The sequence below is a fragment of the Phascolarctos cinereus genome, unplaced genomic scaffold (genome assembly GCF_003287225.1).
Source record: "Phascolarctos cinereus isolate Bilbo 61053 unplaced genomic scaffold, phaCin_HiC Scaffold_2;HRSCAF=192, whole genome shotgun sequence".
NCBI lineage: Eukaryota > Metazoa > Chordata > Mammalia > Diprotodontia > Phascolarctidae > Phascolarctos > Phascolarctos cinereus.
The window spans coordinates 278,949,015-279,093,193 of NW_027555625.1; positions in this window are offsets into that span (position 1 = coordinate 278,949,015).

Consider the following 144,179-nt stretch of genomic DNA (forward strand, 5'->3'; position numbering starts at 1 on the left):
AGCTAATCATAATGTGTAGAATTAAATAAAGGAGTAATTATGAGGGCCTGTGATGAGTTAAAACAGATGTAGTGAGCAGGACTGAGTCAACTCAGCACTTAAAAGGGAAATAATTTATTAAGCCAGTTTCACCATAGATGGTACAAGTGCATGTGGGAGCATTCAACATACTAGAAGAGGGGAAAAAAGGCTAAAGTTTCTGTGATGTAGAATTTTCAAAATATTCTAATCATGTTCTTATCTGCATAATACCCACGTGTGATTATTTTCCCCCTTAGGTCTCATTTAACCCTTTGTGTACACATCTCTCATGCAGTAGGATCACATATTTGGGAAGAAACTTGGAAGTCATTTAGTTCAAACTCCTCATTTTACAGATTAAAAAATTGAGATTTGCCCAAAGTCACAGAAGTTAACAAGTGGCACAGTAAAGATTGGAACCCAAATGCTTTAGCTCCATATTCAGCACTCAAATGTTACTTTATATCCTGGCTGTTTGTGTTTATATTTTATCTATTAGTAGACTATAAGCTCCATGTGGGTAAGGATAAGAGCTTATGAAAAATTTATATTTTTTCCAGCCCCCTTTCCAGTAGGATTAACTTAATTTAATCAGTGTTGAGTGGAATTGCATTATTGGCATGTCCAGAACGAACCCACAGATTGAGAATTGGAAGAGAACCTAGGGGACATTTAGTTCTTCTCCATCATTTGTAATTAGGAAACTGAGCCCTACAAAAGGTAAGTGACATGCCCAGGTAGTAAGTGTCAGAGTCAAGGTCTGAATACAGGTCCTCTGACCTCAAATACAGTGCTCTTTCCACTTCATCTTGATGGAGGGAACTTAGGAAAGGATGTAGGCCTTCTTCTTCCCCTTTCTTTCTGCTTTTCTCCTAATTTCTAACCAAATTGCGTCTTTCAGGGAACAATTTTTTTCATGAACTTTAAGACAGAGTGAGACAAATAGCCTACATTTATCTTTCTTCCTTTCAAATACAAAAACAAATAAAAATTTCCTACAATGTGGTATAGTAGAAAGAACACAGAACAATTTATATAATGACAATATTGTAAAAACAAATAACTATAAAAGACTTAAGAACTCTCAGCAATGCAGTAAAAACCCATGACTTCCAAGGACTGGTGATGAAGAAGGCTACCCTGCTCCTGATAGGAGGTGATCTACTCAGGATGCAGAATGAGACATACATTTTTGCATATGGCAAATGTAAGAATTCGTTTTGCTTGACTATGTACATTTGTTACAAAAGTTTTTTTCTTCTTTTCTTTCTCATTGGGGGTGGAGGGAGGTGGGATGAAGAGAAAATATATGTATATTAGTTCAAAAAATAAATTTTAATAAAAAAATGATTATAGGACTAGACAACAAGAGAGCAGAGTTTTAGCTCCAGGTCTGCTTCTGATTGGCTGTGTAACCTTGGCCAGGTAACTTAAAATCTTTGAATTTTAGTTCCCTCACCTGTAAAATGAGAGTGAGAATAGTTGTACTGCTTGCCCCGTGGACTTTTTGTGACAATCAAATCAATCAATCCATCAATCAGTCAGTTGTAGAGGAAAAGCAAAAACCATGATCATTTCAAAACATCTTGATGGACTTACAGTGGAAATTCCCCGTCTCTGCTTAGTAAGATATAACAAACTGCAAGAGCAGTAAAGCAGATGGTCCCATCCACATGTTGTAAAAACTATTTGTTGACTTTGGATAAGAGACACCTGCAGTTTTGTCTAAATGGTTACCTCAATCCTGCTGTCTTAGATCAAACAGACTTCTTTAACCATTGTAGAAGTATTTGGTCACCTCCTCTTCTTTCCTGTCCTTGAAGAGGGAATGTTTTCTCATTCTGATAACAAACCCATCCAGTTGTATGACAAATATTCCCCAGAAAAGCCTCCTTTTCCCTTGGCTGATTCTCCCTTTCTTATCCCTCCCTCTCCTGAGAAATGCTTGACCTGTCTACCCTAAGTTACCTCAGAATGCTGCTTACTAGCTGGATCAAATAGGCTCTTCTCCACTAGCAGAGATAAAAGCTTCATGTTCGCCATGGTTAGACAGCCACTCCCACCCAGCAGATTCCCTAGCATGACAATAAATCTCCTTGCTTTCAGTTTGGCCACCTGTCTTTGACCCATAATTATTAGCCCCCTGCTGGCTGGCACAGGTCTTTCAACAGGTTCCTTTCCACTCCATCAGAGAATTAACTGCCTAACACAGTCCCCAAGCGTTGATTAAGCAATTAACATGTGTCAGAAATGGTGCTGTGCCCAGGTGATACAAATACAAGCAGAAAGAAAAACAGTCGCTGCCTTCAAGGAGCTTACAATCTAATAGGGGATTGAAACACTTTTATGTAGCTGAAAAGATAAGGGGAGAGAGTAGAGTTGAAAGGGCCCTGTAGGACATGGAGTTAAAACCAGCAGAATGAAGGATGGCTGGTTTGGGTCCTTCCTCAAAGTGGACATTCCAGTAGGAGCTCACAAATGGGAGAAGGAGGCCACCACAGTGCGGGGAAGGAGGCCGCTAAAGCATGGTGTGACAAAGTCCAGAGAGTGAAGCATGCCTAACCTTTCCTTAAAATAGGAAATGAAATAATATATGTTAAAGTGTTTAGAAAGCTGTAAAGGTCTACACAAAAATTAAATTAAATTAAATTAAATTAAATTAAATTATCATGCCAATGTCAATTTAACTACTTCACCCCAAAGACCAGTATTTAGATTCTACTCTGAGCAGCCTTTTGTTAAGCCTGTATGGGATATTAAAAAAAAAAGAAAAATGGAAGACAAATTTCCCCATCTTCAAGAAAGGTATAATTTAGAAAAGGATATAAGACAGACACATAAATGAACTTGAAAACAATTCTAAAACAGTCTAAAAACAGTGAAATAGTTAAGCCCAAATATACACATATGTGATAATTGGTGGCATTCATCAGGGGAGGATTTTTTAAGAAGAAATTTTAAGACTAAGACCTTGAAGTCAGTGATGAACATGTGTGATGATTGCCATTATTGGACGGATTTTAATTTGCGAGATTTGATCTGAAAACTAGTTCATTCCTTCTAGGCACTCTCCTTCTGCTAAACTCTTAGAGCAATTATTTCTGTAAAATCTGTTTGGCAATTGACCTCATGCTGCCTTGTGACATTTCTTCTCTATTGTTATCTTGACCATTATTTAAACCTTTTTAACTTGTCGCTTTTTAACTTCTCATATGTTTGGTTCTTGCTTTTCCAAACAGCCTGTAAGCTGAATGTAAGCTGCTGTGACTTATCTCATAGTTAGAGGTGTAACTAACATACAAATTTCTGACTATAGAGACAAGGCAGTGTTGGATCAAACCAGAGTTGTTATTGTTGTCATTATTGGTGCTGTAATCACTACTTATTTCATATAGAATATATGAATGCAATCTCCATTTTAGGAAACTTTTCCTAAGTAGGAGAAACTTTTGCATTAAGTATGGTTGACTATGACCCTTTTTGCTAACATGTTTTCTTTGAAGCATAGATACTTGTAGCCTCATAAATTTGCTTGCCAAAATTGCAGCAGAATTTTCCCTTATTTGTCCCAACTTCTCCAAAAGGTTTTGCCCCCCTTTATCTCCTTCTGCCTCTAAGATAACAGTAGCTTCTGTCAAGGTAATATTCTCAGTATATTTATTAGTATCCAAGCTGAGCAGACTCCATCCTAAGATAACTGCTATTTCCCAGTGTCACCGACTGTATAGCAGCTTTAGGTTAATTATGAGAACTGACTTGTCATAGGTTCCCCCTAGAAAATAGATATCTATATTTAAAGCCACTGAGCATCTTGAATATGTGCCAATGATGAGTTTCCTCAAGGATTAATCAAGATTGTGGATGAGGCTGTTTACAAGTTGAATACATATGACCTGGTGAATTAGCACTCAGAAAAGACTATCCATGAACTCGGGCATATTCTTTCAGACCAATTAATGCTCATTAATCTTCAATAACATCTGAAGAGCAGGGGCTGCTGGTGAGGACCGATATCAGAAACAGAGCTTCTTTAATTATATAAATAGATACAATCTAACTTCAAATAATAATGCTTTTTGAGACTTATTCTGCAATCTTCAGATGGATACTGGTATTTGTATTAGTGTATAGAAGCTTAGTGTTGTTGCTCAATTGTTTCTGACTCAGTGACCCCATTTTGGGTTTTCTTGGCAAGGATACTATAGTACTTTGCTGCTTCCTTCTCCAGCTCATTTTACAAATGAGGAACCAAAGCAAATAAGATTAAGTGACTTGCCCAGGGTCATACAGCTAGTAAATGTCTGAGGCAGGATTTGAGCTCCGGTCTTCCTGACTCCAGGCCCAGCACTCTGTCCACTGCACCACCTAGCTACCCCTTACAGAAGTCTAGAGGAGGGCCAGCAAGTCAACAGGCCCAGAAGACTGTGCTTGTGATCTGAAAGCACCCAAGGAGACCTAGGAGGTTTTTAAACTCTTCAAACATTATCCATCTGACATCTGGCCAATGCAGTTAATCTCTGCAATAATCCCTGTCCTTCAATAAATTCCACCAGCATATACGTGAGTAGGTTTTGGTTTTATCTTTAAGTCCTGCAAGGGAAATATCTACCACACAAAACTATTGGCAGCCAGGTGGCACAGTGGATAAAGCATGAGACCTGGAGTCAGGAAGTCCTGAGTTCAAATGTGACCTCAACACTTATTAGCTATATTACTCTCTGCAAGCTATTTCACCCCTCTCTATGTCAGTTTCCTCATCTGCAAAATAGGAATAATAATAATAATAACAGCACCTGTTTACTATTACCATTAGATTGTAAACTCCTTGAGGGCAGCTACTATTTTTTTTTTAATCCCCAGCCCTTAACACAGTGCCTGGCACACAGTAAGAAGGTGCTCACTAAATGTTTTATTAACTGACTGACTAGTCATGCCAGTCTCTGGCTGGGAAAGCTAAATAGTCATGTTCACCTTGGGCATGGATAAATAAGTAAAAATAGGCACAGGTAAATGATCCATTCACTTATGCTTTTTCTTTGAATTTTCAGGAGGGTAGATAAAATAGCTGTTATGAGGAATCATACAAAATGGGAAAGACCAAAGATGTAAGCACAAGTCAAAACCCACCTGAGTCTCTTCTTGCAGTCTTATTTCACAATATCCCCTTTCACTCACTCTATGCTCCAAGGGAATTTTGTTCTGCTCTCTCACTTTAATTATTTCTTTGTTTGTTTGTTTGTTTTGCTTTCAGGCAATTGGGGTTAAGTGACTTGCCCAGGGTCACACAGCTAGTAAGTGCCAAGTGTTTGGTCTGAGGCCGGATTTGAACTCAGGTCCTCCTGACTTCAGGGCCAGTGCTCTATCCACTGCACCACCTAGCTGCCCCTGCTCTCTCACTTTTGTGCCTCTGTTTGCATTATTTCTTATGCCCAGAGTGGATAACCTCTTTTTTCACCCCAATTTCATCTAATGACAGCCTTTACAATCCAACCCAAGCACCACATTCCAAATAAAACTTTGAGTCCTCCTGATATGTAATAACTCCCTCTTTGGATCTCCCCAACCACTCAGACCTTTCCTATTCACTTAACCATTTTCTAAGTGGTCAATGGAATGTTTCATTGTAAGTTCCTTCAGGATAGAGGCTGCCATATTTATTTTCTATTCCCAAAATTAGCACAATACCCTACAAATATAGAATATGGCACAGGACAGGTGACTTCTTCAGTGTAGGGAACTGGTGACGTGGGAAATCATTCCACCAGCTATAGCGAATCCCAGGAAGTTAGTCCTAGAGAGTTGCCTCTAAAATCACACAGCCAGTAAATTACTGAATATCAGTCAATCAATATACATTTATTAAATGACTATTATATGCCAGGCATCATGTTAAGCACTAGGGATACAAAAAGAGGCAAAAGAAAGCCCCTGCCCACAATGAACTTACAATTTAATGGAGGAGAAAATGTGCAAACAAATACATACAAAGAAAGTTACATACAGAATAAATAGGAAATAATTAACAGAAGGAAGGCACTGGAATTTAGAGGGATTGGGGAAGAATTCCCATAGAAGGTGAGATTTTAGTTGGGATTTAAAAGAAGTCAGGATGATCAATAGCTGGAGTGGAGGAAGGAAAGCATGCTAGGCATAAGGGACAGCCAGAGAAAATGCCCAAAGGCAAGAGATGGATTGTCTTGTTTTTGGATCAACTAGGAGGTGCTAGAACAACCAGTGTCACTGGATCAAAGAGTACATGTTGGGGAGTAAAGTATAAGAATACTGGAAAGATAGGAGGGGGCTAGGTCATGAATGGCTTTGAATACCAGACAGAACATGTTATATTTGCTCTGGGAGGTAATGGGAAGTCATTGGAGTTTATTGAGCAGAAGGTGTGATATGATCAGACCTAAATCATTTTGGTAGCTAAAGGGAGGCTGGATTAGAGTGGGGAGGAACTTGAGGCAGGTTATTGAAATAATTCAGGTGTGAGATGATGATGACCTGCACCAGAGTAGTGGCTGCGTTGGAGGAAAGAAGGAGGCATATTCAGGAGGTGTTGCGAAGGTGAAATTGACAGGTCTTGGCAACAAGTTGGATATGGGGAGGTGAGAGATAGTGAGGAATCCAGGATGATTCCTAGGTTGAGAGCCTGAGAGACTGGGAAGATGGTGTTGCCCTCTACAGTAACAGGGAAGGTAGGGCAGGAGGGACAGTTTAGGAGTAAAAATAATGAGTTTAGTTTTGGACATATCTACTGGACATCCAGTTTGAAGTGTCTGAAAGGCAGTTGAAGATGAAAGATTGGAAGTCAGTTGAGAGATTGGGGTAGGAAAGGGAGATTTAAGAATATCAGCATAGAAATGGTAATTAAATCCATGGGAAGTAGTATAGAGGGAGAAGAGAACAGGACCTAGGACAGAGCCCTGAGGGATACCTCCAGTTAGAAGGCATGATCTGGATGAGGATGTGGCAAGGGAGACAGAGAAGGAGTGATTATATAGGTAGGAGAGCCTGGAGAGATTCGTGTCCTGATAACCTAGAGAGAGCAGCAAGGAAGAGAGAGTAATCAACAGTGTCAAAGGCTACAGAATGTCAAGGAGAATGAGGATTGAGAAAAAGCCATTGGATTTGGCAGCAAAGAGATCATTAGTAACTTTGGAAATAGGAGTTTTGGTGGAATGATAAGTTCAGAGGCCAGATTGTCAGAAAAGGGTGAGAGAGACAGTGTAGGCACTATTATAGAAGGCCTTTTAGAGAAGTTGAGCTACAAACGGCAGAAGAAATATAGGACTAGTTAGAAGGGATGGAAAGATCAAGCAAGGGGTTTTTTTTGTAGGTAGTGGGAAATGAGCCAAAGGAGAGGGAGAGAAAGGGCACATCACTGAGTACCACTCTTCTATCCTCAAAGGACAAGTGCCACAGGATATAGAAGGCCTGACATCAAAGGATGGTTTCTGTTCTTTATATTAGAAATTTTCCTCATCTCAGTTGGGAGATCAGGCTGGCAGCAGGAGGTGGAAGATGCCTTGTGCTGGTAAAAAATGGAAGCGGTTGCTTTGGGGCAGATGGAAGATGGCCAACTTGACCCCTAGAAGCCTTTCCTTAGGAAACATGCTAACCCCAGCAGGTACTGGAAGGCTGAGGGTGCTAAGACATGTGGTCTGAAGTCTTCTCACCTGAGGAGGTTGGGTATGAGGCTGCAGTAGGATCTAGAAAGATCAAGAAAGTCTTCTCAAAAGAAATAAAACCAGAACTGAGCTTTGAAGGTGGCTATGCTAACATAGATTAGCCCTGATCAATGGACTGTACTCTCTCCTCACCTCTGCCTCTTAGAATTCTTAGCTTCCTTCAAAGTTCAGTTCTAGTTTTATTTCTTTTGAGATGACTTTCTTGATCTTTCTAGTCAATGGTTTCTCCTCCTTTAGATCATTTTCATAGCACCTGGGGTACCCACTTTTGCAAGTAGGTCCCTACAAAAGCTATACTTTGGCTTGATGAATTGTTTGGGTCAGAAGTCATTCATCACCATTACTCCTGACCCCTACTAGTTAAAAATAAAAAGACATTTAATCAAATAGAATAGAAAATTAAGTGACTATAAAAAATCCTCTCATAAGCATGTGGAGTGCACTCTTCTACAGGTAACCATGTAAACAGTGGAGAAAGGCACATGGATGGCCAAGAAATATGGATTAAGGGACAGGCAGTCATATGCTTCACTCTATTTGTACTGGCTTACTGTTGTTGAATTTTCATGCTAACTGTTTACACCTTGGAAAGCACAAACTCTACAATCAGGATTGATCTGTTGTTTTGTTGATTATCTAGACTTAAGAAAATGATGGAGAACATGTTAATAATGCAGATTGGACTGAAAAGTGTATTGTACATTTTTAAGACAACTTATTGTTAAACATTTACCAGCACACCCTTGGACACATGCCAGATTGCATGCGGCCAGGGTACACACATGGGGATGCTTGTGTCCGGAGCAATTTTCATTCCCAAAGCTGGAGAGCTGTTGCTATTCTCTTATGATTCTTCATACTATTCTCTGTTGTTCTCTGATGAACACATCATCTTTATTAGGTTCATTGTCTTTGATAGGGATCTCACATTTTGCTAAGCATCATCCAATGTCACTAGGCATCTTATTATCTCCAAAAGTTATCTCCATTGGCTTTCTCTGGTACTCTCTTCTGGATTTTATCTTTTCAAGGCAAACTGCTAGGCTTTGGGTTCCCATCTACTCAGATCTAGTGATTAGAAAACCTTTCTTTTGACAAGGTCAGTCCATCTGTTCTTTTGTCCTGGCTGCAGCTTTTAGTAACCACCCATTGCTAATAGGAGCAAACAAGAGCCAGACATAGTAGCCAAATAGTACAATGGGAAAACAGCTAGGTTCAGAGTCAGAAAATGTGGATTTGAATCCTGACTCTTATCTGCCACCTGTGTGATTTACCTGTGTGGATAACAATTAACTTCACTGGGCCTCAATTTTTCACCTGCTAGATGAGGGGATTGCACTAGATGGGCTATGAGGCAACTGTTAATTCTAAATTTATAATCCTATTCCAGAACAAGAGTAAGCCTATTCTTTTGACTCTGTATTTGCTAATTTGAAGTCTCTGATCATAGACAACTTTCCAATTTACAGTTAGAAAAGCTCTTCTAACTCTTTCTTATCCCTTTGATTGGGATCTTGTGCCCTAAAAAAATTATCTCAGGTACTCTGCTCTATCCTCCAGAAGCTGTGTAACGGCTAGGTCTATGAAGCCTTCTTTGCTCCTAAGATCTTCCTTGATTGACATGCAAATGAAGTTAAGCAAAAATGAAACCTAACTGAAGTCAAAACCATTACCCTCTACCTCTTAAACCCTTATTTCTGTCTTTATCAAACATAATGGCCAGCAATTCTTAACTTTTGCCCTATATTTTGTCCTCACAGAATGAAATTTCACCATCTTCTTACATCTTGTATTCATATATCTGTTTATGTGTCACATTCCCCAGTAATTGTAAGTAAAGTGAGGGCATAGGCAAATCTTTTTTCTATTTGTCTTTGTATCCTTACCCCCTAGAACAGTATTTCACAGAATAAAAGACTCTTGATGAATGATTATGAATTGAATTTGTACAGTACTTTTACATCTTTTACCCCAATACATGGGATGATGTCTTATCTGTGAACTCTTCCTAGGCTAGTGGGTTCTCTTTCTTTCTTTCTTATTCATTCATTTACTTATTTCTAACATTTTTTTTGTTGAGTTCCAGATTCTCTTTCTATCTCCTACCTCTCCCCCACCCATTGAAAAAGCAAACAATTTGATATCAATTATACATGTGAAGTCATGCAAAGCATTTCCATATTAGCCATGTTGCAAACAAACAATAAAAAAGGAAGAAACATGAAGAAAATGAAAAAAAAGTATGCTTCAATCTGGACTCAGAGTTCATGAGATCTCTCTCTGAAGGTAGATAGAATTTTTCATGATGGATCCTTTGGGTCATACTGATCATTGTGACGATATTGTTTTTTACTATGTACAATGTTCTCCTGGTTCTCCTCACTTCACTTTTCATCAGTTCATATAAGTCTCCCAAGTTTTTCTGGAACCATCCTGCTCATCATTTTGCATAGCACAATAGTATTCCATCACAATCATATACCTCATATTGTTTAGCCACCCCCCTCCCCCCAATTGATGGGCATCCTCTCAATTTCCAAGTCTTTGCTATAACAAAAAGAGCTACTATATATGTATATTTATACATATGGGTCCTTTTCCGTATTCTTTTATCTCTTTTGGATACAGATCTAGTAGTAGTATTACTAGATCAAAGGGTATGCACAGTTTTATAGCCCTTTGGGCAGAGTTTCAAATTGTTCTCCAGAATGGTTAGATTAGTTTATAACTCCACTAACAGGGCATTATTGTTCCTATTTTTCCATATGCATATCAACATTTATAATTTTCCTTTTCTGTCATATTAAACAATCTGATAGGCATGAGGTGATACCTCAGAGTTGCTTTAATTTGCATTTCTCTAATCAACAGTGATTTACAACAGTTTTTCATGACCTATTGATAGCTTTGATTCCTTCTTTCAAAAACTATTTATGTCCTTTGACCATTTATCAACCGGGAAATGGCTCTTATTTTTATGAATTTGACTCACTTCCCTACATATTTGAGAAATGAGGACTTTATCAGAGAACTTGCCATAAACTTTCCCACAAGTTTTCTGCCTTCCTTCTAATTTTAGCTGTGTTGGTTTTGTTTGTACAAAAGCTTTTTGAATTTCATGTAATCAAAACTATCCATTTTATTTTCAGTGATCCTCTCTACTTCTTGTTTGTAAATAAACTTCCCTTAACCATAGATCTGACAAGTAAAATTTTTCATATTCCACCAATTTGGTTATGGTATCACCCATTATGTCTAAATAATATACCCATTTTGACTTTATAAATATACTGTGTGAGATCTTGGTCTATACATAATTTCTGCCAAACTGCTTTTCAGTTTTCATGGCAATTTTTGTCAGATGGTGAGTTCTTGCCCTGAAAGCTTGGATCTTTGGGTTTGTTGAACACTAGATTGTTATGGCTATTTACTACTGTGTATTGTGTACCTAATCTATTCCATTGATCCATCGCTATATTTCTTAGCAATACCACATTGTTTTTATGATTACTACTTTGTGCTGTAGTTTGAAATCTGGCACTAGTAGGCCACCTTCCTTCACATTTTTACCTTGGTTGTCTTATATTCTTGACTTTTTGTTCTTCCAGATGAATTTTGTTATTTTTTCTAGCCCTAATATATATATATATATATATATATGTATATATATATATATATATATATATATGTGTGTGTGTGTGTGTGTGTGTGTGTATACACACATATATATATATATACACATATATATTCTTATATATGTTGTTATTTGATTGTTATGGCACTGAATAAGTAAGTTTATTTAAGTAGTATTGCCATTTTTATTGTATTAACTTGACCTATCCATGAGCAACTAATATTTCTTTAATTGTTTGGATCTGTCTTTGTTTATGTGGAAAGTATTTTGTAACTGTGTTCATATAGTGCCTGGCTTTGTCTTAGCAGGTAGAATCCAAAATTTTATAATTTTATAATGTTTGCAGTCATTTTAAATGGAATTTTTTTTTCTATTTCTTCTTGGTAGATTTTGTTGATAATATATAGAAACGCTGATGATTTATATGGGTTTATTTTATCTGTTAACTTTGCTAAAATTGATCGTTATTTCAACTAGTTTTTTAGTTGATTCTCTGGGATTCTCTAAGTATGCCATCATATCATCTACAAAGAGTGATAGTTCTGTTTCCTCATTGACTGTTCTAATTCCTTAAATTTCTTTTTCTTGTCTTATGGCTATGGCTAGTATTCCTAATACAATATTGAATAATAGTGTTAGTAACAGACATCCTTGCTTTACCCCTGATCTTATTGGGAAGACTTCCAGGTTATCCCATTATAAATAATGTTTTTGGTTTTGCACACATACTACTTATCATTTTAAGAAAGGCTCCTTTGATTACTATGCTTTCTAGTGTTTTTAATAAGGATAAGTATTGAATTTTGTAAAAAAATATTTTAAATCTATTGATAAAATCATATATTTATATATTTTTTTCATTTTTGTTATTGATATGGTCAATTATGCTGATAAGTTCCCTAATATTTATAAGCCCTGTATTCCTGGCATAAATCCCACCTGGTCATAGTGTAAAATCTTTGTGACATATTGCTGGAATCTTGATAGCATTTTATTTAAATTTTTGTGTGTGTCAATATTCATTAGAGAAATTGTCCCATAATTTTATTTCTCCATTTTTGTTCTCTCTGGTTAAAAGACCAAAAACGTATTTGGGTCATAAAAAAAATTTAGTAGGACTTTTTTAAACTTCTTTTTTTCCCCCCCCAAATAATTTTAATAGTATTGAGATTAATTGTTCCTTAAATATTTGGTAGAATTCACTTTGTAAATCCATTTGGTGCTAAGGATTTTTTCTTAGGGAGCTCATTTATGGATTGTTCATTTTTTTCTAAGATAAGGTTATTTGTATATTCTATTTCCTCTTTTGTTAATCTGGGAAATTTATATTTTTGCAAATATTCATCTATTTCTATTAGATTTTCAGTTTTACTGGCATATAATTGGGCAAAATTACAAAAATAACAAAAAGCAAAATAATTGCTTTAGTTTCATCTTCAATGGTAATATATTCACTCTTTCATTTTTGATACTGATAATTCAATTTCTTCTTTCTTTTTTTAATGAAATTAACCAATTGTTTATAATTTTTATTGGTTTTTTACCCCATAAAACTAACTCCTAGTTTTATTTATTAGTTAAATGTTTTATTTACTTTCAATTTTATGAATCTCTTTTTTGATTTTCAGGATTTCCATTTTGGTGTTCAATTGGGCATTTTAAATTTGTTCTTTTTCCAGGTTTTTTTTTTTTTAGTGGCATGCTCCATTTATTTTTCTGCCCTTTTGTTCTTTTACTGGAGTATCTATCTAGAGGTATAAGTTTTCTCCTAAATATTACTTCGGATGCATCCCACAAATTTTGGTATGTTGTCTCATGGTTGTCATTCTCTTTCATGAAAATACTGTTTCTATGATTTGTTCTTTCACCCACTCATTCTTTATATTTAGATCTTTTACTTTCCAAATTAATTTTTAATCTATGATTCCATGGCTCTTTATTGTATGTAATTTTATTGCATTATGGTCCAAAAAGATCCATTTAGTATATCTGCTTTTATCCATTTGTTTGTGAGGTTTTTAGACCCTAATATATGTTCATTTTTTGTGAAGGTGCCATATACAGTTGAGAAAAAGCTATACTCCCTATTATTCCCATTCAATTTTCTTCAGAGGTCTATCTAACTTTTCTAAAATTCTATTAATCTCCTTAACTGCTTCCTAATTTATTTTATGATTAGACTTATTTAGCTTGGGCAGCTAGGAAACACAGTGGGAGTCAGGAAGACCTGAGTTTAAATCTGGCCTCAAACACTTACTAGCTATGTAACTACTCAAGCCACTTAACCCTGTTTGCCTTAGTTTCCTTGTCTGCAAAATGAGCTGCAGAAGGAAATGGCAAACCACTCCAGTATCTTCGCCAAGAAAACGAAAAATAAATTCACAAAGAGTTGAACATGACTGAAATGATTCAACAACAACAACAGCAAGTATCTAGTTTGGAAAGGGAAAGCCAGAACCCAAACTAGTATAGTTTATAGTCTTACTCTCTATTTCCTCCTATGACTCATTTAACTTTTCTTTAAGAAGTTGGATGTTATGCCATTTGATGCATATATATTTAGTATTCATATTACTTAATCCTCCATGGTGCCTTTTAGCACCAAGATATAGTTTAATTAGGTCTATTTCTTCCCCCTGCCTTTTTTTTTTACTTTAGCTGAAGTGTAATAGATTCTGCTCTAGCCCTTTATTTTAACTCTATGTGTATGTCTCTGTTTCAAGTGTTTCCTGTAAACAACATATTGTTATTTTCTGGTTTCTAGTCCATTCTGCTATTCACTTCCATTTTATTGGTGAATTCATCCCATTTACGTGCACAGTTATGATTATTAACTGTGTGTTTCCTTCCACCCTATTTTCTTCTGTTTATCTTTTTTGTTTCTGACCACTTCCTCCCTTAATCTACCCTCCCTTTTATCACTCCCCCTTTTTCTTAACTCTTTTCCCTCCTACTTCCCTATTGGGTAACATAGATTTCTACACCCAATTGAGTATGTATATACATTCTTCCCCTATTAAAGCAATTTAAATGACAGTGAGTTTCAATTGTTGCCTGCACTCTCTGCTTTTGTTTTCTACTCCACTGTAAAAGCTCTTCCTTGTATGTCTCTTTTATGTGAAGTAATTTTTTCCCCATTTCTTCTCTCCCTTCCCCCTTCTCCCAAGACACCTCTGTTTCTCACCCATCCATTTTTTTGGAGATTATCCCAACATATTCAATTCACTCCTATGCCTTCTATATATGTAGAATCCTTCTAACTACCTGAATAATAGTAAAGTTTTTAGGAGTTACATGTGTCGTCTTCCCATATAGGAATGTAAACAGTTGACCTTATTGTGTCCCTTATGATTTCTCTTTCATATTTACCTTTTTATGCTTCTCTTGAGTCTTGTATTTGAAAGTCAAATATTTAGCTCTGGCCTTTTCATCAGGAATGCTTGAAAGGCCTTTATTTCATTAAATATCAATTTCTCCCCCCCCCCTCAAGGGTTATGCTTAGTTTTTCTGGGTAGGCTATTCTTGGTTACAATCCTAGCTCCTTTGTCTTCTGGAATATTCTATCCCAAACCCTCCACTCTTTTAAGATGGAAGCTGCTAAATCTTGTGTGATTCTGACTGTGCCTCCACACTACTTGAATAGTTTCTTTCTGCCTATTTGGAGTATTTTCTCTTTGACCTGGGAGCTCTGGAATTTGGCTATTATTCTCCCTTTTCTTATAAATCTTGCAATGATGATGCTTTGCCTTGTAGCATTTTCTGGTTGGCCTGTCTTCCCAAATACAATGAAAGCTTTGTGGCTCCAGGGACTAAACCATACCTTTTTTTTGTGTTATCCACAGTTCTTAACACATGGTATGGCATTTAGCTAGTGTTCAAAAAACTTTATTAATTGAACAAAATATATTACTTCCAGATGGAATTAATGTAAAAATTATTGGAATAATAATAATAGTAGTAGCTAACATTTATGTAGCACTTACTATGTGCCAGGCCCTGTGCTAAGTACTTTACATTTATGATCTCTTTGATTCTTACAATAAGCTTAGGAGGCAGGTTCTATTATTACTTCCATTTTACAGATGATGAAACCAAGACAAACAGAAGTTAAGTGATCTGCCCAAGGTCATACAGCCAGTAACTGTTTGAAGCTGGATATGAACTTAGGTTTTCTTGATTCCAGGTCCAGGGCTCTATCCACTATACCACCTAGCTTCTTCAGCAATGTTGGGTGAAGGGTAGTAGGAAGCAGAATTTAAGGGTTTTCCTCAAGTATCTTGTTTTTCCTGCAGGAGCACAATGACATGCTTGAAGGAAGCCATGACGAACTCTAGCAGTGCTATGTTCATAGTTTGTGTGGATGGTGACATGTCCTAGCTATCACTTCACATACCCACCCCTACCTTCCCCAAGGAATGACAGTAACCTTGAGAAGAACTGGCCTGGTCATTTTGATTTGTAATAGTGAAGGAATAAAATGCTTGGCAAATGTACTTTCCTTAAATGTTAGGAAATGTATTTTTTAAAAGTTCATAGAAAAAATAAATATAGTTGCCTAGAGAGACACTTTCAAAAGGAATGTGATTTAAGAAGAAATTCTCCTTATGCCATTGTGAATAAACCCAAATAGTAAAAAACAAACAAACAAAAAAACCCCAATAACAATAATAAAGCAGAGTAGGAGTTGGAAGCTCAATAAATGAAGAAACCAATATGGTGGCACTGTAAATTCTCTGGAAAAAACTCAGATTCACATGAAGCATGCATGTACCAAGGTTGGAAGGAAGGAAGCAAGCATTTATTAAACTCTTACTGTGTGCTAAGCACCTTATAAATATTATCTCACTTGATCCTCCCAACAATCTGCAAGGTAGGTGCTTTACAACTGGAGAAACCAAGGTTCAGGTACTTTCCCAGGATCATACAGCTAGTAAAGTCTGAGGCTGGAGTTGAACTCAGGTTTTCCTTACTCCAGGCTCTGTTCTCAATCTACTGTGCCACTTAGCTGCCTCTAAGAGAGACAAATAACCAACAGAATCTAGTTTGTGGCTATGCCCATGACCCCTATGCTCTTTGTACAGCTCTGTTCTCTAACTTCTCTTGGTGGAGATGCAGTTCTCCTCTTTTCACTGGAATTTAGTTTCTGTGAAATGAGAATTCAGCCAGCTCCCTTTCAGGCATAGGACTTGACCTCTAAGGAGCTCTCTTGACATAGTCGCTTAAAAGAAAAATGGAGGGGGTGGAATGGAGGACTGTGATTGGGTAGTTGGCACTGTGGACCTTTGGTGTAGCAGGCTCCCACCTCCCCATCCTGGCCACCACCAATGTGAATTGTAATTATTATGAATGATTAACAGGTTCAGTGCTTTATTATTCTAACTTTTAAAAATTCCAAAGCAAATGTTTCTCCCTGCACTCTAACTGATCATTTTAATTTCCCTGCTTTGGCTGTAATAAAAATTGATGTTAAAGGATTGCTGAGGCAGTGTAATGAGAAAATGAAATTAGTTTTTCAGTTGACTGACCAAAAGCATTTTATATATGATAATAAACAGTTTATTTTACTCTTTTGCTTATGACATAATTAATGGCAAAAACTATTTTCCTGAATTACATATTGTCTATGGAACTCCACATCTCAACTCTAGTTAATATTTTTTTATTCTCCACAGACCCGATAGAATATAAACTTTACTGTCCACTCTAGATACAAGTTTTTATTCTTTACTTAACATCATATGGTACAGAGGAAATGTTGGGCTTTGCTGTAGTGTCTAGTGCTTGGATATTACCTTTCCTCCCTGAGGAAAAGAATATGATTTTTTCCATTAAAGATCATTTTTGCCTGGAGTTGGAATGGTAAGAAGGCATAGGAAGGCAAGCAGTATCCCTAAAACTCTGAGAAGCTCAAGATTGTTATGAGATCCAACGGGCAGTGCAGGCAAAATAATTTGCATTATGTTTGTACCCAGCAGAGTGAGGGCAATTCTTGACAAACTTTGAAGACTGGTGCTTCCTCTTTCAGCAAGGTGGGAAAGGAATGAAGTAGAAGGGTTGTTGGACTGGGAATCAGAAGACTTAGATTTAAGTTTAGGTTCTCTCACCTTCTGGATTTTCCTGGCCAAGTCACTGAATCTCTCTGGATACCCATTTCCTCACCTGTTGAATGAGAATGGTGACTCAAATTTGTATCACTAGCCCTTACTCCTTGCTTGCACTTTAGTCTCATGCCTACAGAATATCTCCATTTGGATATCACACCATCACCCCAGACTCAATGGATCCAAGTGATCTTACCTTACAATCTTCTCTCCACAAATTAAGTCTGCTTTCACTTTTCTTCTATCTGCCAATGAGGTCACCATTCTCCTAGTCATGCAGACTTGATAAATTGTCATCATTTTGGACTTTTCTCTTTCCTTTATCCTTACAACGAACCAATAATTCAGCAAAGGCTATTTGTTTTTTTTTCTTTTTAAAATTAATTTATTTTGAATTATCAACAATCACTTTCATAAGCCTTTTGAGTTTTAAATTTTTCTCCCCTTCCCTTCTCACCTCCCTCCCCCAGACAGCATGCAATCTGATATAGACTATACATATACATTTCTATTAAACATATTTTCACATTAGTGATGTTGTAAGTAAGAATTAGAACCAATAGGAGGAATCACCAGAAAGAGGAAACAAAACTCAACAGAAGAAAAAAAAATAGCAATAGTATGCTTTGGCCTGCATTCAAACTCCACAGTTCTTTCTTTGGAATTGGGTAGCATTTTCCATCATGAGGCCTTTGGAGATATCTTAGATCCTTGTATTGCTGAGAAGGGTTAAGTCTATCAATATTAGTCATTGCATAACGTGGCTGTCACTATGTACAATGTTCTCCTGGTTCTGCTCACTTCACTCAGCATCAGACCATACAAGTCTTTCCAGGTTTTTCTGAAGTCAGCCTGTTCATCATTTCTTATGGCACAATAGTATTCCATTACATTCATATACCACAACTTGTTCAGCCATTCCCCAATTGATGGGCATCCTCTCAATTTCCAATTCTTTGCCACCACAAAAAGAGCTGCTATAAATATTTTTGTACATGTGGGTCCTTTTCCCATTTGTATGATCTTTTTGGGATATAGCCCTAGAATTGCTATTGCTGGGTCAAAGGGTACGCACTTTTTGATAGCCCTTTGGGCATAGCTCCAAATTGCTCTGCAAAATGTTTGGATCATTTCACAACTCCACCAACAATGCATTAGTGTTTCAATTTTCCCACTTCTTCTCCAATATTTATCATTTTCCTGTTTTGTCATGTTGGCCAATCTGATAGGTGTGATATAGTAGAGTTGTTTTGATTTACATTTCTCTAATCAATAGTGATTTAGAGAATTTTTTATATGAGTATAGATGGCTTTAATTTCTTCATCTGAGAACTGCCTGTTCATATCCAGCAAAGGCTATTTGGTATAGTGGTATGACAACTGAATTCAGAATCATAAATTCTTATGATGTTACTTGTCATTATTATTATTATTATTATTTGGTATGCAGAAAGTGACTTTCATAGGGTCTCATTTTCTTTTTAAGTTAAAGGAGATGATTGGAGTAAATTCCTTCTCTGGCCCCTTCTGTCTCTGAAATCCTATCATACTACTGTTTGTTCCTTTGAAAGGTCATCCTCTATCTCTAACATCCTCACCATAATACAAATCCTCATCCTTTCATTTATGGAGTGTTGCAATAGCATCCTAACCAGTGGCCTCACCTCTAGTATTTTTATTTCAATCCATACTACCTGAGGCTGCCAGATTGATCTTCCTAAAACATTGATTTAATCCTGTCATTTCCCTCATCAAAAATGTCAAATCCTGTTCTTCAATGCCATCTACTTAGCCAGGTGTTCACTTCCCACATCTTTTGCTTTCCAAAGTCATGATCTTCAAGGTGATGGGAAATTAATTTCTCACTGACTGTAGGACAAAGTCATAATGTTTTAAGGGGGCAATCAAGGTTGTTGACCTCGCCCAACCTGTCCACTTTGACCACCCCAGCTCTGCTCCTCAGTCTTCCTTTTCCTCCCCTATCCAGGGCAATCTATTTACTTTTCCTATAATATGCCATTGCTTATTTTCAACTTCAAGACTTTGCTCATTTGATTATAACCATCCAAACTACTCTCTCCCTTCTTTGGGTCTATCCACATTCTAATGGTCCTTTGAGGCCCGATTAAAGACCCACCTCTCTCTTTTTTAATTTAATTTTTTTTTTGCTGATTTATTGTGATTTCATTGAGAAGATACTTGGAATTACCTCTAGTAACTCTGAAATTTTAATTCTTCATGTTAACATTTTTCTTTCTTTCTCTTCTTTCTTTCTTTCTTTCTTTCTTTCTTTCTTTCTTTCTTTCTTTCTTTCTTTCTTTCTTGTGAGGCAACTGGGGTTAAATGACTTGCCCACAGTCACACAGCTAGGAAGTATTATGTGTCTGAGGCCAGATTTGAACTCAGGTCCTCCTGACTCCAGGGCTGGTGCTCTATCCACTGTGCCACCTAACTGCCCTTATGTTAACATTTTTCAAAAATCTATCAGGCATCTTACTACCTTAGGAAACATAGTATAGTGAAAACTAACAGAACCTTTATTGGTAGGAAGGTAGTATGCTATCAAGTAAAAAACTTTGAATTATGAACCAGATAACCTGGATTTGAATCTTAGCTCTGTTATATACCAACTATTAACCTTGGTGCAGTCTCCTCTTTTTCTATCTGGGCTTGTTTCCTCACTGGAAATTAGAGGGTTGAAACAGTTGATCTTTCAGTATTCACCTCTGATCCTATGATGGAATAACTCTCAATATCTCAAGGTAATTGTCCTAAACATAAGCCATCATTGTCCAAGACTATAAATATAAGAAAGTAAAGAAGACTGGGCTAGATGTGGTCTTACTTCAAGATGCATGTCTTGTCTCCTAGAAGTATTTTTGAGTCAATCAAATCAAGAAATATTTGTTAATTGCCACTCTGAACTGAGTACTGGATCAAATCATAATGCAACCTTATTTTCCTTCTAAAAAGAGAAATCAACAACAAAAAAGCCAAATAATCAACAAAAAAGCCAAAAAAGCCAGCAATTATCTGAACTCTAATAAATTGAGGCTAGAGATTAGAGAAAGTAGTCATGGGATTTTCAAAATGAGACCAAGTATGGAGCAAAGGGAAACTATTGGTTCTCTGATCAATCTGAGAAGGTTTCTTATAGGAAGTGGGACTCCAGAAGTTGTCTAAAAGATGATCACAGGACTTAAAGCTAGAAGAATGTCTAGAAATAATCTGTTCCAGCTGCTTCATTTTATGGGAAAAGAAACAGACATAGAGAGGGGAAGTACTTAAGATCACACAGCTAATAAATAGCAGTTCTAGGAATAGAACTCAGCTCCTCTGATTAAATTGAGCACTTTTTCTGCTTCTTGTTGTTGTTCAGTCTGTCCAATTCTTCATAACCTCATTTGAAGTTTTCTTGGCAAAGATATTGGAGTAGTTTGCTATTTCCTTCTCCAGGTCAATTTGCAGATATGGAAACTGAAGCAAACGGTGTTAAGTGACTTGCTCAAGGTCACATAGTAAGTTTTGAACTTAGGTGTTCATGACTGTACCCCCAATGCTCTATGCACTGTGCCATCTAGCAGCCTAGTTTTCTACTATGTTACCCCGATTTAGAAATCTGAAGTTGAGAAGAAAGAATGTTCTAGATATAGGATGCTTCTCTGTAGAAGACTTAGAGGCAAGAGGAAAACAAAACAAACAAATGAAAAAAAAACAAAAGGGATAGTTACATACATTCTCTCCCAGTAAGCACTAAATTGTTGGTTTATTCATATATTCTACTTTCTGGTAAAATGTCTTCAGTAGGATTAACATTGAAATTAAAAGCTGCCTTTTTTACTCTAGGATTCTCATGTAGCCAGAACTAATAAAGGTTGTTTATTTTATTTCATTAATAAATATAAATATGTTTTATATAGTTTAACCACAAGAGAGAATACCATCTTTTTCCCATCTTCTGACTGGCTACCGCTTATTTTTAAGCAGCAGGGCCATCACTTAGAATTTGGAGGATGAATTTCTGATTCCAATTATGATACGATCTGAAACAGAATAAAGTCCCAACTTTAGGTCTTATCCCAAAGACAATCAGGATGGGATAACAGGTCCTAGATTACAGGTCCTTTGGGCCCTTAAAGTCTCAAATGAAATTCACTTACATTTCTGATGGGAACTTTGAACTTCTCAATCTCTTCTCCTTCCCACCTATCCCCTCCACTTCTAATCTCTTATTTCAAGAAGGAAAAGTCATCATTCTCGGAGACACCATCTTTATTTTGCTTCTCTTCTCCAGGGAACCCAGTGCCTAATTTATAGTAGTTGACTTGTGTTTGAAATATTAGTATCCCCAAATTTTTATCCCCCATTCCTTTCTTTTCCTATCTTTTATCAATCCTTAACTCTCTTTTGTTCCATTTCTTCCACTGATAGGTATAGTGAATCAATTAAACTTAGCCATCTAGAGGTGTTAATGGGTAACAACAAACAAATGAAATTCACTCTCCAAGAGGTATTTAATGCCTTAAACCCAAGGGAAGGAACTGTTCAGTCAGAATCCTATAGGGGAAAGATTGCTTAATTTAAAACCAGATATACCAGGTTCAGATTCTGGGTCTATTAGTTAGGAACAGAAAGACCTTAGATAAATCATTTAATCTCTCTTGACATCAGGTTCCTTATGTATGAAATGAAAGGGTTTAGACTATATCATAGCAATAACTAGTAATCCTGATATCTTGGCAAATTCATCTCAGCTTGTTGTGAGTTTGGGGGAAGAGAGTGGCTTGAGGGCTAGACAGGTCTAAGATTTGACCTTTTCATTCATGATTGAGGTAGGTTTTAGAAGAGGTGGAGGAAACTGAGGAGGTTGAGGAAACTGAGGAGGTTGAGGAATTGGCTGGCAAAAGAGTTTGAAGAGGGTAAAGAAGAATGTTGAATGTGTTGTCTCCCCTCATTAGAATGCAAGCTTCTTAAGGGGAGGGGTTGATTTTGCTTTTTCTTTGTATCCTCAGTGCCTAATGCAATGTCAGGATGATTAGTGTTTAATGACATCTTGTTGATTGATTGATAAAATGATAAAATGACTGAGCCAGACAATAATTTATTGGAAAGAGAGGAGAGTGACCTAAAGATCCTTAGATGCCAACCACAAGCATATGGACAAGATGAAGTGAATTTTAAAGGAGAGTTAGTTGTTAAGTGAAGGTGACAGAAGAAGAGTTTGAAAACAGCCTTACAGAGTGTGCCAAGAGATAGGGCATCTTCAGTAGGAAGATAAAGTTTAGGGAGTCTCAGAAGACAGCAGGGATCTGAGAGAAAACAATCTAGAATTACAGTATAGGGCAACTTATTGTGGGCCATAGCTACACAATAAAGTCAAAATTACTTCCTCCAGATGGGAAGACAATGATTTTAGTTTTACTCTTGTGCCTTTTCCTTCTCATTCATTTGCCTGGGAAAGGTGAAAGAATTTTGAATGTAAGAAAATTGGGTGGCCTCAAATATAGATATACCTTGGTAATTTATTAAAATGGCAGCCTCTAAAATAGGGGTTCCTAATCTGGAGTCTATGTATTTAAAAATATTATAATAACCATATTTTAATATAATTGTCTTCCTCTGTAGTCCTCTGTATTTTATTTTATATATTTACAAACATTAGAAGTGGTCCATAGGTTTCACCAGACATCCAAAGGGGTCCAATACACAAAACAAGTTAAGAAGCAGCTATTAGCAGGACAAAGTTTAGCAAAATGGCATTAGATAGGTAATAATAAGGAATTTCCAGCCCTAAAATAGAGTGAGACTCATTATAGACATTATTGTTCTGGGTGAGCATGAAGGTTAAAAAAGATGTTTAAGCCTGTGGGAAATTCTTGGCTGGGACTCTTGCATGCTCCAAACAGCTTGGTCCCTGGGATGAGGAAACATGGAATGAGAATTGACAGATTCACTTGAATATAGAAGGCAAAGCTGCTGAGGTGTTTTTCCCTAGTCTGACAACTAGAAGTGTGAAGGCTCTATCTTTCTAAAAGAGGAGTAGTCAAAAAAAAAAAGCCTTCAGGCTTGATGCTATGAGACACCTGTCCATCTGAGGTACCACCCCTCAACTGAAGGTTCCAGCTGAGGCCAGAAGCTAAAAACAGAGAAATTCTATGACCTTGTGCCAAGTGGAGCCGTACTTGGCAACACACATGGAACCTGGCATAGCATTGTTAAACAGTGGCCCATTGAGGTCAATGTAGAGCAGGAACCAGCAGAGGTTCCACAGCTGATAGCAGGTGCACATCACGCAAAACCATTGAGAAGAAGACTTGATGGTAGCAATGGTGGTCCTATTGTATCAAAAGTGCATTGCCCTTCCATTAATGTGGCTTGGCCACACATGTTCCTTATATCTCTGCCTCTCTACACCTTCTTTCCATGTATATTCACTCTTCCTACTAAAGCTGTGTCTATTTGTAGGAGAGGATGCCCTTAGGTTTATGGAGGAAATATTTTGTTGCCGTTTCTCTTATTATGCTATTTGATTAAAAGTTTTTGCATTTAATTTGTTGTGTCCTCTGATGGACTAGGATAATAAACATACTGATGGGGTCTCATGAGCTATCGTTTTGAGCAGAGATGGACTCCACAGAATACCTTGAACTTGAAATAGCCTTGTCTGGGAGACCCATGAGTAAGCTGGGGAATAGTACAAGGTGATGAAATAGGAACATAGATTTGGAGAGGGAAGGGGCAATGGAGATTATTTTGTCCAACTTTCTTATTTCAAAAATGAACAAACTAAGGGTAAAGTGATTTGCCCAAGGTCATATAGGTAAGAAGAGAGAAAGCCAGGCTTGGACTCAAATCCTTTGACTAAATGCAGAGATCCTTCTACTGCACCATCTCAGAGGGCACCTTGGAAAGGAAGAGCAGAAGAGTATAGGGAGGTTTAGAGCTGAATTTACTGTGGGACAAATGAACATCAAATGACAAGTCACTATGACTGCTGATCCCCCCACCCCCATCTGATACAGCACTGATCCTAGATATTCCTCATAATGTGGGACTTCATACCAGGTGGCTAGTCTAGATTGGAGTGAGGGTGGGGTTGAAGCATTTAGCTCACCCTGTCCTAGTGGTAAGATACCCTGGGAGAGGGGCATAACGGTCACCAGACCTCAGGTCTGGATTCCTGGCCAGCCCAGTAATACTTGATGGAATGGTCCAGTTGGGCATCTGGCAGTAGGGGAGGGTTGTGATGAAAGTATCCTTCCCTGTTGCACCCCTTAGGAGTTATGTCCTAATGGCATCTGGGGCACCTTCTAGTTTGGGCTCTAGCCTAAATACTATATGAGGTGCTGTATAGCTCCAAATTCTGTGATCTCTAAAGCCCCATTAATAACTCTAAATCCTAAATCCTATTCTGGTGGAAATCTCAGACATTGTATCAGTATAATGAGTAGGAGATTTTTAGGTAGAATGATCTTTTGGATTTCTTTACACCATGATCTGCCTCCTAATCCCTAATCTGGCCTGTCAGCTCTGGCCCAGGGGTCTTATCGGAAGAGAAGGAGAGGGAATAAGCATTTATACAGCCTCTCCTGTGTGCCAGGTACTATGCTAAGTGCCTCTTAAAAATATTATCTCATTTGATAATTGAGGTCCTGATTTCTCTGTATCTAGTGTAGGCCCAAGACCCATCATACTGCTTGCTTTCCAGCCACCTCTATACTATGTTATTTATGCCCATATCTTCCTAAGATTTCTTCCCACTTTCCACTTCTAACTTTGGGAACAGTGATCATCTCCACTACTATTCTTGAAAATGAGTCAACCGATTGTCCTAGGATTTATCCATGTGCCCTTCTATAACAAAGCTGGCCTCCCTGGCCAGTGCTCCCCCCATATGTATCATGTTCCCCTATTAAAATACACATTTGTTAAGGACAGGGACCATCTCACTTTTTTTGTATTTCTATTCCCAACCCTTAGCACAGTATATTAAATCTAATAAATTCTTTCTCATTCATTCATTCTAGAAATCACAGCACAAAGGTGCCTACCTATTCCATGTATGTATAAGTTAAGCCATACAGAAAGGAGTCTCTCTAAGGCTACTCATTCACCTCAGGCTCTTTGAATTCCATGGTCTGCCTCCTATTTATCTGGCTCCTTGGAAGTTGGTATGGCATTATGGAAAGAATGCTGGCTTTGAGGCTGGAGAATATGCCACCATATTACCTGCACAAAAAGTCACTGAAGCTCTCTGAGCTTCAGCTCCTTGTTTGTAAAACTGGTGGTGGTATTGGTGTGGAGATAGCTTATATAACATCTGAGGTCTCTTTGAGTTGTAAATCTCCTTTAAAGGGGCAAAAGGAAAATCGTATTTCTGGGCTACTTTGCAAAGGAGGCTTCACAGAGGCATGGAAAGCAACCTGCCTTGTATTTTTAATTCCGCCTGAATTCATTCATTCATTAAGTATTTAATAAGATGTTGCAAGCACTGTGGTAGATGCTGGGATTTTCAAAACAAAATCAGAAGTCTCCATCTTCAAGGGGCTTATTTTCCACTAGGTGGAAACAACATGAACAAGATAAATAAATATGACATACTGTGTACAGAAAGTAAAAGCAAAGTCTTTTTTTTTTTTTATGGGAGAAGGCACTAGCAATTGCAGATATGGATCAGGCTTGTGAGCTAGTAATAAAATAAAAGAACTAAGTGCTGTGATTATGTGACTTCAGAAAATCATTGGGAAAAGGTTGATTCTGATCCTTGATTTTGGCTGGTCCTGGTTCTCTGTCCACTCACTGGCATTCCTCCCTGTTCAGCTCATCTTTAGGCCTGACCTTGGCATTCCTTGGTATCCATTTCCATCTATTCCTATTTTTGAATTCTACATCCCTTTTCCCCAACTCCGGCCACCGTGTGGGACTGTCCTATAAAAGATCCCCAATGCTTCCTCTGGCCATTGGCCCTTTATCAACCAGTGGTGAGATATGACATTATTGACTATGGAGGGATAAAAATGTTAAGTTTTCAAGTGTGAAAGTTGCAGCTGTGCAAGCATTCATTCATTCAAAGATAATTCACTGAATGACTAGTAGATGCCAAAGCTTGTGATGGGAGAGGATTTTCTGGGCCTCATTTTAGAATGGATGATCTCTAAGACCCCATCTGGCTCTCATTCTATCATGGAAGAACTATCAGGGTCTCAGGGTGTTCATAGGCTATGTCCATTAGAATGTAAGATTCTTGAATGAACGAAAAAGCATGTGCAAAATACTGGGGATGCAAGTAGAAAGACAAACCAATTCCTGCTCTCAAGAAGCTCATATTCTAAATGGGGAGATGACATATCTGGGAGGCAGCTGCTAGTAGGATGGAAAGGTCTCATGGTCCTTAGAGAACAGATGTTAATCCATCTTCTTTAATGCCATTTCCACTGAGAGAATCATAACCATTTCTGATTTTGAACTATTTGATAGTGTTGAAGACCTTGGAGTTGAGATCTGTCTTTTCTAGATATTTTCCTTATGAGTAAGGACCATTTTATTCTTTGTCCTTGTATCCCCAGTGCCTTGTACACTGTCTAGCACATAGTTGATGCGTACTAAATATTTGCTGACTCATTGGTTGGTTCATGCTAAACCTGAGGCCTCGTTGTCCAGGATTATAAAATCAGCCCGGTGCAGTGAAAGACTTCTTTGCAAGCTAGTTTTTTGTACATATGAGGAACTTAATAAATATTATTATTTATATTTACTTGTCTCACTGATAATAAGAACAATAGCTGATAGTGTATACTACTGATAGGTATAAGCATTTCAGTCTTACACATCTTTTTATATACACATTTATTTTAAATATAAACCTTTGTCTCCTACAATAACTGTATATTTATTTTGTATATATGTACATATACATATACACAAACAAGTATAAGCACTTTTGTATCTTTGTATATATATGCATATATATATATACACACACATATATATGCATATATGTAATAGTTCACTTATATAGCATTTTAATGTTTGTAAAGAACTTTAAAATATTTTCTCATTTTGTCCTGACAATAACCCTGGAAGTCAAGAGGTATTATTATCCCCATTTTTACAGATGAGGAAACTGAGGCAGACAGTTGTTAAATGACTTGCTTAGGGTCACCAGTTGGGAAGTATCTGAGTTTAGATTTGAGCTCAGGTCTTTCTTACTCCAGGTCCAGCGTTTTATCCACCATATCACCTCACTCCTTTAAAACACACACACACACACACACACACACATACAATATACATACACACATACCATTATATATGCTTATATATAACATATCAACATTATATATAATGTACATATATGTGTATGTAAGCACATATATGTTATTTTCTCCAATATAAACTCCTTTAGGGCAGGAATTGTTTCTTTTTTTTTTTTGGTCTTTGTATCTCCAGCACCTAGTGCAGTACCTGGCACATAATACATAAAAAATACTTGCTTGATTGATTGTGGGGCAGGTAGTCAAAGTATTTATTATATTCAGTTGACAGATGTGGAAACCAGGCTGTCAGAGAGTTTAAGTGACTTGCCCAAGGTCACATGGCCAATGAGTGGCAAAATAGGGAATGTGACCCGGGGTCCTCTCACTTCAGAATCAGTACTCCCCACCCCTCTCCCACCTCTCTGCTTCCCTCCCCACCTCCTCTCCGCTCCAGACCTCCCTTCCCACAAACACCATTCATTTCTCCTTAAGGTCACTTCAGGCTCTGAGCTTCTATGAATTTTCCTACAAACTTGCCTTTTATGAAGCCAATTCCACATCCCTCAATGACCATGTTGGGTATTTCAATAAAGTGCAATTAATTTTTTACTAACTTCCTGACCCCAGTAAGGATCATCGACCACTAGGACTACCAGGCATCCTGCCTGATCTCAGGCAACAACCCTCTGATGAGCTCCCCAGAGGTCAAAGGCCTGGGTTAGGTCCTGACTTCTGCTTTGTGGGAAAGATAACATGATTTAAAACTACTGCAGGAAGCTCGTAAAAAGGAAGGCGGGGCAGAGAATTGGAATGTAAAATCCTAGGGAAATGTCAACAGATGCATTACTACCACTTGGACAATGATTCTGAGAGACTCACCTGGAGGGAGAGAAGCAGTTCCGGAAATAGTCAGAGATCCCCAGGTACTGAACACCGATAAATACAGACTAATGAGGCATGCTTAGCCATATGACTTTATGAGCCCTGCTCAGTAAATTTATAGGTGGGAAATGTACAATTAGGACTAAGGAGGAGAGACTTCTCCCCCAGCTCATGTTCAAGAGTTTGATTCTGTAGCATTAAAAAATTCACAACTCCCATGAAAATGTAAAATCACGCAATTTAATCTGTTTCCCATGCAATGTGTGTTAATATTTGTATGGGGGAAAAGCCTTAAGTGGCTCAGTCGTTAAATTTTCAATTGCATAACCACTGAATATGCAGGATATAAACCACGGGCAATTAAATGATAGCTAAGGTACTATCGTTGACTTGATTAAGCTGGTGTATTATTAAGATTATGAACACAGTCCAACCCAGCCACTGAATAAATATGTAGGACTATGGGAGTGGTGCCAAGCCTCTCTTTGCCTAGATCCAGGCAAAAGGTGGGGGAGGGGGAGCTGCGCTGTCCTGGGACTTTCAAGACCTGGGTTTTCCTGTTCCCTTCTTTTTCTGGGGCCTCCTCCCAGCAGGCTTAGACCTTGCTGTAAGCAGAGTAGGAAGGCAACTACAAAGACTGATTTCAGAGGTGCTATAAGGTCCCTCCACCCCCAAATGATATCATGCCACTTGTTGCCAGACTAGCTGCTGGGTTAAAGGGCTTGTGGAAGGAGTCTCAGATTCCCACTGGTAGCTACTCTTTGGGTCAGAGAATTTCATCTACAGAGGCTCTGGTTAACATGCCAATAAGTTCCTGGGAGTGGGTGGGTTGGGGGTGGAGAAAAGGAGGAGGAAGGTTTACCCATCAGCACCCCTAAATGCTTCAGACATGGTGAGTTTTTTAGATTAGAAAACATGAACTTGATGGATACAAAATAGTTAAGTTGTATCGGAGGTGGAAAGAGTTGGGAGAGGCTGTCTGTGGGGCCCTGAATGTCTGAACCTTACTGATAACAGCTGAGCTGGGAGAAGATATAATAGCTCCAGCCTGTGACTACATCAACACGTCATTATAGGTCAGTGTTGTGGGGGGGATCACAAGGCCACCACCAAAGATGGGGAGGCAGGTTGAGTCATATAAACAGGCAGCTCACTGGCTAGATTTGGACTCAAAAAGACCTGGGTTCAAATCTCACCTTTAGTATTTACTAGCTGTGTGACCACGGGCAAGCCACTTAACTTCTCTCCCTTAGTTTTCTAATGCTTAATGATAATTCCTCTAGCCTTGCACCTTCCTTTAACATTGTTGTGAAGTTATAATGGGCTAATGTATGTAAAATTCTTTGTACACTTTAAAGCACTATATAAGTGTCCTCATTTTATGTGATTCTGGTCATTGGAGGAGTCGTGGCCAACTTGTCCCCTTTAAATGTTTGCAGTCTCACAGAAGTCAAGCTCCAAGGGCCTCTGTTTAATCTGCTCTGTATAATTGGATACAAACAGTAAAAGACAGAGGTGAGAATGAGAAACAAGAGCCACAGCAAGAGGATTATTTTACATGGCTCAGTTTCCCTTTCAACATCTGATTCATTGTGTGACCACAAGCAAGTCACAACTTTTCTGTGCCTCAGTTTCCTCACCTGTAAAATCGGGATACTATCACGGAATTGTTGCAAGGATCAAATGATATGTGTAAGATGCTTTGCAAACTTAAAGACACTATAGAAAGATCAATGGTGATTATCGTTAATTATCATAATTTGTCCAACAACACTGGGGCTGTTTAAGCAAAGATCAGGTGGCTCTCTGTTGGAGGAATGAGAAGGGCTATGTGTTTTTCATTAGGGTGATCGTTTGGGAGTCAGAAGAGTTGGCATTATCATTCCTGATCAATCACCATCCAGTTGTGTGACAAATGATTTAACATTGAATATGTAGTTAGAAGATCATAAAGCCATACACTCAGAGCTACAGGTTTAACTCCTCCATTTTAGAGGTGAGGAAACTGAGGCTCAGAGAGTGATTTGCCCAGGCTCACACAGCTAGTAAGTTCCTAAAGCAGGATTCATATCCAGGTCTTGACTCTCCATCCAATAGTCCATCCATTATGCCGCATTGTCTCTGGGGAACAGAGTTAGAATTCCATGTTAGCAATGGAATACCACATGTGACCTTGGACCAGTCATTTCATCTTTTAGGGCTTTTGTTTCTCTGTCTATAAAATGAAGAGACTGGACTGGATTATTTTTACTATCTTTTTCCAGCTTCTGTGAGTCTATAGGCACTTCAGATCTTCACTTTCCTCATTTCATTTTAAATATTTATTAAGCATCTATTGTGTACAAAGCAGTAGAATGTGAGCTACTCAAATGCAGTTATTGGTAGGTTTTTTTTTTGTCTTATCCTTGGGTCTAAAACAGAACCTGGCCCTTAGCTGGTGTTGAATAGGTGCTTATTGGATTGAACAAAATTGAGAGATGTTGGGAATACAAACACAAAATCCTCCAGGAGCTTGCATTCTCCTAGGCCAATTAGGGGATACAATGCAGGTCAATCAATTGGGGAGGGAGAGAATGTTAATATCCAGACGGAGAGAACTGGGGAAGACCTCCCAGAGGAGGTGGCACCTGAGCTGAGCCTGGGAAGAAGAGGAATATTTTGAGAGGCAGAGGGAGTACATCCCAGGCATGGGGGCCAGCTTGCATGAAGGCAAGGAGGGGAGAAATGGCATGTCAAGTTTGGGGTGCAGCTAACAGTCATGAATAGACTGCAAAGTGCATGAAGCAATGCACTTGCAATGAGGCTATGAGGCAGTAAACCACTATAATAATACCTTCACTACTGACCTCTCAAGGATTCAGGGAGAGAGGAAATCAAAAGAGATAAATAGATGCAAAGGTACTTTGAAAAACAAAATGCTGTGCCAATGCCAAATATTCTTACTTTTGTTAATAAGGCTTACTGCTCTGATTCCTTCTTTATTTCCTAAACAGTTCGGAAGTTGAGGTTCCCATGGCCATATTCTAAGTTCTGTCTTAAACATCAGAGCAGAGATGGAATGGGAAGACTCAGTGTCCCTCTGCTCTTGGAACGTTATTAAAGATTTATTACCTTCCTAGTAGAAATAATATGTCTGATTCTTTTCAAACTCCATCTTTTATGCTTGGGGGAGATTAGTGAAGACAGAAATTGGAGATGTGTCCAACTGAGTGTTCACTTATGTCCGTTCCTCACAGCCTTTCCCAATGATGAAAAACCTTTAGCTCCTCTCACCAAGCAAAGACCAAGAATCATCTTTCTCGGCCATTAGGTAATTGAGGCAAACAGGGTGAAGTGACTTGTCCAGGATCACATAGCTGGTAAGTGCCTGAAGCCAGATTTGAACTCCTGACTCCAGGCCCAGTGCTCTATCCACTACACCATCGAATTGGACCTGGGATTAGAATCCTGGTCAACATTGTGGAGATGTTAGGCAACTGAAGCCCACCAGATACTTCTTTCTCTACCCCCACCATTATTAGATTCATATAGCTGGAGAAGAGGAAAGAAAGAACCTAAAAAATATACAGACAGTTGTGTTGGTGTTTTTTTCCTCTTATTTTTATCCCTTCTCTATTCATAGCTCTGAATGATTAAAAGTCACAAGGCCATTCCCTTTGAAGCTGTTGGAATGGCCTTTCCAGAGGGGTACTTTCCCAGAAAGCAATGGGATGTTTGGTTGATGGGGTAGTCTGTTCTGTCTACCTTTTTCCTAGGATTTCGGGAAAGCCATAGCAGTGCCCTACCCACAAGGTACACTGCTTTGTGGATTACTTGATTTCTACACATTCTTTCAAGCCCTAACCTATGCATTACCTTTTAAAGCAATCTTCCTTGATTCCACTATTTAATCATTCCTTTTCTTACTTCATATCATTTATAACATTTTTATTGTATCTCCCTTATATATCTATTTTATCTTGTTCTTTCTATTTAAATCACTCCCACCCTAGTCCAATTCCTCATTATTTCTAATCTGTACTATTACATTAGACTCCTGGTTGGTCTCTCTGACTCAAGCCTCTCCTCTCTTCAACTGATCTTCCAGCTGCCAAATGTTTTCACTAATTTACAAATCTGATGGGGCAGGTAGGTTCTACAATGGATAGAGCACCAGGCCTAAGTCAGGAAGAGTCAACTTCTTGAGTTCAAATCTGGCCGCAGACACTCACTAGCTGTGGGACCCTGGAAAAGTCACTTAACCCTGTTTACCTCTATTTCCTCATCTGTCAAATGAGCTGGAGAAGGAAACTGCTAACCACTCCATTATCTTTGCCAAGAAAACCGCAAATGGTGTCACAAAAAGTTGGAAACTATTGAACAACAACACATTTGATTCTGTCACTTTCTCTACTCAGTAAATTCTAGTTGCTTCCTTTTTTGTTCCTAGGATCAAATCTGGTCATCTCTGGCACTTAAAGGACTTCAAAACTTGACCTCAGCCTATATTCCTCACCCTATTATTCTTAATTTTCCTTTACACAGTCTATAATCTAGCCAACTTGGCCCTCTTGCTATTCCTTGCAAACACTCTGTCTCTCATCTCCAAGCCTTTGCACTGGCTGTTCCACATGCCTAGAATGCCCTTTCTCTTCAACTCTACCTCTTAGAATCCCTCTCTGGAAAAACTCAGCTCATGGAGTACCTTAAACATGAAAGCCTTTGCTGATGGCCTCTCAGATGCATTAGCCCTCCCTGCTTCCAAAATTGCTTTATATTTCATTTGTATATACTTGTATGTGGACATATTGTCTCCACCATTAAAATGTAAGTGCCTTGAGTTCAAGGACTGTTTCATTTTTGTCATTTGCATCCCTCACTCCTAGCACGATACCTGGCACATGGAAGGTGCTTAATAAATGCTTATTGATTAATTGATTGATATCTTCCTATTAGACATAAGCCTCATGAACCCGACTCTGTTTTAACTAGATGTCGCATTTCCCTTCTTGCTCAGCTGAGTGTTGTTGAAGTGAATGGAATCAGCTCAACATTGTGGCAATTTCTCTGGTTTCTTGTATAGAGACCATCTCCTCCTGGTTTAATCTCCCATTAATGTGGCTTCCTTCTTATTTGGGGGTTGGGAGGAAGAGGTCTTCTTACAGGCATATTCTGGATTGAAAGGTCACAGTTGCCATTGGAAAAAACCTCTTCTGAAATTATTTTGATAAAGATGCTTTTTTTTTTAAAGATTCATACAGCTCAGTCACCATCACATCCCCTGGATTCTTCCCCTGGATTCTGGGTGCTCCCCCAGTTCTACATATTTTTCCTTTAACCTGGTCATTCTCATGAAGAAAAGTGATCATGGAAGCCGTAGGTGATCAGTCTCATGAGAATGTTCTAGGGGGTGTGACTCTTTGGCATAAGTCGCAATGGCATGGCATCATTTAATGGGCAGTATGGATAACGATAGGTTAGATCATCTCCATCATTTAGCATGCTGTATGTGCCCAGTAGCAACAAACAATTACAAAGTCGCATAAATACAACAAAGTTAATTAAAATGTTAGTTGATATAAATAACCTAAGGTTATTGAACATTGTTCCATTCCAAATTAATAAATACGCAAAGGTAATGTTTATAATTAAAGCTATAATTTATCTTCATGCTCTGCTTGTTTAATAGCAGTGGTAATATAACACTACATGCAGAAATGTAGTAATAGATTTGTTTAGCACTGACATTATAAACAAATGTCTCAGTCTATTTATTCTAAGTTATGATACGGATTCTTTTCACATGCATCTGATGGCCTTTAAACCATTTAAAATGAACTGCATTAATGTAATCTAATCTTGATACTGAACATAACATTTCAGTTTGAATTATCCTGAATCCATGATCCATTTTATTACTCACAAAGCACTTTATACATTTATGATAATGGCAAACCTTGCTCTGTTATTTAAATCCCATTTCAAAAGGGATGTTATTTTTTTTTAAACCACACACATTTGGGGTAGTAAAATACAAATAACAAAAAGTCAATGCTCAGCAAGCCCTTTAACAAAGCAAACAATTCAGATTTTTATGACATTAGCAAATAAGAAAGAAAAGAACTGACATTTACAGTTGATGAAATTTTATGTTATAACAGAGAGGATGAAAATGGAATGAAAATCACATGAAAAAAATATCTGTCCATGAAGTTCAGATCATCTGAGAAGCCCTCCACCTGCTCACTGTCTGTGGAGGCACTTATAGGCTAAACCCTTCGCTTGGTCCTGGGGCCCAAGACATAGTGGGGAACAGTGTCCATTTTGGAATACAGGGAACCCTGGAAAGAGCTACACCTTTAGGTCTCCTCTGAGATAATTCTCAAAAATCCAAGACTTTAAAAGGCTTATTTTAATACTTCACTCTTTCTGGAATCTGTGATTTTGTCACTATTGATTAGCACACCCTTCTGGGACACTATTCATGGTCTCTGTACCACTAGATACATGGTCTATGAGAGATGTTTGCAGGTAACCTGTTGATAAGCCTTTTAGAATTTGGGGTGAACCTAACATAACAGATGTACGAAAACAGTTTGTAGCTGGGCCAGTACCAGGTTCAGATACAATAAGCAAATGCCTTGCTCAAGCCACTTCTCTCCCTCCTTCATCTTCTCCTCTTCCCAGATTTCTCTCTTTCCCCAGCATTGTGCAATACAAGGAGTTCAGGATCTGGATTCACAGGATTTGAATCTCAGTTCTGCTATTTACTACCAGTGTGACCTTGGGCAAATCGCTAGACTTCCTTGGGTCTCAGTTTCTTCCTCTATAAAATGGAAGTTTTTGATGACATAGTCTCTAACGTCACTTCGAGCTCCAAGTCCCATAATCCTTATCAACTGTCCCATCTTTTCTCTTCCTTCTTCCCTTTCATTTAAAATCTCAAGGACTCAACAGAGGACTTACTCTCCCTGCCTGAAACTGGGAGAAGCAGATGACCCAGATTGTCTCTCTCATGGTTATGATCTGATTTGGGGGAGGGGGTTAGGGAAGGAAGAAAGTTTTATGTTTCCTTCTTAGGTACAGTACTTGAAGTCTCTTTTTCCTTAGCACAGGCTCTTGTTTCTCTCTCTTTCCTCCTAATCCCTTTTAAAATAAATGTTTCTTTTTGCCTTGGTTGCAGCCAAAGAACGAAGTTTTACTTTGCTGTCTATTTCACTGGCTAGTCTAGAAATGTCTACCTCTCGAGACAAGTAAATGATAGGGAGAAAAAAGACTTTAAAAAAGAGCAAGTTGAAAAAAAAAACTTAGAAGATTATTTTGGGGGGAAAGAAAAGAATAAGCTGGAGAAGTTCCCTCCCCCCTTTAAAAAAAATCCCTAAACAGATTATACACTTTGAAAAGTCCTAAAGGGATTTTAATACTGGAACTTCTGAAATTCAGGAAGGATTTAAATTTAGGATTATAAACTCTCCCAGTACAAAAATCCTCCTGTGATCAAATATCACATTTCAGGAGACCAGTGTCTTTATAGTTGCCATTCAGCTTGGCTCTTCTCATAATGGTCAGTATTAATAATGCAAAGGGTTTTTTTGAGGGGGAGAAGCGGAGCTCTAGGCTCACTTAGCAGAGCTGGGGATGGCTGGTCTGGTCTGCCAAGTCTAAGGCTCAAGCTTCAGAAATAGGTCAGAGGGCTCCAATAATCAGCAGAGCCTTGAGGAGGGGGTTGGGGGTGGGGGGCAGACTGAGACAGAACCAGCTTGTCTTATGGGGAAAGGTCTGGGCCAGAACTCCTGGCAGCTAGAAGCTGTTCTCTAATGGGCAGAGGGGCTGGGGGTAGGGAGAGAAAGGGAGAATAACTGGTGGCCAAAAGCCCAGCCATCCACTACCAGACCCAGTGTTCACATTTTCCTGAAGGAGGCCAGGGCTTGCTTCTTTCAAACGCTGGCAGCCAATAACTGTCTCAGAAGGGAAAAAAAAAATGAAAGAGGAATTGGAGGAAATTTAATTCTTGAAGAGGGATAGTGAAATCTTATTTTTGTCCAGTTTTATGTCGGCATTTAGACTCATAGTGGTCCTGGACCAAGTGTGGGGAACCTGTGGCCTCAAGGCCACATGCGGCCCTCAAGGGCGGCCCTTTGACTGAATCCAAACTTTACAGAACAAATTCCCTTAATAAAAGGATTTGTTCTGTAAAACTTGGATTCAGTCAAAAGGCCACGAGAACCTAGAAGGCCACATGTGGCCTCAAGGTTGCAGGTTCCCCACCTCTGTCCTAGACTGTTACACTGAAAGACTTAAAGAGTCATTAGCATCTAGTCCAAATTCTCAATTTTTTTGGTTGGAGAAATAAGATCTGAAGAGGTAAAGGGACTTAGGTAAGAGGTACCAATAAGATTACTTATCTCTGCCCTTCCTGTTGCCTAAGCAGACTCAATCAAAGAGATAGGTTTTCAGGCTATCCCTGATGGGGGAGACTTGTTCTCTCTCTTAGGGGGCTCCTGGCCTAATGGAGGATAACCTTGTCATTGAGGTGTGGAGAAGGATATAGAGGCAGACATTTTCTTATCAACAGCCTGTATAGAGAAGAGGGATCTTCTGTATGGAAGATTTGATGACTGAGTTTGGCTTTAGAGCTGAAAAGGTGAATATTTCCATTTGAAACCAGAGATAAATATGAGGCCAGAAGGGAATCTCAGAAATGGCTCCTAATTTGGATTCTGTCTTCTGAGAACTTGTACCCACTGTTTTGAAAGAATAGCTCTCCCCCTCCCTAACACAGGAGACAAAGAGGAACACTTTACAAAATCCATAAAACAAAAGACACCAGCAGTGTCAAGTCTCTTTAAACAATCATTTGTGCTATGAGGCAAAACAACTGTGACGTCCGGATATGCGCCCGAGTGGTATTTTTCACGTTGATTGCAACAACACCGTCAAAGCCAAGCACACACATTCTGGGTAAAATCAATGTCTCTGTGTTGGAGGAGGAGGCCTGGGGAGGCTTGGGGATTTTATCTCGTAAGTCAGCTTTGCAGATAATCACATGCCTTGAGGCCTGAAAAAATTGATGGCAGGCTAGTGCAAAAGAACACTAGCCACATTTATTTTACACTGTGCAACAGCAGTTGGCAGCTGTGGGGTTGGGCAAGCCTGAAAATGCTTATGAATGAGCTGGTATGGCTTTGGCACTATCTGCAAGGTGGTTCTAGAAATAACTATAAGGAAGGTGATCCACTGCCCAAGTCATTCTAGAAAAGAAAAAAAAAAGGGACATAGGCAAAGGCCTAGGGAGTAGCTTTTCTATGAAATAATTGTGTGACTTTGACCAAGTCACTTATCCCTGGGGTTTGATTTCTTCTTCTATGAAATGCAGGTGGTAGGGGTGGGATATTAAGTGATCTCTGAGGACCTTTTCTGCTATGATGTTGTGTTAATAACATAAGTAAATCACATTTGCATGCCAAGATTTCTCTAGTCTTAAAAAAAAAATCAGTCGTGTGTATAAAAATAAATTCAAGTTGACCACATGAAATCATAGAGGCGATCCATTCCAAGAAAAAAATATTATGTGGTAGGTATTAACATGAAAATGTGAAAAGGAGTTAGGCTAGAATTCACCTAGTCTAATACTCCATCCCCCTCATTTTAATAGATGAAGAAACAAATTCAGAGAGAGTAGGTGACCTGCCAATCACATAGTTAGCCTTATAAGGGCAGAGGGTGCTCAGGCCAATGCACATTCCACTGAGATGCAATGGAAATGGAGGGTGTGGTCAAACACTTGGATTCTTTCTTTCTGGAAGATTGCCTTGGATAAGCCCTCTTGAGCTGTTGACACAGAGTAAGTGTAACTACTGGGAGGGAGGGGGAAGTGAGGTGTCTTTGCTACTATGGGCAGTGGCCACTCTTAAGAGGTTTGAAAAGAGCCATGGTAAAAGAAGAGGTCTTTATTAGCTTGTTGGTGCATTGACTTACTAGATTCTGACCAAGCCATTTACTTGGCTAGATGCAGGGATGAGAGTCCTTACAGCCTGTCAGTCACAGCTTAGTTAAAAAAACTGTGTGGGTTGATACCATATGCAGGTTTTGTAAAACAAAACACTGGTCTTCATAGATTAGTCAATGTGAAACACTGACTCAGAACAAGATGTTTCTGAAGTTTGGCATTTGGGCAGCATTTGGAGGCCATTTACCCATATTATAAACTTAAATGAGTGCCCTTTCTCTTTCTTCCTACCTGTTCAAAAATCTTAATCATCCTTCAAAACTCAGCTTAAATTCCGTCTCCATCACAAATTCTTCCCTGATTATTTTAGTCCTAAATGATTGCTCCCTTTTCTGAAGGTCTATCATGTTTATGGCCTACATGCTGAAGGGGTCATGAGTGGGGGAAGTTTAAGAAGCTTTGCCCTACACCACATGTTTTATGAAGTGACATATGATCTTGTCATCGCCAGAGTCCCTGAGCCCTGAAGGAAGGGATCGTATCTTCTGTTTCATATACAGCTCCTACCATATGACCAGGCACACTGTAAACCCTCACTGATTTTTTGTTGATTGATACAGCCTATGTATTGTTTCCCATTTTAGTCGAGCCATCATATATGTGTTGCTTTATGACAATGAGACCAGCACCTCCATTGCCTCTGACAAGGGAGAGGCAAATGGTTGGTATAAACAGGCTTCAGTATTTAACCACCAAAGAAATCTGAAGAAGAGTAGGAGTAAAGGACCTTAGCAAGGGATTAGAAAGAGAAGATGGGTTATTTATAAGGCAAGAGTGAAGGATGGAAGATAGACCTCCAGAATACTCCACTGGTACCCTCATGATGGTAGGAGAAAGAGAGGAAGGCCTACAGCATGTTGGGTAGCCAGCTTTTGGGAGGACATGGACAAGAGTAGCACAGGATGAGCATAGTGGATAGGTTAAGATAAACGTGGGGGGTGATGAGGAAAGACTCCCAAATCACTGAGATCACAGATCTATACGAGTATTTGAGTACTGTACATCTATCTCTTAGTGAGGTATATTAGTGTCCTAATTGGATACTCTTCTCTATTTCTTGTCTAAATCCAAATAGAACTTTTTCTCCTGTATTTTCTGAGACTTGGGACTCCATTAAAGCTTATCAGCATACTTCTGCCATCTCAATACCATTTCTCTTTGTTTCTAATTTAATTATTGGAAAACCATACTAAAAAAAAATTATTTTAAAATGAGATCATAAAACAGAGAGCAGGCTTAACTTGCACTCTCTGAATCCAGTTTCTCTTTAGTTTTATATATATATATATATATATATATATATATATATATATATATATATATATATATATATATATATATATATATATATATATATATAATCACTAAAGAATCTCTTCGGGCTCAGAGAGGAATTTTTTAAAAATTAGATCCTGAGATTGTCCTAACAAACTCCATGGAATCAGGCCAGTTACACTATGGGTAATTCAGAATCCTGAACCAGCTGAAACCTCTGGTTCTGTTCAGTTTCTACATGTAGCTGGGTTTAGGCAGACAAGCCTGAGTCGTTGGGTAAAACTAATTAGTTTTCTTAAAGGCTTTCACTGAATTGATATGGGCTAACATCAGTGAAGAACCAGCCAATGCCTAACAATGATCCAGAACTTAAAATACCATGTGTGGGTTGATCCTTTTATTCACACCTTAGTCATCTGCTTACTTAACTTATATGTCTTAATTTAGGGTTTTACTACATCAGAGCAATGCTTGCTTTGGCAAATTAGTATGGTATGCTGATGTTTTCTCTTTTGTTCCCATGGCTAAAATTTTTGTTCACTCCCCCCCCCCCCATATTAGCAAGAGATACAATTTATAATTGGAATTATTTAATGAGATAAAAATCTATAGAAAAATATGCAGCTAAGAGGTTAGTGGATCAAATTCTAGACTTGCAGTGAGGAAGATCTGAGTTCAAATCCTGTCTTAGACACCAGTTAGCTGCACGATCTTGGGCAAGTTACATAACTTCTCTGTGCCTCAATTTCCTTATCTGTAAAATGAGAGACCTGGACTCAGTGGCCTTTAAGGCTTTAACTCTAAATCTATGATCTCATGAGACTATGGCAATGCTAGTAATAAAATAAATAAAATATCATAAATACAATGCCTAAGTTATTTTGGTAATAGTTCCTCAGGGGACCATTAACTCCCTTCCCTCCTTCACTCCACACCAAAATTTGCTTAAAAATCTGTTTTTTTGTCTGAGATTAGGTCTATCAGGCTGGAAGTTCAATGGCCACTCACTTGCCCAATTCCACTGCTGATGGGCATTGGAGTTATCAACCTGCTTTGTTTCCGATGTGGTCCAGGTTACCCCACCTTACACACTCTAGTTGCACCCTCCCCTTCATCCTCTATACTGGTCCTGGATTAGTGTAGACACCAATTGGCTCAGCCCACTGCAACTCAGACCTCATGAGCTCAAGCATATCTACCAGCTTCAGCCTCACCTCAGCAGAGATTACAAGTGTGCCCTACCAAATCCAGCTCTGACCTCGAAATTTAATTTGTCACTAAGTATTTATTGGAAATTTAATATGTATATCTTGAAAAACAAACTAGGTTCTATCATGATTATTAAAAAGGGAGGAGTATGTATATTATATGTCACATTTATTATATACATAACATAATTCCTGCTCTCAAGAATGTTACAATCTTGTCACGTGTGCAATAGCTAGTAATAATATAGTGTTTTAAGATTCACAAAGCATTTTACAAATATTATCTCATTTTGTCCTCTCAACAATCGTGGTAGGTAGGTGCTATTATTATCCTCCCAGATGAAGAAACTGAGGCAGACTGTCTGCCTCAGTTAAGTGAGTTGTCTGAGATCACATAGCCAGTAAGTGTCTGGGGACAGATTTGAATTCAGGTCTTCTTGACTACAGATCCAGCGCTCTATTCACTGTACTATATAGCTGTCTCTGGTTTATATGTACAATACAACTAGAAAACAATACAAGACATAGATTAAAACATTAATTTGAATAAAGTAAAAGGACAGAATATATAATAATGTTAATGCTATAGGTGATCAGGAATGAGAGAATGACATTAACTGGAGTTACCAGGAAGGCCTGATGGAGGAGGGGGGATATGAACTGAACCTTTAAGGGTACTAGGATAAGGAATGGGGAGGACGTACTAAGCTGGGAGAAACAGAGGCATGGAGATGGGAGGTGAACATGACATGTTTGGGGTGGCAGGAAAATGCAAATTTGGGGTTGGAGGGAGTGATGGATTCACGTAGGGAAATGGTGACATAAAAGGCTGGAAGACTGTAGGGTCATATCATGGAAAGCCTATAGCAATGTGTACTGCTGAATACCAATGTACATTAGACCTTTGTCCTGTATGTAGCTGGGATCTTTGTACAGTTCTTGAGTAGCATGGTGCCATGACAGGAACAGTATTTACCACTATCTATTTCTGATTGCTCTATGTAGTGTGGAAGTGATTCTGGGTTCTATCAAGTTGGAAATACCAAAAGACAATCTATTTATCTGTCCCCTGAAAATTGTCCTAACTTAATTCAGAGAGGTTCATCACAAGAAGGTCAGCCACCAAGTCTGATGAATGTTTTCAGCCACGATAACTCATAAGCACCATTTACTAAGGCACAGAGGGATTGCCATCTGTTCCTGCAAAGGATGTACCCACATCAATGAAATCATGACTCCCTAAAATATTGAAATCCATAAGTGTCAACATGCAGAATAGATTGGAAGACAAGAAAGGCTAGAAGTAAAGGCGTCAGTTAAGAGTCTCTTACAGCTCATCCTGATGTGAAATAATGTCCTGAATAAGGGTAGTGGCAGTAGGAATTAAATTCATCAAAGATTTCTCAAGTGGCTACTACATGCAAGATACTATCATAAGCATTAAGGATACAAAGATTTCTTAAGTGGCTACTACATACAAGATACTATCATAAGCATTAAGGATACAAAGATTTCTTAAGTGGCTACTACATACAAGATACTATCATAAGCATTAAGGATACAAAGGCAGTTATGATGTAGGCCAATTAGCCACCTATTTCTATCACCTATGTAAGAAGAGGTGGTGTTCTCAACTGGGATGGTTGCAGTAGGAGTGGAGACAAAGAGCCTGAGGTGAAATACACTGGAGAGGCAGATATGCCAGAACCTAAAACCTGATTGGATGCAGAAGGATGAAAGTGAGGAACAGTTATAAGCTGTCTCTAAGATGATGAGCCTGGGTGACTGAGAAGATGAAGGTTCCATGAACAGGGCTAGAGAAATAGAGGAAGAGGCATATTTAGGGGCAAAGACAAGGATGGGCTCAGTTTGGGATGAGATGAGATGCCAACAGGGCATCTGGATGGAGATGCCTAGTGGAGAGCTGGGAATGGGGTAGAAGAGATAAATTCGAAATACAGTTATGGAGAAGCAACAGGTCTCATGGGCAGGTTCCCAGAATATTTCATTTGTTTCCCTGGAGCAGTTAAGGCTTCGGGAGAACAGAGCTTCCAATTGTTTTCATCCTACATAGCTCAGATTTATAAATCGTTACCTTATTGACATACTCGGGCTGCAGATACACAGTCATATACCGGTAATTATGCTCCGAAGTGAGGGTGAATTATGACTCTCAACGAGACTTCCTTATGATTTGTTACAATATAAATAACAATGATTTATTGTGGCTTCACCTACTGCTCTGCTGGTGATGGATCATAATAGTAGATCATGATAATTATGAAATCAGAACAGAGCCGTTTTCCCCCTTATAATTCAATTGTAACTCTACCTCAGAGGCTGTAGGACATCACCGTCTGTCTGTTCCTTGTGGTACTGTGTTTGAGAGGAAGTATTTTGGTCCTCCAGGTCCCCCGACACATGTTCATTTCTAATCGTGATCCAAGTAACTACAGCCGCCCATTCTGAAAATATTTCATTTCTTTTTCCTTATTGCAAAAGCAAAGTTGGTCACGAGCTTCAGGTGCACTCCATTGGTTTTAACAGCAGAGATCAGTGACCACCAAAAGCAGATGGAAACCCAAGCAGATGAAAAAGTACAGACACATTCCCCCTCTCTCTTCTCCCCTCTCCTTCCCCATTTAACTCCCACCTGCCCCCACCCCACAGCCCCATTCCAAGCCTGGGCTATGTTACACAGAATATCTCAGTTTATTGATTTGTCTTTAAATACATCAGGAAAAGCTTTTATCCAGACAGTCCTAAATGCCTAACAGGTGGGCCCTCCTTTATACAAATCCAATCTAAAAAATTTAACATTCAAAACTTTTCAGGAAAGGTTTGTTTGTTTTAATTTATGGAATGTTATACCATAACATAGTATAACAAAAAGATGATTGCACATGAAACTGTAAATCTATTATGTACAACTTGCTATTCCTTTTAAACATATAATAGAGTTATTGTGTATATTTTTCTTTTTTCTTTTTCTCTTCTCCCCCCTCCCCCCACCCTACTAGAGATGTCTACCATTAGATATAGATATGTACATACACACACACACACACATATGTATAAATTATTCTATGCATACTTCTATTTGTCAGTTCTTTCTCTGGATGCAGATGGCATCTTTCTTCATACATTCTTTATAATTAATTTGGGTGTTTATAATAGTCAAATATTTATTAAGCTCTCAAAGCTATGTGCAACACACTGGGGATGCTTAGCCAAAAAAATAGAAATGTCTGCCCTCTAGGAGCTTACATTCTACTGGGAGGTGGGGAGACATGACATAAAACTGTATATACCTTCATACCCAATAATCCTGTGACTGGGGACATTTCATGTTACATGAGGATAGGTTGAAGGAATTGCAGATATTTGACCTGTAGAAGAGAAGGCTTAGGAATATATGATATCTGTCTTCAAGCATTGATGGGCTATCACATGGAAAAGCAAATGAACTTACTCTTGTTAGCCTCATGGGGCAAAACCAGAAGCAATGGGTGAAGGTTCGAGGGACTAGAAAAACCTCCTAGGGATGGAAGCTGCCTGAGGAGGGAGTAACTTCTTTATCAGAGGTCTTCAAGTGAAGACTTTACACCCATTTGTTCAGGATATATTAATTGTTAAGGGGGCTCCTTGGTTAGGAGATTTCCATTCAGCTCATTCTACGTGGGGGGAAACTAACTGGCCTCAGATCCCTTTCAACTTTGAAATTCTGTTACCCGAAGTCCCTTAGAAAGTTTATAATACAGTTTCACCGTGGCTGGGAGATGTGCAAGCCTTGTGGGGGTGAATCACGTCCCTGATCCTACATGTTTCTCCTGTTGCTGTGTACCTATATTGGTCATTGGACCAATCGGACAAATTATCATTGTCATAGGCTTATGGGGCACCTTAAAAGAGGGCTGCCATATGAGATCAGTTACAGGAGCAGTTCTGGGCTCAAAGGCTGGAATACTTGCAAGAGGGACCACCAAATAATAACTTTTAAAAAACTCCCTAACCAAAGAAGCAGTATGTTGGCTTAGGCCCAGTGTTCATTTGGCTTCTTCATTGAGACATCTAGTTTTCCTCGTGCACAATTTTGCAGGTGCATTTAAAGGACAGGTGTTGAGTAGTAGCTGGCTCATGGAGTAGAGCCGTGTGTTTGGCCTCAGAGAAAGGGACCCCTTATCCCCTGCCATAAATGCAAGCCTTCTGTCCCTTCTCCAGCATCACATTTCTCTCTGCTGCCAGTACAATGAGTAATATAGGTGGTAAATTATGTTACAATTAGATCTGACATTATATCACTTCTGACAGATGTCAGGCATGCAAGGAAATTACTCTAAAAAGCAATTTACAAAGATTATCTTTGGACTTCAATATCCTACCTTGCTGCTTGGGGGTTTAGGATTAGAAAGCTGCGATAGCAAAGGTGATCCAAACTGAACAGATAAGGATGTTCAGTTGTATTGCCTGGCTTCTTTAAAAAGTCATTTTTTCAGCAGGGTATACTTAAGTAAGATTTAAGAAAGGACTTTCATGATTGTTAGGCAACACAGTTTAATGAGCTATCAGGCTAGGTGATAGGATGTATATCCAGAAGAGTGCTTAGGAAATATTTAGTCTTCCTTCAATTTATAAATGAGGAAACTGAGACCCCGATTTAAATTAAGCATTCTGTACAAAGTTATACAGTTACTTAATGACTGAGCTAGACACTACACCTAGGCACTTTTATCCCAAACCTGCTGCTCTTTCCGCTATACCTCTTACGGAAAATTGTTCTCTGGAAATTGTGGAAAATAGGATGATCCCTAGCACATATCTGGGTGGTCGGGTGGGAAAGAGGAATAAACATTTATTTAGCACTTACTATGTGCCAGGCACTGTGCTAAGCTCTTTACTCATATTATCTCATTTGATAAATTTGATAAAGCAGGACAGGATTTCTGCTTATTGAATGAAATCTCATCAGTTAGTATAGTTGAGGTTGAATTTTAGTGATAAGCTCAGGAAGCACAGACCCAAGTCTCGTAGTATTTGTAAGGTGTCTAACACACTGTTGCTTTTCACTATTAAATAAGGACACTTAAGGAGTATTTTCAAAGGGATAGCCTTGAAAAGTTAATAATGACCATAATAATAATAATAATGATAATAAGTTACATAGCCAATATATTAACATATGTTATATACAAATAAAAAGTTAACAGTAACAATAATTAATAATAGCATTTATACATATAGCATTTTGAGGTCTGCAGATCACTTGACATACATTTGTATGTAAGATAATATTGTAGGTTGTATCCCCATTTTACAGATGAGGAAACAGAGAGAAGTTAAGTGATTTGTCCAGGGGTATACAGTTAGTATCTGAGACAGGATTGAAAACTACTTCTTCCTGGATCCAGGTCCAACACTCTAAGGACTATAGCATGCTGCTCTCTGGATAGGGGATCACCAGGCCCCACAGATTAGAAGACAAGTATAACAAGATCCAGCTAGATGAGATCCCTAAGCTTTGAGGAATTTTGTTAAAGAGTTGTTGCTTTTGCAACAACCTTGTATACCAATACACATATACATATATATGTGTGTGTATATATATAAAACAACACATATACACAAATATATGTGTGCATATATACATGTAGATATGTGTGTATCCACATACATATAGAGTATATATAAGCACACATATACACATACATATATAGATACATATGTGTTATGTGTGCTTGTGTGTGTATTTGGAAGTCATCTGCAGAAAATTAATAGTTGAATCCATGGTAAACGTGGATTCACCAAGGGGAATACAGCAGTCAACAAAGAGATGCCAGCAGAGAGTCTTGAGGCATACTCACAATTAGCACTTAGGAGGAAGATGTTCATTGAGCAAAAGGAGCAGTCCGTCAGACAGGTAACAGGGAAGTCAAGAGAGAGAGCAGTGTCACTGGATGTCAAGAAAAGAGGGAGCAAACATGCATTTATTTTTTTAATCATCCATTCATTTATTGACTTGTGCTCTTCTAATATATTTTATTTTTTCCCCAATTATATGATAAAATAATTTTTAACATTTAAAAAACATTTTGAGTTCCAAAGTCTATCCCTCCTTTCCTACCTTCCTCCCCTCCCTAAGACCATAAACATTCTGATATAGTTTACACATCGAACAAGCATTTATTAAGCACCTAAATACTTTACAGAAGTTACCTCATTGATACTCACAATAACTCTATTATTATCACTTTGTAACAGTTGAGAAAACTGAGGTAGACAGAAGTTAAATGGCTTTCCTAGGTCACACAGCTAGCAAGTGTTGGAGACAATATTCGAACCTGAGTCGATCAGTCTGCCTGACTTCAGGACAAGGAATTTATGATTCATCTCTGAGAGGGTTTATAGACAGTGCCAAGGAGGAGGGAATGGTTTACTGGGTCAAAAGCTGCTGAAAAAGAGACAGATAGACAGAGAGAGACAGAGACAGAGAGATGAAGTAGAATGAGGACTGAGCAAAGGCCACTGGGGTTAGCAGTCAGGTATCACTGAGAAGCACTGAGGCAGAAATTTCAGTCGAATGGTGCGGTATAAAACCAGATTGCCAAGGACTGAAAAGTGGGAGGGAGGTGGGGAAATAGAGGCAGTGAGTCTAGACAACTTTTTCTAAGAATTTGGCTATGGAAATGAAATGGTATTTACAGGACGAAAGCTTGAGGAAAGGAGATGACTGTCCCAGACCAGCTCTATCTCTCCATGTTCCAGTTTGATTCCAGCTTTGTGAGACCCTCATCAACTTGATTTTTCTGATCTGGCACTGCGTACACCATCCCAAAGGTGAACTGAGTACATGTAGGTGTGAATGTGTAAACTAGCTGTTTCATACACCATTCTTGCAAAGCAGCGCTTTTCCTCTGAGATGACCTCTACTTTATGTTGTATACATCCTGTTTCTATCTGGCTTTTTGCAGGCTGTCTTTCCCATATGAGCTGCCTGTCTGTGTATCTCTAGCACTTAGTACAGTGCCAGCCCCATAGAACTTTAATAAATGCTTGTTGATCTGAGCAGGAAACTCCCCTTCCCCCCCCAATTCTAGAAGTTCTGTACTGAGCATTCAGTCCCTGTCTCTGCTATCCCTACCCCCAAACCTGCAAGATAAAGTCATTAGAGCCATTTTTGGTTACTGGGATGCTGACTAATTGTCATCAGCTGGAAACTTACACCTATAGCAGTCCTTTAATGAACCTCAGAAGCAGAAAAATGTAGAGACACATACAAAAAAAAGAAAGAATAAAAGTGCATAAAAACAAATCTATATACAGCCCTAAAGCTGTGCTTTCATAACTGAATAAATAACTCCTTGAGCAATAATTTGTTTGCAAGCTGTTAATTAGCAGCATAATTAATTTCTGTAGATTATAAATAACAGAGCACAAAGTGGCATCCCCAGTAGAGCAAATGAAAAATTATCTAAACTATCTTAAGGACCAGAAATAGCTCACAATGTAACTGATTTAAATGGGCTATAGAATTTGGATAATGCCCTTTTCCTTTTAGTAGAAACTATGAATTTATATCTGAAGCTAGAAATTTATTGGCAAAAAGCAGGGGTTCATTAATCACCCTGTTCTCTCTTACACTTGACATGTCTAGGAGGGGGAAAAAAATCTCTGTTTATCACTGCTTCAAACAAACAGCAACATAAGTAGATTATTCCCAACAGAAAGATTTTCCCCACACTCTAATCTCAGAGCAATCATTCACTGATCTAAATGAGCAGTTACTTAAAATGCTAAGAGGGGATGTTAATTAGTCAAAGAAAGCCCAGCCAAGTATTAAATTTTCCCCCAAAAATCTTTTTCCCCGGAAAATCACCTCCCTCCAAACTCTCACAAATGTGAAACCTGCTATACACCTGATTGTTTGTAGTATACTCTTCCTCTAGTGATTTGGGATAGAGACAGTGGGTCTTCTAGGTAGCATATCTATTGATCCTGGCCAGACTGTGATTATGGGAATGGCTGTCTTGTTGTATCAGAAACCTGTGGGTTTGAGAATTTTGAAAGTTTGGGTGTCAGTGGAGAGGAAGAGGGTGTGTGAACTGATGCTTAATTTTGAGCCCCAGCAACTAGAGTATATTATTTCTTACTCAGTCAGTGAACTTTCTCCGTAAGCCCCGTTTTCCAATGGAAAGGTGACTAGTGCAGGGCAAAGCATTTTAGTGATAAGGCAAGTCCTTTGACTGAGGTGTTTGGTGAACCTCTCTCATACTTCTGGAGAGGATGAGAGACTTCTGGGGAAGAATTGAGATTTTAGAGTAGTTTCACCTTCATAACCAGTTATATTTCTAATCTGAGCAAAAGAGCTGAGGTCCTACCCTATTCCTGTTTCCTGGCCTAGCATAACTAGTAAGAAAAGTGTAACTAGGAGAAGGGAGAGGGGAGGAGATAAGGGAGAAAGGAAAAAGGAGAGGGGAGAAGGGAGGAGAGAGAAGGGAGAAAGAGAGGTGGGGAGAAAGGAGAAAGAGAGATGGGAAAAAGGGAGAAAGAAAGGTAGAGAGAAGAAAAGGGAGAAGGGAGAGGGTTAGAGAGAAGGGAGAGAAGAAAAAGAAGGGAGAGAGGATAAGGGAGAGGGGAAAAGAAAGAAAGGAGGGAAGAGGAGAGAAGAAAAAGGAAGAGAAGGGGGTATTAATTTGCAATATAATTTCTCACTTCTTGTTATTTGCGCTAGTTCTAGACTCTTCTGCTGAAAGAGTACATTGTCAGCAAGCAATTCAATTTATTTATAGGAGTGCTTCCTAGGAGCCTTACACTGTGCCTGACTTTGTAGGGCATTACAAAATATTCTTAAAATGTTCATTAATAAATATGTTCTCTAGTAATTTTCAATATCACCGTTAAGACAAGATTAACATACATGAAACAACCATGTACAATATGAGACAACATCAGTGTTAGGATGGTGCTATAGGTAATAAATGATAACAGAAGGTCAGAGAATGAAAAAAGCAGTGTAGAATGGCCTAGTAGTCAAAGAGGGCTTATTTAAGGAGATGGGAATTGAACTGAATCTTGAAGGATGTAGACATTTGAATAGGTGAAGATGGGAAGGCATTCCAGTTGGGAAAACAGTTTAAGTAACAGTAAAGATGGAAATAAACATGACGTATGCAGTAGTTATTGACAAGATTCCATTCGAAACATGTTTTGAGTACCTGTTATGTACAGAGCGCTGTGTTAAGTGCTAGAGGCACTATACATACTAGATAGGACAATCAAAGCAGTTTGGTACACTGGTGTTGCCTCATATTGTACATGGTTGTTTCATGTGTGTCAATCTTGTCTTAACAGTGATATTAAAAATTACTAGAGAACATATACTTATTTTGTAATCCTCTGCAAAGCCAGGTGCAGTGGAAGGCACCTAGGAAGCATTCCTATAGATAAATTGAATTGGGCCTAGAGTCAGGAAGATCTGACTGATTTGAGTTGAAATTTCGCCTCTGACGCTAATTAGATGTGTGAGCTTGGGCAAGTCACTTAACATCTGCCTCAGTTTCCTCAACTATAAAATGGGGATAATAACAGTATCTACCTCTCAGGACTGTTATGAGGATCAGTCAGTTAATAAACATTTATTAAGTGTCTACTGTGCGCCAGGCACATAGGAGTACAAATAAGGAAAAGAAAGACAGTCCCTCCCCTCAAGGAATTTACTATCTAATGGGAGAAAACAATACACAAAAAGGAAGCTGAAAAGGAGGGGGGCAGCAGGAGGTTCCCAGCACAGGAGCCTGATGTTTGTGGAGTTGTAACCAAGCCGAGCAACTGATTGAAAATGAAGGCTCAGGGGGCAGCTAGGTGGCGCAGTAGACAGAGCACTGGCCCTGGAGTCAGGAGGACCTGAGTTCAAATTCGGCCTCAGACACTTGACACTTAGGAGCTGTGTGACCCTGGGAGAGTCACTGTTGCCTAGCAAGAAAAAAATGGAAAGAAAAGAAAATGAAGGCTGAAATGAGATAGTATTTGTAAGTGCTTAGAAAAGTGCCTGGTCCATTGTAGGTGCTAAGTGTTTATTCTTTTCATTCTTCTTCCCGTTCATTGAGCTCGTAGGTTGGTAGAGAGCTGACCCTGATGACCATATGTTAATAAGATATAACAGTCTGTAGGTTCATAACACCATCTTCTATATGCCCAGATCCAAAGTCATGCTGCTGAAATGGCTGTAGCTTAGAAGATTTAGAAGTCAAAGGTTTGAGCCATGGGTGACCTTTGCTATGCCTTTACTAAGTCAGAACATAGCCTTGGCTATAGCTTTTGCAGACATGTTTCATCAGTATAATGTAGAGGGCAAAACACCAGAGAATTAGGAGACTAAATTCAAATAATAATAGTTCACTTTACTGTGATGTCTTACAGTTTGCAAAACACTTTCCTCAAAACAAACTTATGAGCTGGACTCTACTTGATGGGTGATCTCAGATAAGTCATTGGAAAAAGTTCTGGATTTGGAAGCAGAGGATATGGGTTCAAATCCTAACTGCCATTTACTAGCTGTATCTCCTTGGACAAATCACTTCACTTTTCTGCTTCTTACTAGAAAAATTAGGGGATTAGGCTGGATGACAGCAGAGATTGCTTTCAGCTCCACATCTATTCTGGGCTTCAATTTTTATTCATCAATAAAATGAAGAGATCAGATTAGACAATCTCTAAGGCCCTTTCCTTCTTCATTTTAGCTGTGTAAACTTAGGTAATTCACTTCATTTCTGAGTGTCTATTCTACCATCTGTCAAATGAGGGGGTTGAATCAGATGATCTCTAAAGTTTCTTTGAGCTCTAACATTGTGCAATCTGCCATCTGTCCTGTGATGGTACCTTCAGCACAGCTTTTCCATTATAATATTAATGAAGACAATAATACTGACGGCATACATATAGAGTTATAACCTTCACAAATGCCTTAGATAAATTATCTCACTTGATCCTCATTATGACTCTGTAAGGTAGGTGCTATCATTTCTGTCTGCCATGTGGCCCAAGCCTTCCATATTTATGCATTGCCTCTCCTAATTAGACTATAACCCCCTTGAGAGCAGCAGCTGTCTGGATTTTCTGTTGGTATCTACAATCCTCCACACAGTATTTGGTACACAGTAAATGTTTAATAAATGCTTTTTTCATCCCTTCATTCACATCCCATGTCTCAATATAACCTATCCCCACTATTAGAAATCCAATCCAAATAGCTGTACTGAAGGATAGATAAGTGTATGAAGGAATGCATTAAACCCTAAATATTAGCAACACAAATCTATAGTGCTAGGTTGCATAGTGGATAAAGCAGGAGGCATAGAGTCAGAAAGATCTGAGTTCGAATGTGGCATAAGACACATACTAGCTATGTGACCTTGGGCAAATCCCTTAACCTCTGTCTGCCTCAGTTTCCTCATCTGTAAAATGGGGATAATAATAGCACCTACTTCCCAAGGTTGTTGCAAGGATCAAATGAGATAATCCCTGCAAAAAGTGTTTAGCACAATGCCTGGCACATAGTAAACGCTACATAATAAGTGTTAGCTAGTTTATTATTATTATTAATAGTAGTAGTAGTAGTAGTAGTAGTAGTAGTAGTAGTAGTAGTAGTAGTAATTCAGAGCATGAAAACAGTAGGAATGAGTGAGCAAAGCTCTAAGAGTAGTAGCAGATCTCCAGTAAGCAAATCCACCTGAACTTGTCCCATCTTGAATTTTTGTGGCTTAAGTCCCCTTTTCTTGTCATCTGTCCAGATCTCAAAGCCTCCCTAACCATGAGGTGTGGTTTCAGGGAACAAATGAATAAGGATCCATGAAGCTACATGATGAGGGTGGTGAGACGCCCCCACTATGACTAAAAGTGGTGAATGTTGTGGGAGGTGGTGAATTGCAAGTGTGACCTTTACCAGACTGATTCACTCACGCCTTTGACTTTTCATATAAACCCTCCCCTGACTCATTAGTGCTGAAAGCTGTAGTCTAATCTTTTCTCCATCTCTTCAACTCAGTGTTCATCCATGCACACATATACTGACATGTTTATAGCACTTTAAGATTTATAAAATGATACATTATATATATATATATACGTATATGTGTATATGTGTGTTTGTGTGTATGTGTATGTATATGTGTTTACACACATACCCAACAGCCCTGGGAGGTTAGTTACTCCAGGCATAATTAACCCCTCTTGACATACGAGACTCTTAGAGGTTAAGTGACTTGTTCAAGGTCACACAACTAGTAACTTTCACATAGCTAATGAATTATGGAACCGGTTATAAATTCAGATCTTTTTGACTCTGAGTCCAATATTCTACTACACATGCCACTTTTCCCACATACATGTACCTGATGTGTATACACATTATATATGGATATGTAGCACACATGTAGACTCATGGACACACACATATGAATATATACGCATGTGTATATATGCATGTATCTGCATATATATGTATGTGGGTGTGTATGTATGTGTGTACATCTTTCTGTCTGTCCCTCTATTTATCCATCTATCTATCTATTATCTATCTATTTTTCTATCTATTAGTGTAGTTGATAGAGTATCCCCTAAAAGGCAGTTTTTCACTTTCCAAGGCTATAGTGTTACCTATAATCTTTTTTTCATCTATGTCTTCCCTTTCTGTTTAGATAAACCTTTCTCCTTGACCATCTTGAGGGGGAACTATAGGTTCTATTTGTGAAATAAGGATCAGTGTAGGGATACAAAGGTCAACTCAATGAATGTTCTCTTTTTCCTCTGTGTGCCATCCTGGGGTCTGAAAGTAAAGTGTCTATTAAGCATACCATGGGGGCCATTCTCCTAATGAGGCCTTTCTGCCTTTGAACTCAAATCAAATCTAAGATTAAAGACTATTTTAGTGAGGTAGGGATTTTGGCAGGGGGCGGGGGGCGGGGAATAAGGAGCTTTTATCACCTCATTACCAGCACTTAGGAAATGCTGGCTAACGGTTATAGGATGGCACTGACTATTTGAAACAAAAGCCAGTGCCGTCAGCACCCTGTCATTGTGAGTTTGCTTTATGTACTAATCCTTGTGTTTGAGTAGTGCTTCATCATTTTCTAAGTACATTCACGGACACTCTCATTTTATCCTTGCGACAACCCTGTGAGTTAAGTAAGGCAGATAATATTAACCCCACCTTGCAAATGAAGAAACTGAGGAGTGGAGTCAGAAGCAATTTCTCTACTGCACAAAGAAAGTCAGTGGTGGAACTAAGATAGGAAAGAACTCACGGCTTCCCACCTTACCGAATTGGGCTCTTTTCCACCGTAATGGGAAGTATGCTCAGTTTGGAATGAGAGGATGGGTTGTTTTTCAGTATCAAACAGAAATGGAAGGAACTAACCTTGCTAACCCTGTCTGAGGGGTCTTAAGATCGAACACATTTGAGAACCTTTGACCTGGAGTTACTTGGGTCTGGAAGTTAGTGGATTTGGGACTGTAGTGGGGATATTGCTGTCCCACATTCTCTCACAAACCTGCTATCCTAATTGGGATACCAGATATTCCTCATCTTCACCTAATTTTTTCTAAAGATATAGCTAGATAAATGGATAGATGAATGGATAGATACATAGATAGATAGATAAATGATAGGTAAGTAGGTAGATAATATATAAATTAGAAGGCAGATATATGATAGGTAGAAAGATGATAGATAAATTAGATAAAAGAAAGATGATGGATAGGTAAGTAGATAGATGATAGATAAATTAGATTGTTGTTCATTCTTCATTTTTGAAGGGGACCAATGACATCATAGATAGGTAAGTGGATAGATGACAGATAAATTAGATAGAAGATAGTTTGGCTTTTCTCACCTAACCCAACAAACTTACCTCTTAGATTGTATTATAAATACATAACCTATATCTATTTTACCCTAAGGGCATCTCCAGTCCATGTTTGGGCCTTTTTAAGACTGTAAGCCCATGGATAAGCAGGGCTTTATAACCCTGATATACGTAATGTAATAATGATAATCATGGCTACCTTTGAATTGATTATTTTCCCCTTTCAACCTCTAATCCTGAAATGGGAGAAAGAACATTAGGATAATGTTTTTAAATGCATAAATTAAAAGACATAGAAACATAAATGAATTATATTGAAATATAATCATCAAAATGTATTTTTAAAAGCAAACAAAAAGTTCATGGATGTCAGCTTAAGAATACTTGAATTAGAAGTTGTTTAAGGTCCCTTCTGGTTCTAAATCTAATGACTTGGACCAGCCTTCCTAGTCAGTCAGTCAGTGAACAAGTACTTTTTATGTGTCAGGCACTATGCTAAGTATTAGGGATACAAATAAAAGCAAAAAGAAAGATAATACTTGCCTTCAAGGAGCATACATTCTAATAAGGGAAGAAAACATATAAAAGGGCCTAAAATAGTGTAGGAGGGAGAAGGTATCCATATGGTGCATGAAGTACAAAGAGCCAAAAGCAAAGCTGGGAGAGGAAGGCCCTTCCTCAAAATGGAGATTCCAGAAGGAACTCACCAATGGCAGTGGGGAATAGGGGTGGGGGTGATGGTGGTGGTTCTGGGCTGAGGAATAGTCCAAAAAGATTAGTACACAGGTGCTGAGGGGAATTCCAAGGTCAGGAGGCAGCTGAAACATGATGTCAAAATCCAGAGAGAAAAAAGCAGAGCCAGGAGAAGAATGAAGGATGGCTGGCTTCTTTAATATATTAGCCTGTAGAATAATAGAAGTATTCTTTCTATTACATCTTGCCTTGCTTTAACCTTAGTGTGACATTGATTTTTTTTCCCCCCACTCAAGGCTAGAGGGCATCAGGGAGATATATCTTTCTACTTTGTAGTCCCCTAATGGATAGAGAGAAGAAGATCTGCCTCAAATGACTTACACACAGTTTTTTCCTCCCTCCTTCTCTCTCCCTTTCTCTCCTCTCCTCTCCTCTCCTCTCCTCTCCTCTCCTCTCCTCTCCTCTCCTCTCGTCTCCTCTCCTCTCCTCTCTCCTCTCCTCTCCTCTCCTCTCCTCTCCTCTCCTCTCCTCTCCCTCTCCTCTCCTCTCCTCTCCTCGCCTCTTCTCTCTATCTCTCTCCTCTCTCTCTCCTCTTGTTCTCCCTGTTTCCCTCCCTCCCTCCTTCCATCCCTTCTTCTTCTTCCTCTCTCTCTCTCTCTCTCTCTCTCTCTCTCTCTCTCTCTCTCTCTCTCTCTCTCTCTCTCTCTCTCTCTCTCTCCCTCTCCTCTTGTTCTCCCTGTTTCCCACCCTCCTCCACAGCTTGAGTTGGGAAACTAGGAATGATGAATGGATCTTCCTTCAGTCTCGGTTCAACCTGCCAAGCACCTTGCCTTGGAAGTCATTATGTTATATGGACTGAAGTTTGTGAAATTATGGTGGTAGGTACTTGATGCCTGCCATTTATCAGCCCTATCCATCTCTTCCTTGCCAGGCTTTATAAAAGCCTAGTGACATCAGAGGAATAAGGTTTTGATTTCTGAATATGTGAAAGGCCCTATGCTAGATACTTGAGAAACAGAATCAAAAGACTTGGTCATTGCCCTCCATGTAGATGAATGAGTGAGTAGCCATAGAGACATGTCATTAATATAAAAAAAAATAAAGATTGATAGCACCTAGCATGTAAGTTTCAAATTAAGATTAAATGGGCCAGAGACTAGAAATGAGAGAGATCACTATAAGCTGAGGTGGGAATGGAAGGTATTCACAAAGGGGGTGAGATTTGGTCTAAGCCTTGGAAAAGAAATAGCAGCAGGGACAGCATTCCACGTGGAGGAATTCATATGAACAAGGTTCCAGAGGAGGGAAAATGAAAAGGAAGTTCAAGTGGCAATAGGTAGATCAGGGGTGGGGAACCTGAGGTCTTGAGGCCATATGCAGCCCTCTAGGTCCTCAAGTGCAGCCCTTTGACTGAATCCAAACTTTAGATCAAATTAGATTCAGTCACAGGGCCACACTTGAGGACCTAGAGGCCATATGTGGCCTCCAGGCCACAGTTTCCCCAACCCTGGGGTAGACTAATTTGATTGGATCAGAAAGTTCATGTTGGGGAATGGTTAGAGTGGCAGGTTTAGGCCAGATTGTGGAGGTCCTTGAATGCTAATCCAATGCATTTGAGCAGAATCCTATTTTATTGGAGTCATCTGGACAAAGGAATGAGAGATATGCAAAGCCCTATTTTAAGAAGATCAGTCTGGCAAACAAATAGATCCTTGAGCTAGGGAAGAGTAGAAATTAAGCTATTTTCTAAAGTGTTCCTTATTTTTAATAAGGTTGAAAAAAAATCCAAGCAATGATTATACTGCTATTTTCTAATTTGGTGTCAGTGTTTTCTATTCCTAAGGCAATTAAACTTTTCTTAATTGGTCACTTCATCAAATAATTAATTGATTTTACCATCTTGACTCTTTATCTTATGCCACCTCTGTATTTTTGTTTAGATCAGAGAGTTGCCTACCATTTTCCTTGTGAAATAGAGTTGCCAAAGATTTCTATTTAGATCAGGACAACTCACTTTCTAATGCCAAATGAGAGAGGAAAATGGCCAAAGCATATGTGCCCCAAGACTGAAGTTTCTCCTTGAGACCATCCTGGCTCTATAATGTTATATTCATGAATTAAAAATATTGCATTGAATACATTTCCACTCCCCCTGTAAAAATGTTATAAGCAATAAGCCAACCATGCAGATAAGCACATGCCCAAATTCCCAGGCCTTCAACTCCCACCATGGATCAATAATGATATAAGTAATTTTATCGTTAACTTTGTATTGAACAATACAAAGCAGTATGATTTTGAAGAGGAAGGGAAGCTCGAGATGATCTAATCAATAATGTCATTTTATAAATAAAGAATTACATTAGCATCTTGCCCAAGAAACAAAAAAGGGATTTAAACCCAGGTCCCCTGATCCCAAATCCAACACTCTTTCTACTAAACCTAGGCACTATTGTCTATATTAGTCTTGGCTTCTCAGTTGGATTCCAATGATTAACACGTCTAAAGCTACTAATAGCAGTAGTTAGCATTTATATAGCATTTCACAAATATCTCATTTTGTCCTCTGAACAGTCCTGCTGGGTAGGTGCTATTATTATCTCCATTTCACAGATGAGGAAACTGAGGCGTACAGAGGTCCAAAAGCCAAAGCGTGAACCCTAAGACTGAAGGCTAGATTTGAACTCAAGTCTTTTTAAATCCAAATCCCGGGTGCTCTATCCACTGCCACCAAGCTGTGTGTTTATTTTTACCTTGATCTTCTCTATTTATTCCCTGATCCTTTCCTACTTCTCTTCTATTGAATGCATCTGCCATGGCTGATGTCTGTTTTGCTCTCTAAAGCTGCCAGCTTTATTCCTTCCTTGAAGACTTTGTTCCCTATTTTTAGCAGGCTCTATCACTCTATCATATCTTGAAAGGGGAGTCAGGCTCTCCTCCTTTTGATCATTTCTCTGATCATTTTAAATATCTTCCTGTTACAAAAGAAATTTTCTCATCTTCCTTATTCCTGGGCCCAAATGTTTCAGCTTCTAAGAAATTAATTTCAGCTATTATCATAACATAATCAGAGAAGGTGGTATTTCTCACAATCTTTTTTTATTTTCTTGCACCTAAATAAACCCTCTCATTTTTCCTGGCCCACTTCCAAGTATGTTCCCGACTCCCAGCATGTGTATCTAAATAAGCATCCTTCAGTCTAAATATTTGGTTTCATGAGTCTTTTGTTGGTTACTTCAAGCCCTCTCACCTTTTGCAGAAACACAGCTGAAATCCCCTCCCTATACCACCCTCCTTATTTTGTGTATTAAAAAAAAAGTGCTGTATATTTCAATGTTTTTTCTATTTCAGACTTTTTAGGGACACACAATAGTTACAAACATGATCTTTTCTCCTCCTCAGTTTAGATCCATGATCATACATTTTTCTAATCTAAATTTTATCTTTCAGACTTGGACGATATACATATATTGTTAAGTGGTAACTCCCACTTCAGGATCCAACCTGATTCTGCAAGCATTTATTAACTGCCTAGTGTATACAAGACACTGTGTTAGACATTCAGATACAACAAAAACAAGAAACTACTCCCCTTCTCCCCCACAATCTTTGCCCTTTAAAGGACTTACATTCTTCTGGGAAGATATAATATGTTAAGCATTTAGTATATCCTTGATATGTTGAGGAGGGAAAGGATATTAAGAACCTGGGAGATCAGGAAATGCTTCCCAGGAGTATTTGGCACGTGAACTGAGCCTCGAAGGAAGCCAAGGATGCCAAGAGTCAGAAGTCAGAGAGGAATTCATTCTAGGCACGGGGAACAGCCTATACACGAAGGCATGGAGGTGGAGGATGGAATATCAACTCCAAGGAAGAACAAGGAGGCCATTGTGTCTAGAATATAGAGTAGATGAATGGAAGCAGTATGAAATAAGTCTGAAAACGTAGCCTAGAGCCAGATTGGGAACGCCCACCTGAGGAGTTCATATTTTATCCTTGATGGGATAGGGAGGCATGGAAGATTCTTGAGGAACATGGTCACACCAATGCTTTCATGAGATGATTTTAGTAGTTGTGCAGAGGATAGAGACTGGAAGCTTAGAGCCTAGTTAGGAGGCTATTACAATAATCCTGGTCACATAGCTAGTGAAAACAAACATATAGCACCTACCATGTACCAGACAGTGTACTAAGTACTGTTATCTCATTGGATCCTCAAAACGATCCTGCAAGGTAGGTGCTGTTATCTTTATTTTACACTTGAGAAAACCAAGAGAAATAGAAGTTCAGTGACTTGTCCAGGATTAAATAGCTAGTAAGTATCTAAGGCTGGATTTGAACTCAGGTGTTTCTGACTCTGAGCCTTATCTGGGCCACCAAATGCCTCAGTAAGTAGCAAGGTCCATATTTGAACTCTGGTGGGGGCAGGGCCCAAGCCAAGATCTTCGCCCCTTGTCCCAAAGGGAATCTGACTCCCATTTGTCTACAGGCCCCAGCCCCTCATCTCCATTTGAAAACCTTAGCCTTACCTTTTAATCTTATTCAGATGGGCCTTTGCCCCTCATCTTAAAAGAATCTGGCTCCCTTTTGTCTATGGACCCCAGAAAGGCCTTACTCTGGTCTCAAACTGCCACTCCCCTTATCTCCCTTTGAAAGCCCTAGCCCCACCTTTGGATCTTGTGCATCTTTCAAACTCCTTCCTTCCAGTTGCTCTCCTTATCTATTCCCATTGTCTGTTCAATCTCTCAGACCTTCCAATCGGAATTCTTACCTAGACTCTTTTCCCAGCCCCCTTCTCTGGCCACCCAAAGTTACTTCAGTGTATAAAAATTCCACCCTGGCCCCCATTCAGATGCTGAGAATCTCATGCCCAAAAGGCTGAGACTCTCTCATGCCCACTCATCCTTACAGGCGTCACCTGGCCTATGTGATTTATCACTAATAAACTTTTCCTCTGGCTGGAAGAAGATTTGAGTTGAATTCATTCAGACAGGGCCTGGTAAGGTGATTGTGGAGTTCCAGCAGCACCCCAAAAGTCCTAGGCCTCTTCAACTCCATATCAGTCAGATCACATATTTAGGGCTAGAAGAGACCTCAGAGGCCATATCCTCCAATCTTGTCATTTTACAAATTAGGAGACTGATGCCCAAGGAAGTTTAATGGCTTGCCCAAGGCTACACAAGTAGTATCAAGGTGGGATTTGAACCCAGGTTCTCTGACTCTTTTCTTTGGATCATGTTGCCTTTCATTCAATTTCTTCCTAATTTCAAGGCTTATGTTATTGCCCTCCCTTTCGTTTTCCAGGACCAGATCTAGGCTGATGGTCCTGTGAGTGGAGAGGAGAGGATGGATATGACGGATATTGTAGAGGTAGAACCTTTGACAAGTTGACTTGGCAACTGATTGATTATAGGACATGAGGGAGGAGGGGAATGGCAAATGACACTCAGTCAGCCAACCTGGGTTACTAGAAGGAATGGTGGTACCTTTGAGAGGAATAAGGAAGTTTGGAGGACAGGGTAAATTGGAAAGGGGGGAATACTGAATACATTCTACTTTGGACTTGTTGAGTCTCCAATGCCTTTGGGGCATCCAGTTGGAGGTGTCCAACTAGCAGTTGTTAATGTGGGACTGGAGCTAAGAACAAGAGATTTAACACTGTATGTAGATTTGGCAGTTATCTGCAGAGAGATGACAATTGAACCCATGGTAGCTAAGCTCACTAAGAGGAAAGGCAAAGAGAGAAAAAGATTGCTTATTTCCTTTGGTGATCAGTGTGAAGAGCCCCCAAACCAATACTTCATATGCAATAAATGTCCTTTTCCAGCCTTGTTTGCTGGAAATCACTATTAGCACATAGCAAGTTACCATGCTAAAATCACATCCTCTTTCTCTTCTCATATTTTCATCTTGCCTTGTGCATTTTTATGCTTTTTGTTTTGAACAATCACACTTCCCCCTCACCCCACCATATCTGTATAATTTAAATTAGTCCTTCAAAGCTTCCTTCAAGTTCTTTCTTCCACTTCATTTTATCTGTAGCTGGAAGCAGCCCAAGAGTGGAGAAGACTTGCATGAGATTCTGACACCAGTAAGAGGCAGGGCTAGGATTCCAACCAGGCTTGATACCAAAGCCAGTCAGTAGTCTCTCTGCTACGCCACACTGACTCTCACTCAACTCCTTCCTAATCTCAGCTGCTCCCCTCTAATTTTCTTCTTTTTTCAGGTACCTTGGGTTCCTCTATGGCATCTTGTTTGCTTTCCCTTGCATTGTCTTTTTGTATGCTATCTCCCCCATCTATGTTCCCTTCCTGTGAGCTCTAGACAAAGCAGAGTTCTTAATCTCCTTTGTTCTGTGAAAACTAGCTTCCATGTGGGATTTTTGCTTCACCTCTTATTCCCCTCTAGTAATTTGATCTCTTCCTTCTTTTTCTCATTCTCTTCCATTCCCCTCCTCCAATAACTGGAAATCAACTACCACCACCACTATTCTGGCCCCATGACACTTCTTCAGTCTCTTCCTGAAGATACTTCTTGCTGCCTTCTCCTTTCCTTAAAACCTGAAGGAATTCTCCCTGAATTCCTTGGGCAGATGTTCCATTGTGCCTTTTCTATTATGATTCTGGGCCCTTCCCAGAAGATAGTTTAACTATGTCTGCCTTCCTGTTATGATTACATACTTTGGGGTAATTTGCATAGATATGCCCTTTTCTCTTTAAAGGTTAGATATGACACAATCTCTCTCTCTCTCTCTCTCTCTCTCCCCCCCCTTTCCCCTCTCTAGCTCTCTCTCTTTCTCTTTCTCTCCCTTTCCCCCACCCCTTTTGTAGGAATCACTGGAGCATCCTTGTTCTATAAACCTTAAACACTTTTCTGATGGTGTATTATTCTCAAATGATTTATTGAATCACATCTATGACAAGTCTTTGGCTGTCTCTGAAACAGTGCTAATCTTTGTCTGTCCCTAACTGAAAAACACTTGGTAGATGGTTAACCCTGTCCTCACCTTGACATATGGTAGTTCTATTTCACACTTGTATCCCCCTATCCAAATGCCAGACCTGTCCACTACTTCATTCATTATGACATATTTTTAACCAGATCACTTTTATCATTATGACATTATATTTTTAACCAGGCCACATCTTATTTCATATCTGATGTTTCTTTCTTAAAAGGGATGAATAAACTTGTTAACTGTAGCCAGCTAAAAAGATTCACACCAAAGTTCTTTCAGAAGTCTTGGTTTTCAAGAACTGAAAAATATACCTCCCTCCTTCTTTGCACTAGTAGGGATTTGGGGCAGGGAATTCTACATGTATTATCACATCATCATTTGCTTCTTGAATATGCTTCTGGCTCTATGGACTTTGCCATTATGACTTAGCTATCTTCTTACCCTAGGACTTCTCTCAGACTGTTGGGCCTTCTTACTCTGCAATATACCTTTACCATACTTCTTACATAGGTGAATTTCTTTAGAGGCCTCCATTTTAGGGATGGTCCCCAGGACAATCATACATCACTCATCTTCAGCCTGTGATTCTAAAGACCTTGCCACCTTTTCTTTGCATGGGTACCCTTTCTCTCCTTCTTCCACCTCTTTTATATGTTATCTTCCCCCTTAGAATATAAGTTCCTTGAGGGCAGGGGCTGTCTTTTTGCTGATATTTGTATCCCAAATGATTAAATGCCCAGTGCCTGGTACACAGTGAGTGCTTGATGAATCATGTTATCCACATCCTTCTTTGTTTTAAGGAATGGCTTGCTAGATGAGGGAAGGGGGTGAAGGATATATTAGAATTAAAAGCAAAAACAAAATATGTCAATAAAAGTTAAGTTTTAAAAACACAAGTCTTGGTTCTCCCAACTCTGCAGTACTGTCTCCAAAACAAATTGAATTTCTCTGATTTTCAGAATGTTTACTTCCTAGGATACAAATTATTGCAAATAACATTCTTTGGGTTCATCCTCAATGCATCAATAATAAGAGTCCTCAGCATTGCCTCTTATAGGGAGACTCATCTCATCTCTCACCAGGTGGGTCTTCCTTTTCAGTTGTATTCCCACTGTCCTCTTTCCTCACGGAAACTGAACAGATTTTCTTCTCTTTATATCATAGGATCATAGATTTGTCCTCCTCCCTGTTGGAAAAAACTAACTAGACCAAATTTCTTTGTTTTTTCCCTCTTTATCTTCTTTTGCCATTCTTTTCCATCTCTTTCATCCAATCCCAGTTCTTCAGTTTCTATGTGTCTTTCCTCTTCTCTGAAGTCCCCCCACCATATCTGATTGCTGACACTCATCATTGTATCTCCAGTTGATGCCAAGGGAACAAATCTGTGTTCAGAGTATCTAAATTCTCATGGCTCTGAGGCTCTCCCTGCTGCTTCATCAGCAAAGTGCTGTCTTCTTTCAAGGTTCTGTCTGACTTGTGCCCACAAGCCTGTTATTTCCCCCTGCCATCCACCAAAGGAAAATTGGTCTACTTGAATTCTCCCCAAATTATTTATGTTTTCCTGTCTGTACCAAAGCTGTTTTACCCCCTTCCCAGATTGTGCCATGAATTCAAGGGATGAGATGTTTTTGACATTCATGATAATACTGCAAAGTAAGCACGTGAGCCTTGTCACTTCTACTTATGTAGCCTTGAGCAAGTCGCTTCATCTCTATGGACCTTCATTTCTTCATCTATAGGATGAGGGGGTTTGATCAGCTGGTCTCTGAAGTCCCTTCCATGTCTAAGTCTCTGATTCTATCATGCTCTTTTTTTTTTAACCAATGAAAATTATATGGGTCAAGTGACTTGATCAAGGTCATTCAACTAGCTAATGATTGAGTCACAAATAGAACCCAGGGTTCTTTGACTTACAGTTCACTGATCATTCCATTCTACCAATCTCCATTCAAATCTCCTTTGATTCTTAAAACTGTACTTTGCTGCAGGATTGTCATTGGCACTAAAAGGGCTATTTTAGCTTGTCCACAGGGAATTGGGGAGAAGCCACATGACTCTCTCTCTCTTTGACTAAGTAATTTGAAGATACCAACTTGGCATGTGTAGTGGCCAAGTTTCTTTTGTGTCGAGCAACCCTCTCCCTTACAAAAGCTTTTGCAATTTAAAAAAATCAGACACTATTCCAGCTCTTTATTTCCCTTTTCTCCCATGTCTCATGTTACTTAAATGAGAGGGCTGTATGCTGATTGAACCTTCTATGTTCAGCTGTTTCAACTGACAGCTTGTCTTTCTTCCCATGGTATGAGAGGGCTTTCAGAAGCTTGGACTCAGGGCCTCTTCCCTGGCACTATGGGAGACAATGCTTCTGTTCAGGTAGACACCCCAGGTATAGGATTGCTCTGTGTTTGACCCTGGAGAGCTCAGTATCATGGATTTGTGCATCTGTATTTCTCTGCAAACCTCTCGGTTGTGCTCTATGCAAGCTGAAATATAGCTGTGTAATCTCTTCTCAAACAGGGGGGTATAATGTTTTTTTTCTTTCTTCCTAGGAAGTGGGAGGAAAAAGGAAAGCAAATGAAGAAGGGGGAAGAAGAAGGCAGCAGAAGCAGAGCCATCTTTTACCCTCGACAGGCTAACATTTTTGTTCCTCTCCAAAACACCTGAGAAATATATTTTTCTTCCATGCATTGGGAGGATCTCCTTCTGCAGTGCCTCACTGGGTTCTGGAGATGACCCCGGAACCTCTGAGGCTTTGTAAACAGAGCCCAATCTCTGATAAGTTCTACAAGCTTGGAGAACAAAATTTTGAGCGTGGGCCCTGGAAAAGAATTTGTTTTTCAATGCCTGGCCTGCCTAAATTTCAAAATGTTTTATCGCTAGCTGGGCCGCAGGGTGAATTTTTTGACCAGAGCAACTCTTGAAAATGATATCTTACTAAGTCAAAGGGGTGCCATGATTTATTTCAGTTGAGGACATTTGCTGAAATAACAATAGCTCACATTTCTATAGTACTTTAGAGTTCATAAATGCTTTACGTACTTTATCTGCTATGATCCTCAAAACAATGGTGTGAGGTTGGTGCCAATATTATTAGGGCCAATATTAGTCCCATTTTATAGATGAGGAAATTAAGGCTGAAAGATGTTGAGGGATTTACCCAAGATCACAGAAGTAGCAAATGTTGAAGTCAGGATTCAGACTCAGGTCTTTCTGATTCCAGGTCCAGTACTCTAAGCACATTACACTGTTCCCTGATCACAGAATTACAGACCAAGAAGTCATGTAGGACAGTCCATACCATACTGTGTCCAATACAATTCAGCCATTGAATGTGTATGAATGAGCACATGCAGGGTTTGAGAGAGAAGGCAGAGTAGATAATCTGAAGTTGGGAATTTGGGGGACTCCAAAGATTGTGAAACTTTAAGAGAAACATGGATGTTATTTTTTTAAATTATATTTTATTTTTTATCAATTACATGTAAAGACAATTTTAATATTCATTTTTAAATATTTTGAGTTCCAAATTCTCTCCCTCCCTCCCTCTACTCTCCTCCCAGATACAGTAACAATTTGATAGAAGTTATATATATATACACACACACACACATATATATATATATATATATATATACATATAATCATGCAAAACATATTTCCATATTAGTCATGTTGTGAAAGACAGACCAAAAAAGAAAAAAAAACATAAAAAAATGAAATTGAAAAATAGTATGCTTTCTGTCTTTGGATGTGGATAGCATTTTTTCATCATGAGTCCTTTGGACTGTATTGCGGAGAATAGATAGGTCATTCACAATTGATCCTTGTATAATATTGTTGTTACTGAATACAACATTCTCCTGGTTCTGCTCACTTCACTTTGCTTCAGTTCATACAAGTTTTTCCAGGTTTTTTTTTCCTGAAATTATCTTGTTTATCATTTCTTATAGCACAATTGTATTCCATTACACTCATATTCCACAACTTTTTCAGCCATTCCCCACTTCATGGGCATCCCCTCAATTTCCAATTCTTTGTCACTAAAAGAGCTTCTATAAATATTTTTGTACTAATAGGTCCTTTTCCCTTTTTTTAAAAAAAATCTCTTTGGGATACAGACCTAGTAGTGATATTGCTGAATCAAAGGATATGCATAGTTTGATTGCCCTTTTGGAACAGTTCCAAATTGCTCTCCGGAATGACTGGATCAGTTCAGAATTCCACCAACAGTGCATTAGTGTCCTAATTTTCCCACATCTCCTCCAACATTTATCATATTCCTTTTCTGTCATATTAGCCAATCTGGTAGGTATGAGGTGCTATCTCAGAGTTGTTTTAATTTGCATTTTTCTAATCAACAGTGATTTAGAAAATTTTTTCATATGACTAGCTTTGATTTCCTTATCTGGAAACTGCCTGTTCATATCCTTTGACCATTTATCAACTGGGGAATGATTTGTATTCTTATTTTTAAAAATTAATTTATTTTCAACTTAAATACTAATGCTTAAACACAAAATAAGAAAAGGGAAAAAAGCATTGTTTTATACACAACAGAATGTGAAAGGATTCAAAATATACAGCAATAAATTTCCATTTCAAGAAATCCTATATAATTACTATGCATTTTGTTCAGATAAGTCCATCTTTTCTTTGCTTCCTTGTAAGTTTTCTTTTATTCTCTACTGTGTACTTTATACTTTGTTCTTTTTTCCTCCCTTCCTTGTCCTCTCCCCTAAGAAGGCTACAATTAAGTGTGTATGTGTGTATATTTATATGTATATACACACATGTGCATATATATACACATATACACATATACAGACATATACAGACATATATACACTTACATATACATACATATACTTTACCATGTATACTTTATCAAACATAGATTACTGTAATTTTACTATTATATACTATAATTTTAGAACTACTATAATTTATTTACTACTATGTCTTGTGTACCTAATCTATTCCACTTGTCTACCATTCTGTTTCTTAGCCAGTACCAGATTGTTCTGATGATTACTGTTTTATAATACAGTTGGAGATCTGGTGTGGCTAGGCCAGAAACAAGGATATTAGAAAGAAGAAAGAGGTAGATTTGGGAAAAGAGGGTGTTTTAGATCTTCTGTGAAATGCAATGGCACGTCCAGTTGGAGATGTCCAATGTGGAAGCTAATTAGAGAAGCTAGGACTGGATAGATATATCTGATCGTATATGGGCGTATCACATGGCCAGCACATAGCTTGGGAAAGTATATGGAACTGATAAGATCATAAGAAAGAAAGAAGATAATGGGAGAAGAGAAGAGGACCCAAGAGATAGCCCTATGGTATATTCACATATATGGGTTAGTAGTCATAGATGATAATCCAGCAAAGGAGACTGAGAAGAAATTTCCAGAGAGGTAGAAAGTATACCAGGAGAGATCAATGTTATTAAAAGACAGGAGGGAGTGAGTAACCAGAAGGAGGGGGTGATCATTGGTGTCAAATGTTATAATGAGGTCAAGAAAAAAGAGGACTGAAAAAAGGATTTCGCAATTAAGAAATCACTGATAATCTTTTAGAGAGCATTTTCAATTGATTGGTGAGTGTGAGAGCTAAATTGAAACAGGCTGAGATATGAAACAGAAGAAAGTGGACACAGTGTTTTCTGCAAATTTTTCTGTGAAACGTAAGAGATAAATAGGAAGATAGCTCGAAGGAGAGTAGAATCTAGTAAGGTTTTGGTTTTGGTTTTGGTTTTTAAAGAATGAGGAGATCTGAGAATGCTTGTAGTTGCCTTAGAAGGAGTCAGTCGATAGGGAAAAAAATAAAAAAGAATAGAAAGAGGGGATGATTGCAAGATCCATCTACTGAAGGAGAAAAGATAGAATGGGATCAAGGATACAAATAGAGGGGTTGGCTTTGGCTACCTTTTCGTTAGAGACCAGAGCAAAGGAGAAGAGAATAGGTGATGTTAAGTTGCTTTAAGAGCAGGAGAGAAGAGGGGGCTTATGGCAGATGGCCTTAATTTTCCGAGTCAGGCATCAAGCACTATCTTCTTATGAGAGGGGGAAAAGGGGAATGTGGGAAGTTTAAGGAAAGAAGAAACACTTTGCAACTCTTTATAGAGAGTGCAATAGAGAGTCAGTTTGGAAAGAATAAGATTAGGCCCAGTTGACATTAGCTAACATAAACTTGTAGTGAAAACAGCTAACATGACCATGTGACTTTCTCCAACATTCCTGTGCACTATGTCTTACTAAATTTAACCAAGATAGCATCAGTTTTTTGACTGCTATGTCATGTAATGGGTTCACAGTGAGCTTTTTCAGATAAACTGCTACCTACTCGTGCCTCCTTTATGTTACATAAGAATAATAGCTCTTTAAAAAAATAAATTTCTTTAGTTTGGCATGACATGTTTTCAATGAAGCCATATTGTGCTCATTGCTTCCTTTTCCAGATATTCACTGACCATCTCTTTAGTAATACATTCTAGGATTTTGCCAGGAATTAAATTTGAATTCTCAACCTTTACAGATGGTAAAGACTTTCTTTTCCCTTTCTCGAAAACTAGGATGACCTTTGCCTTTATACAATGTCATGATCCTTCTCTCAGGTTCCACAATCTTCTCAGATTCACTGACAGTGGCTCAACAATTAAATCCTCCAATTCTTTTAGTACCCTTTGATGTAGTTCATCTGCATCTGATACCTTGAAGCTATCAAGGACAGCAAGTTACTTTCTTATTTATGTTGGTTTTCAATTCCCCATTAGCCATTTTTGTTCTGTCCTTTCCAGGCCAAGATCCTTCTCTTTGGTAGAGAAACTGAGAGCAAAACAAGAGTTAAGGAGGTTTATCCATTCTCCATCATCTCTGATGGGATCAAATCAGATAATATTAAAGTGATTAGTACAGTGCCTGGCACATAGTAGGTACTTATTAAATGCTTATTCCCCATCCCTCTCTTTCTTTTATCCTTCTATTTTCTTCAACACAGCTTAAAGTGATCTTTTGGTTATTCTTAGCTTTCCTTACCAACTCCACCACATTCTGGGCTTTAGTGCTTTAAAATATTATTGTTACATGACCTTGCCATATTTTAGTGTCTATACTCTATAGCAGGGTGGAGAACCTGTGCCCTTGAGGTCACACATGACCTTCTAGGACCTTGGCTGTTGCCTTTTGACTGATTCCAAGTTTTATAGAACAAATTCTTTTATTAAGGGGATTTGTTCTGTGAAGCTTGGATTTAGTCAAAGGGTGATACTTGAGGACCTCAAGAGCCACATGTGTCCTTGGGGCCACATGTGTCCTTGAGGCCACAGGTTCCCCATCCCTGCATCTATGACTTATTCTTGCTTTCATCACCTGTATGTAGGAATAGGACATAGGAACTGGACCTGTGATTTCATTCATATAGGAAACTACTGGATGAATAACCTCCCTCTGCCACTGAATGTTTGACAACTTATCTACAATTTGTGGTTTTAGAGAGTAAGGATAGATGACTTACTCTGGTCACACACAGCCTCAAAATCTGCAAAAAATGCACAAAGTGTAGGTAAAAAGCATGGTGAGGTAAAAATTTTAAGGCACAAAAGACAAATTTTACTTCACAGTTGTCACTGAAACTTGATGGCATGTGATCCAAGGATGAAATAGAACTCTCAAGGAGTCTATCTTATCTTAAAGGAATAGAATAGATCAAAGAGCAGGGATTCAGAGTAGCATTATATCTGAAGAAGATACAGTCCTAGAAGAAAATCCAAGAATAAAGGAGAAGTTTGAGCCTGATAGAAAATATTTAGATAAAGATATTGTCAGAAGCGATATTGCAATCAGAACAGAAGGAGGAAGTAAACAAGGAATTTAGGAACATCATCTCAAGCCTGGCTCATCAGGAAGATATAGCAGTGATAGGTTATTTAATTTACATGGAGACCTGCCAGAGCTCTCTTTCTGCCCAAAGAAGAGTAGCTAACAATCTTTCAACTTGCCCTAATAATGACTTCATTCTTCAAAAGGTAGAGAGACCATTCTTCTGGATCTGATTCTGAACAAGGACTAGATTGCTGGTGTGAAAATGAAGAGAATACCATGGCATAAAGGATGACTCCATCGGATTTGTGGCAGAGGAAAGGAAAGTTGGACATTGTCTGACAAGTACCTTAGATTTTAAGAAAGTAGATTTCAGAAGTTTCAGAAAAAGGATAAATTGGACATAACGACAAAAAGTGAAACTCTCAGGAATGAAATCCTAAGGACACAAAGGAAGATAATTCCAATGATGAGAAAAGGAGTGAGCTGACTCAGGAGAACAATATAAATGCATGATTCTTTTTCCTTCTTTGTGATTCATCAACAAACTTATATTTTTTTTTAAAAAACCTACATATAGAAGGAGAGGCAGAGTGACATATGAGATAAAAGAGATCATCTACGAATAGGGGTAATATTTTGCCCTCTTTACTGATATTCTTATAGTTTCTTTCTTGTTTCCAGTTGCTATTGCAAAAATTTCTAGGACTATGACAAATAACAGTGGGTAGAAGAGGCACGCTTGCTTTACCTCTGTGTTGGTTAGAAAAGTTTCTAGTGTTTCCCATTGAACATATCTCTAGCTTTTTGTTTTAGACATATGCTTTTTATTATATTAGTGATTAACTTTTTGCCATATTGTTTTAGGTGTTTTAGCAAAAAAAAATTGTACTGTATTTTATCAAAGTTGTTTACAAAAGATACAATTGTGTAATTTTTAAAATATGGTTAATTATGTTCATTGTTTTTGCAATGTTGAATGATACTTGCATCCCTAGTGTCAGTTTAGGTTGGCCATAGTGGAAAAAATATATCTATATCTATCTATTAATCTAGAGAGAGAGAGAGAGAGAGAGAGAGAGAGAGAGAGAGAGAGAGTGAGTCTTTTTAAGCTAGTATTTCATGTAATTATCTTTACATTAATATTAATTTAGTCACAGATACATGGTTCATTTTTTTATTGCTCCTCAATTTAGCTATTAGAATCAAATTTGTTCCTTAAAAGGAGTTAGACTTTTTTCTGTCTCAATTGTTGAGACTAAATTTATGTAGTTAAGGTATTAAATGGTTTTTAAGCATTTGGTATAATTCATCTGTGATTCCATTTGGATCCGGATATTTTTCTTTGCTAGTTCCTTTTTTTTTTTAAAAACAAATTGTTAAATTTCACCTTCTAAGATTGATTACAGGCAAATACAATAGTATCAGCCCTTGTAGGATATACTCCATCTTTGGTTAGGCACATGTAACTCTTACAAGTCATAGATTCATGGGTAGCTTGGTGGTGCAGTAGATAGAACTCCGGCCTTGAAGTCAGGAGGATCTAAGTTCAAATCCAGCCTCAGACACTTGACACTTCCTAGCTGTGTGACCCTGGGCAAGTCACTTAATCCCGATTGCCTCACCAAAAAGAAAAAAAAAGAAAAAGAAGAAAAAAAACAAGTCATGGATTCAGAAATCCAATCCCATTCTCTGAAACTTTCTTAACCTGCTGTTTACACCTTTCTGTCCAAAAGTTCTCCTCTTTTATGGGTAGCAGTGAGGAAAACACCATTTGTGTCCTTAAGGTGTTCACTTTCTTTTCCAAGTCTTAAAAATAGTTCTAGATTCCTTCTGGTAATATCATTGGTACTCATGTTAATCCTCAGACGTAGGCAGTAGTCATTAAATTTGACAAGTCCTTGTCGTATAGGCCCTCGTCAACTCTGAGCTACTGCAAAAACCTCTTATTTGGTCTCCCTGCTTCAATTCTAACACCAACCCAATCCATCTTCTACTTAGTCACCAAAGTACTTTTCCTAAAGTATAGGTCTGACCATGTCATTCAATAAATTTCAGCAATATCTTTTAGGAGAAAAATTAAATATAAACTCCTTTGTCTGGCATTTAAAGCCTGTTTCAGTCTTGCCTCTTCCTGCCTTTCCAGTTGTCTTATTCATTATTCCCTTGTGTATTTTCTCTCCATTCCAGACCCGCTTGTGCTTCCTCACTTATAAATCTCCCTGTGGGCAGGTAGGTAGCACAGTGGATAGAGCATTGGGCTTGTGGTCAGGAAAGCTCACCTTTCTGAGTTCAAATCCAGCCACAGACACTTACTAGCTGTGTGACCCTGGGCAAGTCACTTAACCCTGTTTGCCTCAGTTTCCCCATCTGCTAAATGAGTTGGAGAAGGAAATGGCAAACCATTCTAGTCTCTTTGCTGAGAATACCCCAAATGGGGTCACAAAGAGTCGGACATTACTGGAAAAAATGACTCATTAACTCATCTCTGTGCGTTAATATTGGCTGTCCCCCATGCCTAGAATGCAATCCCTCCACACCTTTACCACTGTAATCCCTGGTTTCCTTCAGAATTCAATTTTAGTGCTACCTTATATATGAAGTCTTTTCTGATCCACCCAGCCACTGGTGTCCTTCCTTTTAAAACTCCCCACTTTTCATTTTCTATATTGTGTACATGCTTAACTATCTACGTACTGTTTCCCCCTGTTGAAATACAGGCTCCTCGGGGGCAGGGACTTTTTCATTTTTGCCTTTATATCGTAGTGCCTAATACTGCCTGGAACATAGTAAGTGCTTAACAATTGCTTGCTTATTAATTGATTTATTATTGTCCCAAGAAGATAGAAAGGCTCTGTATTGTTGTCAGGGGTGTAAGTTTTTTGTTTACCCTCACCAGGGAGTTAATTACCAATGACTACTACTTGTCTCTTCTTCCTCTGACTCTCACTGTACGGTGTCTCTCTTGATGCCTCCTACAGTTTCATTTCCTCTTTCCTTGGAGGAAAAACAGCTGCTTTCATCCAGGAACTGAGGGATCTTGGGGGATATACTGACATCTTTCCAGATGAACTTGAAGATTACATCAAAGTGGTGACCAGCTCTGCTTTGTCTTTATTAGGGATGGAATAAGAAGAGAAAGACTGGAGACACTCGACAAATAGTGAGTCCCAGACAGTCAACTGTGGGATGTGTTATGGAGGAATCTAGAACTTGCTGATAGGTCAAAATGATCTTTTCCAGTACATTGGCAGGATCCCCAGTAACCCAGGGAGTCTTCATACATGGGAAAGATATATAAAGGATATATAAGTGTAATATTTTGTATTAGGAAAAAAAAAGTTCCAAATCCAAGGTGTCTGAGCTGATGCCATGTGTGTGGCATTTACTGGAAGGTGTTTGTTGGATACTGATTGACTAATTTCTCCCATAATCTGGGAATTAAATTTAACACAATGTCAGCGCAGCCATTCTCTGGGTCTAGGACAATTACTGATGACAGTCCATTTCTGGTGCTAATGGAACAAATAATGATTCTGTAAATTTTTAGAGCAGATGGACAGTTATTTCTGGTTGTATAAAGTGGATGCTTAAGAGTGAAATCATTTTGTCTTAACTGGGAGAATTTTGCACATGACATAATGAAACTTAGCCCTGAAGAGGACAGTAGTTAGCTTGTCATTGATGAGGCAGTTTAGCACTGCACCAAATTATGATTTCTTTTGGTTTTGCTCCATGATAAATGTCATATCAATCAAAGTGATGCCTGGGGATTTCATGAATGGTTAGGAGGAATCACCGAAGCAGGAAAGTCTCAAAAAAAGATGGACATGGTCAGAGTTGTTTGCCCTTTCCTGACTCTTCTCTCTCCCCTATCCCTAGACACCCCCTTCACCTACTATTCTTTACCATCACCAGTCATACAAACAGAACTGCCCTTGGATTCCGTCACCTCAGGACCTTTTCTTGTTGATTTCTAAGATGATAATCTGACAAACTAGCTCATGTTACTATTTAATAGGGGTGAAAAATTAAACCTCTCATCTTCTTTTGTCTTCTAAAGACAATATTCACATCTTGGTGCTTCTAAGGTAGAAATTTCAGACTTAAGAGGAGAGGATAGCATTTCAATCACCCATTGGATGAGATAGTTTCAGAGAGGGCAGCCTTCTAGTGTCCCTTGGACCACATTTTATGGGTGGGGATTTACATTGCTTATGTATAAGGCTGGGCATTTTGTCAAAAATTTTGAGGAATAAACATTCACAAAATGATGCATCTTTTCCCTTTTTCTGGAGACTGACTTCCCCAATTCTCAAATTACAGAATATCAGAGTTGTAAGGAACCTTAGAAATCAAGTTTTCAACTCTTTATTTTATAGATAAGGAGAGTAAAGTCTAGAGAAAATAAGCAAATTGCCCAAGATAGTAGACTTTGTAGTCTTCCATCTCCTAGTCCAGACCTCTTTACGAATGATACTGCCCTTCTAGACAAGTCAACAGGAAATAGGTACTGGAGAATTTATTCAAAGTATTTAAGCAAAGAATATAAGGAAAATTCAGTTCAGCTGCATGTAACATGAATTGAATACCTACTATGTGCAAGGCACTATGAAAGATATGAATATGAATGTACTTGTGGTCCTTGCCCTTGTGGAATTAACAGGCTAGTAAGGGGTAGTTATGAATACATATAAAGAATTATAACATATAAGAATGTGAAACTATACTAAAAAAGGTACAAAGCTCACAGGAAGACAGATCATTTCTTCCTGTTGGGGACTGGAGAAAGGCTTCATGGAGGAAATTACACTTAACCTAGGCCTTCAAGGATAAGTATGAATTCAATAGGTCTTTCTGATGGAAAAGAAAGGGACAGAAGGAAGGACATACACCCAAGTACAGGGAACAATGAGAATGAAAGCATAGAAGGGAGAAAACCGTATGAGTGTTCAGAGAAGAGGAAGTCATTTGACTAGAGTATACCATGTGTTGGGGCAGCTAGATGGCACAGTGGATAGAGTGCTGGGCCTAGAGTCAGGAAGACTCATCTTTGTGAGTTCAAATCTGGCCTCAGACAGTTTCTAGCTGTGTGACCCTGGGTAAATCACTTAACTCTCTTTGCCTCAGTTCCTCATATGTAAAATTAGTTAAAGAAGGAAATGTCAAACAACTCTAGTATGTTCCCTAGAAGAACCCAAATGGGGTAATGAAGAGTTGGATGCAACTGAAAAATAACTGAACAACATTATTATGTGTGCAGAGGGACAGGGACTGGACCAGGGATTTCATTAATTTAGGGAACTCCTTGGAGAGGAAAATCCCTCTACCACTGCAGTTCAACCTCTTCTCTACAACTTTTAGTCTTAGAGGATTACTTAGAGCATTGAGAGGTTAAGTGATTTGCTCAGGTACATAGCCAGCATATGTCTGAGGTAGTACTCAACTCAGGTCTGGCTGACTCTAATTCTCTGGTCATTACATTTTGCTGCTAGAAATCAATCTGGAGAGACAAGTTAGGGCCCAAAGGTGGGGGACTTTTAGGCTAGGCTAAGGAGTTTGTATGTTATAGTAAGGATAATAGAGAGTCAAGGAAAGTTTTTGAGCAAGGCCTTTGTAAGGTGAGTGAGAAAGATTATGTGGGAAACTATGGGAAAGATGGAGTGGAGAGGAGTGAGAATAGAGCTATGGGACCTCACTAGGAGTGTACTACAACAGTCAAGTGTCATGGGGACCTGAGCAAAAATGGTGGTAGTGGGGATGCTCAAGGAAGGATGGATGTGAGAAACATGCTCAAATTATAATGTTTAGTAATCAACTCACTTTAAAGGTAAAAAAATCAGAAAATAGAGGTAAAATAATTTTAAAAGCATAGAATCTTGACTGATTTCATTCAGATGTGCTTGGTGACTTAGCTCAGAAATAATGACTAGGCCTTCTGAGGCTACTAGAGGAATTATACATTTTCTACATCTTTAGCTTTAAAGATGGGTCTGGTTACATGGTGGTTGTGTCACCGAATACAAACTTCTGAATATGAAGCACTATAGTCTCCTTCCCTTCTGGGAGAACCTAGAGAAAAATGAGTGCTTCAAAAGAGCCCCTTTTTGTAAAGGGGGCTGAATTAAGCCTATGTTAATTATGTGAAGAGGAGAATTTTCTAAAAAAAACCCCAAACCATAAAAATTCCTCCCATTCCAGAAAAGCTCAACAAGAGGAATGGAATGGACATTAGTGACCACAGCATCATACTCCCCAGAATTAGAGCTGGAAGAGATCCTAGAGGTCAATGAGTTCAACCTTCTCATTTCACAGATATGGAAACTAAGTCACAGAGAAGATTAGACTTGTCCAGGGTCACAGAACTGGGAAGTATCTCAGACAGTATTTGAATTCAGTTATCTAGTCTCACCCTTTGATTTTTCTAGGCAAAGAAACAAGATAGGAAAGTCATAGAATCAAAAAGCAAGAGCTAGAAGGACTTCAGAGATGCAGTGTGACTTTTCTGAGCTTAACATCCTAATATGGTCTAGAGCTTGGGATTGAACAGCATCTTCAGATCCCACCCCTTCTTGGCCACCTTTGTGAATGATTCTAAATTGGCACACTGAAGTATATGTGTCAAGTCAGTAAGCATTTATTAAGCACCTACTATGGGCCAGGCATTGTGCTAATCTCTGAGGATACAAAAAAAAAAGGCAATTAACAAAAAAAGACAGGACAAAACCAAAACTCACAGTCTAATGAGGGAAACTTATAGTTAATATTGTGTTTTCTATATGGTATGAAGGATTTCATTTTAAAGGCAAATAACCTGCAAGGCACTATATGAGAGTTTCCAAATTGTATTTTGACCCCTGAGGTCCCTTTGAATTCTAAATCTAGGATCCAATGATACTATTGTAGATTCTATAGTAGAGACAATGCCCTGATTGATATATGATGGCAATTTTACAAAGGTCCGCCAGCTGCTTGTTTTGCTCTGCCTTACACTAGGGCATCCTGCTGACACGTGTCCTAGTGTGTGAAATCTCTGATCAGAATCTCCTGAAAGCAGGTGCATAGATGCACTTTATTTCCCTGCATTTCCTCTCCAGCTGGCCTCAGATGCTGGCACTTTTTGGATGGGTTGTGTCATCTGTTCAGCCAGGTAAACTTTTTCCTCAGGTGCTGTTAGTCATATAGAAATGTGTTTGAATTCAAGAGAACCCATGTCTGGGCACAGAACTTATGGCTGCTCAACTTGCTGAGAGGCTGGTACTCTACTGTAGTGGTCAAAATGCTTTCCAACGTCACTCTATAGGAATGGGCTGATCTCAACCTTGCGTAAAACCTGAGTGTAAAATGCCAGGTAGCTGCTCGCCTGTGCTAGCTGTATTTCTCATGTCTCTCTGAATTTCAGAGCACAGCTAAAAATGGTTTTGTTCACTCTCAATCCAACCTACCCTGGACTAGCCACCTTTCAACCTGACTGCTGCCTAAGTCAGCCTGTGAAATACAGCTATGCAGGAACTTACCCATCCTGATTCATGCATGAGATCTCTGCTTTACCCACACAGGGAAAACACATCCTGGACTGTCTCAAGTAGATGCTTTATTTCCTATTTTCTTATTTCTTTATTTCTTTCTTGTTCTTTTTTCTTATCTCTTATTTTTTCCCCTTATTTTTTAGGCTCAGGGGATAAAGTTGGAACCAGGTTTGAAGTTTGCAGTCAAATTTTTATTTTGTAGTATAGTGGGATGTGGCTCATCAGGAAGGCTGGCTTTGGAGCCTTATACAGGGTATTTCAAAAGTCTTGGTGCAGTTTTCAGGTTTAATAGTTTGTAACTGTACTGACTTTTGGGACACCCTTTATTTTCCATTTGTTTTTCTAAACCTAATAAATGTCAGACTCTAAGACTAAAAATGAATGACAGAAGGAAAAAAAATAGGTGATGCAGAGACTCCCCCTTAATGTGTGTTTTAGAATGAGTAATCATGATGTGTCTTTACCAAATTAGAGAACACAGAACACCATATCTAGCTTAGAACAGTTCCAGAGATAGAACACAGAATGTTGGAGTTGGGAGGGACTTACATATCACAATGTGACATTGTGACATATGTGCCAATAGTCTCATTATACAGAGGTGAAAACTGAAATTCAGATGAGTTAAATTACTTTCTCCAAGTCACACAGAACATTTTGGCTTTTTAAATAAAAAATTATGGGGGCAGCTAGGTGGAACAGTGGATAGAGCACTGGCCCTGAAGTCAGGAGGCCCTGAGTTCAAATATGGCCTCAGACCAAACACTTGACTTACTAGCTGTGTGACCCTGGGCAAGTCACTTAACCCCAACTGCCTGAAAAAAAGGAAAAAAAATGGAGGTCTTTTTCCTGACACATCACCTTTATTCCCTACTATATCCCTTCCCCTTTGGAGAGCCATTTCTTGCTCAATAAATGCAAAAAGAAAGGAAAGCAGAAATGAAAAGAAAATAGATACACATATAAATTTAGCAAAATCAGCCAATGCATAAACCATTTTTTTGACAATATAAACATCATGCAAGGTATTTGAAAAGTCTTAGTACAATTGTAAGCTATTAAAATTTAAATTTAGGGCAGCTAGGTGGCACAGTGGATAGAGTGCTAGTCCTGCAGTCAGGAGGACCTGAGTTCAAATCCAGTCTCAGACACTCACTAGCAGTGTGACCCTGGGCAAGTCATTTAACCCTAATTGCCTAAAAACAAACAAACAAAAAAAATTAAGTTACATTAAGATTTTTGGGACACCCTATCTAAGAATCCAAAACCAGCCAAAAAGAAAAACCAAGCCTTCCTGATGAGCCACATGCCACTACACTACAAAATAAAAATTTGAATATAGGCTTCGAACCTGGTTCCAACCCTATTCCATGGACCTAAAGCACATCCTCACCATGTTCCATGCCCATATCCCTCCACCTCTGCAAAGAAGGGGAGGAGGGGCATCTTCTCAACTCTCTGGGTCATGATCTTTTGTTCAGTTTACCTTTTGCCACTGTTATTCCTTTCATTTACATTGCTGGAGACACTACGCAACTCTTTCTAATTATCATTGCTTCTTGACACCAGTTACTAGTGTACACGCATTTCTCCAGGTCTTTTCTTTGGTCTTCAGTGTTTGCTTTGTGGTTGGTTGACCTGCGTGGACTTAAGTCTTTCTTTGCCTCTAAGACTTTGCCTTGGGTACCCGTCCATTCCATAGGCTCCCCCACCTCACTGCTTTTCATCTTATCCAGTGACAATGGCAAAACAAAATGATCCAGAAAAACAGCCCATCCCCAAACAAACCCCTCCTCCTTTCTCCAGAAATCTGGGCCATTGGAACATCAGCTGGGGAGTAAGGAAGCGGACAGAACAGCAGCCTCTGTATAACTCCAACCATCTCAGCTACCTCAGTGAGAGGGCAGCGCTTGTCAGGGTTACAGGCCACATACCTGAGGCTCAGCAGGTCTTTTCAATATCTGGGATTAAATGAGCTGTGAAATACTCATTTTATTAGAAGAGCCTGGGTTTACTTCTAAGGCTCCTAAATTGCTTCTGCTTAGGGCAGCCGAAACCAAACAGAGTGTGGAAAGCACAGTGTTCAGAGACTAAATAAGCTGCCTAAAGAATGCTCGGGCCTCATTATTGTGTGAACACTTATCAAAGTCCCTTCTCTTGCCCCAAACGTGCAAGTCTGACCATTGCTAATGCAAAGTGAGTTTGGCACACAGGTTGGGAGACGTCTGAAGTGGGCTGAGGGGAGAGGGTGCTTTGCACAGCATACTGTGGAACCAAATAAATTGTTGCAGCGAGAAGAGTAGACCACAGCCTATGGGACTGGAGTCAAGCATATGGGATGGAAACAATGCAGTATGGTCAGGCATATTAGATGACGTGAACTACAACATCATCTAATCTAGCCCTCTGGTTTTTACTGATAAGGAAACTGAGGCTCAAAGAGGTTAAATGACTTCCCAAGGCTACATAAGTAATAAGTGAGAGAATTTTAGTTCAAATCCATGTTCTCTGACTCCAAACACAACACACTTTCCAATGTACTAATAAGTATTGAGAATCCTTGAGTGATATGGATGAAAACATCCATATTTGTACAGATGGGAGAATGGCATTCTTTAGTTTTTTCTGCCATGTTCATCATGGTGATCATAGTTGCTTTCTGCCAGGTGAAGCACAAAGTACCCAAGTTTCTCAAAGGAAGCCTCCTCTCCAGTGCAGGGAAAAGAGATGCTCAAACCACATACCTGGGTTTGCTCAGGTGACTTGTTCAGAGGTCTTGACTGGCTCAGCTTTAAGAATTTTGAGTCTTTTCTTCTTGCAGAATTTTAGTAGGTATTCTAAGTAATTAACAAAATGAAATTTCAAGACAGGTTGATTTATGTTAGCTTCCCTCTTCTCCCCTCCATTTATTGTTCAATTTGTAAATTGAAGGCTATGGAGGCAATGACTTGGAGGAAATAAACTCAGACAATCAGATGACATCAGTGATGCCCATTCATGTAGCCACAGATGGTGGAAAGCTCAAAAGGAGATGCCTGCCTCAGTCCCCATAGATTCATGGGCTTTTCTCTTTGTAAAATCTGGAAATTGCTGGGGAGACCTTTCCATATCTATATTTGAAATGACAGAATAATATTTTCCCATTGTAGAGCTCACTCTTTGTTAAACATGGGGTATATTTAAAATGTGTTTCAGACATAAGATGATTCTGGATCACTACCAACCCTGCTTCCACATTTTGTAACTAGAATGGGACCCTATATTAATTAATGCTTGTGTCTCTTTTAAAGCAATATAGAGTGAAGTCCTCTTTGAAAAGAAACCACATTTCTGTTTAATGTGTTCCCCTGGGGCTTGTGGCTTTTTTGGAGAACAGAGAAAATACACTTTGTGATAGACCATAAATTAAGTGTTTCCTTTGGTGGAGCTTAAGTAGTATTGTCTAGAATCCACCCCACTTGGAGCTAATTTCCCTCCTTTAAACTGGGGTGGTGTCATCTTTCCAAGTCTCTGAGTCACTTATCTGACTCAATCATTTGCCCTCTGCAAAGGAACAGAGCTGAAAGATAATACTGTGATTGGAGGTTGGGGACAATTTGGACTCTTGAGGCAGAAATGAGAAGAAATCTGTGCCATCCCTGAAAGAAATATGTATAGGTGAAGGTTGTACTCCTTTCTCAGACACTGGAAAGAACATCTCCAGGTTGTGCAGTTTTATCTGAACTTAGATGTTGTAGAAGCTTGATTTAAGTAAGATTCCCTGTTACTAAGAGGAGAAGCTTGTGCAATTGTGTAATTTGGGTATTACAAGTGATTTTGGAGGTCAATTGATTCAGGAAGTGCGTGGTATGGTGAAAGCATTGTGTTTCAAATTGGAAATGGGTATCCAAACCTCGGCTTTTTCTGCCTCTGTGACCTTAGGCAACACACTCAACCTCTTTGGGCCTTGGTTTGTTCATCTTTAAAATGGAGGTGGGGGAGAGGTTAGCTTAGATTGTCCTTAAATTCCCTTCCAGTGCAGTTAGGTGACGCAGTACCTACAGTGCTAGACCTGGAATCAGGAAAACCTGAGTTCAAATCTAACCTTAGATACTTACTAGCTGTGTGACCTTGAGCAAGTCACTTAACTCTGTTTACCTTGCTCTCCTCATCTGTAAAATGAGTTGGAGAAGGAAATGGCAAACTTTGTTTTGCAAGAAGACCCCAAATAGGGACATGAAGTGTCAGAGATGACTGAAATAACTCAACAACAAATTCCCCTCCAGCTCAAAATCTAGTATCCCATGATCCTATGAATTCCCTTTACAGTATCCTTGGCAGATTCAACCCACTGTTCAAACCCATATAAGAAAAGAGAGCTCATTATCTAACAAAGCAACCCATTCCATGTTTGAACAATTGCAGTCATTAGAAAGTTCTACATATTTAGACAAGACTGCTCCCATTAGTCTGTGTTCTTCCTCCATAGACAAGCCTATTTCTTCTTCTGTATGACTTTCTCTTCAGTACATGAAGAAGCAGTGTTTTTCTCCATATGGATTCTACCCTCTCTCCCCAATCCAGATCACAGCTTTTCTCTAACAAGTAATGGACAATTACTGTGACCCCCAGAGTCATTATTCTGCAGACAAGCTGATGATGGGCTTCTCTAACCTTAGCCAAGCTAGGCATTGAACAACAGAATCAGGCTTTTGTACTCAGGACCTTCCTTGTTTGGTTAGGCTCCACCAAAGCAAGCTTCCGTGGAACATCCCTTCATGTATTTGAAGACAAGCATCACGTTGTTCCCCTTTCTCTGTCTCATCTTCTCCGAGCTAAGTACCTTTGGTTCTTTTATAGAATGGAATTTCTAGATGACTTGCCACCCTTGGTCCCCCTTTTCTAAATGGTAATGATCTCCAGAAGCTGGCACACAATTGGCAATGTCTGAATATATTAAATCCTTGATTAGACTTCTTTTAATTGTGTTTTCATTGGTTGGAAATAAAAGGGAATCAGAATCACTCTATATACCCACTGCTGAATTTATCCATCTGGGTTCTTCACTGATCTGAGACTCTCGGAAAGAAAAAGAAGATTATTTTGAGAAAGAACTGCATGTTGACAAGGAGGTATCTTTCTAAACCTTCAGGAGTTGGGTCAGCATATACTATGGATATAAATTGTTTTGAGGGTATTCAGTAAGGGAAAATAGGAACTTTGGTTGCAGAGAGGGACAGGGGAGGGGGATGAGAAATAGGGAAACTGGAGGTAGGAGGTTAGAATAATTGAAGCAAAAAATAATCAGATTAGAATCGAGCTGTTTTAGGGGCCATTAAATTTTCCTCATATGCTTTCTTCAAACCTATAGCTTATTCCACTCCCCCTACTTTTTTCCCTTTCTGGTTCAAAACCCCTTGAAGCAGCCTTTTTTCCCCCTCTTCTTCCTTAAGTGTATTTTCCTCTAGAATTAAATCTTTTATCTTAGCCATGGCTTGTCTATCAGTAAATGTTTAGCAGTATGTTAGCTGTTATCTTCTGTGTACAAAAGCAGGAGATAGTTTGGAATAATTAAATAACAGAGTGTCTCCGGTACACATTGGAGGGCTGATAATGCTTTGCATCTACTGAGATAAAAGCTACGCATACATTAATCCAAATCAAATTGTCTGATGATAACTTGAAAAACTATAGCAGTGTTTAATCTAATCCAGAAAATAAGTAGGAATCCTCTTTTTCCCCCCCACAAGTGAGAATTATCCCTGGTGTAGGAGCAGATGGAAGTAGAGAAGAGTAAAATTCTGCTAACCCATTTTGGATCATACGTGATGTGTTCATTAAGACATGATGGTGAGGGCATGTTTGCCAAAAAGACAACCTGCTCATTATCTTCTCTGACTGGCAAACTAGAGCCCAAACAAGCAGCTCTCTCATTACAAAGATTACTTTCTAATCCACTTGGGCAGATAATACAAGTAACGTATGATTAGGATAACACCTGATTTTACAGGCCTTTGTACTGTAATGAAGGTGAGGTTAGACTTATGTCCTAGTTAGAATAATCACCTCATCCTGATTATGATTGTCCAAATGGGGCCATTAAAATAGATATTTCTGAAACATAAAATATGCTTTTAAAAATTAATATGCTAAAAATTGATATTTCCTTAGGGGAAAAATGTATCTTTAAAAAAAATAAAGACTGCTTTAAGGATATGGCACTTAATACAAGTATTAAGGAAATCTAGAACCTTCCTCTTACCACCACCCCCCAATCAAATTACACTGGTCATAGAAAAAATAGGAAGATGAAAATACAGGGTGTCCCTAAAGTCCTAATGCAGTTTTAAGGTCTAGTAGCTTAATTATATTTGGCTTGAATATATTTAAGCTTTGGACTTTGAAGCACCCTGAATATTATTAAATTTCAAAGATTTCCACTTAAAAAGAGGTGTGAACAATTTGAATGAAGCTTGAAGAAGACAAAACTCCTATTTGAAGCAACTGGAATAGTGAAGGGTACAGATGTTTTTACGGCTTAGGTTGGCTTCCAAGAAGGAATGGAGCGTGATGGGTGTGGTAATACCCACTATCCAGAGGTATGAGCTGATCAGAAGAAGGAGGTAAAGAGTATTTGAAAGAAATCATACTCATCAATCAATGTGGGTTTTATAAGCATCAAAGTAATGACTAGAAATAGTCAAACAAAACGTGTTGTGACTCTTCTACAGAATCGTGTCTAACGGGGGTCAACAAGCACCATGGATGAGTAAAGGGTAAGGTCTCTATTTTGCTGTCCTGGGCTTTCACTTGGCAAAGTATCCCTGCTGCTCTCTCTGGAAGATGAATAATCCTTTTCACATAATTTGCTGGCTGAAAACATATGGAGATAATGTCACGCAATAGAAAGAGTGCTGGTGTCAGAGGACTTGGATTCAAATCCTGGCTCTGATATTTAGTAACTGTGTGAACTTAGGCAAGTCAGCTTAATTTCTTTGGATCTGAATTTTCTCATCTGTAAAACAAGATGATTGATCTAAATGACCTTTAAGGTCCCTTCTAGCTCTGCATCTATGAGCCAAGGGCTCTCTCCATAAATTTCAACAAGTAGAAGATCTATTTCTGTAGAGGAGACATTTTTTTTTTCATATTTAAAATCAAATTACAGCCTGCACTTTGTCAGAGAAGTTGTATGTCCAGGAGAGTACCATTTTAAATGAAGGGTACAATGAGACAGTCATGGCTCATCCACTTTATAACACTGTCACACATGCCTCACAAAATATTGTACTACCAACAGCATTATTGTGCTATGAACAATGTACTGGCAATTAACCTTGTGAACTTTTGGAAAAGCCCTCCCTCATATTTGGAAACACCAGATAATTGGCTGTAGGCTCCAGTTTTCCTACGGCTGTTGGGCATCAGCTAGATATAGCCAAAGTGTGGCAGCATAATGTCATTAGGCACGCCAACGGATGGAGCCTGATAACCTGACCAATGTTCCTTGACAAGTACTCTAGAGACCATTGATCCTCATTTACTTCTCTATCATTTCATGTGCATTAATCCTGGTTTCTCATCTTCCCAGGCTCCCTAAAAGTAGCTTTCCAAAGCAATATGAGCCATCTTTCTATATGAAAGATTACATCCCATGGACAGTAGGTCAGTTCCACCTCCCAAATTTCTTCCCATGGCATAGTAGAGGTGGACTGCTCTATCCAAAGAACAATTGAATTGTCACAATTTGCATTCAATTTGCTCTATTTGTCAACATTTTACTATGCTAAAGGATGCTTTTATCTGTTCTTGTTTATCTTAGATTGTCTTAAGTAGTATGTAATTTACCAAATCACTACAACTTGGGAAATAAAATGGAAACATTTTTACTATTCTCTCTCAATCTTAGTCAGCTGAGAGTTAAAATGACTCTCTATTGTGTTCGGCAATCATCTGCGGTTCTGAAATGGTTATGATAAAAAATTAAGATCTTCTGACAGGTTGTTCAGAAGTGATGATTTTTTCCCCCCTTCAAGGTTCTTCATTTTGTTTAAAGTACTGTCTCTTAAATAACTCTCTTCTCCAGTTGTGGAGGAGAGAAAACCACTGACTGACTAGAGCTACTTGCTGGGCTTTTTGATCTGCATGCAAATAGAGTAGCCAGAACTATTATCTAGCCTTCCTGAGATGAAGAAAAGTTTATGAAACATTCAGTTGTTAGCAGAGTGGTGATACTTTGGAGGCTGACCTTGGAGCTTCTCAAATGTGAATTGATCCTCTAGAAAAAGTACAAAGCCAGCTTTGGTGCTAAATGTTAGTTGTTAAAAAATGGTGCTGAATAACATCTGCCTTGTAGTATGCCTTAATCAGCACTGTGAAAAATGAAAGTTTAACGATCTACTATAGTGGCTTCTAAGTGAAGGATAAACAAAGGATGAAAGAGTTTCCTCGCATGGTTTGTAACTGATGCCATGAAAAATGTCAAGAACCATCTGCCTCAAACTTATCCAAACTGTCATCAAGTATTCTAATCCAGTCAAACGAGATACAACTAAAACAACCTATGTAACTTGCTGAAGGCTTATCAAAAGAGTTGTAAATAAAGGGAGGGGGGGAACCTCATCAACTGTATAACCACAGATTGCTGCCAGCTTGCCTGTGGCTTTGAAATCCAATCCCATTTCTCTAGTCTAACAAACTGTACTAAATAGCAAAATGGATTTTTATTTTTATTGCTTTCAGCCATTTTCATTTCAGCTGATTTCTGTCGGTGAATGCCCAGTTTCTTAAAGGAATGGAAATTACAATTTTTCTTTCTTTCTTTCCTTTTTTTTTAATTAGAAACTTCAATGTATTGATAAAACTGTGATCTCATCAATGGAGATTCCAAAGATGAAGATTCTAACTTACCAATAGCTATTCATCTGATAGTCTGACTCTTGTCCACATTTTCCCATGAATCCTCCTCAGGGATTCTTCCTGACTTTTGTGGGGGAGGGGCTTCTTCTATCCTACTTCACATTGTGTGGATACCAGTGAATTATGTAGGTTATGCATTGTTTTTGCCTCTTGCACTAGTACCTGGCCCACATAATTTTCTGGTAAAGCATCTGCTGATGACATGTATTATCCAGTTTTTCTGTACTAGGGTTTTTTTTTTTTGTAAATATAGCACTTACATTTGTTCTTTAGAACAGCTAGGTGGCACAGTGAATAGAGTGCTAAGTCTAGAAGTCAGGAAGACCTGAGTTCAGATCTCACCTTAGACACTCAATAGCTGTGTGGCCCTGGGCAAATCACTTAACTCTGTTTGTTCAATTTTCTCATCTGTAAAATGAGCTAGAGAAGGTAATGGTAAACCACTCCAGTATCTTTGCTGTGAAGAGTCTGAAATGACTAAACATGAACAGTCCTTTAAGGTTTGCAGTACTCTACAAGTGCAGGAATTAAAGTACTTTATAAATATAATCTCATTTATTTATCTTTACAACAATTCTGGGAGGTAGACATTATTATTAAATGACTTGCCCATGTTCACACAGAAGTGTCTGAATGGATTTGAACTCAGGGCTTCCCAACTCCAGGCCTAGCTTCCTATGCACTGTGCTACCTGGTAAGATATAGCAAGCTCACATCTACAGTGTACCTTACCATTGCTTTCAATTTTCATTCTTTAGAGATGATGGTATTAGGATTATAGCATCACAAATCTAGAGCTGGAAAGGACCTTAGAGACCACGATGATTTCCTTTTGTAATTGAGGAAACTGAGGCCTAGGAAGGTTAAGAGATGTAAATCATCAGAGGTGAGTTTTGAACCCTGCCCTTCTTATTCCAGAGCCAATGCACTTTAAAAAATAATTCTGAACTTAACTCCAAAAAAAAAAAGCTTTTCCAAACACACACAAAAACATGAAAAGGGAATTTTATACGAACCAGTGGATCCCCAGCACATGCCACTTGCTTTGTAAAAGGCATTTCTTTTCTATTCTTTTCTGTGCATTCAAAACTATTTCAATGGTCCTCCTTTTTTGGCATCACTATGGCTAATCCCCCAATTAAAAATTCCACCTCATGAAATAAAAACCTAGAGAAAGGAAGAAAATAAAATACACACTTGTAACAAATAAGCAAAGTCAAGCAAAACTAATCTACACACGGCCCAGTCTAGAAATGTGTGGGTCTTTCTATACCTTGTTTGTCACCTTTCTGTCACATGCTCCATCCTAGGCTCTCTGGATACATGGCTTATCCATATATGTATCAGGATTCTTAAGTCTTTCAAAGTTGTTATTTTTTTATACAATTTTGCTGTCTCTCTTCCTCTCTCTCTGAAATTCTCTGAAACCTTTTCTTTCATTATTCCTCACAGCAAATAATATTCCCTTACATTTACATACTACAATTTGTTAAGTCATTCCCCAGTTGTCCAAGAGGCAATCTAAGGCATTCCCTTAAGCTCTATTTTTTTTTTCTTTTTCTCCCTGCCTCTTGCTTTTTCAATTTCCCTCTTCAGGATCAGGAATTTTGTTTTCTTGTGACCATTCTCTCATATCCTCTCTCTTAACCATGCTCCCTTCCCATCTCTGCTTATTTCCCTGTACCAAACTAATTTTGTATGTCTATATACGAGTGTATTCAACCTTGCTTTGTCCATTTCACTTAAGAGTGAGGTTCATTGGATGCATGTTTCCCCTCTCTTTCCTCCATGCTTATATATTCTTCTCACTTATGAGAAAGAGTGAGTTCTAGCCCCTCCTGCTCTTTTTACCTGCTCTCTTCTTTCTCCTCTTTAGACCCTTAGAACAGAACCAATCTACCCCCCAGGATCTCTCTCTCTCTCTCTCTCTCTCTCTCTCTCTCTCTCCTCTCTCTCTCTCTCTCTCTCTCTCTCTCTCTTTCTTATTTAATTCCTTCACTTTGCTTTGATGACCTTAAGGCTGTGAAAAGACTCATTTCTCTTCTCTATATTAGAATGTTAACAACTACAATGATAATGATATTATTTATATAGATAGAGCTTTAAGGTTTACATACGTTATCTGTTTTGTTTTATGTGTGTGTGTGTGTGTGTATGTGTGTGTGTGTGTGTGTGTGAGAGAGAGAGAGAGAGAGAGGAGAGAGAGAGAGAGAGAATCTGGGAGGGGAGCACCCTCAGGGTTTCTGGCCAAAACAGAAACAATTGTTATTTACATTCATGCTGAGCCAATCAGGGCCCAAACAGCGACCAAGTTGGCCCTGGTCTGGGACTAGAGGTATTTGAGGTTAAAGTTGGTCTTTAAGAGAAAAAAACCAAAAATAAGTTTCAGAGATCAAAATTTACATTCTCTTTGGGCAGACCACCTCCCAGATCTATTTTTTTTTAAGAGGCCATTCTTTGCCTCATTTTTTAAGCCTTAATCACTGAATGGGTGTTGCCTTAGTCAAACTGAGACCTGTCAAAGACCTTAGCTTGAAAAGGCCAAGGTCCCCCACTACATCTTGGGCCATCTCCAGATGGCTCTGGAGGTGAAAGTGAGTCTGGATACTTTGCACAGCTCTCCCTCACTTAAATCCAATTCACTTGCATGTCATGGTATCACCTCCCTGATGTTGTGGTCCTCTGTGAGAATGAACACACAAACAGCAGCATGTGTGTGGTGTGTGTGTGTGTGTGTGTGTGTGATCTTTGATCCTCACAATAATGGGAAGTAGGTGCCATTATTATCCTCATTTTACAGATAAGAAAACTGAAGGTGAGTAAACTAAATTTACCTTTCTAGGTTTCTCTTGATTCTTGTTTTTGCATTTCAGAGTTCCTACTTAGCTCTGGTCTTTTTTTTTTATCAGAAATATGTTAAAGTCTTCTATTCCATTTTGGGGGGCAGCTAGGTGGTACAGTAGACAGAGTGGTGGGCCTGGAGTCAGGAAGACTCATCTTCCTGAATTTAAATTTGGCCTCAAACACTCACTAGCTGTGTGACCCTGGGAAAGTCACTTAACTCTGTTTGTCTCGGTTTCCTCATCTGTCAAATGAGTTGGAGAAGAAAATGGCAAACCACTCCAGTATCTTTTCCAAGAAAACCCCAAATGGGATCATGAAGAGTTGGACATGCCTGGACAACAGCAAAATTCCATTTCCCCCCCATGGGATTACACTCATCTCTGTGGAGTGTTATTTTTGGTTGTATGCCTGTATCTTTTTGATGGGGATGGGATCTGAACACCTAAAAGGAAAAGACCATGTCCTTGGGAGCTGGAGCCCCAAAAGGAAAAGCCCTGGACTTTCTCACATCCTGAGGCTATAATGCTATCAACTAGCCTTTCATTATGCCCAGTCTCCTAATTCTCTGTTACCCTTAACCTAGTCTAGCCCTTCATTATCTTACCTCCCTATGCCCCCCTCCCCATGCCACTTCCCACCCTTAATCCTATCCAGGCTCCATTCTCCCTTAGCCACATGGTCCAGGTCCCTGGAGTTCACCCTCGACTACTTGGTCACTCCTAGATCCCTCCTACAGTTTTCTGTATATAAAGTCCATCTGGCCCCCATTAAGGGGCTCAGATTCTTGAGATCTGGCCTGCTTGCATTAGCAATAGAAATGCTTAGATTCCTTAAGAGTCTGGCCAATATGGTGTATTCTTTAAATCTCACCCATCCCCATCGAAGTTCTAATAAACCTTGTCTTTGGCTGAAAGAAGGCTTGTGTTGAATTCATTCAGGCAGGATCTGTGTGTCGTGATTTTGGGGTCTCAGCACCCCTATACTTCTAAACCTCAACACTTTGACTTTTTAGAATATTATATTTTAGTATCTTTGGTTTTCAATAGAAGCTTTCAGGTTTTAGGTGATGCTGACTATGGTTCCTAGATATTTGAAATGTTTCTTTCTAGACGCCTACGGTATTCTTTCTTTGACAAGGGACTTCCTATCTTTGTCTTTGACACTGGGACTTTTGCTTTTGGGGTTTCAGGAGGTGATTAGTGGATTCTCCTTATCTTTGCCCTCTGATTCTAATAAACTTGGGCAAATAGTGTCCAACCTTTTTAAAAACATGGTTTTCAAGGTGTCTAATGATTCTTTTTTTTCATTGTTGGTGAGGCAATCAGGGTTAAGTGGTCACACACACAGATAGTAAGCATCAAGTGTCTGAAGTCGGATTTGAACTCAGATCCTCCTAACTCCAAGGCTGGAGCTCTATTCACTGTGCCACCTAGCTGTCCCAAGTCCAATGATTCTTAAATGATCTCTCTTTGATCTGTTTTGTAGATTGGTTATTTTCAATATCAAATATCTTATATCCTATTTTTTCAATTTCTCTCTAATATTTCTTGCGGTCTCAAAGTCATTAATTTCTATTTGATCTATTTCAGTTTTCAGGGAGCTCTTTTATGGGGCAAGGTTCACTACTTTCTCTTCTAAGCTGTTTATTCTTCTTCCAGTTTTTTCTTTAGCACTTTTAAATATATTTTTTCGTCATTTCATTTCTTTTAGATATGCATGTAGTTGTGGAAAATCAATTTTTTAACCTTTGAATCTCTGCTTGCACATTGTTATATTCTCTATTTCATTTCAGAGATCTCTAGGTCTATAATTTCTTTCTTTTTTTTTATTGTGAGGCAATCAGGGTTAAGTGACTTGCCCAGAGTCACACAGCTAGTGAGTATCATGTGTCTGAGGCCACATTTGAACTCAGGTCCTGCTGACTCTAGGGACAGTACTCTATCTACTGCGTCACCCAGCTGCCCCTAGATCTATAATTTCTTAAAAATAAAAGTTGGCATTTGATTTACTCATTTCTCCAGCTTAGCTACTGAATTGGGCCTTTGTGCCAGGGCCGGGCTTTTGGCTTTTTCACTTTTTGGTGAGATGGCTGGCCTGCTCTGTCTTGCTTTGGGTTACTTGGGTTCTTTTGCTGACTTCCACCACCCCGGGTTAGATCCCCTTGGATCTTTGAGGTTCAGGGCACTGGATTGTCAGGGCCTTTTCTGGCATCTCAGGACAGAATGTTATGAATCCGGGACCGGGCTGTCCAGGTCCTAATGCTGTCGCTCTCCTGTTCATTTCCCACTTCCCAGTGCTGTTTCCCCAGGGCTTACGAGTTCCTCGCTCTAGGTTTTCTCGGGAGAGTCTCCTGTTCTTGCTGCTTCTTGATTGAGCCTTATTGGTTTCATGTGTCTCTGATTGTGCTGAGATGCTACCCCGTGATGCTGGCTCAGGCTTTGCCACCCGTCCCTCACCTATTGCCAAAGGTATGCTAGTAAATGTTGAACAACCAACTCTCTGGGGGGGGGAGAAAAATGTACCCATGACATACTTTTCAGTTTAATCTGCTTTATTAATACTTCCTTAAGTCTATATAACAACTGGCTGTCTGAAAATAGTTCTGTAGTGTTAAAATTTTCTTTATAATTTTCTTAATGTCTAAACAATCATCAAAACAATAAATCCAGCCCTGATTTGTAGTGTGTTCAGATGTCCATCAATAACATTACTAGAAGAATGTTGTTGGTAAAAAAAAAGATGCTCCCACTGAAAATTAGCAATTGGCTCTAGCCAGCAGTTTCTGGCTCCTGCTTCTTGCCTTAGGCTTCCAGTTGACCTGGACCATTGAGGTGTAAGGGAAGTCACTTCCTGTAGGCTCTCATTGGATTTCTGGATTGTATTCAATCTGGTAGGAGCTTCAGAGTTTTTCTGGAATAGGTATGGAGCTGTTCTTTTCATTATACCACACAGAATGGCATAACTCAGTAACATCACTGGAAGAATATTGCTGGCAAAAGAGAGGGTCCTTTGCCTCTGAGGAAAGCTCAGGGAGATTAAAAGCAATGCACTATCTCATAAAGGCACCCCAGCTCACCCTCTGCCTTTTCTTCACTTCTGTTTTTAGGTTATTGCCCATCTTCATGTGGGCTTTTGTTGGGAACATGATAGTGTGTATTTCTTTTGTGTTCAGATTGGACTATCTGTCACGAGACTTAAATGAGATAATGGATATAAAGCGCACTGCAAACCTTAAAGTGTTACGTATAAATGCCAATTATTATTATTTCAATTATTACTATGGTAGCTAGGTGGCACAGTGGATAGAACTCAAGACTTGGGAGTCAGGAAGACTTGGGTTCAGTTCCTGTCTCAGACATGTACAGGAGCTGTGTGGCTGTTAAGTAATAAGTCACTTAACCTCTCTGCTCCTCAGTTTTTCCATCTGTGAAATGGGAATAACAATAGCACCTACTTCACATGGTTGTTTTAAGAATAAAATGATATATTTGTAAAGCACTTTGCAAACCGAAAAGCACCATATAAGTGGACGCTATTATTATGAGCCCACAGTCACCATGCCTTCAGTCTGGTAATGAATTCGTTCTGTGAGTCTTCTGCTGCGTTCCTGCTTAATACAAGCAATGTTAATTGAACAATAAAGGGGTGTACTAGTTTGACAACAGAACTCTCAGAAAAAGAAAGGAATACAGACATTTTAAAATTCATTTTGAATTATTAACCCTTTCTGAAGCCTAGACATCCAACAAAATAATAAAGCTAGCCCTGATTTGTAGTGAAATTGCCTATTTCTGAGATGTAAATGCTCACACTGAAAATTTCACAATAGGTTCTTGCAAGCTGGTTACAGCTGGCCCCAGCACACTCCACACTATAGGTTTATACATTTTAATTAACCATATAGCACATTCTGTGGAAATTTATGGCAAGGGGTATCATATGTCTGGTGGTACTGTGCTCAGAAAGTATTGGGCACCAAAATTACTTTAACAAATTACTAAATTATATAGTAAATTTACTAAATCATACATCCTTCTATTTTTTTCAATTTTATTCTTGCTATATCATAAAGTCATTGATTTCTGTTTGATCTATTTCAGTTTTCAGGGACCTCCTTTCTTGGGTAAGGTTTACTACTTTCTCTTCTAAAGTATTTATTCTTTTTCCATGTAAAATTGCATGTAGATTTCCATCTCAAATTTGAGAGAGAGCTGGGATGTTTGAAGCTATAATTATCTGTTTCATGATTTCAATTTGCTTCCTTACTTTGTTAGTGGAGACATGAATTTTAGAATTTTGGAAAGTTTTATGTATATTTTCATTACTCAGTTTTGTGTGTGTGTGTGTGTGTGTGTGTGTGTGTGTGTGGCGTGAGAGTGCACTTTCGCCTCATCTCTATGTTTGTTCTTTTGGTTTTTTGTTTTGTTTTGTTTTGTTTTGACTAGGCAATGGAGTTAAGTGACTTGCCCAGGGTCACATAGCCAGTGTGAAGTGTCTGAGGCTGGATTTGAACTCAGGTCCTCCTGACTCCAGGGCTGGCTCTATCCATTGCACCCTCTACCTGCCCCATATCTATGTCTATTCTTATAAAGGTCTTGGAAGATTTTGGATTGATAGTGAATGATTTTGTCTACACATGCTGAATTCACATTAATTTACAAAATGTGCAAATAAAACCAAAGTTTAATTGTGCTTTCTTTTTTTTTGTTGTTGTTGGTTGGTTTATGAAGTTTTACAGCATGGTGTTTTGGAAAGAGCAGTGGATCTGGAGTTAATTCAATTTAGTTCAATAAACATTTATTAAGTGCCCTGGAGACACGAATAAGAAAAAGACAGTCTGTGGTTATTGAGTATCAAAAACTGAGTCAATCTGCATGGTGATGAGATTTCAGATGATCATTTTATCTTGGGGGATGCATGATGTTTCATGGAGTTGAAACCAAGCAGAGCCACTAATGGAAAATGAAGATTTACCTGGAACATGGAGAGCTAAATGGGTTCAATCCTACTCTTGACAGTGACTACTTTGATGTTGGACAAGTGACTTAAATTCCCTGGGTCTCAATTTCCTTACCTGTAAAATGAGGAGGTGGGGTTAAGTGGTCTCTGAAGCCCCTTCTAGTAAATGTAATACATTTGACAACATCCTCCGTTAAAAACAAAAAAACAGAGCTCTTGCTCATGTATTTCTGAATCATTTCTTCAGGAGAAGAATAAACCTCTTCTGCTTTTGTGATGAATAATCTGCTCCCCAATTACATGTTTATAACTTTTTATTATAGGCCAAAAAAAAGTATTATATGTGTGTGTGTGTATGATCATTTTATAACAAGTTGTATGTCAACTGATGGAATAATAAAGTGATGGGAGGAAAGTAACAAGATATACACAGTCTGTCCCAAGACTGGAGGTATTGATTTTCTCATCTGTAAATAAGGAGGTTGGGCCCTATAATAACCTCTGAGGTCTTTACCAGTTCTAAGATTCTGATTCTAAAGGATGGGCCACAGAGAGGAGATGAGAGAGGACCACAAATTCAATTAGTCCAAGAGAACTAGGTGCTATAAATTCACATAGCTCCCACGTGGAATCTAATTAAGAGAGCCATAGTCTCCAGAAATAAGAAGGTGGTGGTCCCTATGTAGACTGCTCTAATCAGACCACATCTGGAATATTGTATTGACTCAGGGTACAACTTTGTGGGAAGGACATTGATAAACTGAAGAGCATCCATAAGGGGGCAAACAGGATTGTTCAAGGGCTTAATAAATGAGTATTGATTGATTGATTGGCAGGTTGTAGGAATTAGTCCTGTGTAGTCTGAAGAAAAGGTGATCTGGATGGGAAGATTATAGAGTTCTTCAAGTATTTGAAGGGCTATCACATAAAAAGAGAATCAGTTGTACTTTGCTTGAATCCAAATTGCAAAATTAAGAGCTATGGATGGAAGTTCCAGAGAGATAGATTTAGGCTCATGGTAAAGAAAAACTACATGAATAAATAGCTCATAATAATAGCTCATCATTCAGAGGCTAATAACCAGGAGACCAAAAAAAAAAAACCCAAAACCCAAAAATGCAGAGGGTAGAAAAACTCATTTTATAAACAGCAACTTACCTTTTGGTACTCTTAAGTGTAAAATTCTTGTTCAGTGACCAGTGTGTGGATATACTATTAGAAGAACCAAATCCTGTGAATTTTGACATTCTCACTGTTAGTTTAAATCAGAAGACAAAGTTGTAGCTAAATGGAAGGATGAATCATAGGATCTACTAAGACAGACAAATGAAGGAGATAGAGTTACTTCCAAAAGCAACATGAAGTATTGTTATGGGATCTTTAGTCATCTTGTATTGCAGTGCTCATAAGCATTTGCAAAAATGCACCATGAAGAAAATTGCACTATGCAGCTACATCAATAGCAGAGGGTAAGATAGTGGAGAAATGGAGAACTTAAGAAAACTCCCCAAATTAAATCGAAGTCTATAATTTAATACTTGGTGACTTCAATATAGATATAGGCAAGGGGAGAAAAGTGAAAAATATGTTTGATTTCATGGTTCAGGAGTAAGAAAGAAGGGAAATTTGTAAACTATATAAAAGCTTATATGTCACGAATATTTCTTCAAGAATAGAATCAGGAGGTGCTGGATATGGTGATCATCAAATAATATCACAAAAAATGAAACTGACAAATTTTTAAAAATAAATGCTATTAATATCTTTTGTTTTTTCTAATAACATTTACTTCCCAAAATATATCCCCAGGGGTATATTTCCTCTCAGGGAACCATCTTTTATAATAAAGAATAAAAAAGAGGGGGAAAAAAGGTTAGCAAAACAAACTAATACATCAAAAAAAGTCTGTAGTATTCCATGCCCATGATCCCCAACCTCTGCAAAGAAGGGTTTCTTTCAAGACCAAACGTTGTCATTCTCTTTTTACAGTACTCGGGTTTCAGTTGTTTTGTTGCCAAGTGTTTTCAATTTACATCCCTACAGTCCCCAGGTGTATTGTTTTTTCTGGTTCCTGCTTATTTCACTTTCCTTCAGTTGATGAACATTTTCACTTTCTTCCTGGATTGGTCATATTTAGTGTTTCTCAGAGCACTGTAATATTCCATTACTCATGTATCACAGCTTGTTTAGTCCTTCCTCAACTAATACATATCTACTTTGTTTCCAAATCTTTGGTTAACAAAAAATGTTATTGTAAATAATTTGGTGTGTATAGTACCTTTCTGTGGCATTTACCTTCTTGGGGTAGCTATGGGTCAGACTTATTCTTTTGATGCTTATTAAATAATTGGTTCCTGAATTTCATTTGGAAAATCACACAGTGCTTTTCACAACCTTAAGCTTCTCCATGAAACAATTCTTTTATATGAGTGTAAGTAACAGTTAGACATGGTCTCTGAAGAATTAAAAGTTGTTGTTTTTGTCGTTGTTGTGTTTTGTTTTGTTTTTTTAAGTATATTTCCATCTGTATTCAGACTCCATAGTTCTTTCTCTGGATGTGGATAGCATTTCCCATTGTGAGTCTTCTGGAGTTGTCTTACATCTTTGCACTGCTGAGAAGAGCTAAGTCTATCAAAGTTGGTCATCACACAATATGGTTATTATTGTGTACAATGTTCTCCTGGCTCTGCTTACTTCACTCAGCATCGGTCCATACAAGACTTTCCAGGTTTTTCTGAAGTCTGCTTGCTCATCATTTCTTACAGCACAATAGTATTCCATTACATTCATATACCACAGTTGAAGGGCATCCCCTCAATTACTGATTCTTTTCCACCACAATAAAAGCTGCTATGAATATTTTTGTACATGTGGGTCCTTTTCCCATTTTTATGATCTCTTTGGGATACAGACCTAGAAGTGGTATTGCTGGGTCAAAAGGTATGTGCAATTTTATAGCCCTTTGGGCAAAGTTCCAAATTGCTCTCCAGAATGGTTGGATCAGTTCAAAACTCCACAAACAATGCATTAGTGTTCCAATTTTTCCCACATCTGCAACTGTTTGTTGTTTTGTTTTTTAATAAGGCCTCTAGGTGGTATAGTCAGACACGACTGAAATGACTCAACAGCAAAGTGTTACAACACACGAAGCATTGTACATGAAGTCAGGAAGACCTGAGTTCAAATCCTGCCACAGACACTTACTGGCTTTGTGACTCTGGGCAAGTCACTTAGCTTCTCTATGCCTCAGTTTACTCATTTGTAAAATGGAGGTTAATAATAGCACCTACTTCACAGTGTTGTTGTGAGGACCAAATGAGGTAAGATGTCAAGTGTCTTGCAAACATTAAGCACTATATAAATGCTAGCTTAAAAATTAAATTTTCAGCTCATCTAGAAGGCAATTGAGAAGTTCATGGTGGACATTCATTGGTTGTATCAGCAAGAATTGTAGAGAAGAAATTGTTAAAAGGATACATGAGGACTAAGTATGCTATACTGAGGATTCCTTTCAGGCATGAGTTTAATTATAAGACAGACCCTTTTGATTAGCAAATATCTATGATTCTGTAGTCTGTGAAGTATAACCCAAAAATGAGGTGGTTGCTCATGTAGTTGGAGATGGATCACTCAGGTCCTCTGTGGCCCCCGGTCGGATTGGTAGAACTCCTGTAGAGGCTTCATGAAAGGACATGGAAAAGAGGTACGTAGCATGAGAAGGTGTGAATGGGTTGGGATCTGTGCTACTAAAGGGAGTCCCCACATCTCTAAAGCCACAGATCTATTGAGGCATCCAAGGAAAGAAAAACTTCCCAGCAATGAGAGCTGTTCAAAGGCGAGATGGGCTGCCTTTGAAGTTCAGAAGTTTCCCATCCCCCAAAGGTCCTCAAGTGGACCTTGCATAATTCTAGGCTCAATGACCTAGAGATGGAAGGGACCTCAGGGGTCATCTAGGCCAATTTTCTTGTTTTCTAGATGAGGAAGCTGAGGTCTAGGAGATTAAAGTGACTTGTCCATGGTAATGTCCATCATAATCATCAGAGGCAGGATTTGAACTCAGATCTTTTTATTCCAGAGTCAGCACTCTTTGCCCTGTACTATGCTAGAGATGTTTTAGAAGTTCAGATATGGTTTGAATTAGATAGGCTCTGAGGTTTCTTCTAAATCTATGATTCTGTCATTTTTTGAAATGGAGATAGAGAGAAGGGTAGTGAGTGCTTAAACAAGTTTATTCAGCCAATGAGTGGTGAAACCGGGGCTAAGACCCAGATCATCTGACCCTCAGTCCACTGACCTTCTCTCTCAGTATCCTCCTCAACATGGGCATGTTGGCTCCACCTGGTTATAGCTAAACCAGGCACTGGAATCTCTATCATCATATTCAACACAAGTTAGAGTTAGCTACTAATATAGCATTTCCCTTTCCTCTTTGCAGATGTGGAGGTCAGAGTGATATGTGCTTATAGAGGGTATTTTGAGCTCCTGGGAGAAGGACTAGTGGCAGTGTCATGCTGATCACTATGATTTCATACATATGCCATGTCACAGATCTTACTTCAGACGGTGTCTGTCTCTGGCATGGCCGGAGGGCTGACGGCACTCTTTGTTGTTCTGTTCTTTGAGGGTGAGATTTCCCCAACAGAGGTAGCATGTATTTGGAATAAAAGGCATGGATACCTGAACTTAAGCAACACTTGTATATTTAGCTATGTGGAGTTTTTTTGCATTTTCTGGAATTTGCTAAAGATGACTAGTGGGTGCAGGCAGGTTGTAACATTCAAATATAAAAGGACTTCCTTCATATTTTACTATAAAGGATCTCAGAAAAGGGGAGGTGAAGAATACACTGGAAAATAGAGGTAATGTAAAAGGAGGTGAAAAATACATCTATAGGTGTATTATATAGGGGAAATATAGGTGATATATAAAACAAATAAAATGTATTTTAAAAATAAGGAACTTAGGAGAAGTTGAGTAAAAGAAATTATCTGAGAAATGTGAGTGAAAAAGAAAATGGATTAATAGATCAGATTATAGGTAGTTCAAATGTTCTGCTAGTATCCTACTGATAGGAGGAAAAATTAGGGAAGACCCTCAGTGTATTGTGTAAAGCCCTTGTGGCAAACTTTTAGGAGGACGTGGATGAGAGTCCCATAGGCTGGATGGGTTATTCTTCTGTATTGTCAGAGGGAACATCCGTCTCAACAAAATTATAGTTCCATTTGAGTATGTTAAAAATCACATGATTTATGTCTAACTTCAATAACTCTTTGTACTGGATTGCCTTTAATATGTCCTGTTTAGAAGGACAGTCTTGGAGCCTAGGCTCAGGATACTGGTAGACTCACCAATTCTCACTGGGGATGTCTTTAAAGATCAGTTCCTTGTGTCCATTAAAGTAAGATTAAATTAGTTTGTGTGAGCTGCTTTTAGCATTTGCACTATTACATTATGCATGATTCTTGACTGCACATGGCATGAACAAGATGTACTCCACTCCATTAGTGATTTTTTAGGGCTGAACTGAACTTAGAGATGGATTGATTTTGTGTACGTTAATGTATAGCAACGGTAATGTCACATCCTTAAAAATATCCTCTTCCATTTGATATCAATAGTGAAGCACTCTTTGGGGATTATGGCTCATTTAAAAAAAGATAAATTATGCAGATTGCATGATTAGAAAGTAGTAAATCACATAACAGTATCTTATATTTCACAGGAAAATCATCTTATAGAATTATAGAATCTGAGTCAGAAAGACCCTCAGAGGTCATCAAGCCGAATGACTAGTGAACAAGAATCTTCTCTCTCAAATCCCTAGCCTCTGTTTAAAGACCTCTAGTAGAGGGAAACTCATCATCTCTGATATTGTCCATTCAACTTTTGGACAGTTTTCATTGTAAGAAAGTGGTTCCTTACATTCCTTCGCAGCCTGGATCCAGCCTACCTATGCAGTCCATAGAACTTGCCTTCACTCTGTGTCATACAAACTACTCTGCTTGTTGTTCCATGTATATATGTGAATATGCACAAATACATATACATATATATATATATGTGTTATATATGTATGTATGTGTATATACATGTGTAGGGCAGCTAGGTGGTATGGTGGATAGAAGGCCAGGCTTAGTGTCAGGAAAACTCATCTTTGTGAGTTCAAATCTGGTCAAGTCACTTAACTCTGTTTGCCTCAGTTTCCTCATCTGTAAAATAAAGGAATTGTCAAAATACTCCAGCATCTTTGCCAAGAAAACCCCAAATGGGTCACAAAGAGTCAGATATGATCAAAATGACCAAGCAACAGTATGGACATATAAATATATTATAAATACACATGTATATGGAATAATAAGGCCATATGTAAGTATATATAAAACTATGCTTACATATGTATAGTATATACACACACATATAATACAAGATACATGTGTATGTATGTATATAGTAAAATATATCAAATATATATGATGTTCTATCTTCTGTTTCTATACATTTACGTATTATGTTCCCCCATGCCTACAATCTTCCCTCCTTACCTCTGCCTCACAAAATCCCTAGTTTTGTTCTAAGCTCAACTCATGCCAACTCCTATAGGAAACCTGTGCAGATTTTCCCAGTTGCTAGTACCCTTCCTTCCAAAACTACTTTGTCTATATTTGTTATGTACGTGTTATTTTCTGCAAATAAAATATTAACTCCTTGGGGGCAGATCCTGTTTTTATTTTATTTTATTTTTGTATTGATATCCTTACTAACTTGTACAGTGTTTGGCACATAGTAGGTGCTTAAGAAATACTTGTTATGGGGCAGCTAGGTGATGCAGTGGATAGAGCACTGGCCCTGGATTCAGGAGGACCTGAGTTCAAATCTGGCCTCAGACACATAACACTTACTATCCATGTGACCCTGGGCCCATTGCCTAACAACAACAACAACAACAACAACAAACATCTTGCATTATGTTACACAGCTTAAATCAACATCTCTGGAACTTAGTCAATAGTCAATAATTAAAAAAACATTTATTAGGCTAATAATTGAGCTAAGCATTGGAGTTACAAATAAAAAAAAAGAGAAAGGCAGTCCCTGCCCTGTGGAGCTTATGTGATGGGTGAAGACACACACAAAAGAATGCTGAAAGTTGCTGGGAGGAGGAAGGAACCCAGCAAAGGGGCATAGCGGAGAAGCAAAAGAAATCCAAAATGAGTGCAGCTGGGTTGGAAATGAAGGAATACTTGAGGAGGTGCCACTCCTGTTTCCTCTAAAATGGAGAGTTGATGGCTCCACCCTCCAATCAGAGGGATAGAAGGCGCTGATGAGCTGTGAGTAACAAGGCTAATTGGATCTTTCATGATGATGAGATTTTCTCAATGATAAATTTAGTAGGGGCATGGTGAAGAAACTAAAGAAGTCCAAAATGAATGGAGCCAGGTGCCCTTTAGGGCCAAATAGACCAAGCCTAATCCCTTTCCCATATGACTTTCATCTGCTGATAATTTTTCTCTCCTTTCATCTCCCATCTCAAATCTTCTCTTATCTTAGTTAACCTTGGGCTTCTTCTACTGCTCTTCCATGGTATGATCTGGAATTCCTTTGCCTACTGGGTTGCCTTCCTGTGCCATATATCCAAGTCTGTTAATGTCTTTGCTAAAATATGCTTCTGAGAGTAATAATATTAGAGGAGGAGGAGAAGGAGGAGGAAAAGAAGAAGAATTAGCTGGCATTTATATAGGGCTTTAAGACTTGCACAATACTGTCCATAGGCTCACAACAACACTGTGAGGGTAAGTGTTATTATTATCTCCATTTTATAGCTAACCTAAGAAGATTGATATGGATGGGCAAAGATTAAGTGACTTGCACAGTTACACAGCTAGGAAGTGTCTGAGCCAAGATTTGAATCCAGGTCTTTCTGACTTCCAGGCTAGCAATATAGCCACTTTACCCTATCTGCCTCAACTAGAGCTAAAACACAGTACTCTAGATGTGGTATCAATAGGGATGAGGATCTATTACCCCCCATTTTAGATGAAGACCTTTCTTACTGCAACTTTTTTTTAACCTAGACACTTAACACCATTAACAACCTCCTCTACACTGCCCCCCTCTTTTTTCACAATATCTAATGTCTAAATTATTTCTCCCTATCATAGACCAGTTTACATTTCTGAGTCCATGTGAAAGACTTTTTAAAAAAAATTATTTTTAAGGTATTCAAAGCACTTTATTCAACTGGGTCTTATAACTTTCCCACAAAGGTTAAATGACTTCCCCAAAGGCAATCAGGGAGCCTGAAGCACAGCTTGGGGTTAATTCATTCATAAACCATGTTGTTTTCATTGGAGGAGATACAAAGATAATTAAAATACTTTTATGAAGCTTGACCCCTTGTGTTGTAATATGCCAAATAAATAACTATATGATTATAAGACATAATATAAGAAAATGAATGTGATAAGGGAAGTACCATGTGAATTTGCAAGAAAGGAAAGATCTTTTCTGACTTGGGAAATCAGGAAAGGCTTCATGGAGTAAATGTCACTTGAACTGAGTTTAGAAGGATAGGCAGGGTTTTAGCAGACAATGATGGCATCAGGTTGTGCTGAAACAGAGGGAAAAGTAGTTCAGGTATGAGGAGTGGTTTGTACAAAGACATGGAAATGGGAAAACAAAACTGTGGTGAAGAACTCAGATTGGTACAGTTAAACTGGGGCCAGGTTTCTCCATTGTCCATTAGAATCACAGAATCGTAAAATGTTAGAGCTAGAGCTCATAAATCATAAAATTTAGAGTTGAATAGGAGGGCCTGAAAGATCACCTAGTCAACACCCTCATTTTATAGTTAACAAACCTGAGATACAGACAAAGGTATTAATGAAAAAAATTGCCTATGATTAATGAGTTATTGGCAGAGCTAAGGCTAGAACCCAATTCTTTTTGACTTCCTTGCATTTTCTCCTCCTTTTCTATTGTTCTAGTTTCTCTAAACAAGAAGCCTTTCTCTCATAAGATTTTCCAGCCTTGTCACCTTCCCTGCTTCTTGAAATTTCAATGCAGAGTCTTTTCTGAAAGCCAGCTACACTAGCCAGAGGAAGCTGCCTCCAGAGAGGACCACACTTCCTAACCCATAGCAGGAAGTCCCAAGTCAGCCACGTTTTCCTTTTTGCCTTGCTCCGAGTATGCTAAAGAAAGTAGACAGGTGACTGCAGCTCAGGGTTTTTAGAGAAACCAAGGAATTTGGATGGAGACCAACAGCCGAATTAGGACAGCACAGTGTCGCCTTGCAGTGCCTTGCATGTATGTGGCAATCTGCTAAGGTGCTGTTATGTAAATAAACCTAATGGACAAGATGGAAACAGTCCAGTTCGGAAGGAGCAATCTGACAAAGCTGCAAGATAATGCAACTAGAGCAACAAAGAGAAAGTCTGAACCGGGAAGATGACTAGATACGACATTATGAAAGAGCCTGCTTCAGGAAAGCCCACCCTTTACAAGACAGAGACAGGGGCTTGGAAATACATCCAGCTTTTGTTAATCTTCCCAGAACCATAGAACCATGGGATATTAGAGCGAGAAGCATCTTTAGCAATTGCCTCGTAATCTAAACTCTCATTTTGCAAATGAGAACACCTTGAAAGGTTAGAGCACTTGCCTAGATGAAGAAGAATGGTATAATGGATAGAATACTATGCTTGGAGCCAGGAAGACCTCCTTTCAAATCCCACCTTAGACAAGCTATGTGACTAGCAAATCACTTCATCTCTCTGAACCTCAGCTTGCCCATCTTTAAATCAGGATGATAATAGCATCTATTTCAAAGGGTGGTTGTGAAGATGGTATAACATAGTGGATGCAAAGAACTTTGCAGTTGTCAAAATATTATCAATTTGAGTTATTATTTTTGCCTACAATCATCTGATGTCAGAACCAGGATTTGACCCCAGTTCTTCTGATTTCCAATCTAGAAGTCCAGTGTTCTACCCACTATACTATGCTGCCTCTCATATCCTGAGGAGTCTTTCCTGCCATGGTGACTTCTGTACCAATATTTTCCTGACCCACTCTTCCATCAGGGTGCTTCACTATACTTCTTTTTTTTGGGGGGAGGTTCTCAAGTTTATCGGAAAGGAATCAAAATTAAATAATAACTAGCTCCTCTTAGTGTTTCATCTCAGTTGAGGACTGGGTAACTTGCAGATTGGACAAACTACTAGACTCTAGGAATGTCAACATTTCTTTGGTATCAGGGTCCTTCCTCTTCAATGATCTCCTGATCCAAAGCAGAGACCACAGTGACATAGCTATCTCTCCTTTCTCTGTCTTCTTCCTGTGGTTTGATGGAGATACTTCTCCTAGGGTCTCTCTGGATCTGCTTCATCGGACGAGTAACACCTTGTTGTGAAGCTTCTTGCTGGAGATGATGACAACCTTGTACATACACTTGTTGGTGTGGATGTCATTGCCCAGATGAGTAGAACACTTTTTGCTTTCTTCACAGTCTTGGTCCATGCTGGCTTGGGGTAGGGTTGGGCAGTGGAGGACAGAGGGTATATACTATATACTTTAGACTATATATTTTTTACTATGTACTCTAAAGAGAGTAATTAGCCCTTTACTCTCTTACTGTAATTATCAAGTGGGCCTCATGCTTCTGGGTGAATATGATTTAGAGCTTCACTGGAACCCAAGGTCAGACAGGCAGAAGTGAATCAGAGCTTTTCCTAATGTGGCTCCAGTGGTTCTGCTGTTGTTTGTTCTTCATTCTTGAAGAGGACCATGACATCAGAAAGATGATGCCATGACTTGCAAATGAATTGGATTTGAGTGAGGGAAAGTTGTGCAAAGTCACCAGTCTTATTTTCTCCCCTAGAGCCCTCTGGGTTCAGTGGCCAGATAAAAATCCCAACAACTGGAGGTGGCCCAGCATACAGTGGGAGAACTTGTCCTTTTGAAGCTAAGGTCTTTTGGAGTTCTTACTTTGACTGAGGCAACACCCATTCAGTGATTAGTCCTGTTTAAGAAGTGAGTCAAGGGATAGCCCTTTTAATAAAAAAAAAAAATCATCTGGACTGAGGAAGACCCTCAGGGTTGCTGGCTGAGAGAGAAACAATTACTATTTGCCAGTAGTTCTGTAATCTCATCAGTGAAGATATTCCCTCCAATGTTGCTGATTGAAACTCCTGCATGCCTGACTGTCTTGTCAGTTAAATAATGTGAAGCCATTAAGGATAAAATCCAACTCTTACGTAGGTATTCAAATACTCAAATGAATCGCTTACTTCACTGATTTGAAAGTTCCCTTTAATGATATAGGTCACAACTCATCTACGCCAGTCTATGCCATGTAACTCATGGTCCTCTACTCCTATAATTTCACCACAAGGTTTCCAAACAATGTACTGGAGACCTTTCTGATGTTGTCAGGGTACCAAGGGAACACTTGGCCTGTTACCTTCCTGTCCTTGCCATGTGATCAGCCCATCTTCTTTTCCTATCATGTAATTCCTTGACAACATCTTTTATTTTCATTTTTCTTTGAAGCTCTTCATTGTTATATATTACATCCTGTTTATACCTACCATGTACTTCTCTGTTTCCTTTGTATGATGGATAACCCTTAGGTACAGGGATTAAGAATAATTAGGTCATCAGCTCCATTACTAACTATTACTAAACCAAAGCAAAGCATGTTCTGTCTACTTTATTGAGTGGAGGGTCAAGGTCGCAGGAGGCATAGTTCACTAGGAAAAAAATAACGAATTCTAACTCTTGGGTTGTAGAATCTTATAACTGGAAGGGCCTGATATTCAGTGCTTAATATTTGGAGTGATCTTGTAATTTTTTTTTTCATCTGAATGAAATCTAGTGAGGAGAAAAAAGGCAGAAGACAAAATGGAGAAAAAGGTAGGAGAGGACAGCTATATGGCAAGCCAGTCTTACAATGGGAATAGTCATGCCCAGGAGGCGATACATCTATGCTTAAGGGGTAAAGGGGGATGTGGTTGGAACACTATGGCCTGAGGGCCAAATCTGACCATTCCTAGCTTGCTGGCCTACAAAAACAGGTGGTAAACTGCCTCAAGCAGCAGACCCCTGTTTTAAAGAGTCCAAATTAGGGCTGAACTTTTATATAGTGCCTACCATGCACCAGGCACTCTGTTAAGCACTCCTGTTATGATAATTCCCCATTTTACAATTGAGGAAACTGAGGTGAACACACATTAATAAACTTGCCCAGAGTCACACAGCTAGTAAGTGTCTGAAGGCAGATTTAAACTCATGTCTTCATAACTCCAGGGCCAGTGATCTACCCACTGTGTCACCAGTGGCCTCTGAGTGCACCTGGCTAAGGAAGAAGACTATGGCTAAAGCAACCTGTCGGTGGTGGCCTAGACTGAAGGATAGTTGTACTTACGTAAAAGTGTGTGGGCCAGTGGAGGATCATGAGGTGAGGCAGGAATGGTAGTTATACTTGGATAAAAGTACATTCCCTCAAACGTTGAGGCACTGAGGCAAAATTTTATTTTGCCCCAAGTTGTGTTTGTTCAGTCATGTCCAGCTCTTCATTTGGGTTGTTTTTTTTGGTTTTTTTGGAAAAGATACTGGAGTGGTTTGCCATTTCCTTCTCCAGCTCATTTTACAGGTGAGGAAACTGAGGCAAACAGGGTAAAGTGACTTACCTAGGGTCACACAGCTAGTAAATGTCTGAGACCAGTTTTGAACTTGGGAAGATGAGTCTTCCTGACTGCAAGATCAGCGCTCTGTGCACTATGGCGACACCTTGCTGCTCCATTATGTCCTTTGCTGGGGCCCAAATGAGTCAGGAAACAGACAACAGCTCCGACAAGACTAAAATAACTTAACAACAATAACAACAACAACAACTGCTCCTCTGTTGGATATTTTCCCAACTGCTGGATTCCCACCCAGCTTTTGAACCCCCCTCAACTATGACCTCCTCCAGAAAGCCAGACCTTCCCTCCTCCCCTCCTCTGACACAGCTCTTTGTTTCACGATACTCTAAGGTAATGTTGCATGTTGTAGTTAGCTCTGTTCTTGTTCCTGGATAGACTGTAAACTCTGGAAGGACAAGGAATGTGTTTTTTCAATTTGTTATCTTCTCTAGAATTCACTATTGTGCTCTGTACAGAATAACTACTTAAAATAAATACTGGTTGTAGAATGAATAAAGAATAAATGATCTCAGGGCAACAGTCCAGCTGTACCCATCTAGGAATCCACTCTACCACATCTCTAAAAAATGGTCATCATTCGAGTCCTAGCATTTCCTTTTCAACATGGAAAGCTTTCGTGTATGCAAGTTAACTCCCAAAATCATGACAGCTGATGTTTCTATGACACAGGTTTACAGAATCCTGCATGTAAATTATCCCATCCTGTGAGCCAGGTACCACAGAAATGATTAATCTCATTCTAATAGGTGCAAAAAATTGTGGTTCTGAAAGGACAAGACTTTGGTTACCCATGTTATCAGGACTGGAAACAAAATTTGAACCTTGTTTTTTTCTAACTCAAGTCCCACACACTTTCCAATGCACTATGTCTCCAATACATCTGCCACAGACGGGCTGGTTGGGACAAGGCTCTAGTTGTTGTTGGTTGGTCAATTCTGTCATGTCCGACTCTTTGTGACCCCATTTGGGATTTTCTTGGCAAAGATGCTGAAGCAGGTCGTAGTTTCCTTCTCTAGTTGATTGGACAGATGAGGAAACTGAGGCAAATAGGATCAAGTGACTTGCCCAGAGTTGCACAGCTAGCAACTAACTGAGGCTAGATCTGAACTCAGAAAAACGAAACTTCTTGACACTAGGCCAGGCACTCTATCCACTGTGCCAGCTAGCTGCCCCCTCTCCAAAGCTCTAGGGATTGTGAAAATTCAAATATTCATTGCCTTATATCTTGACTCTCTTCTTCCTTTGCAGGTCTTCTCGTCACGAAGTGAAGGGGCTATGGGGTCTTAGAAAGCTTGGCTTTCTACTGGGCCTACGAAAAAGGTTTTCTTCTTCTCTCTGGTTCTTCTCATTCTCTATCTATGGAGCATTCTGTAGAGATTTAGCACACTCTCTTCTTCTACCTCTGTTTTGTTTTTGGTTTTATGCTGTGCCCTGAAAGCTATATAAGACCATACTCTCAATTGAATTATTAAAGTAATTCTACTACCACCCCCACCATATATACAATTGGAAAGTGAGTTTTTTTTCCAGTCGTCATCACCTCTATATTATGAATGAGGAAGCCCTACAATCCTCAGCTACCTGCTTAGCTATAGCTTTGTTTTAGTGTGTATCTCTGTGTGTGTGTGTGTGTGTGTGTGTATGTGTGCACATGCGCACGTGCGTATGAATGCAAGTTTTTTTTGTAGTAAACTCTCCTTTCTTTTTTGCTACCATTTTTATTTATTTTAATTGTTCTGTAGGCTATAATCCAAGGAGTACTATGAGATCTGTGGGGCTGTTCTAGTATCAGGTGTATATTTTTACTTTTACTTTCTGCCTATTCAATTTTGAATCTCAAGTTAACTTGATCAGGGCCCCTGTAATTCTTCAGTAAGAAAGGGCAGTGAAAAGCTGGTTGGACCTGTCAAGCCAGGTTTTTTAACCAGAATGTGGAACCAAAGCATCAATATAGAAGGCAGCTGCAGCTTCCCACCAAGGGCCAAGTGATCCGAAGGTATTTATTATAGAGGAGGAATCTCTCAAATGAGATGATTTTCACTGGGAAAAGAGATCTTGGGCACTGACAGGCACACCAATCTAAAAGCCTTCCCCTATCTTGCTGCCGTGTCCACTGATAATTTTTTAAAAATAGATTTTTATTGATATCTTTTGGTTTTATATTGCCTAGATCCCCCCTGCCCTTTCCCATAGAGCTATACCATATAACAAAGAACTTTTTCAAAGAAAAAGAAGAGAAAAAAATTCAATAAAACCCACTAACTTATCTATAGCTATATATGTATACTATGTGCGTGCCGATATCCCACCTCTGTGACGATGTGATGGGGAGATGTCTTTGTATATCTCTTATTTGAAGATAAGCTTTGTTATTATACTTTTCAGCATTCATTTTCTTTCGAAAATTTTTCATGATTTAATTTTTTCAATTTATAAACATTTATTTTTTTTCTCCCACAGAAAATAAAAATTAAATCATTATAACATACATATATATATATATATTTGGCTTGAGGGTTAAACTAACTAAAAAGCTGAAAGACTAGACATTTTCTTCCTTAGGAATTCTTTTTTTTTCCCTTTTTTATAGAAATTTGTTTATTTTTAGTTTTCAACATTCACTTTCATAAGATTTTGAGTTCCAAATTTTCTCCCCCTCTCTCCCCTCCACCCAACCCAAGACAGCATGCATTCTGAATACTCTTTCCCCTGATCTGCCCTCCCTTCTATCTCCCCCCACTTCTTTTATCCCCCTTCCCCTTCTATTTTCCTGTAGAGCAGGATAGATTTCTATACTCCATTGCTGGGTATATCTTATTTCCAAGTTGCATGTAAAAACAATTTTTTAGAATTTGTTTTTAAAACTTTGGGGTCCAAATTCTCTCCCTTACTCCCTTCCCACACACCCTCATTGAGAAGGCAAGCAACTCTTACAGGTTATACATGTGTAGTCATGCAAAATACTTCCATAATAGCCATGTTGTGAAAAACTAACTATATTTCCTTTCATCCTATCCCACCCCCATTTATTCTATTCTTTCCTTTGACGCTGTCCCTCTTCAAAAGTGTTTGTTTCTGATTACTCCCTCCTCCAATCTGCCCTCCCTTCTATCATTCCCCCCTTATTCCCTTCCCTCCTATTTTGCTGTAAAGTAAGATAGATTTCCATACCCAATTGAGTGTATATGTTATTCCCTTCTTAATGTGCAGCTGTTTTCAGAGATACATCTAAGGGTCTGTAAATTTTCGGTTGTTCCAAGGTGGCATAATCAAAGGCGAAGTGTTTATTCCTTTCCTGGCATGTCCTCTGACCTATGAGTGACTACAAGCACTCTTTTCTGACTTGGAACTGTGAGGAGGATTCACTCTCCACCACTGCCAAAAGCTCCGCCATGCCAGTGCTCCTCTTTGCCCCAAGACTGTGACCCAGATCCAAGCACAGGAAAAGCAAGAGAATCCTGCCTCAGCACCAGCAAAGAGATCCCTGCAATTCCCCTTTGATCAACCACTTGATACCCCTACAGTCTTTGGCCCAAGAGCTCCAGAAGCAGCTGCCATCCCAGGGCTGCACCAGGACTGTGGCTGGACTGAGCTCCTTTCTTACCTAGGTCCAATATATCTTTCCTACTAACCTTCTAAGTTGTCTTTGGCGTTTGTGGGTTGAAAAGTCTGGAAATTGCTATGTCTGCTAGTGATTCAGTCCCCTGAGGCCTGCTCCAGGTTTGCTGAGGCCCCATCTTTGCCTGTGTGGCCCACGCTGAACTGTGCTCCTCTCCCAGCCCAGTACTATAGTCCTTTCCAATTAACCATCCAGGTTGTCTTGGGCTGCAAATTTGTTTTACTCTGTCTTTTTGTGGGTTCTGCTGCTCTAGAATTTGTTTAGAGCCATTTTTATAGGTATTTGGAGGGGTTTTGGGGAGAGGTCAACTGAGTCATTGCTTTTACTCCACTCTCTTGGTTCCCCTTCCTTAGGAATTCTAAAAATTTCTTAAAATAAGCATCATATCCAAGAAGTCGAGTAATTGCAACTGTGTCTACAGACCAAGACACCAGGAGGCCTGACAAGGTGAGAACCTGATGAATTAATAGGGAATAAGGCTAATCCTGAATCCCTAACGAGTTTCCTTAAGCACTGTCACCACTGCCAGCTCACTGGCAGGGCAGCATAGCCTGTCACACTGGCTAATGTTCTGGGATCTACTCAGCAATTTTCCTTGCTGCTGCTATATTCTTCACTAATATACTCCGTCCCTCCCCTCATCCCATAATTCTGTGGAAACTAGCAACAGACCTCAACTCTATCCACGTTCCTCTTCATGTGGAGGAGGGAAGATATAGAAAAGTGGAAGCATGCTTTATGCGTGGCAGCAAAATTCTGTACTGTAGCAGCATTCAATAAGAGAACTAAGGAAAGAGGGAACTGAGGCAGAGTGCCCACTTGTACACTCACACACACATACACACACACACATATACACAGATACATACATATATACACACACGTATACACACATACATATACACACATACCTGTATGTATGTATGTATGTATGTATGTATGTATATATGTATATCTCAGCACCAGACCTGAAGGAGAGGGGACTGTCATCTAGCTAGGACCAGTTTTTTCCCCCAGAAGTCACTTGGGGGCACAGATCAAAGCTGGTGAAAAATAAATTTCCCAACACTGGAAAAGGCTAAGACCGCTTTGATGACTAGACTTCAAGAGATTTATTAGTAAAGTAGGAATGATCAGAAAGTAAGCAAGAGGGGAAGATAAGGAGGAAAAAAAACCCTAAAATTACCAAGGATCTCAGGAAGAAGAAAACTCAGTTAAAAATCTTGAACACAAGCAGATAAATCTAAAAGGAAGATATAAGTAACAGAAGGGAAGATGGCCTCTAGGGCATCTAAATGAAATCAAACATCTCTGAACAGATATTGCAAGACAAAATAAAAGTAATAAACACCTGATAAGGCAGAAGACTGTGGATTCCTAAGAGAGCACGGAACTACAGTAGGATGTTTTTGAATGGTTCAAGAAAGAAATAAGAATTATGAAAGTAGAGCATGGCATGCAGAGCTGAAATAATCAAAAAAAAAAGAAAAAAAATCTCTTCAAAGAAACAAAAGAGAGCCACTTATTGGGAATGAAAATACATAGAAGAGAAGGACAATCTGGAAGAAAAGAAGCAAAAAGCAATAACTTTAAAAGAATGCATGGTGTCAATACAAGTAAAATATATTGATCTTGTAGACAGGATGCACAGAGACAAGTTAAAGATCATAGGTCTTCTTGAGGTACTTGGCAAGGAAAAAAAAAACCCAGAACACCATAATGCAATCAATAGTAAAAGAAAACTGCCCAGAACTTTTAAATAAGGAAAATAGAGTGTCAAGTGAAAGAATCTGTAGATCAACTCCAGAAAACAAACAAAAATATTATGTTCCCAACTCTAGATCAAATAATGGTTAAATTGAACAATTCTAATGATGAAAAACCAAAACAAAACAAAACAAATTCTGAAAGTTACCAGGAGAAAGATCTTGAAATATAAAGGCAAGGAAATTTAAATAAGACAAAATTATTCTGTACCACCAGAAGCCACAGGAGAGAATGGTGTAATGTGTTCCAATGAAGAAGTGAGTTCAAGATGCAATCTAAGCTGGCATGCCCTTAAAACATGAAGTTATTCAACAACAAAAGGGGATGTGTGTATGTGTATGTGTGTGTGTGTGTACATATGTACATATATATATATATATGTATATATATATATATATATGCATATTTAGTAAAAGAGGCATTTGAAACATTTTCTTCTCCCCTCCAAAATCACCCCAAATACCAAAAACACTTGAGCAGATTATTTGCTTTGCAAATGCCCCAAATAATAGAGACACAAGAAAAGTAAATGAATACAGCTACAAAGAACACATGTATAAAAAAAAATTAGCCCATCTCTAGAAACTATTAAAAAGGAAAAACAAGCTAGAAGGAGTTTAAAAACAACAAAATAGCAACAGAGGAACAATTAAGAGATTTCTTTCTAAAGGTACTGAAGGAAAGAAGCATGAAAGAGGAACTCAATTAGTGATGGTGGTAGAGGTACAATCCTAAAACACCACAGACTAAATTCCGCAATCCCTATACCCCTTCTTACAAACAAATCAAAATTTTAGTGAAACTAAACCACAAAATGAAAAAGGAGCATAAAAAAGTAAAAGGAACATAGAAGAAGATGCATTATACCCTAATCAAATCAATATAAACATTAATCTGCTGGGGAGTGGCTTTTGGTGTTATATATTTGTTAGTTTATACATCTGGAGTAGCAAATCCTTAATGATGCCAGAGACATTTGATACAAAGACTTTTTTCTCTTTCAATCACTTCCCTTTCTATCCTAAATCCATTAATTTTCTTTGCGCAAAAGGTTTTTAATGTTATATTAAAATTATATATTTTATCTTTTGTGATCGTCTTTGTCTTATTTGGCTAAGAATTCATTTCTTACCAGTGACTTTCTAAGGTATTTTTCTGTTTCCTTATTTTTTTAGATATAATCTTTAATAGATTACATATCCATTTTGAATTTATGGTGAAATATGGTGTAAAATATTGGTCTAAGCCTAATTTCTGCAGACTGCCATATAGTTTTTTCTATCAGTTTTTATCAAATGAGGTATTGTTTCCTAAGTAATTTGCTGTCCACTTTATCAAACACTGCAATACTAAGTTTCATCATTTATGATTCTCCTTTATCTAGTCTGTCTAGCCTAGTCTGTTCCATTGATCTTTTGTGTTTTTAAAACTAGTACCAAAAGTTGTTTGTTTTTGTTTTTTCAGTTACTTCTGATTATGCTGTATTATGACATGTAAAAGTGTCCGGTGGGTAGGTGGTGCCGTGGATAAAATGCCAGGCCTGGAGTCAGGAAGAGTCATCTTCCTGAGTCCAAATCTGGCCTCATATATTTGCTAGCTATGTGACCCTGCGCAACTCACTTAGCCTTGTTTGCCTCAGTTTCCTCATCTGTAAAATGAGCTGGAGAAGGAAATGGCAAATCACTCCAATGTCTTTGCCAATAAAACCCCAAATGGGGTCATGAAGAGTTAGACACGACTGATCAAGTACAAGTGTTACTCATCTTTCATTCCTACCTTTTTTCACTATTTCTCTTTGTTCCTTCAAATAGTTTTTGTTATTATTTTATCAAATTCTGTAATTTGGTAGTTTAATGGTATAGAATTAAAACTGTGAATTAATTTCAATACTATCATACTTTGTATTGTCTCGGCACAGATCAGCTATTAACACTGAACATTGCTCCATCTATCTAAATTTTTGTTTCTTTAAGGAACATTTGTCAGAGTATCTATTGATAATTAATAATTGATGACCAGATGATGTTATAATTATTTCCCTTTCCTTATATTATAGAGTACAATTTGGTGTGAGGAAGGAATCTATCTTGTACTTTATCATAAAATGTTTATTTAATAAAGCACTCAAGTGACTTCTCCATAAAGTAATCTCCTGGCATGAAACCCTAGCTCAACTTTATGGAAGATACAAGTGTATTTGGGAGTAATAGCATTCAATGAATCAATCAAAATATATTTGTAAAATACCTACTATTAGCCAGGCACTGTGCTATATGCTAGGTTAAAAAAAAAGTCACATAAAAATAATTGCTGCCCTTAAGAAACTTATAATTTCTGAAGAAAAGTCATACACAAATGTAAATATGTATAAAACATACACAAAATAAAAATATACATAAAATAAGAATTCTATTTTTCAGGATATTGAACCGGGAATGACTAGGAGAATTTATTATTCAGTGATGAACTTTTGGCCATAAGATTAGGTTTCTAAAGTTCCCAAATAACTTTAACTTTAAAACACTTAACTTTAAAAAGAATTATCCAAATTCATATTACTATACTGCTATATAAATTCATATTACTATATTCCATGCTATAATATAGTATATATTATAATATGCCACATATTATACATAGAATCCATTATAAATACTACATAGGTGATTATAAACAAATAAATAATATGTATACATGCATATGCACACAGGTGTGCCTATATATGCATATTTGTGTATGTGTACATAGGTATACATCTATCTATCTATCTACGTCTATACACACACATACACACACACACGCACACACACACACACACACACCCCTTTTTTGATCTATTTACGGCAAAAAAGGCATTCAAAGCAGTTTAGTTCATCCAAGCATCCTCCTCTATAAATGGGCAAGTGCTTGTGGATTGCCAGAGCTGAAAGGGACCATAGAGATAATTTTTTTCTGTTCATCTCATTTTATATATGAGGAAACAGACCAGAGAGATGAAATAAATTGTTCAATGTCATCTGGGTTGTAAGTAGCAGCACTAGAGCACCAATGCAGGTTTTCTGGCTCTGAGGCCAGTTTTTTCGCTACATCATGGCTCTCTTCACTGAGTTGTGGTTCTTCAGACCAACACTTCCTAACAAGGCATTCTGAATTCCCTATCATAACTAAAAAATGAGTCCCATAGAGCTGTGCTATAGAAATACAAAGAAACCCCTAAAGCCATAGAATACTTTAAAGCTTGCTTCAATAGGAGTTTTTCCATCTCTGTGTCTTTCAATGCATAGACATAAAGGTTTTACTACAGAGCTGGCCTTCATCACTGAAAAATGCATGTGCTGCTGTTTCTACCAGTGCTAGCCTCTAGAGAGTTACCCATTGACTGCACAATGGATGAACATCCAGAGGGCCTGGTTTGGAACCCTGGCTCTGCTCTTGGCTCTCTGGGTAGCTGTGAACAAAGCACTTCACCTCTAGTTCTCATCTTCCTCCTCTATAAAATGGGGTTAATCTTAGCACTCATTGTATAGGATCACTTTTAGTATCAAATGTAATAACATGGCTTTGTAAACTTTAAAATGCTATAAAAATGCTATATTATTATTACTATTATTATCTTTAGTGATTCCCTATCAGTTTAAGGATCGAATATAAGCTTCTCTGTTTGGCATTTAAAGCCTTATATAATATTGCCCCCAACCTACCTTTCTAGCCTTGTTATATATTACTCTTCTTCACAAACACTGTAGTCCAGCCAAGTTATCTTTTTTTCATTTATTCATATACAGGACTACAGTTTCCATCTTCATATCTTTGCACTGGCTGTCTCCATATGCCTGGAATGCCCTCCCTCCTTATCTCCATCTGTCAGGCTCTCTACTTTTTTTTTTTAATTTTTAAAGTTTATTTTGATTTATCAACAATCCTTCCATATGCTTTTGAATTTAAAATTTTTCTCCCCCTTTCTCCCCACCACCTTCCCCAAGACAGCGCACAATCTGATATAGGCTATACATTTACATTCCTATTAAACATATTTTCACATTAGTGAAGTTGTAAGTAAAAATTAAAACCAATAGGAGGAATCAAAAGAAAGAGGAAACAAAACTCAATAGAAGAGAAAAAAAAACATAGTGATTCAACTTCCATAGTTCTTTCTTTGGATGTGGGTAGCATTTTCTGCTATCCATTTCCATTTTATGGGACACTTCATCCCATTCACATTCACAGTTATGATTACTATCTGTGTCTTTTTCTCCATCCTTTCCCCCCCTGTTTATGCTTTTCTTTCTCCTTTCTCCTTCCCCCCTCACTAGTGTTTTGCTTTTGACCACTGCCTCCTTCAGTCTCTCATCCCTTCTATTATCCCTTTTCCTTTTCTTCCCCTTTACCCTTACTGCTTCTTCCCTCCCTTCTATCCCCCTCCCTTTTCTTTCCCCTTTTCCCTCCTACTGCCTATAGGGCAAGTTAGATTTCTATACCTAACTGATTATGTTATTCCCTTCTTGAGCCAAATCTGATGAGAGTAAGGTTCAAACAATGCTCACCCCCCTCCTTCTTTCCCTCTGCTGTAATAGGATTTTCTGTCTTTTCCTGTAATGTAATTTACCCTTGTCTGCCTCCTCCTTTCTCAGTACATTTTCTAAGATCAGACTAATCCACTTACTTGGATCCATTTAACCTTGATTAGATTTTTTTTATCATTACATCAAAGTCAACTAATATCCACCCCTTTATGTATACTCCTTTAACATGGTGTAATAACAATACAGTTCTCAAGAGTTGCAATGTCATTTCCCTTGTAGGGATGTAAACAGTCCCTTATTAACAACATATTGTATCTTTCTGTCCCATTTACCTTTTTATGTCTTTCTTGAATCTTGTACTTGAAGATCAAATTTTTTGTTGAGCTCTGGTCTTTTTATCAGGAAGTTTGGAAGTCCCCTATTTCGTTGAATATCCATCTCCTCCCTTGAAAAATCATGCTCATTTTTGCAGAGTAGTTGATCCTTGGCTGCAATCCAAGCTCTTTTGCCTTACAGAATATCACGTTCCATGCCCTGTGGTCTTTTAATGTAGAAGCTGCAAGGTCTTGTGTAATCTTGACTGTGGTTCCATGATATTTAAATTGTTTCTTTCTGGCTGCTTGCAGCACCTTCTCTTTCATCTGGTAATTTCGGAATTTTGCTATTATATTCCTTGGTGTTGTCAGTTTGGGATCTCTTTCAGGTGGTGAGCGGTGTATTCTTTCTATGGTTATTTTACCTTCTGGTTCTAGGACTTCAGGGCAGTTTTCCTTTTTGATTTCCTAAAAGATACTGTCCAGGCTCTTTTTTTCATCATGATTTTCAGGTAATCCAATAATTTTTAAATTTTCTCTCCTGGATTGATTTTCTAGGTTGGTTGTTTTACCAATGAGGTATTTTACATTTTCATTTATTTTTTCATTTTTTTTTGTTTCTGTTTGACTGAGTCTTGCTCTCTCATAGAGTCATTAGTTTCCATTTGTCCAACTCTAGTTTTTAACAGATTGTTTTCTTCTGTTAGTTTTTGTACTTCCTTCTCTAATTGGCCAATTGTGTTTTTAAGAGATTTGTTTTCTTCAGTGTACTTTTTTCCTAGTTTGCCAAATGTGTGTTTTAGGGATTTGTTTTCTTCAGTGTACTTTTTTTCCAATTGGCCAATTGTACTTTTTAAGGACTCTTCTACCTCTCTTATTAGACTTTTAAAATCCTTCTTGAGCTCTTCTAAGAATGCTTTTTGGGCTTCAGACCAGTTCATGTTCCCTTTCGATGTTGCAGCTGTGGGATTGTTGACAATGTTGTCCTCTTCAGAATTTCTGTCTTGATCTTCACTCTTCTCATAATATGGCTCTATGGTACATTTCTTTTTACTCATGGTTTCTTTATTACCTGGCCTTTAAACAGATTGAGCTCTCCTGCTGGGGAACAGAGGGCACTGACCTAAACTTCTTGTGTTGGGAGCCTAGGTCTTGGTCACTGGCTTTGTGTTCTGGGGCCTATTATGTTGGCAATTGGAAGCTGTAGGGTTCTGGCAGTTTACCTTGTGTTGGGCTGGAATCAGCAAGGCTGGAACTTTCAAACAATTCTAGGTTGCCTGCTTTTCTTTTACTTTAGCTTTCTTCTCCTTTTAGATGGGTGCTGCAGGGTGTTTATTTCCCTGGGGCCCCTTGCAATGCTGTCTCCCTTTTTCTGCTAGTGCACTGGGAGATTCCTTTGAGGTATAGTGCCACGGCACCTGGTGGTTTTCTGAGCTGGTTTCCACTGGTTCTCCCACCTTCACTGAGGCTCTCAAAGGTCCAGGTGTTGGTGTTTGCCTGCTCTACCACCTGGGCTTTAGGATCTCCTCCTGGTTGACAGTTGGAGGCTGTAGGGTTCTGACAGCTTACCTGGTGTTGGGTTGGAATCAACAAGGCTGGGACTTTAGGAGGACTCTAGGTTGCTTTCTTCAGCTCCTTTCAGATGAATGCTGAAGGGTACCTATCTGCCTGGGGCCCTTTGTAGTGCTGCTTCCCTTATTTTTGCGGAGGCACTGGGAGGCCTGTTTGCTGGGCTGCTGCTCTGCTGTTCCCTGTCTTTCTTCTAGTTCAGCTGTTTCAGGGTTTTTTTTTTTTTCTGGGGTGATATTTTCTGGGTTTTCAGAGGTTGATCTCAGGCTCTCTACTTTCTTTCAAGACTCAGTTTTAATCACTACCTTCTACATAAAACTTTCCTAATATCCCAGATGCTAGTGTCTTCTCCCTAAAATTATCTTGAAATATATACATGTTTCGAGATAATATACAGTATAATATAAAATAATTTATAAGATAAAATTAAAAATAAAATACAATGTAATATAAAACTTATATGAAATATTTTTTATAACATATTACTTTATTATATAATTTTATGATATAATAATGTGTCACATTATTTATAACATATTTTAACATATAAAACATCTTAAGATAATGTATTTTTATAATATATTATAACATATTGCAAGAAAATATACAACATATGCATATGCTTGTCTATCATAGATTTATATATAATATATTAAGCTATACTAAAATAAAATAACTTAATAAACAGTTTATGTAATATAGGTATACAATTTTTGCATATATGTACACGTGTATACATGTACACACACGTGTGTATATATTGTACGTACATATCTATATAATACATATATAAATATGTATGTATATACACACACATATATATTCACATATACACCCATATATACATGCATATGTATATATATATATGCATATACATACACACACACACACACACACACACACACACACACACACATACACACATATATACCCAAGCACACACACATACATATATCTTGAAACTTGAGGGCAGGGACTATTCCACTTTTGTTTTTACAACCTCAGTGCCTGGCATTTATAAGATACACAATCAATTCTTGTGGATTGATTGTCTATGTATCTGGGGCTTTGTGACATCATTAGAATTGCTGAACTTTCCATTACCATCACAAAACCGACCTCAGATCACTTTTCAAATTTTTCATCCATTTCTCACTTTCCTTGTTTGCCAATGTGCAGAGCCTCAGTTCCTTTGGGAAGGTGTTATAATGACAGGAAAAATAAATTCATAAAAGGATTAGTGAAGCATCTTCTCAGCAACATTTTTTTTCCCATCAAACCAAAAGTCTTCCAATCCCTGTTTGAGAAGGCATGATTTTAATATTAACCATATGAGATGCAATGAATTTGAATTGATTCTGTTTCCACAGTTTTAGAGAATGAGTGTAGATTAGAAAAATGGAAAGTAAGAGCTGTAAAGGGACATTAGAGTTGAATCACCTCTTTTTACATCTGGGCCCAGAGAAGTTAAGCCTCAGATGGAGGAGGTGCTGGGTTAGGACTTCAAGGAGTCCCACAACCTTCACACAATAGTACTCCAAAGTAGTAGCTTTGCATTGGTAACATGTTTTTCTTGCTTCTCTGTTAGTTTAAATGGATGCTGTTAGTGTGCTAGTGCTATTGTCTGTCACGGCCAAGTGGAATTTAGCTCTAGCCTTCTGCTTTCTGAGAGAAGGAAGGGAAGAAGAGTTAGTTAGCTAGGTGACTGGGCCATTATTTATTACTGAAATAGACAGCCATTGGCCCTGAAAGAGGTAATGAATATTTCCTAAAAGGGACTTCGGCTTCAAAATTTTGTAATGATATTGAAGAAAGTGTTTTCTCTCCATTACCTAGAATTATACCAATAAGGAAGTCTGTATGTTTCTGTAACATGCTCCGAGGTAAATATTCCAATTCACAATCACACTGATAAGTTGGAGGTCCTGAGCTCCCAGCACTATGCCTCCTCAGACTCCAAGTGTACCTCTGAGAAATTAGGATTTTTTAAAATGTTCTATTATTCACAAGCACCCACAGGTGTGTTTCCCATCCCCCTGCCCCCCAATATTATCAGCTGATAATAAATTTAGTTAGCTTTGAGTTGTTTTTAGAAAAAGATATTTACTACAGTAGTATAGTAAGAGTCCGTGATATAAAACATTTCTCCAAACATCTGCAACACATTCTTCCATGAGTACGTACAGAGTCTGTGGAGAAAGTGGGCTCCAGCTTGGGGAGAACATGTGGCAGAGGTAACTAACAACTCCGAATTTCTGGAAATACTTTTCTTTACGCTCAAGAGGTTGCTCTTAGTCATGTGTAGTGTTTTTCTTTTCCTTCTTTTTTTTTTTTGACCTTAAACATTTTGTTCCATTTTTTTGTGTGTGTGTGTCCCTTAATTTATTTTATTTTTGGTTTTCAACTTTCACTTCCACAAGATTTTGAGTTCCAAATTTCTTCCCCATCCCACCCCTCCCCCAACCCAAGACAGCATGCACTCTGAATACCCTTTCCCCTACTCTGCCCTCCCTTCTATCTCTGCCCCCCCTTCTCTTATCCCCTTCTTATTCTATTTTCCTATAGGGCAAGATAGATTTCTGTACCCCATTGCCTGTGCATCTTGTTTCTCATTTGCATGTGAAAATAATTTTTTAACATTTGTTTTTAAAACTTTGGGTTCCAAATTTTCTCACTTCCTCCCTCCCCACTCACCCTTATTGAGAAGGCAAGCAACTTGATACCGGTTATCCTTGTATAGTCATGCAAAACACTTCCATAGTAGTCATGCTGTGGAAAACAAACTATATTTGCCTTCATCCTATCCTGCTCCCCATTTATTCTATTCTCTCTTTTGAGTTGGTACCTCCTCAGAAGTGTTTGCTTCTGATTACTCCCTCCCCTCTATTATCCCCTTCCCCCACTCTCTTATCCCCTTCTCCCTTATTTTCCTGTAGTTTTCTGTACCCTACTGAGTGTGTATGTTATTCCCTCCTTAAGCCAAATCCAATGAGAATAAGATTCACTCATACCCTCTCAACTTACCTCACTTCCCCTCCACTGTAAAAGCCTTTTCTTGACTGCTTTATGTGAGATAATTTACCCCATTCTACCTGTTCTTTCCCCTTCTCCCAGAATAATCCTCTCTCACCCTTTAATTTTGTTCTCCAAATATCACCCATTCATCTTCAACTCACCCTGTGCCCTCTATCAATCTATCTATACATATAATTATTTCCCCTCTAATTACCCTAATACTGAAAAAGGTCTCATGAGTTATAAATAAAATCTTTCCATGCAGGAATGTAAACAGTTCAACCTTAATGAGTCCCTTATGATTTCTCTTCCCTGTTTACCTCTTCATGCTTCTCTTGAGTCTAGTATTTGAAAGTCAAATTTTCTATTCAGCTTTGGTCTTTTTATCAAGAATGCTCGAAAGTCCTCTATTTCACTGAATATCTATTTTTCTCCTGAAGGATTATACTCAGTTTTGCTGGGTAGGTGATTCTTGGTTGTAATCCTATCTCCTTTGCACTCTGGAATATCATATTCCAAGTCCTGCGGTCCCTTAAGTAGAAGTTGCTAAATCCTGTGTTATCCTGATTGTGTTTCCACAGTACTTGTATTGTTTCTTTCTGGCTGCTTCCAATATTTTCTCCTTGACCTGGGAACTCTGAAATTTAGCTACAATATTCCTAGGTGTTTTCCTTTGGGGATCTCTTTCAGGAGGTGATTGGTGGATTTTTTCAATTTCTATTTTACCCTCTGGTTCTAGAATATCAGGGCAGTTTTCCTTGAGAATTTCTTGAAAGATGATGTCTAGGTTCTTTCTTTGATCATGTTTTTTAGATAGTCCAATAATTTTTAAATTCTCTCTTCTGGATCTATTTTCCAGGTCAGTTGTTTTTCCAGTGAGATATTTCACATTGTCTTCTATTTTTTCATTCTTTTGGTTTTGTTTTACAATGTCTTGATTTCTCATAAAGTCACTAGCTTCCAATCGATCCATTCTAATTTTTAAGGAAGTATTTTCTTCAGTGAGCTTTTGGACTTCCTTTTCCATTTGGCCAATTCTGCTTTTTTCTCCTCATTGGCTTTTTGGACTCTTTTGCCATTTGGGTTAGGCTATTTTTTAAAGTGTTATTTTCTTCAGTATTTTTTTGGTCTCCTTTAGCAGGTGTTGACTAGTTTTTCATGATTTTCTTGCATCACTCTCATTTCTCTCCCCAGTTTTTCTTCTACTTCTCTTACTTGCTTCTCAAACTCCTTTTTGAGCTCTTCCATGGCCTGGGATTGATTCATGTTTTTCTTGGAGGCTTTGGATGTAGGAGCTTTGACTTTGTTGTCTTCTGGTTGTGTATTTTGATCTTCTTTGTCACCAAAGAAAGAGTCTATGCTCTGACTCTTTTTGTGAGGTTTGCTCATGATCCCAGCCAATTATTTGAGTTTTAAACTCTTTGTTAAGGTAGGGGTCTGCTTCCAGTGTGGAGAATGTACTGTCCCAAGCTTCGGGGGTTTTGTGTAGCTGTTTTCAGACAGACTTCTAGGGACCTGTAAGTTTTCAGTTCTTCCAGGGTGGTATGATCAAGGATGAGGTGTTTACTCCTTTCCTGGCCTGTGTTCTGGTCTATGAGTGACCACAAGCACTATTTTCTGCCTTGAAATTGTGAGGAGATTCCCTCTTCACCAAGACACAAGCTCCACCATGCCAGCACTCCTCCTTGTCTCAGGATCACTACCCAGAACTGTGACCCAGATCCAAGCACAGGCAAAGCAAGAGAATCTTGCCTCAGCACCAGCAAAGATCCCTGCTCTGATCAGCCACTCAATTCCCCCTCAGTCTATGGACCCGAAGCTCTGGAAGCAGCTGCTGCCCCGAGGCGCGCTGGGACTGGGGCTAGGATTGAGCTTCTCTCTCACCATGGTCACAGACTTTTCCTACCTTCTAAGTTGTCTTTGGCATTTGTGGGTTGAGAAGTCTTGAAATCACCATAGCTGTCCATGATTCAGTCCCCTGATACCTGCTCCAAGTTTGCTGAAGCCTGTTTTGCCTGTGCACCCATGGTGAACTGCATTTCTCTCCCTGCGCAGCATGATAGACTTTTCTAAGCAACCATCCAGGTTGTCTGGGGCTGGAATTTGTTTCACTCTGTCTTTTTGTGGGTTCTGCTGCTCTAGAATTTGTTTAGAGCCATTTTTTACGGGTATTTGGAGGGGTTTGGGGGAGAGCTCAAGCAAGTCACTGCTTTTACTCTGTCATTTTACCTCCATGGTATAGTTTCTTTGCTGAGTTCTTTGAAGAGCTATGAATCTATGAATCCATGCCCCATTTGTACTTGGCTCTTAATGCAGACACTGCCATCAGCTGATCTGGGAATACTTAGGGTACTGATGGGATGATGAAAAGTTCAAAAATGTTCTGATCCTTAGAAGCTCTCAAAGTTCTCCTCCAGCCAAAGGTTGTCAAGGCAGAAATCTACTATGTACAGCTTACTATTCCTTTGAAATATGCAACAAAATTATCATTTAAATTTCTTTTTTTTCTTCCCTTTCTCCCCCTACTCTAGAGATAGTTACCGTAGGACCAAAATAGGTCTGTAGACACACACATATATATGTATGTATATATGTTATTCTATGCATACTTTTAACTATTCTATACATACTTCTTTCATCAGTTCTTTCCTTGGATGCAAATAGCATCTTTATATGTCCTTTATAGTTAATTTGGGTACTTACAATAGACAAAATAACTTATTCATTCAATGTCATTCTTTAAACAATATCCTGTTACTCTATACAATATTATCTTGGTTCTGCTCATTTTCTCTTCTTTATTTTGTGCAAGTCTTTACGCATTTTTCTAAAGTCATTGAACTCATCATTTCTTATAGCACAGTATTATTCCATCACAATCATATACCTCATGTTCAATTGATTGACATCCCTGTAATTTCCAGTTCTTTGCTACTACAAAGAGAGCTGCTACAAACATTTTAGAACTTATAGGTTATTTTTCTTTTTCTCTAATCATTTTTGGCAATAGACCAAATATTGCTGGGTCAAAGGGTATAGATAGTTTATAACTCTTTGGAAGCAATTCCAGATTGCTCTTCCAAAAGGTTGGATCATTTTATAATTCCACCAACAATGAATTAGTGTCCCAATTTCTCCACATCCTCTCTTACATTTGGTGCTTTCTCCTTCTATCATTTTAGCCAATCTGGTAGGTGTAATATGACATTTCAAGGTTGTTTTTATCTGCATTTCTCCAATCAATAATAATTTAGAACACTTTTATATGATATAAATTGTTTTGATTTCTTCATTGGAAATTTGCCTTTTCATATCCTTTGACCATTTATCGGGGAATGACTCTTATTATAGATCTGATGAAGTTCTTTATGTACTTTAGATATGAGACCTGTATCTGATAAACTCTCTATCAATCTCCCCCTCCTTTTCTGCTTTTCTTCTAATCACAGCTATATTTTATTTATTTTATTGATACAAAAGCCTTTCAATATAGTATAACCAAAGTTATCCATTTCATACCTAATTTTGCTATCTCTTATTTATTCATAAATTGTTCACCTACTCATAAGTCTGATAAATAATATGTTCCATATTCTTCTAATTTTCTTGTAGAATCTCTCTTTATATCTAGTCATGTATCCATTTTGACCTTATCTTGGTAAAATGATCTGAAATATTGATCCAGGCCCAGTTTCTGCCACACTGCTTTCCAGTTTTCCCAACTTTTTTTTTAACCAAATAATGAATTCTTATCCCCAAATCTTGTCTCTACATTTGTCAAACAAAAGGTTATTATGTTTATTTGCCACTGTAAATTGTATGTCTACACTATTTCATTGATCTACCTTTCTATTTCTCAGCCAGTACTAGATAGTTTTGATAATCACTGCCTTATAATACATGTAATAATGTAATATAAATGTCTATACCTTTTGACAATGATTCTATGGCTAGGCATACACCCCAAGAAGGTCAATGACCAAAAAAAGACAGCTATTATATACACCAAAACATTTATCATAGCACTTTCTGTATAAATAAATACCTGGGGTGGGGGGAAACTAACAGTTGTGAAAGGTTTAAACAAATTGCAGTATGTGAATATAATGAAATGTTACTGTGGCGTAACAAATGACAAATATGATGAATATAGAGAAGTATAAAAAGACATATGAACTGATGCAAAGTAAAGTAAACAGAACAAAGAATAATATACCCATGATGACTATAACAATTTAGATGTAAAGAACAACAAAATGATTGAAACTGAATGATGTAAAATTATAATGACTAAGCTGAGCTCCCAGAAAAAAAAAATGAAAGCTCCCAGATGAAAAGGCACCTCCTCCTAATTTGAAGAGGTGGGGAACTATGGATATGGAACACCATATCAGACTTTTTCAATGTAGTCATTAGTTTTGTAAAATTATTTTTTTCCTCTTTTTTTCTCTTTGTTATAAGGGATTGCTCTCTGGGAAGGATGGGAGAGGGATACATTGAGGAAGGTAGGTGGAAAAAATGACAGAACAAAAATGTGTTAAAGACAAAAAGGCAAATATGGGATTGCCTTGCCTCACATGGTGATAGGTTCCACATCATTAGTGGTCTTTAAGAAGATGTTAGATGATTACTTGTCGGGAACAATGTATAGAAGATTCTGTTCAGGGATAATTTGGTGTAATTGTTAGCTTCTTATGTTACTTCTAACTCAGAGGGAAAAAAGGAAGAAAAAAAGGTAGAAAATATCCCTTTCCTCTGTTACCAGTTTCAAGTAGTTCTCATAAAGAAATTAATGTATTGGGTCAGTTCAAATATATAACTGACCATCACTTCTCCTGGCAAGCTGAAAGATTTAGTTGTACTTTGGAAGGTTTTCCGCCTAAACCCTAGGGCTTTGTACTTATTTGGATTTCTAAATACAATTTATCATCTTATCTCATCTGTTATCCTAGGATAGTTCTGTCAAAGCTCAGACAAGCATTGGCAATACTGCAGAAACCTTTGAAGAATGAATAAAAGAAAAAATGATTTAAAACTACATAAAGTAAATGAAAAGCTGAAATATCATTAAAACAGTTAACCCAGTCTCTTTGGAATATGAGAAAAGAAAATCAGACTCCTAAGGTGGGAAGGAACCTTGAAATATCATCTCTTCTCAGATCCTATATCATAGCAAGAATGTACCTATAACAACCCAGTGTGATAATTATGCAGCTATGGGGCACAGTAGATAGAGTGCTGGGCCTAGAGTCAGGAAGACTCATCTTGAGTTCAAATCTAGCCTCAGACACTCACTAGCTGGGTGACCTTCAGCAAGTCACTTAACCATGTTTGCCTCAGTTTTCTCATCTGTAAAATGAGCTGGAGGAGAACATGGTGAACCATCACAGTATTTTTGCCAAGGAAATCCCAAATAGGGTCACAAAGAGTCAGACAAAACTTAAACAACTGAACTACAGCATAATAACTATACACTGTGTTTATCTGTTAAGTTCCTTAGTGAAGAGAAGATGTCATATCACTATGACTGTATTCATAATCTTTTTAGTTTGAGAAGACCTGCTAAAGCTTGTACTCCACTGACATAGCCTTTAAGAACCCCTGCATCCAATAAGATAGAAAAGGAAAATGATAAATGTTGGTGAGGATATGGGAAATTTGGGACACTAATGCACTGTTGGTAGAGTTGTAAACTGATCCAAACATTCTGTAGAGCAATTTGGAACTATGCCAAAGGGGCAAACTATGCATTGCCTTTGACCCAGCAACACCACTTCTAGGTCTATATCCCAAAGAGATCATCAAAAAGAGAAAAGGACTTACACACGCAAAAATATTTATAATAGCTCCTTTTGTGGTGGCAAAGAATTGGAAATTGAGGTGATACCCATCAGTTGGGGAATGGCTGAACAAACTGTGGTATATGAATGGAATGGAATGCTGTCGTACTATAAGAAATGACAAGCAGGCAGACTTCAGAAAAAACCTGGAAAGATTCATGTGAACTGATGCTGAGTGAAGTGAGCAGAACCAGGAGAACATTGCACACAGTAACAGCAACATTGTGCAATGATCAACTATGATAGACTTAGTTCTTCTTAGCAATACAATGAACCGAGGCAATTCCAAAAGACTAATGATGGAAAATTCTATCCACATCCAGAGAAAGAACTGATGGAGTCTGCATTTGCAGATTGAAGAATACGTTTTCCCTTTTTGGTGTTTTTCTTTTTTTGTTCTGTTTCTTTATTCACAACATGACTAATATGGAAATATGTTTTACATGATTGCACATATATGACGTATATTGAATTATTCAGTTGGGCTTATCATTAGTTCATTGGTGAGATTTCAGTTTTATTCATTTGTTTACTGAAGCACAATTGCTTTTCCTTCTTAATTCCCTCTACGGTTTCCTTAATAAAAGACATTTCATTCATAATTTCATTTTTTGGTTCAGCCTCTAACTAAAAATCAGCTATATATAATATCATGGTATATTTTCTATGCTGATAATGTTTCACTTTCATTCAATTTTTCCCCTTTCCCTTTTGGTTGGAGGACAACTATGACCCTGCCAAAACTGTTACTAAAAGAAAACCGATTCTCTCCACATCTATACCTTCCAAAATAATTCATTCATTCATTCATTCAATCCATCAATCAATTAATAAGCATGTATTAAATAAGCCTGGCCTTGGGCTGGGGTACTGGGGAAACAAATTTAAGAATTGAACAATGATTTTTTTTTCTAGGAACCTACATTATTTCAGTAGAGACAAGTGCATAGATGCATATATAGAGATTAAATTTAAACAGACTAAATGCAAAGCAGTTCAATATGAGTAATTAAGAGGAAGGGCAGTAGCATTTGGGATTAAAAAAAAGATGTAGAAGATGGTGCCTGAGCTAAATCCTGAAGGTAGAGAGAGATTCTATAAAGCAGAGATGAAAAAAGAATGCATTCCAGGCATGGGAAATCACCAGTGCAAAGGCACAGAAATGGAAATGAAAGCCCAGTTGGACGAGATCATGGAATATAGAAAAAGAGGCATGTAATACGCAGCATAAAAAAAGGCTGGAAAGATAGGCTGGGACCAGGCTGTAAAGGAAGGATTTTATACTGTATTAATGGGAAAATGAATGAGCAATGTTTGTTTGGGGAACTGGCACGTGTCCTCAGGTATGAGTAGGGAGGGTAGAATCACCCCCTACCTCCCAAATGGTTTATGTCTCTGACACTCAGCCAGGCCCATTGGCATAAAAGTAAGTCTTGGCTTGTTTAGGAGGGTCTTTCTGGTTGAGCTATGAGTTTGTAATTTTTCTTTCATGGAAAACTTTTGGAAACTGCACATTAAATTGCATCTCTTCATGCCTGAAAGTCTACCAGCCAATGCCTTCAGAAATCCTCAATGGGGCTTTCATATTTTGAAGTGGAAGTTTATTTTAAATGAACACAAGGGGTTGCCACTTAGAATAGCCACTGTGAAGGTTTTGATCATCCTGAAAGGAGCTGAGGCCTCTGCTTTTCTCAGAGGCTCAATAGCCAAAGTTGCGATGAGGGCCTCCCTTTGCTCAGAATATTTGCCAAAGGCCTTTGGGGTCATACTTCCAGAGTCACCCAGTTCCTTACCCCAGTACTGCCAGGCACTTACATGATGCTTGGAGTACTCACTGAAATGGAAATTAAAATGAGTATCTGGAAATACCTGCTGGGTTTTAATATGTGATCTAGTAAGCAGGTGACAAAACCGGTTTTCAGGAGACTCTAGACCTTTTCTCAGGGAGCCAGATGAGAGAGAATTGTGGCACACATCAGGGTAGAAAATAATCATACTTAACCCACCAAACTCCCCTTCTGTTCACAATGAAGTTACAATGGGCTTTCTAGTACTGTCTTTTATGTTATGCTTTTTCAGACTTCAGTAAGCATATGGAAAAGGCTGAGCACATCTATCTGATTCTGGCTTTCTATATGAGGAGCTTTCCATCTAATGGATGCTGGTTTCCTGTTTCAAATCTGCCTCTCCCTCCCCCTACCCCCATCTTTTCTCCCCCTTGGAATGTAATTTGGTTCTAGCCGTTTTCAGGCCTGACCCTTATCCTAAGATTGAAGTATAATGATTTCCAGTGTGGAATGAATCATTACTTGAGTTATGAGAATGGCATTATGTGGCTTGTAAAACCACTCCTAGTATCTTCTCATTATCCTTCTTCACCACCCCTCAACCCCTACCGTTACTGTTAGAGTATATTGATTCTCTCTCTTTTTTTCTTTTTTTCCCTCCCTGTTTGTCCTACTCTTTTGTCCTTATTTTCAAAACTGCAGCTGTAGCCAACCCACACCACTGCTGGGGATGGAGTGCCTAATGAAACAGTTATTGCTTACGATTCCGGCTTGGTGTTCCCTGTTGATAGACATCTTTGAAATCTAAAATGAGAATTATGAATAATGGTAGCCGATACTCATATGCTGCTTTAAGATTTGCAAAATACTTTACATATTCCATCTCATTTCAATAATTCATCTTGATAAGCATTTTTAAATTAGCAGGCATTGTGAAAAGTACTAGAAATACACAGATTAAAAAGAAGAGCCCCTGACCTCAAAAAGCTTCCAGTCTGACTGGGGGAAAAGTAACACATACACAGATCCTAGAATTTTAGGGTTGGAGGCAACTTCAGGGGTTCCCTCAGAGGTTCACAAAGGAAAATCCACACCTGAGAAAGAATGCCCAACACGTGCCCAACAAGTAATTATCCAGCTTCTGTTTGAAGACCTTCATTGAAGTTACCCCATTTCCTCCCAAGGCATTCCACTGCATTTATGAATAGCTCTAATGGCCAAGATGTTTTTTCCTAACATCAAACCTAAATTTTCATCTTTGCAGCTTTTTCCCACTGCTCCTGGTTATACCTTCTGGAATCAAACAGAACAGGTCTAATCCTTCTTTCACATTACACTCTTCAAGTTCTTGAACATAGTAATCACATCCCATCCACCCACCCTGAATGTCTTCTCTTCTCTAGGTTAAGTATTTCCCCTTTTCTTTCCACTGATCCTCATATAATGCGGGCACAATGCCTTTCAAAATTCCATTTGCTTCCCTATAGATGCTCTTCCACTTATCAACATGCTGTTTATTCTGTGGCACCCAGAACGGAACATAGTTCTCTGGATGTGTTCTGACCAGGGCAGAGCACAGGGGGTTGTCACTGCCTTATTCCTGTACAGCATGAATGCCATAATATGCCATAAGATAGCACTAGGTTTTTATGACAGCCATATGGCACTTTTGACTCTTATTGAGCTTGTAGTCCACTGAGACCCTCAGATAATTTTCAGACAAATTTCCAACTAGTAATTTTTTTAAAAAGCTCACATATAAGACTTTACATTTATCCCTAGTGAACATCACAGTCTTAGATCTGGCCAAGTGTTGGGCCTTTGAAGATCTTTTAGAATTCTGACTCTGTGATCCACTTTTTAGTTAATCTTCTTAAATGTGTGTAACTTGCAAATTTGATTATCATGTTGTCTGTGCCTTTATCCATTCATCAGTACAATTTTTTAAATTCTTTTTATTTTTTTATTGGTAAAAGTTTTTAATGGCATAGAACTTTGAGGCAATCTGCTGGAGACCTCTTTCCAAGATGATATCAAATTATTAGTATCACTATTTTTTTGAATCTGGCTATTCTACTTAATTCATCAAATTATACTGTCATCTAGCTTACATTTCTCCATCTCATACACAAGAATAATGTGAGATATTTTATTAAGTGCCTTGCTAAAATCTAAGTAAATTACACAAACAAGCAGTTCATGAATCATCCTATCAAAGAAGGAAATAAGCAAATACAAAATAAACACAAAGTGATTTCTGGGGGATAGAGGTGGGAAGAACATGAAAGATCTCATTTTATCTTTACAACAATCCAGTGAGGAAGTGGCTATAGGTATTGTTATGCTCATAACGAGGAAATTGGGGCTAGAAATGGAAGATGACTGGCCCAGGTTAAATACTTCTTGGAGGTGAGATTCAAACACGTTTTCTACTTAATCCATTTGATATTATTCCAAGTACACACAGACATACACATACACACACACACATGTGTGTACATATATATGTATATGTATATATGTTTATATGTATAACTCATATATATATAAAACATACACACGTGTATGTTTGTGTATACACATATACATATAGCTTACGATTTTTGCAAAATAGGCATAACTAATATTATTAACTCAGACTTGTCAGACTATATTTAATGAAAAATAAATTATTTAAAGAGGTTTAGGGGAGGGACAGTACCAGTTTTAAATAAATACTAAATGTGAGTTGCATTGCAGCTCCAATGAAGGCAGGAAAGTTTTGTTAAGGAAATCTAAGACCTGCCGCTTACTTGATTCCTAAGAGCATTCATCATGGTATCTTACCTGATAGTGCTTTTCTCCCTCCTCCTTTCTTCTGTTAACCAAAATAGAAAAGTCAGTGTATCTGGGTGATATGCCCTTGGTGCAGTAGGATAAAACATCTTAGAGAAATTCTCTTGGTGAAGTTAAGATACAGCCTGTTCAAGGATTTGAGAAGTAGTTTTGACTCTTTTCCTGAAATTTCCATCAATAAAGGGCAATTACTGTCCTGTAATCTCAATACCCACTGGGATAAGTACCCTCTAATCTTTAATAGCGCTATATTCATTTCTTTACATTTCATGTATCTATTAAGTGAAAGTTCTTATGGGTAAGGAAGGAAGGAACAGTAGTAAATTGAAAGGCATCTCTTTCCTGGGGTTCTTTTGAACACTGTCAACCTTCTTGTCTTTCCACTGTCCCCAGATAGGAGATTACCAGCTGTGTAGCAGGACAGACAAGATGTCTCCAGATGTGTTGTGATTTGCACCCACCTACCTCGCAGGCTCCTTCCTCTTTCTCCACCTTCCTAAGGCTAAAGTTGATCTAATAGCACCCTTTTACATTTGTAAAATAATAATGTAAAGAATCATGTTGCCTAAATTTTGTCAGTATAAGCAATCTCTTTTAGTAATATTGTTTGCTAGCAGAAAATTAGAGGTTTGACTGTTTAACTTTTGGCTTCTGTGATAGACCAACAACACTAGTTTATCCAACAACTGAACATAAATTAATAACTACAAATGGAAAATAAATATATTTATCAAAAACTCTGAATGAATTGGAAACCTTAAGTAAATTTCTGTGTAATCTACACTGATACAATTTTATTTGTGTATGCCAGGGGTGGGGAACCTGTAGCCTCGAGGCCACATGTGGCCCTCTAGGTCCTCACGTGAGGCCCTTTGACTGAATCCAAACTTCACAGAACAAATCCTTTTATTAACCCCTATACACTGCATACCAACATTCAAGTGTGTGCGTGCATATATATGTAATATATACACACGTTCATGCTTTCATAATGTTCATATATGTGTGTACATACATATGCACATACATGTGTATGTGTGTATATATATAAATTTAAGATATTTAAGTATTTGAAGGGCTATCGTAGAGAAGAGACTTGTTCTGCTCAGCTCAAGAGGGCAGGACTAGGAGCAATGGGTGGAAGTTAGGAAGAAGCCCTTAGAATAGTGCCTGGCACATAGTAGGCACTTAATAAATTTTATTGATAGATTGATTGAATGAAGTAGCTTTAGGCTTGATGTCAGGAGCTGTCCCTAAATGGAACAGGCTGTCAGCGGAGGCAACGGTCTCTACCTTGACTGGACATCTTCAAGCAGAGACTGGACAGTCACATCTCAGTGTGCATGTCATATAGGGCAAGGTCCTTGCCTTGGTCAGGCATGGTTTGGACTGGATGGTGTGCAGGGTCTCTTCCAACTCTGAGATTCTGAGACTTGGTGATAGTTTTGTGACTCAGCTATAAGAACAAGCAATTGGGTCAGATTCCCTCAGTGTTAAAGCCAGTACCTATGTGCCAATACTCTAATGGATTTGCAATCTCATCAGTGTGGAAGTCCCTTCAGTGATGTATATGACAGCCCATCCTTGTCTTCCCGTTTGATGTAGCTTTAGTCCACAATTAACTGTAATTATGCTATGGTGTGTTCACCCATGATTCTGGAGAGCTTCTTTGCATTTAATTGAAATTGTATTGTTACCAGTGAAAAATCTGGGCAGTTCGCTGGGTATTGTCTCCTCTTACCATGTGAGTCATTCAGTTAATCAGCCAATAAACATTTATTAAGTGCCTACTATGTGTCAAGCACTGTGCTAAGAGCCAGGAATACATATATGAGCTTACAACCTATTAGAAAAATACAATACACAAAAGAAAACTGAAAAGGGGATTGGAGAGGGAAAGTGCCTCTGACATGGGGGCATGATGGAAAAGTCCAAAAGAGTGCAGCTGGGTGGGAAATGAAGAGATGGCTGGCCTGGGCACCCTCCTTAAATGAAGGTTCTGGGAGGAACTCTTCATCCTCCAATCAGAGGAAGGGAACACAGGAGTGCTGGGTAAGGATGAGGTGTGAGTTCCAGGGCAGCTGGAATCTTGCTGGATAAAGGTTCCTGGGGCCTCATGGAGAACTCCAAAGGAGTACAGCTGAGTGGGAAGTTAAGAGATGGTTGGCTTTGGTAGTCTCCTCAAATTTGAAGCATTCGTCAATTATCATATTACCTCATTAACTTGCTTGCTTGCTACCTAGGTGACCTTACTCAAAGAAGTAACCGTGATGCACTTCTTCAGCTTCTTTCCATTAGGGACAATATATCTCCATTCCCTGAGCTCTTGTAAACACCCAATCAAAATTTTCAGCTTGGCCCGGATTTGTGGGTAGGACCTTCTTATGGAGAGATAGGAGTGCTTCTTTGGCACATGTTGTATTGAGGCTTTCATCTCTCTCACTTTTAACTGTGAATGGGAGAAACAATACATGCAGCAAGAATGATTAGAAATTATAATAAATTGGTTTCATGGGGAGAGAATATGTACCACTTACTTGGCTGTCAAGGCATTATCTTCTAATACCTCCCTCAATTTTCCTGTGTTTACATAATGACTTAGCTCCCCTCAGTGAGTTGCTATCTATTACTTTAGAGGGAGTTCTATAAGTCTTTCTTAAACAACAAGAATGACAATGCCTGATTTTCCTTGTAAGCACAGGTAATTTACCCTCATTGAAAGACACACCTTAGGATTTCCTTCTAGTAATCAAAATAGCTAACATTTTATATCCTGCATACTATGTGACACACATTATACTAAGCACTTTGCAATTATTTCTTCATTTGATTTCCACAACAACCCTGGGAGATAGATGCTATTATTATCCCCATTTTACTGGTGAGGAAAGACAGAGGTTAAGTGACTTGGCTAGGATCACACAGCTGGGAAATATACAAGGTTAGATTTAAACTCAGGTCTTCCTGACTCCAGTCCCAGTGCTCTATCCACTGAGTTAAGAAGTCTTGCAGAGTCTTGCCAGGTCCCATTTGTGGTAAGTGGCCTGTATTCATGATACAGGTGCTGTCTGAAAATGTAGAAAAGACTTCTCCATTGTTCAAAAGTAACTGGCCCAGACATGTAGGAAGTGAGACGTTGACCTTGTCCTCATGAGCACATTGTAATGAGAACAGAGAATACTAACAAAAGTACCTCTGCAAAAATGAAACACAAATATTTGAAGCTTTATTTGATTAAAGGTCTTCCCTCCCACCCACCCCACCCCCACAGAGACATATACGCCTTCCAAGGAGAAGAGATCTTTCATTTGTGACACAGTGACAAGGAAGCACATTTGTTCTAGAGTAAGAGGACCTGGGTTGAAAACCCACTTGTGAAACTTGCTACCTGTGTGACCTTAGTGAAGTCACTTAAATTCTCTAGGTCTCAGTTTCCCTATCTACAAGAAGATAATAATAGCTAGCATCTATACAGCACTCCAAGGCTTACAAAGCACTTTATAAACCTTAACTCATTCAATCCTTACAATAACAATAGGAGGTAGGTGTTATTATTATCCCCATTTTGTAGATCAAGTAACTGAGGTCAGGAAGTTAAGTGACTTTCTTAGGGTTACACAGCTGGTGTCTGAGGCCAGATATGAGCTCAGTTCTTTCTGACTTTCGGTCCAGGGTTTCATCCAGTGAGCTACCCAGATGCCTTCAAATGAAGGGGCTGTCCAAAATAGCCTCTGAAGTACCTACCTTCCAGTTTGAGAGCTTGATCCTAGGAGCCCCATAGCGATGAGTTTGTGCCTCTCAAGCTTATATCAGGCTTCATTTTGTATTATAGTTATTTATGTATGTATTTTATCTCTCTAACTTCAACTTGATTACGTGCCCCTTGCGTGTAAGAACGTTATCTGATTTATCTTTATGTTTCTCAGGAAAGGCAACTTGGCCAAATGGATAGGAAAACCACCATCAGAGATAGGAAGACCTGGGTTCAAATCCTGCTTCTGACACATACTGACTGCGTGACCTCGTGTAAATGAGTCACTCAGCCTGTCAACGTCCCAGACAACTTCCCAAGTGGCAGGGCAGATGCTAATCTGGTATGGGCAGAGGAAATTCTCTTTTTGGTGGTTCCATGTGCTAAGAAAATCACAGGTCCAGCTCCAACCTTACCCTCTTCATAGCGTATTATAGAACCTTATTCATGGTAGGCATTTAATAAATATTGAATTGAATTAAATTTGCGTTGTGTCAAAGGAAAGGCACGTGGTATAATGGAAAGGACCCCAGTTTAGGAAGAAAAAAGCCTGTGCCTTAGTCTTGGCTCCATCATTCACTAGCCTTTTGTCTTAGCTAGTATTTTCCTCTGTAAGCCTCAGTTTTTGCATCTGAAAAATGAGGTAGTTATACTAGTAGATCTCTAAGGACCCTCCCAATTTGAACCTACGACTCTCCGGAGAAGTTTTGATGAGTGACATTCAAGGTAAATTCCTTTAAAATCTTAGTTACATTTTTGGTGAAAGCTGTGGAGATTGATAACCGAGATGCCTGATGGATAAAAATGGGAAGTAGACCCCTGATGCAGAAAGTTCTTATTCTTATTTTTGCCTCTTTTTCCTCATTTTTCTCTAGTAGATATTTTAAACACTCACAGATAGACATATTCTTTCCCTTATTACTAAATACTAAAGGTCTACTCCAGAAAGGCCTTAGGGGAAACCTTTGAAGAAGGTGAAGTTTCTCGGTATCACTCACCTTCCCTTTTGTCAACAGACTGAGACATTGTCACATTTTAGTTTGATGGTTCTAGTTGGCAGTGTGAAGACAAATGTTTAACAACTGGCTCTCCAGAAAAAAAAATGTGTAGTGATTCATGCTTTTTACTTTAATCTGCATTACTAATATTTTCTCCATCACTTTCTTTAGTCTAGATAATCAACAACAACAAAAATAAATCAAGCCCTGACTTGTAGCATTTGCTAATTCCAAAGTGTAAATGCTCAAACGAAAAATTAAACTATCAGCTCTTACCAAGACAGTTAGAACTGTTTCTAGCACACTCCGGGGTCTAAGAAATATATATAAAAAAAATTGTTACTTGGTGGTTGGCCTTATGGCATCTCTGAACTTAGCTAGGCAGATGCTCTAATGTCGGATAGATGGTTTGATGTTAGGCCCATAATCAAAGTTTCTCCAGGTTGGCAGAATCTGCTGGAACTTTTCACTTCACTTACATAGTCTTTGAAGACTCAAGGTTAGGGGCATCGGAGCACCTCCGTAGTGGAAGATCACATGCATTATTACATAAATATTATAGAAAATACTTATCACATGTAATGTTCTAGATTTTGTGATGAATTAAAGATGTTTTGTTGGTGATGGCAAATGGTATAAGAAATTTGGGAGAACAGAGAAAAGAGGTTACTTTGGAACCATAGAACAAATAAACCAGGATTCAATAATTATATACAGGATGAGACCAAACATGCAACAGAGAGACTGAGGAACATTTTGGGGCTGAGGGGCCCTGGAATTCCACTCAGTCTTAAGGTCTTCCGTAATCCTTGTTTCCCCCAGCCCTTCCCAATGTATGATTACAACCATAATACACCTGCCTTTGCTCTTCAGCACCTGTGACCCAGATTGGATTTGTGGTGTCTGTTTACTGGGAAGACAGAAAACTAGCCAAGCCATCAAAATGGCCTGATTTTGAATTCTGATCTGTTACTTAACCACTGTGACCTTGGGCAAACCCATTAGTTGGTCAGTCAACAGGGGATGGGGGGTGCAGGAGAATACAAAAGCAAGAAGATGGTCCTTCCCTTCATGAAGCTTACATTTTCATGGGGGAGACAACAGATAAATAATTAGGGAATATCAGGATATATGCAATGTAAATGGAAGAGAATCTCAGAGGAGAAGGGGTTTGGTGGGGAGAGAAGGAAAGTGGGGAAAAGCCTCTTGAAAAACATGGGATTTGAGGGGGCAGAGCCAAGATGGCAGAGTAAAAGCAGTGACTTCTTTGAGTTCTCCCCCAAACCCCTCCAAATACCTGTAAAAAAAAATGGCTCTAAACAAATTCTAAAGCAGCAGAATCCACAAAATACAGTGAAACAAATTTCCAACCCAAGACAACCTGGATGGTTGATCAGAAAGGTATATTGTGCTGGGGTGAGAGAGGAGCACATTTAGGTTTGGGCGCGCAGGTCACAGTGAACCCTGAGCAGGCCTCAGAGGACTGAATCGCAGGCAGCTGTGGCAGTTTCCAGACTTCTCAACCCACAAATACCAAAGACAGCTTAGAAGGTCAGTGGGAAAAGTCTGTTTCTGCGGTGAGACGCTAGGTTTCAGCCCCAGTTCCTGAGCGCATCCCCGGGGAGGTGGCTGCTTCCTGAGCTTCCGGTCCACTGACTGAGGGGGAATCAGATGGCTGATCAGAGGGGGATCACAGGGATCTCTTTGCCAGTGCTGAAGCAGGAATCTCTTGCTTTGCCCGTGCTTGGATCTGGGTCACAGTTCTGGGTGGCAATCCTGGGGCTAGGAGGAGTGCTGACTTAGTGGAGCTTACGGCGGTGGTGCAGAGAAAGTCCTCCTCACAGTTCCAAGACAGAAAGGCTGCTTTTGGTTACTCATAGACCAGAGCACTGGCCAAGAAAGAAGTAAACACCTCGCCTTTGATCATAGCACCTTGGAAGAACTGAAAATTTACAGGTCCCTAGAAGTATCTCTGAAAACAGTTCCACAAAAGCCCCGAAGCTTGGGACAGTATATTCTCCACATTGGAAGCAGATCCCTACCTTAACAAAGAGTTTAAAACTCAAGTAATTAGCTGGGAACATGAGCAAACCTTGCAAAAAAAGTCAGACTACATTATCTTACTTTGATGACAAAGAAGATCAAAACATACAACCAGAAGAAGACAACAAAGTCAAAGCTCCTACATCCAAAGCCTCCAAGAAAAACATGAATCAATCCCAGGCCTTGGAAGAGCTCAAAAGAGATTTTGACAAGCAAGTAAGAGAAGTAGAGGAAAAAAATGGGAAGAGAAATGAGAAAATCATGAAAAACAAGTCAATAGCTTGCTAAAGGAGACCCCAAAAAATACTGAAGAAAATAACACCTTAAAAAATAGCCTAACCCAAATGGCAAAAGAGGTCCAAAAAGCCAATGAGGAGAAGAATGCCCTAAAAAGCATAATTGGCCAAATGGAAAAGGAAGTCCAAAAGCTCACTGAAGAAAATACTTCCTTAAAAATTAAAATATAGCAATTGGAAGATAGTGACTTTATGAGAAATCAAGACACTGCAAAACAAATCCAAAAGGATGAAAAAACAGACTAAATGGGGGTGGCAGGATAGGACTAAGGGAAATAGAGTTTTTCACAACATGTCTACTATGGAAGTGTTTTGCATAACTGCACATATATAACCTATATTGAGTTGCTTGCCTTTTCAATGAGGTGGGTGAGGAGGGAGGAAGGGAGAAAATTTGGAACCCAAAGTTTTAAAAACACATGTTTAAAAAAATGTTTTCGCATGCAACTTGAAAATAAATACTGGAAATGGGGTACAGAAATCTATCTTGCCCTACAGGAAAATAGAAGGGGAGGGGGATAAGAGAAGGGGGGGAGAGATAGAAGGGAGGGCAGACTAGGCGAAGGGGTTTTCAGAATGCATGCACCCCTCATGGGTGAGGGGTGAGATGGGGTGAAAATTTGGAACTCAAAATCTTGTAGAAGTAAATGTTGAAAACTAAAAATATATAAATTTATTAAATACTCAAAAAAAAAAAACCAACCCATGGGATTTGAACTGAGTATTCAAAGAAACCAGGGGAACTAAGAGGCAGAAACAAGGAGATAGAAAATTCCAGGAACAGAGAACTACCAGTGAATAACACATGAAGTAGGGAGACGGAATGTCTCAAGCAAGAAACAAAGAAGCTCAGTGTGTCTAGATCATGTCAGAACTTAAATGTAAGAACACTAAAAAAAAATCACTTAAATGCCCTGAGCCTGAATTTTCTCATTTCTAACATCTCTTCCAGTTCAAAATAATCTATGATCCTATGATCCTAGCAGTAACTGTGCCTGGGGTAACTTCAGTTTTGTGAGGTGGGAGATTCAGCAATGATGGAGCAGAGGCTGGCCTTATTCTAGGTACAGTCATGCCAAGAGAGAGAGAAGCAGCCAGTTCCTCAAACAATCTAGTCCTCACATGTACAACACTCTGGGGGTGAGGCAAACCCTAGGAGATGGGTGCCATGACTGACATAGAACCTTGGGGATAGTGGCCTAGGGGTAGCTAGTAGGATCAAATTTGAATAGATCCCCACAGGCTGCATATTGACTTAGAAAACCACAAATTCGCATGATTTGTATTGTAATTCTTTACATTTTCCAATTAAATTTTAAGCTAGTTCAGGTCATATGTGAGAGTTTTGAAGGTGTTTGGTGGGCTAGAATTGACATCTTTGCCCCTTGAAACAATAAGGTGAGGGAATGGGGAAATAATGTTACCCAAGAAAGGAAATGCAGCCACATAGGCAAGTTCCCACTACTCTTACCATACCAACACCTTGGTGCAAAGCACTGTTCACTCTGTGCTTACAGTTCTGCCTCCATCTAAATTTATCATGGAGAAGTGGGAATGGAAGTCAAGGTCTGCTGGTAAGTCATTCCAGCATGACCTGAGAATATTAGTTTTTTCTCTTATTCCATTCCCATAGTTTCTCTGTGTGTGTGTGTGTGTGTGTGTGTGTGTGTGTGTGTGTGTTTTAAACACCTTCTGTATGTGGAGATATAAAATGATTTCATCTATGACACATTTAGATCAGTGATGTGTCATACTAGCCAATATGTTCATAGTTAAACTGTCTTTGTAAAGTGTGTGTGTGTGTGTGTGTGTGTGTGTGTGTGCGCGCACACATATGCATGTGCATGTCTGTATCCTATTATGGTGACAGTGGTTAAGGCACACACATAAGAACTGAAGTGAGATAGAGTTGGATTTATCTTAGGCAAATTCCCTACAGACATCTCAAGAGGCACAATATCCCTGAACTTATTTTCTCTTTTGGAAGTGATTTTCATGTTTGCAGCCTCCAGTGTGGACAATAAGTTACTGGTGAATTCATCCCATTTCTAATTCCATGTCACAACAGACGGCTCTGTCTGGGCTGCAGAGGCGCCTGCTTCATGTTTGGATGATTTTCCAAATGTCTTGTGTTAAAGTGAAGGGAAAGGAGGCACGGAGTTCATTTCAGTTCTAGGGCCACGGTGGGAGTGTTGCCATTGGTGACAAAGCTTTGTGTGAAACAAAATGAAACCTTGTGAAATGAAAACAAAGCCTGGGTGAGAAGTAACTGAAAGGGAGAAAGAAATCTAATAGATGAGTGAAGCAGGAACTGACGACAACAGTAAGAACATGCGTGAGAAACATTTCATTTCTTGGGGGTGTGTTTTATTTTAAAGAGCTGGGCCATGAGTTGCAAACTTACCTAACCTGTGTTCACTGAGTACCTGAATAGAACGTCTATTTGGCATTTACCAATTAAGTAACAAGGCCAGTTATTCTACTCAGCCTTCAAGGGCCAGGTCAAGCATTGCCTCTTTCATGAAAGTGGCACAGTGGATGGAGCGCTGGGATTAGAATCAGGAAGACTCTTGATGAGTTCAAATCTGACCTCAGACACTTACTAGCTATGTGACTCTGGGCAAGTCAATTAACTCTGTTTGCCCTAGTTTCCTTATCTGTAAAATGAGCTGGAGAAGGAAATGGCAAACCACTCCAGTATCTTTGCCAAGAAAACCCCAACTGGTATCACAAAGAGTTGGACAGGACTGAAAAACGGCCGAACAACAAAAATTTACAAAGCGTATAGACTCTGAAACATACTATCATTCAGGCATAGGATCTTAGAACTGGATATGAGCCATCTAGTCCAAGACTGGTGTTTTGCAGAGAAGAAAATTGAGGCCCACCGTGGATAAATAACTTACCCTTTGATCATTGGTTTAATTCTCTGGGTCTATCTATGGATAAGACAGTCTTGTATCATTCCTTTATTGTCTGATGGGTATAAATCTTGTCCCTCCAGCAGGATGATAAACTCCTGGAGAGCTAAGGCTCCTCATGATGTTTATGCCATTGCTCTTTTAACATCCAACACCAGTTGTCTGACATAGGGCAGCACCCTCAGTTTGCTGAGAAGGGCACAGCAGCAAGCATTTATTAAGTGCCTACTGTATGCCAGGTACTAAGTGCTTTACAAATATCTCATTTGATTCTCATAGCACCCCTGTGAGGTGGGTGCTATTATTATCCCCATTTTAGAGTTGAAGAAATTGAGGCAGGCAGAGATTAAATGACGTGTTCAGAGTCCCACAGATAGTAAGTGTTTGAGGGAGATTTGAACTCGTCTTCTTTTTTTCTCCCACTTAATAGTATTTTATTTTTTTCAATTACATGTAAAGATAGTTTTCAATATTCACTTTTATAAGATTTTGAGTTTCAATTTTTTTCTCCTTCCCCTCCTCCTTCTATAAGACAGCATGCAATCTGATATAGGCTATACATGTACAATCATATTAAACATATTTTCACATTTGTCATGTTGTAAAAGAAGAATCAGAACAAAAGAAAAAAAACATGAGAAAGAAAAAGGGGAAATAGTATGCTTTGATCTGCATTCAGACTTCATAGTTCTTTCTCTGGATGTGGATAGAATTTTCCATCATGAGTCTTTTGGAATTGTCTCAAGATCATTGCATTGCTGAGAAGAGATAAATCTATCAAAGTTGGTCATTGCACAATGTTGCTGTTACTTTGTACAATGTTCTCCTGGTTCTGCTGACTTCACTCAACATCAGTCCATACAAGTCTTTCCAAGTTTTCCTGAAAGCATCCTGCTCATCATTTTTTTGTAGAACAATAGTATATTCCATCACATTTGTATACCATAACTTGTGCAGCCTTTCCCTAATTGATGGGCATCACCTCAATTTCTAATTTTTGCTACCACAGAAAGAGCTGTTATAAATATTTTTGTACATGTGAGTCCTTTTCCCTTTTTTATGATCTCTTTCAGATGCAGACCTAGTAGTCACGTTGCTGGATCAATGGTTTTATAGGCCTTTGGGCATAGTTCCAAATTGGTCTCCAGAATGGCTAGATCAGTTCACAACTCCACTGACAATGCATTAGTGTTTCAATTTTCCCATATCTTCTCCAACATTATTTTCCTTTTTTGCCATATTAGCCAATCAGACGGATGTGAGGCAGTACCTCAGAGTTGTTTTAATTTGCATTTCTCTAATCACTAGTGATTTAGAGCATTTTTTCATATGACTATAGACAGCTTTAATTTCTTCATCTGAAAACTGCCTGTTCATATCCTCTGACCATTTATCAATTGGGGAATGACTTGTATTCTTATAAATTTGACTCAGTTCTCTATATGTTTTAGAAATGAGGCCTTTTTCAGAGACACTGGCTATAAAAATATTTCCCAGCTTTCTACTTCCCTTATAATCTTGGTAGCATTGGCTTTGTTTAGGCAAAATGTGTTTAATTAAATGTAATAAAAATTATCTACTATACAT